The sequence below is a fragment of the Lathyrus oleraceus genome, chromosome 2 (assembly GCF_024323335.1).
Source record: "Lathyrus oleraceus cultivar Zhongwan6 chromosome 2, CAAS_Psat_ZW6_1.0, whole genome shotgun sequence".
Taxonomy (NCBI): Eukaryota; Viridiplantae; Streptophyta; class Magnoliopsida; order Fabales; family Fabaceae; genus Lathyrus; species Lathyrus oleraceus.
Genome location: NC_066580.1, coordinates 332,213,298 through 332,357,476, shown reverse-complemented (window position 1 = coordinate 332,357,476; position 144,179 = coordinate 332,213,298). Strand labels below are relative to the sequence as shown.

Sequence of the window (144,179 nt, the reverse complement as noted above, 5' to 3'; positions counted from 1 at the left end):
AAGTATCAAAGCACCGCCTGAAAAGGCTCTCTTAACAACATATGAACCTTCATAGTTTGGAATCCACTTGCCCCTGGAATCGGGCGCGAAAGACAAGACTTTCTTGAGCACAAGGTCACCTTCTCGGAACACACGAGGCTTGACCTTCTTATCAAAGGCTTTCTTCATCCTTTGCTGATATAACTGACCATGGCACATGGCAGTCAATCTCTTCTCTTCTATCATATTCAGTTGGTCATAACGACTCTGAACCCATTCAGCATCAGTTAACTTGTTTTCCATCAAGACTCTCATTGATGGGATCTCCACCTCTACTGGGAGCACAACCTCCATGCCGTATACAAGGGAGAAAGGGGTTTCCCCTGTTGAAGTGCGGACAGATGTACGATACCCATGCAAAGCAAATGACAACATCTCATGCCAATCTTTGTACGTAACAACCATCTTCTGGACAATCTTCTTGGTATTCTTATTAGCAGCTTCAACAGCCCCATTCATCTTGGGTCTGTAAGGAGAAGAATTATGATGTGCTATCTTGAACTCACTACACATCTCTTTCATCATCTTGTTGTTCAAGTTAGATCCATTGTCAGTAATGATCTTATCCGGCACACCATAACGGCATATGAGTTGATTCTTGATAAACTTCACAACCACCTGCCTGGTCACATTTGCATATGACGCCGCTTCAACCCACTTGGTGAAGTAATCAATTGCTACGAGAATAAATCTGTGACCGTTTGACGCCTCTGGCTCTATCATGCCAATCATGTCAATTCCCCACATGGAGAAAGGCCATGGTGATGAAATAACATTCAGAAGTGTCGGGGGAATGTGAATCTTATCCGCATAAATCTGACACTTATGGAATTTCTTCACATATTTGCAGCAGTCAGACTCCATTGTCAGCCAATAGTAGCCTGCTCTCGACGTCTTTCTAGCCATGGCATGTCCATTAGAATGAGTACCAAAGGAACCCTCATGGACCTCAGTCATTAACAGGTCTGCTTCGTGTCTATCCACGCATCTGAGCAAAACCATGTTAAAATTCCTCTTGTAAAGCACAACGCCATTGAGGTAGAAACTGCCTGATAATCTCCTCAAAGTCTTTCTATCTTTAAAAGATGCCCCAGGCGGGTAAATCTGGCTCTGAAGAAAGCACTTGATATCATAATACCATGTCTTGTCATCTTGCACCTCCTCTACTGAAAATACATGAGTCGGTATGTCCAAGCGCATCACAACGATATTGGGAACCTCATTCCAGAGTCTAACCACAATCATAGAAGCAAGTATAGCAAGCGCATCTGCCATCCCATTCTCATCTCGAGGAATATGATGGAAGTCAACTTCAGTAAAGAACGTTGAAATCCTCCTCGCATAATCTCTATATGGGATGAGGCCAGGATGATTCGTCTCCCATTCACCCTTAATCTAATTAACAACAAGGGCCGAATCACCATAAACATCAAGATGCTTGATCCTAAGATAAATACACTCTTCCAATCCCATAATACATGCCTCATACTCAGCCATATTATTCGTGCATTTGAAAGTTAGCCTTGCTGTAAAAGGAAAATGTGTGTCCTGAGGAGTAATAATCACTGCCCCAATACCATTTCCATATTGATTTACAACGCCATCAAACACCATGCTCCATTGGGAACCAGGCTCTGGCCCTTCATCGAGCGTAGGTTCATTGCAATCCTTCATTTTCAAATACAGAATCTCCTCATCTGGGAAGTCATACTGTACTGACTAATAATCCTCAATTGGTTGATGTGCCAAGTGGTCAGCCAAGATACTACCTTTAATAGCCTTCTGAGCTCGATACTCAATATCATACTCAGATAACAACATCTGCCAACGGGCAATCCTCCAAGTTAAAGCATGCTTCTCAAAGATATACTTGATTGGATCCATTTTGGATATCAACCAAGTCGTATGATTCAACATATACTAGCGTAAGCGCTTAGCAGCCCAAGCCAAAGCACAACATGTTTTCTCAAGCATTGAGTATCGAGACTCACAATTGGTGAACTTCTTACTCAGGTAGTAGATAGCGTGTTCTTTCTTTCTTGATTCATCTTGCTGACCAAGGACATAACCCATTGAGTCTTCAAGAACTGTCAGATACATAATCAATGGTCTCCCTTCCACAGGTGGAGACAGAATCGGGGGCTCAGACAAATACTCTTTAATACTGTCAAAGGCCTTTTGGCAATCCTCGGTCCAATCATGAGACTGATCTTTCCGGAGGAGCTTGAATATCGGTGCACATGTGGTAGTCATGTGAGATATAAATATGGAAATATAATTCAAGCGACCAAGAAAACCTCGGACTTGCTTCTCAGTTTTGGGCGCAGGCATCTCTTGTATTGCTTTGACCTTTGCAGGATCAACCTCAATACCTCTCTCGCTGACAATAAAGCCCAATAACTTGCCGGAACAGACTCCAAATGTACACTTGCTAGGATTCAGACGAAGCTTATACTTCCTCAAACGCTGAAAAAGCTTCAACAAGTGCTCAACATGTTCAACTTCCGTTCTTGACTTTGCAATCATATCATCAACATATACCTTAATCTCCTTGTGCATTATATCATGAAACAAGGTAGTCATAACTCGTTGATACGTGGTTCCGGCGTTCTTCAAACCGAAGGGCATCACTCGATAACAAAATGTTCCCCAAGGTGTGATGAATGTTGTCTTCTCCATATCCTCGGGTGCCATTTTAATCTGGTTATATCTGAAAAATCTGTCCATAAACGAGAAGACATTGAATTTAGTTGTATTATCTACCAACATATCAATATGTGGTAGAGGGAAATCATCTTTCGGACTAGCTTTATTCAAGTCTATGTAGTTCACACACATTCAGACTTTTCCATCTTTTTTAGGCACGGGCACAATATTGGCCATCCATTGAGGATATGTAGAAGTCACCAGAAACCCTGCATCAATTTGCTTATGAACTTCCTCTTTATTCTTCACTGCCATATCAGGATGAGTTCTTCTGAGCTTCTACTTCACAGGCACGCACTCAGGCTTCAAAGGCAGGAAATGTTGCACGATATCAGTATCCAGACCAGGCATGTCTTCATATGACCAGGCAAAGACGTCAACATATTCTCGTAGAAACTCAATCAACCCCTTCTTAATATATTCTTCCAGGAGTGCCCCAATCTTCACTTCTCGCACACAATCTTCAGACCCGAAGTTAACTGTTTCCAGATTCTCAAGATGCAGCTGAATGATCTTCTCTTCATGCTCAAGTAGACGGGTATTCTCATCAGGAATCTCTTCAACATCATCTTGTTCCGCCTCAAATACAGGGAACTCAAAGTTGGGAGATGGTGTTGGATCATTATGTTCAATGGGTTTGATCAACCTGCATAATGATTTTGGATGTAAAGAGTTTTTAGAATTCAGACAAGGCAAATCATTATGCAGATGAAAAGATTGATTTTATTCTTATTTTTTAAGGTTTTATGTGATCACCAATTTCATGCAAAAGAGAAAAGGAAAATAATTGGAAAAACAAACATTTAACATGAATTTATTGAATGAAAATATCATTGTATTTATGAGCCGACAATGTCATCACTCCTCCTTTTGGCATGGGAGGAGGGTATTTAAACACAATGAACATTACTTTGACTTATGGATAACTGTTGGAACATCAACAGTGACCCAATTATTGCAGACCCCTCAAGGGATGACGAAGTTGCCAGAATCTTCCTCTGCATCCTCTTCCAAAATAGCAGCAGCTTCCTCATCTTGAAGAAGTTCCTTTCTTAGTAGGCTCAGCAATAGATAAAGCTTGGAACAGAGTTCCAACTTCATCCTCAACATCTATGTAAGAAAAGGAAGATAAATGACTAACCAGGAGAGCCCTTTCTCCCCCTACCACCACCAACTTCTTGTTTTTGACAAACTTTAATTTATGGTGTAGGGTGGATGTCACGGCGCCTGCCTCGTGAATCCATGGTCTGCCCAACAGACAACTATACGATGGGTGAATATCCATGACCTGGAAGGTGATATGGAAATCACTTGGTCCAATTTTTACTGGGAGTTCAACCTCTCCAATCACAGTTTTACGGGACCCATCGAAAGCTTTAACTACCACTCCACTTTGCCTCATCGGAGGCCCCTGATACGACAATTTAGCAAGAGTGGATTTTGGCAACACATTCAACGATGATCCAATGTCCACCAGTACATTGGACATGACATCATCTTTACAGCTCATAGATATGTGTAGTGCCAAGTTGTGGTCTCTTCCCACCTCAGGGAGATCAGCATCACAAAAACTCAAGTTGTTACAAGCGGTGATGTTTGCAACAATACTGTCAAATTGTTATATTGTGACGTCATGATCTACATACGCCACATCCAACACCTTCTACAGAGCTTCTCGGTGTGGTTTTGAATTCATTAACAAGGATAATACAAAGATCTTTGATGGCGTCTGTAGAAGCTGATCTACAACGTTGTATTCACTCCTTTTGATGAGCCTCAGCATCTCATCATAGTCTTCCTTTGCATTGCCATACTGGCCAACCAGGATAGGAGTTTTTACAATATAGGTAGGTTTAGCGGCAACAAGTTCCGGATTCGGAGCATTCACAGCAGTCCCAACCGGGCGTTCAACGTAATCAGCAACATCAGCCCTTCGAACATCAGCTTGGGGTTTCGGCGAAGCTGAGAAAACACGACCGCTACGGGTCAGGCTGCTGACGTCGACAATATTAACAACAGAGGTAGAGGGCAGGGGAACCTCCTTCCCATCCTCTAATGCCACAACATTGTAGCGATAGGGGACCGCCTTCTCAGAAGAGTATGGCACAGGGCCAACTGGTTTAATGATCAAAGAAGGAGGAGCCTTTTGCTTACTACCATCGTACTTGATGACAACGAGCTCAGGGATCCGAAATACCAGAGATATTACATTGACTTCATTAGTGTCCTCATAAAAATTTCGATTCTGAAGTATCTCAATGACTCCCTCATCCAGCATTTCTTGAATGTCTTTGCGGACTTGGCGACATCCTCTCTGATTGACAGTGCAAACTCGGCATTTGTCGTGGTCGTGCTTGTAATGACTGTACTCACACAACAGTCTGTGCATCTCGACTAGAGATTGTCGAATATGGCTGACATATTTGACTTTATATTTACCAGGGCAGCCTTGGACCATGTTGACAGAGGATTTCCCATGCTCGGACAATGGGTTCTTCTTCACATTAGGACCTACGTCCTCGAAACACAGAATACCACATCTCACAAGGTCTTGAACCTTGGTCTTCAGTGGGTAGCAGTTTTCCACATCATGTCCGGGAGCACCGGAATGATAAACGCAGTGTAACTCAGGCTTATACCACCACTGAGGGTTGGTAGGTATAGCCGGTGGGTCTCGTGGAGTAATCAATTTCCTCTTTATCAAAGAGGGATACAATTCGGCATAGGTCATAGGAATAGGATCGAAGGTGACCCTCTTCCTCTCATAGCTTGTACTGGCTTGATTATTGTTTCGAGGCTGGTAGGCATGCTGTTGAGGACGGTGCTGTTGTTGTTGATATTGTGGATGTTGTTGTTGCTGATTATTATTGTGATGCTGATATTGCTGGTTATCTCTGAAAACAGGTGCTATGTGAGCCACCTGATGCTGGTTACCGGCAGGACGCACGGTCTTCCTCCTCACTGAGGGTCTTCTTGGTTTAGCATGGGAGGTCACAACATGTGCCTCGCCATCTTTCTTCTTTCCAAACATCCCATACCGTTTGGCAGAAGAGCCTTCTTCTCTGGTCAGGCGCCCTTCCCTGACTCCTTCTTCCAAACGCATCCCCATGTTTACCATCTCGGTAAAGTCAGAAGGAGCGTTGGAAATCATCTGCTCGTAATAGAAAGAACTCAAGGTCTTCAAAAAGATCTTGGTCATTTCCTTCTCCTCCAGCGGGGGTACAATCTGTGCTGCTAACTCTCACCACCTCTGGGCGTACTCTTTAAAAGTTTCCTTGTCCTTCAAGGACATGACCCTCAATTGATCCCTATCGGGATCCATATCCATGTTATACTTGTATTGCTTGACGAAGGCCTCGCCAAGATCGTTGAACGACCGGATGTTCACGCTATCCGAGCCCATATACCATCTTAGGGAAGCACCGGACAAACTGTCCTGGAAGTAGTGGATGAGAAGTTGATCATTGTCGGTCTAAGTCGACATCTTCCTAGCATACATAACCAGGTGGATGAGAGGGCAAGTATTTCCCTTGTACTTTTCAAAGTCAGGTACCTTGAACTTTACAGGGATTTTGACATTAGGGACCAAGCAGAGTTTAGAAGCAGATTTGCCGAAAAGGTCTTTTCCTCGGAGAGTCTTCAATTCCTTGCGGAGCTCAAGAAACTGATCATTCATAGCATCCATCTTTTCATAAACATCTGGGCCCTCAGACGGCTCAGAATGGTAGATGGTGTCGTCTACTCTGGGCATAATATGCACGACGGGAGGAGGAACGGCTAGGACCGGGCTAGATGCCGGCAGAGAAGCAAAGGTGGGTGCAGGACCCTCAGGCATGAAGTTGGGAGGCATCCCCCATGGAAACCCGGCTGGCATAGCTGTTGGTGCAAAGTAGGCGCTGGCCACAGGCACGGTTGAAGAGGCAATCTCGGAAATGACTGTCCTCTGGGGAGGAGTTGAAGGCGTCAGAGACGACTGGCTCTGGGCAGCCATGAATGACTCCATTAGGGCAGTCAATCTGGCTACTTCCTCCTTGAGTTCACGGTTTTCTTGCTCCAAATGATCCATTAGTCTTGATGCGTTGGCTCAGGTGTAGTACCAGTGAGTTAGCTTGTCTTCAAAATAAATGAAGAACACAGAGTTAGACCATAGAACAAGAAGCCTGGAGCAAAACCTGCTTATGCACGTGATGCATGCAATGCATATGATTTAATTTTTTATATTAGAGGAACTTTAGAGTCCTATTTGCAAATATTGGAAATATTAAACATTTATCACATATGGAAATATCACATCAATAATATTTGAAAATATTTTTACACCAAAGAAGTACAATCTTGGAAACCAAATACAATACAAGAGAGAAGGAAAATGAACATCCTATGGAACCCTAGAAACAATAATCTAAAGCTCTGGAGACGGGAAGATAAGCTGCACGAAGCCTCTTCACCTCCCTCTCATAGGCTGCCTCCATATCCGCCTTCTATTTGGCGAGTCGATCATATTTCCTTTTCCAAAACATGGAAGACTGAGGAAGTAGAGAAGTTAATGCATCCTCAGGCTCATCAATAACCTGGTGCTCAAGGAACTCTATCAAAGCATCCTTCTCTCTGATTTACTGAAGCAACTCCTCTCGTTCACGGATCCAGGCACGTGAAGGGTCTTCATCTCTCAACTCCTCTACTCCTTGGTCAGGAAGGGTTGAAGGCCCAACCATAACCAAAGGTGTAGGTCTTGGATACTCATAAGGCATGAGGTACTCGGAAGCCCTTCTCCTAACCCAAGAGGTATAGGGTTCCAAAGCGATACAGTTCTTCGGACCCAGCTCCTTCCTTCCCTTCTTATGGATCTTGCGCCAAGCGCGGACCATCCTGCCCTTCAAGCCTTGGGGAGCTTTATCCTACTAAAAGAACACACCCTCTAACAGAATGTTAATAGGTTTATCCCTTAGGGGGAACCCAAGCTGACGACGTGCCAAAATAGGGTTGTAGTTAATCCCACCACATGTACCAAGAAGAGGCACATTGGAGAATTCACCACAAGAGTCGATAATCTACACACCATCATATACACGGTTGTACCAAAAGATATCATCATTAGTGAGAGACATAAGCCTCGTGGACCACCGTAGACATCCTTTGTTCTCCTTGAAGGCGACCGTCTATGGCAAGTGCAAAATAAACCACTTGTACAACAGAGGCAAACATCAGACAACGGTACCACCACCATTTGCATTCCTCATATGCAAATACAAGTAAGTGCCACCCAACAGAGTCGGAACGTGATTAAGAGTAGAGAAAATCCTAATAGCGTTCACATCCACAAACTTGTCGATGTTGGGGAATAACACTAGCCCATAGATAAGAAGTACAAATATGGCCTCAAAGGCGTCCTCACTCATGGCCTTCCCATACATAATAGCTTGAGCAATGAGGAACTCAGAAGGGAGACCTTGAATTCCACCTTTGGTAGTCAAGTGAGCACCAACCAGAGATTCATCTATATGAAACATATCAGCTATCTCTTGAGAAGTAGGAACACTCTCTAAGCCACTAAACGACAACTGGTCTAGAATAGGTATACCCACAAGGTAGGCATACTCTTCAAGCGTGGGCAAAAGCTGAAAGTCCGGAAATGTGAAACAACGGTACAAGGGATCATAAAACTGCACCAATACACTCATCAATCCTTCGTCCACTTGAGTAGTCAGAATAGATAGAAGCTTCCCATAACGAGCCTTGAAACCCAAGGGATCTAATACATAGGATGTCAAATTCCTTAGCTCTTTCAAGTCGGGTTGTCTGAAACTGTACTTCTTTGTATTCCTTCTTTGTCTTTCCATGTCTGAAAATTTGCAAATAGACCTCTTAAGTTCCTTGAAAATTTTCTTATTGTTGATGATATGGATGCAAATGGGTGCATGAATGCATGGATGCAACAATCACACTCAAGGATCAAGCAAAACACACCAAACAAAGGTCATGGGATGGATCATGTCATCCTTAATATCAATCATCCATTTTGGTGGATTATGGTTTACCCCTTATCAACACCCAAGTTCCATTGATATTAAGGACACACGAATGGATCAACCATGAAACAAGGGTTTGTTGCAAGTCACGAGCATGGAGTCTCGGTTAAGAACCACCCAAAGGGAGTGTACTAGGGTTTAAACCTGCCAAACATGTTCTACAAGAGGTTCCCATAGTCATCGTCCCATCTTTCGGATATTATCGGATAAACGACTACTCGTATTCCAAAAATATTCTCAAGAGAGACTCTTATGAGTGTAGTATCGCGTAACAATCGTATCAAATCTTACACTTGAACGACTTTTGCACTACATCCTAAGAATAGGCCAAGATTGGCTTGGTAAACTAAGGTCCTTGCCTTCTAAGGTCTATATTGGAAAGAGTAATGTCTAACCACAACTACTTGTGTGACATTATTGATCCCAACATGACCTCCACCAAGTGAATGGGCTTGCAAGTCAACTTGCTAAGGAATAACTCCACACAAGTCAACAAGACTATACCATTCTCATATCCTAAGTCCACTCGAGTTCGATTATAGAACTCATCTCACAAAGATCACCAAGCATACAAGGAATTAATATTCAAGCAATTCAATCATTACATACAATACAGTAATCCCAAATTGCACAAAAATATGTCACCAAATAATATACACAACAATACAACAAATATGAAAAGTAGGCAAAACCCACTAGGCAAATATCCCCAGCAGAGTCGCCATTTTTCTGTAGCGGGGTATTCGTTACCATTAGAGATATTGACTAAATCCAAGGTAAACCATACAAGTCGAGTCGCCACCTCACTTCTATTTATCCAAAGGAATGGTTAGAAAGCGAACAAAAACCTAAAAGTTTTATCGAATCAAAAACTAGTAAAAATGTCAGAGATCGGGGTAAGGGGGTTGGTTATGCAATGGGAAGGTTTTAAGCACCCAAAACATCCTAGGTACTCCTAGGGAGCCCTTTTCACATTTGTTGTAAGGTTGGTATTTTGTGAATATTTATTTGTGCAAACATGATTGAAGAGATGAGAAGAGAATATATAAGTTAATTACAATTTGTGTTTGGATGGATAAACCCATTGCCTACGTACCATCTTAAAAAAGATTAGGATCAAAACCTCGTAGTTCGGGGTAAAAATCTCAAAATGAGTTGGTGAATTGATTGGTCCAAAAGCCTTAAGGTCTTTTGTTATCCAATGGAGAAAACTCAACCTAAAACCACAAATCCACCATGTGAGGATAGCTTTAACTTGCTAGTGAGGGGTTAACCCTATAATAAGCATGGAAGACTCATTGTCCATCACTAAGGATATAGGTGAGTATTAAATCTACCTCAAGGATAACTCAAACCTAATAGCTAAAGGTTATGAAAAAGTTTTGATTAAGAAAGTGGCCATTGAAACCACAAAAGTATTTGAATGGGTTATATTTACCAATGAAAAGTATTTACAAAGTATGGTCAAAGTTGATTTAAAGATTCAATTCAAAATAAGTGTTATGAAAAGAAAGTTTGGAAATCAAAAGCATAAGGCTTAGGTTTCTAATGTTGAAAACAAATGTTAAATGTTTGCACAAAAGTTTTGGCTTGGGTTAGAGTGGATGGAAGAAGAAGAATGGCTAAATCCTAAACATACAAGAGATGAAGGATAAGAAACAAGACCTTAAATGGAGTTCCTCTCTTGAGATCATATTGATGATCCTAGTAGCTCCCATCCTTTGGAATATGCAAGCAAGATAATAGTAAGCTCAAGCAATCAACATAATCAAACAAGCTCTTAGAAGATCCTCAATGTCTCTTGTATCTTTCACTTTGGATGAACATGGAAATGGTTCTTCAATTTGGCTCAAATAGGATTCCCTAACACAAAAGCACACAACATCAAAACGTTCTATGAAGTAAATCAAGAATGGACAAGAGTGAGTTTAGAGATTTGGTCCTTTTAATCCATCTTCCACATTTGAGGTCCTTTTACTCCAATTTTGCAAAGGGAATGTCCTAGAAACTAAGTCCATTTGTCCATTTTTTTGCATTTGGTCCACAACAATCAAAACAAAACACAAGCACAATAATATATATACAATTATGTGCTCAAGTGAGTGTAGCGGGGTATTCGTTACCATTAGAGATATTGACTAAATCCAAGGTAAACCATACAAGTCGAGTCGCCACCGCACTTCTATTTATCCAAAGGAATGGTTAGAAAGCGAACAAAAACCTAAAAGTTTTATCGAATCAAAAACTAGTAAAAATGTCAGAGATCGGGGTAAGGGGGTTGGTTATGCAATGGGAAGGTTTTAAGCACCCAAAACATCTTAGGTACTCCCAGGGAGCCCTTTTCACATTTGTTGTAAGGTTGGTATTTTGTGAAGATTTATTTGTGCAAACATGATTGAAGAGATGAGAAGAGAATATACAAGTTAATTACAATTTGTGTTTGGATGGATAAACCCATTGCCTACGTACCATCTTAAAAAAGATTAGGATCAAAACCTCGTAGTTCAGGGTAAAAATATCAAAATGAGTTGGTGAATTGATTGGTCCAAAAGCCTTAAGGTCTTTTGTTATCCAAGGGATAAAACTCAACCTAAAACCACAAATCCACCATGTAAGGATAGCTTCAACCTGCTAGTGAGGGGTTACCCTTTAATAAGCATGGAAGACTCATTGTCCATCACTAAGGATATAGGTGAGTATTACATCTACCTCAAGGATAACTCAAACCTAATAGCTAAAGGTTATGAAAAAGTTTTGATTAAGAAAGTGGCATTGAAACCACAAAAGTATTTGAATGGGTTATATTTACCAATGAAAAGTATTTACAAAGTATGGTCAAAGTTGATTTAAAGATTCAATTCAAAATAAGTGTTATGAAAAGAAAGTTTGGAAATAAAAAGCATAGGGCTTAGGTTTCTAATGTTGAAAACAAATGTTAAATGTTTGCACAAAAGTTTTGGCTTGGGTTAGAGTGGAGGAAAGAAGAAGAATGACTAAATCCTAAACATACAAGAGATGAAGGATAAGAAACAAGACCACAAATGAGTTCCTCTCTTGAGATCATATTGGTGATCCAAGTAGCTCCCATCCTTTGAAATATGCAAGCAAGATAATAGTAATGCTCCTCAATGGCTTTTAGATCTCTCTCTCTTAGAAGCTCATGACAATGGTTCCTCACTTAGGCTCAATGTTGGAATCCCTAGCACAAGAACACACACATTAAAAAAGTTCTATCAAACAAATCAAGAATGAACAATCAAGAGTTTAGAAAATTGGTCCTTCCAAAGTTCTCTTTAGCATTTATAGCATTCTAAAGGCTCAATGCCTAGTTGCTCTTTTACTTTTATAGCACTCTAAAGGTCCAACGCCTAGTTGCTCTTTGACTCCAAATTTGCATAGGGGAAGTCCTAAAGTCTAAGTCCATTTGTCCATTTCTTTGTATTTGGTCCACAACAATCAAAACAAAACACAAACACAATGATATATACACAATCTATGTGCTCAAGTGAGCAAAAGGCAAATTGCATTAACATAAACATGTGCTCAAATGAGGAAAGGAAAAAGCAAATGAATAATATGTGCAAGAATAGTAAATTGCATAAATGTAAAGAGCAAGAATTAAATGTTAATGGTTAAAGGTTATTGTTAATAGTTAGTGTGCCATAAGGCAAATTTAGCGCTATGTTAAGCAATCGTAATTGGACTTATGTAGAAGTCACAACTATCTGAGGCCGGTCAATAATAATGTAGGCAATAACACAAGTTAGAGGTCTTGATTAATGAATCAAACTCCAACAACTTGCCATGCCAAAAAGAAGATGAGGAATGATCTTATATTGATTTAGGTCCTTTGCATGATTTAGAAAGCAATCTATCCTTAATGCAAAGCCATTTACTTGATCCATGATCAAGATGAATTAGATTTGAATCAAGGAAGATTAAACCTCCGTAATCAATGCTAACCACCAATCTTTAAGTCATTGATCAAAAAAAGAAAAAGAAGAAGAAGAAGAAGAATATTAAAGTGTATTAAATGAAATGGAATGTACTAATCAACAAATGTTGACCAAAGATAGGGAAGATCAAGGTCAAACAATAGAAAACAGAAGCAAAATGAATATTAGAAGTCAAGAAATAAACAAAATATTTTTGGCATTTTTAATATTTAAAATAAAACTTGAAGTAAAATAATAAAGAAAGGTCAAACTTCAAACTCACTTCAAATTAACTTTGAAAAGTCCAAGTGAATTATCCCAAGTTTAACAAGGTCAAACAAAGTTTGACAAAAAATTTCAGCATTTTTAAAAGTCAGAAACTATTTTTAATCAATTAAAAATGCATAAAAATAACCTAATTGAATTAAAATCTCAAAAAAATCTCAAATCAATTAATAAATTGATGAGAATATTTTTCATAGATCTATCATCATTCAAAGAGGTTGAGAAAATATTTTTGTATTTTTTGAATATTAAAAACTATTTAAAATGAATTAAAAATAACCAGAAAAGAGAAAATTACTAAAAAATAGCAAATGATGAAATAAAAAATATTAAAAATCATTTTTAGAAAGTATAAAATAAAAGAGAAATAATGCAATTGGTCCCATAAATTTTGGACCAATAATGAAAGAGATATGGATTTTAGAAATAAAATGGAATTAAAAGAAATAAAAGGAAATACAAATCAGAAATTAAAAATTAGAAAAAAGGAGAGGCGTTGGATGATGGCTCATTAATTGAGCTGGCATATCACGTAGCTCTCAAGCGCACATCCACCATGGTCCAAAGTCAATGCAACCACACAATGAATTAAAATAAGTCATAACATCCAATGGATCTAATTAGATCTGGAAGTATGATCCAACGGCCACGACTTAATCTGGCAAACGGACGGTGGCCAGCGCCACCGTCTTCTCCGGCTAGCTCCGGTGAGGGTTCAAAATTGCAGAGGAAAAAATGTGCATGAAAAGCCACGATCCAGGTACCATTCAAAAGGTGGAGTGATGTACATCACTCCTATGCCACTCAATTCCACTCGAGATCCCTATTGAGAGAGAAATCAGAGATGGAACTTTGGTGGTGTTCAACTGAACTTGCTTGATTTCAAAAATTAAGAACACAATAATGATGCCTCTATGCAGAGGACTTCAGATCACACAAAATCAAAGCAAATGGAATCATATATGAGCTGTCTTGAAGCAAAATGCAGTTGAGCAAAAACCTTTGAATTGTGAAGAATTGAGTCACGACCTTTGATTCCTTTTGCAAATAGAAAGCTCTATGGATCAAATGAAAAAGGTTTAGGAACTATGGATATTAAAAATCAATCGATGCAATTGAATTTCAGATCTGAAATTTTTGAAAGTAAGAGAAAAGTTCCTTTGGTGAGGGTCGGGTTTTGAGTTCAGCAGAGGTTTAGGCGCCTTTAGGTTGAAGAATTGTGAAGCTATGTCATGGTATTTATAGATGGAGATGGCTGAATGCATGAGCTAACTCGTGTGCATGGGAGAGGAGGGCCTCCATGCATGGACTTGTACAGGCGCATGGAGGGCCCAACTCTGAATGCAATTGCAAGATACACATCACCAAATAAGAATTGGACGTGCAGATTGGATGTTAATGGATCATGCATGGCAATTGGAATGATTTTCATAAAATGCACTATTTCGTTGAAGCTTTCGAAAATGCCATGTCCAAAATCCAAATGCAACCTTATGAGTAATGGTTGGAAAGCTTATTGCATAAGTAACAAATGTCATGTTGATCAAAACTTCATTTGGGCCTTGGAAATTAATGAAATTTGAGCTTGAAGTGTAGGGTGCAAAACATGCCTATGTGAAATTTCCAAATTTGGCCAATGTTCAAGCCCCCTTGTTTCAATGATGAAAGCTCCAAAATTGTAAAACCTACAACATGAAAGTTGTAGATATTTTCAAGACAATCAATTTGGACTTAAATTTTTCATCATTTGGATTTTTGATGAAGAAGTTATGGGCACTTGAAGTTGGACTTTTTCACATTTCAATGCATTTGGCCCAAAGTGACCTATAATGAGCGAATGCAAGATGATTGATTAAAAACATGCATGATTACTTCATTAATATTACCATTAAAAACAACAATGTACAAAAACAAGTAACATTTAACAACAAGGCTTAGGTTTCTAATGTTGAAAACAAATGTTAAATGTTTGCACAAAAGTTTTGGCTTGGGTAAGAGTGGAAGGAAGAAGAAGAATGGCTAAATCCTAAACATAAAAGAGATGAAGGATAAGCAACAAGATCACAAATGGAGTTCCTCTCTTGAGATCATATTGATGATCCTAGTAGCTCCCATCCTTTGGAATATGCAAGCAAGATAATAGTAAGCTCAAGCAATCAACATAATCAAACAAGCTCTTAGAAGATCCTCAATGTCTCTTGTATCTTTCACTTTGGATGAATATGGCAATGGTTCTTCAATTTGGCTCGAATAGGATTCCCTAACACAAAAGCACACAACATCAAAAAGTTCTATGAAGTAAATCAAGAATGGACAAGAGTGAGTTTAGAGATTTGGTCCTTCTAATCCATCTTCCACATTTGAGGTCCTTTTACTCCAATTTTGCATAGGGAATGTCTTAGAAACTAAGTCCATTTGCCCATTTTTTTGCATTTGGTCCAAAACAATCAAAACAAAACACAAGCACAATAATATATACACAATTATGTGCTCAAGTGAGCAAAAGGAAAATTGCATTAACATAAACATGTGCTCAAATGAGCAAAGGAAAAAGCAAATGAGTAATATGTACAAGAATAATAAATTGCATAAATGTAAAGAGCAAGAAGTAAATGTTAATGGTTAATGGTTAGTGTTAGATTTAGAGTGCCATAAGGCAATTTTAGCGTTATGTTAAGCAATCGTAATTGGACTTATGTAGAAGTCACAACTATCTGAGGTCGGTCAATAATAATGTAGGCAACAACACAAGTTAGAGGTCTTGATTAGTGAATCAAACTCCAACAACTTGACATGCCAAAAAGAAGATGAGAAATGATCTTGTATTGATTTAGGTTCTTTGCATGATTTAGGAAGTAACCTTTCCTTAATGCAAAGCCATTCACTTGATCCATGATCAAGATGAATTAGATTTGAATCAAGGAAGATTAAACCTCCATGTATCAATGCTAACCGCAAATCTTTAACTCATTGATCAAAAAGAAAAAGAGAAAAAGAAGAAGAAGAAGATGAAGAATTAAAGTGCATTAATGGAAATGGTATGTGATAATCAACAAGCATTGACCAAAGATAGAGAAGATCAAGGTCAAACAATAGGAAACATAAGCAAAATGAAGATTAGAAGTCAAGAAACAAATAAAATATTTTTGGCATTTTTTTAATATTAAAATAAAACTTGAATTAAAATAAAAAAGAAAGGTCAAACTTCAAACTCACTTCAAATCAACTTTGAAAAGTCCAAGTGAATTATCACAAGTTCAACAAGGTCAAACAAAGTTTGACAAAAAATTTCAGCATTTTTAGAAGTCAGAAACTATTTTAAATCAATTAAAAATGCATAAAAATAACCTAATTAAACAAAAATCTCAAATAAATCTCAAATCAATTAATAAATTGATGAGAATATTTTTTTATAGATCTATCATCATTCAAAGAAGTTGGAAAAATATTGTTGTATTTTTTGAATATCAAAAACTATTTTAAATGAATTAAAAATAACCAGAAAAGAGAAAATTACTAAAAAATATCAAACGATAAAATAAAAAATATTAAAAATCATTTTTAGAAAGTAGAAATTAAAAGGAGAAAAATGAAATCTGTCCCATAATTTTTGGACCAATAATGAGAGAGATATGAATTTTTAAAATGAAATGGAATTAAAATAATAAAATGAAATAAAATCAGAAATTAGAAAAAGGAGAAAAAACGTGGACCGTCTGATGATCTCTCATTAATTGACGTGGATCATCACGTGGCCAAGAAGCGCACGCTCACCATACACGCGAGTCAAACGCAACACACCGAGCCATTAAATGAGTCATGACATTGGACGTATGGGATTGAATCTGGAAACATGAATGGATGGATCTGATTGAATTTGGAGACCAGATGGTGACCAGCGCCACCGTCTTCTCCGGCCAACTTCCGGCCATGTTCAAAAGTTGCAGAGAAAACAAGGTAACCAAAAGGCACGATCCAGACATCAATCGAAAGCTGGGGTGATGTACATCACCCCTGTACCACTCAAATCCATTCTAGATCTCTATGTTGAGAGAAATCAGAAGTGGAAAATCTGTGGTGTTCATATGAACTTCATGATTTCAAAAAATTGAAAGCATAGCAATGTTGCCTCTATGCAGAGGGCTTCAGATCACACAACAACAAAGAGAATAGAGCACTATACAAGTAGATTCGAAGAAAATAACAGTTGGTATGAACCTTTGATTTGCAAGGCTTTGAGTCACAATCCTTGGATGCTAATGCTTACAGTTGACACTATAGATCAAGGAGAAAAGATTTAGGAACTTTGAGATCTGAAAATTGATCAATGAAATCAAAATTCAGATCTGAAAAAAATTGAAGAAAAGAGAGTTAGTTCCTTTAGTGATGGCTGGGATTTCCGTTTAGCAGCAATTGGGGCGCCTTAAGGTTGAAGAAATGAAGAGCATATGCATGGTATTTATAGGAGAAAGCATCTGATATGCATGAACAAAATGCTTGCATGAAAGGAAAGGGCCTCCATGCATGGGCCTGTACAGGTGCATGGAGGGCCCAATTCCAACTGGAATTGAAAGCTAATGCATGATGCAAGCAAAATGGACGTACAAATTTAGTAGTAGTAGCTCATGCAAGGCAATTTAAATGATTTTCAAAAAATGAACTATAATATTCAAGCCTTCGAAAATGCCATGTTAAAAATAGGAACACCACCTCATGAGTAATGGTTGGAAAGCTTATTGCATAAGGATCATTTGTTATGTTTATCAAAACTCCATTTGGGCCTTGGAAATTGATGAAAATTGGACATGAAGTGTAGGGTGCAAAACATGCATATGTGAGATTTTCAAAATTGGCCAAAGTTCAAGCCCTTCTATCTCAATGATGCAAGCTCCAAATGACAAAAGCTTAAACATGAAAGGTGTATATATTTTCAAGGAACTTAATTTGGACCTAAATTTGGCATCATTTGGATTTTTTATGAAGAAGTTATGGGCACTTGAAGTTGGACTTTTTCACATTTCAATGCATTTGGTCCAAAGTGACCTATAATGTTTTGCATTATCACATGTATTTCTTTTGAGATGTTTAAATATTTCTCAACATAACATTTGAAGTAGATATATTAAGCTTTCCAATTAATTTGATCTAACCTCAAAATCATGAAAAATGAAGGAGTTATGTCCTTGGGAAGTTGACCCAAAATTAGGGTTTCAATCAAAATGACATATAATGTCTTGGAATGGATGGTGACCATCCAAGATTCAAATCAATTTTTGATGAACATGAAACTTGTTCATATGGTTCTTAAGAATATGTTTTCTCTTGGGGTCATCTACATTTGACAAACACATAAAAAAGTAGGTCTCAATGCATTTCAAAATAGTAAGATGAATTGACTGATCATCTTCTCAAGTCCAAACCTCATATCTTGATGAATTGATGATTGAGGACACTAAAATAAGTTCAAATATGCATGAAATTATGGATTAAGGAACTTCCCTTGATTGTATTTGACCATGGGTTGAGGTTGCTTCATGACCAAGGCACAATTGACGAATAGATGAATTAGGGTTTCCTTGGGAAACAAGCCTCAAACCCTTGATTTGCTTTGATCAAAATGATGAATTGAGATACTTGGGAGGAATATTTGATGGATGAGAGCTTTGGGAACCATTGCCATGATTGCTTTCATCTTCTCTTGGCCATATCAATGCACATAGGATCTCCTAGAAGCTTTAGACCCTGTGACTGCTCAAGCTACAAACAAGAGATGTTAGTGACATATTTTTGTGCTTTTGGTTAGTAAATAAAATGAGAAAAGCAATGATATACAATTCAAGCATGCTTGGTGACCTTAAACCAACTCACAAGAGATCCTACCCAAAGGTAAGGAGCCAAGATGCTTATGATCCTCGAGGCAATGCAAATGTCATGTTATGATGCCATGAGGGATCTTAGGGTCAAAATTGGGGTCTTACAGCTGGTTCAAATGCTGATTATGATATCCTTGACCACGAGATATTTGATTTGTATGAGGAGCACTCCATAATTTCTTGGATGGTGCTATGAGAATTGTCGGTTGTCCATAAGGATAACGTGGTGTTGGAAATGGTGATTGCTGAAAAGATGAAGAATCATAAGGTGTGGGTGGTGCACCGTGAGAATACCTAACATATGCCATGACTGCATTGATTTCATCATCCTCCTCCTTTTGGGAATTGTTGAGGGATTATGTCTCGCTAGCTTGGCTACTGGAGGCGCCTTGGATTCTTCCACTTTTGAGGGAACTCTCGATGCGTTCTTCAATTGTCACTAGGTGGGAGAAGTCTGATAATGCATTGCCTACCATTCTTTCGAAGTATGATCTCTTCAAGATATCCATAAATAAGCCAACCAATTCTTTATCTAGGAGTGATGGTTGAACTTGGGCTGCCAATTCTCTTCATCGCCGTGCATAGCATTTGAAAGATTTGTTGCTCTTTTGAGATAAGCTTTGCAACTGCCTTCGGTTTGGAGCCACGTCCAAGTTTTAGTTATACTGCTTCAAAAAGGCATTGGCTAAATCCTCCCGTGACTGAATATGGCTTCTTTTCAATTTCATATACCAGCTCAATGATGCTCTAATCAAACTATCTTGAAAACAGTGAATCATCAGCTTGTCATCGTGAGTATGTGATGCCATTTTTCACAAGAACATCACCAAATAGTGCCTTGGACAGCTATCCCCTTTGTACTTCTCGAAGTTGGGTGATTTGAATTTCGAAGGGATCACTAGGTCTAACACTAAGCACATATCAAGCATAAGATTGTCATTCACATCTAGTGCCCGAACTCTCTCCTCAAGGGCACAAAGCCTTTCAACATCAGGATTGGTCATTGGTATCAACTGGGATTGAGTAGGAACGTTCTCTTGTGGAGGATCATAGTCAGGCAAAGGGTCATACATTGGGTTGGTAATTATAGTAAAGCATGATGAGGAACCAACATTCTCAGTGACACCATGTTGAAGATTGTTCTTTGATTGGGCTAGCCTAGCTTCCAACATTTGGTCTACCTTGTCTTTCATGTTATTCATATCCTTTCTCAGCTCAACTTAATTATGTTCCAAATGCTCCTTTGTCTTTTAGTAGCTCTCAAGGGTTTAGTACGAGTGTTGGGAAATCATCCTGCTGGTAATGGACAAGAGGATGGGATGTTTTTTTTTTGTATTTGGAAAATGGTATGCATGCATGTTGATGGAATGCGAATGAATGAAATGTGATGCAATGTTCAGGATCACAGGAATAAGTAAGTTCATAGGTTGGTCAGAACAACCGGTGAATAACTGGTATCTCTGATTAATGGAACCCCATAGGTAGAGTCATGGATCCTTATTGAGAACGTCACTGCCATGACGAAGGCTTGTCAGACAGTAATACCTTCAAGATAATATCGTCTAGGTGAGGTCTTCGTGTCGTCCTAACAAGAAAGGATCCTTAGGGATTCTACTACATAACTCTTGAGTCCAAGGTTTTAACAAGGTTCTCAGAGTCATAGATCAAGGTTGTAAATATTACTGTAAGATAGTTATACGTTCAAGGGATCTCATCTGATTGGGGCTTTCGTATTAACCCCACAAGTCCGAAGTCTCGTAGGTTAATACTACACCACCACCAGAGATGGAACTTGTTAAAAGGTCTATAGAGTCACTGATCCAACTTGAAAACACCATCGTCGTGACGAAGGCTCATTGGAAAATAATATCTCAAGAGAATCTACTATAGGCGGGGTCTTTGTATCGTCCCAACATGGAAGGCTCCTTGTGGGCCTCTACTACACAACCACTAACTTAATCCTATGGTTTTTCTCAGACTCGGGTAGAGAGCCTATCTCACAAAGTGCCAATAATCAGAGATCCCCAATAGCAAAATAAGAACCAACAACTAATTAGAAATAGCAATAATACAATGAGATAAAGAAAAGAAGATAGAAGATATAAAGTGAACAAAGCTAACATTCATCACAAATTAGACTAAGTGAGGCTTGACTCTCTCTTGTTTGAAGCATTTCCCCAGTAGAGTCGCCATCTGTCGCGTCTCAAAAAATACGATTCCTCGCGATGGTCGCGGAAAAAATTTGTTCGAACAGAGTCGCCACCGAACTTTATTTATTCCAATGAAGGAATAGGAAAATATCGATAAAACCTTTGTAAATAGAATAATGGTCTTTGCAACCACATTCAGGTTCGGGAGTCGATTACGCAAGGGGAAGGTATTAGCACCCCTCACGTCCGTTGTACTCAACGGGAACCTTTTAGTGTAATTTACGATTTGAATGTTAGCTGATGTTATTTGTTTTCTTAGAGTGAATAAAGTATTAAAAATAGAGATGGATAGAAACCCCAGAAAGGAGAAAAGGGAGGTTTTTATTAGTGTGCTTGTGAAGATCTAGCAATCTCCTGCCTACGTATCCTTATAGTGCAATAGCGAAATCAGAACATTCGTAGTTCGAGGAACTACGGTTGGTTGGTGTCTTTTAATGAACAACTATTTATATCGTGTTCTAAAGGCTAAGCATTGGCTTGTTTTACTCTCGGCGGAGGCTTGAGCACTAGTTTGTTATGCACGTTAGAAGGCATTAAGCAATGTTCTTTCTGAAAAGATTTTTGGTCACACGGGGGTGACAAGTTAGATTAGTATGTTGGATGTTTGGTTTGATTAATTTTGATCGCACGGGGCGAGAAAAGATAAATTTGATGTGTTGAGATATTTTGTTGGATGACGATTACTCGGATAGTCGAGTAAGGCAACTCGTATCCTAATAGTCGAGGAGAGGAATCGAAGGCTCTATACCATCTCCCTTTTCATCCTTAATTGTAAAAGGATTTGATAATAGTTAAGGTGTTTTGAATGGATGACGAATACTCGAATGGTCGAGTAAGGCAACTCATATCCAAGTATTCAGGAAAGGGAATAGGAGGCTCTAGACCACTTTCTTTTTCATCTAAGGGATTATGAAAATAGGTTTGTGTATGGTTGATGTAGTTTAGATAAACGACAAGTATGTGAATGACTGAGTAACACAAACTCATATCCAAGTATTTGAGGAGAGGAATTGAAGGCTCAAGACCATCTCCCTTTTTGTTTAGTTTATTATGAAAGTGATTTGATTTAATTGAGTTAGAAGTTTGTAGAGAAATGACAATTGTCTGAATAACAGAGTAAGGGAACTCGTATTCAAACAACCGAGGAGAGGAGTTGAAGGCTTAAAACCATCTCCCTTTCCATTTCTAAATGAAATGGTATTGAATTGTGATAAGGTATTTTAATTTGATAAAAATACTCGATGTTGGATCGAAGTTTGAAATTGCGTTTGCGGATAACTTAGGTTATATTTAATGTATCAATTATCTACTCGATTAATTAAAATCGAATAGGTCTCATAGTAAGAAAGCCCAAGAGTAAGATATGTTAGGTTGATGGCGATGCTTAAAAGCAATCGACTTACAAAGGTATTTGAAAATGGGTTCGACATTGAATCGAGAATTGTGTAATTTTACTCGTTTAAAGTGGTTTGGAATTGATGATGAAATTGAATGAAATCAAGTTTGAGAATGATTGAAATGATAGTGAAAAATGATGCTGAAATTGTGATAATGAAAGAAATCGGTCAACTTTTAATTAGCAAAATTAATTGATTAAAGTTCGATTATATTGATTAATTAAGTTAATTAAAATTAATTATCAAAATTGTTTGATTAAAAATTAGTATAATCAAATAATTAAGTTAACTAAAAGTAGTTAATAAGATTATCTAATTAATCAAACCTTAATTAGTTAATTAATTGAAAAAAGGAAATAAGTGACAATATTAAATTTAGAATAATCGAATTGAATCGACCACCATGTGCTCGTAAATCAGTTTATACATAACGACAACGGAGTTGGAGTGTTGTACGTAAGGATTGAAACACGGTGAAAATACACAATCAATATATAGAAATTTGGGCGGCATATCGGTATAAAATTACCGAATCCACGGGTTTAATCCGATTAAAGATGTAATGAATTTGAACAATAATAAACCAATATTATTTACAAATATTATACCATTACGAGTTATCCTATCAACCCAAAATAATCAATAAATTATAGACTACTCAAAAACAAATTGAAATAGAACCACAATAGTAAAATCTCATAACAAAAAACAAAAACAAATATATCTCACATCTATTATCCCAAGTAGCAACTATATGCTTTTTAAATCGACATACGACAACATTAAATCCAATAGTATCACATTAATGCAAGTTTCTGTCCCTAATAGTAAGAATCTATCATTATCTCAGAAGTGTTTTGAACAAAAATAGATAAACCAAAACAATACTCGACCATATGAATTCAAGCTACATATTACCAAATTTGTGCAATGTTGACCAGAGTTAGCTTGTTGGTAGTGATGATGATCGTCCACAATGGCTTGCTTTACCGTGTCAGAAACGAGACAACAAGCTTTTCCCGTGTCACCTCAATTGTTGGCTGAACTTAGTGATTCCAACTACAACTCAACTTCTTCTTTCACCATTCAAAAGATAACATCATGGTTTTACACAAATCTTCAGAAAAGAAACCCCTTATGGTTGATCTTGGGGCGGTGTGACTTAAATCCTCCATGATGAATCACTGACACAAGTTAAAATCGAACATAGCGTAGCGCTTTAACATCTATCGTACCGGAGTATCCACGACATTCCAAAGTCACAACCTTGAAGAATCGAACTCGCAGCTTATCGATACGAAGTCGAAACCGAAAGCGTTGATTTCTTATCGAAAATAACATTTACTTGAAAAAAAGAATTAACATGGAGGTAAACGATCTATTATTTGATGGTTTAAAGATGGTGATAGAAATGTTGAATCAGTGGGTGTCGAAGAAAGAAGGTGAGGTTGGTTTGTAAGTTGTAGTGGGTATTTTGAGCTTAGTGGTTTCACAGTGGATTTGAGGTGTGTTGTGTCGTGGTTATTGATTGAGTTGAAGCAAGAAACAATGATGAATGTTGGTGATTTTAGGAAGGGGTTCGTGAATCATGGCGGTGAATGGAGGTTATTGTGGTGGTTCGGACGGTGATGATGGAAGTGTGAGGCGGATTCGACGAAATCAATTCCGCCGTGACGAGATGTTGAGGCGATTATGGTTGATGTTTGTTTTTGGATATATTGTAATGGATGAAGTTGACTATGTCACGGAGGATGGATACATGCATCACATCGGGGATGGGAAGAGTGACACTGAAATCGGTGGCTGCATTGTCTTCGAGAGAATGGACGGTGACAAGAGGACGAGTTGCGAAGCCCAATTTTGAAGGGAAATGAGGAAATTTGGATGAAGATAAGGTTAGTGATGGCTTTTGAGGTGACTGTGATGGAGAAACGGAGGCAACGGTGGTGAGAGGTATAGTGTTGGGGAAAGAAAGAGCGTGGGTTAAACGTTGGAGAAAACTGAAATGGGTTGAATGAGAGTCAAACGAAGCAGACACCGAGTATTCCCATGGGAGAGATGAGTCATTATGTTGGGATTTCAAAAGAAAAATGAGAACATTTTTTTCCTCTTCGTTCCCCCCCAGGCGGTTGCTTTTAGGATTTCCTCATGCAGATTTTTGCATCCTCTCTCTTGGTATGACGCCTCTGGCCATGTGAATGGAGATCTTTTGCAATTTGATAATCCACTCTCTTGATGCCAGCTCATCTGACCATTACAAGGAATATTTTATTCCTTTTTTTCCAGCCTGTGAGTGTGTAACATGTGTGTGGTCCTTCTTTCTTTTGCCAATCGAAAAATGGTGAGTGAGATAACCATGATAGCTGGCAATGGGGTGACATGTTGGAAAGGATCCAATGCAAGAAATATTTTTTATTTTGAAATTTATAAGGGAATTAGTAATTAACTTGAAAACAAAATTAACTAATTAAAATAAGTTTTGTTAATCCTAATTAAATATACTAATTATTTTGACTAAAAAATAAAAAAAAATAAAAAAAACCAGACACAAAAATTTCTGAAATAATAAAATGAATGTACTAAAATGATCAACGCAAAATAAACCTCTCAGCATTTGATTTAATTTTGAAATAAATTTTGAACGGTTAAACAGGCATATGTGGATCAAAACGCGACTGAAAAAGTCGTCAAAAAATAAAGAAAGCACAACAGTTTAAACTACGTGAACTGTAGATTAATAATACTGATGCCTGCAAGCTTGATTTAGAAACTTTTCACCCGCCGATTTTACATTTATTTGAGGAATGATTCTACCGATATGTCTGTATCTTTGAGAATTTATTCTAGTCAACATTTTAGGCGTTATTTATGATGAAATGCATGTCATGCTATATTACTGATGCAAACTGAAAATAAAATCAAACTTATGAAAGTTTTAAAATGCCCGGACAGAATTGGGGTATGACAGGTACATCTGACCTCAACTTAAACTAGAATTGAGATAATAAAATTGAGAAAGTTAGGTCTTCGCAGCCATTGCTAGGGATTATCACTGAACTTAAACCTTCCCAGCCATCATTCGGGATTCTCATTACCTTTTGCATGAGAATTTCAAACCTTCCTAGCCGTTGCTAGGGATTGTCATTGAATCCAAATCTTCCTAGCCGTTGCTAGGGATTCTCATTACCTTTTGTATGAGAAATTTATATGTTTTATTCTTGACCTTTTGTTAAGGAGTTCGCACTGCCTTTTGTTAAGGAGTTCCAATAATAAATAAGAATGGATCGTTGATGGTTTGCATAAATTTCAGAGACCTAAATGCTATAACTCCAAAAGACGAATACCCGATGCCTATTGCTGAAATGTTGGTTAACTCAACAACATGTTTCGATTATCTTATTATGCTTGTTGGTTACTCTAGTTATAACCAAATATTTATTACAGATGAGGATGTGCCGAAGACGCCATTTTGATGTCCAAGAGCCTTAGGCACGTATGAATGGGTGGTGATGCCATTTGGCTTAAAAAATGTTGGGACAACCTACCAAAGGGTAATGAATTTGATTTTATATGATTATATCAAAATGTTTATGCAAGTATGCATTTATGATATAGTCATTAAGTCTGTGTCGGGAAACAGTCATCCTGACCACCTTCGTCAATCATTTGAAAGAATTAGAAAATACAGGCTGAAAATGAACCCTCTTAAGTGCTCTCTTTGAATGTAGGTTGGAGTTTCCTTGGTTTCATTATCCATAAAAATGGCATCAAGATAAACCAAAATAAGAATAAAGCCATCATGGAGACTCAACCTCATTCGACCAAGAAATATCTGGAACCTTTATTGGGAAGATTAAATTTTTGAGGAGGTTTATTTTGAACCTTAGTGGCAAGACTCGAGCATTCTCGCCATTACTTCACCCAAAAAACGAATATTTCAAGTGGAAACAAGAGCATCAAAAGGTTTTTGACTAAAAGAGTACCTAAGGAACCCAATGATATTGTCTCCTCCTGTTAGGAATAAGTGCATGAGATTGTATAATTTTTCCTCAGACTCAACCATAAGAAGCATGTTAGCATAAGAGCATAATAACAACGTCGAAAGGTCCATTTATTACCTCAGTCGAGTCTTGAATGATGCAGAAACTAAGTATAGTCTAATAGAAAAGATGCGCCTTTATTTGAATTTCTCGTGTATGAAGTTAAAGCATTATATAAAACCCATTGTTGTTTACGTCTCTTCGCATTTCGATATCATTAAGCATATGTTATTTAAGCCAATTCTGCATAGTCGAATTTGAAAATGGGTTCTTGCCCTAACTGAATATTCCCTACCATAAATGCATTTATGGGAAATGAAAGGGCAGGTGATCCCCGTTTTCATCGTAGATCATGCGATAGTCAAGATACCTCAAAATTATTTGGGACTAGCCATTAAAATGGAACTGGCATTGGAATCTTAGTAATTTCTCCTAATAAGATTTCGACAAAGTATAAATACAAAATTGATGGCTTTTGCTCGAATAATGAGGCAAAATATAAGGCTTTGATAACTGGTCTTGATTTTTTTTATAGATTTGGGGGCAAAAAGAGTCGAAATCAGAGGAGACTCTGAGTTGGTTATTAAGTGAATAACAAACGAGTACACATGTATTAAGTAAAATTTGATAATGTAATTTGTTATAGTAAATCGAATAATTAAGCGGTTTGAATAATTCAACATGTCCCTCGACTCAAAAATTAGGGGGATAATTATCTGGCTCAAATTGTTGGTGTAAGCCCTAGAGGCCAATAGTTTTGGTACTTGTATCGAATTATTTATTAATAATAAAAAGGTTTTTCTTTGTTATGTTTGTTTAATAAAGTCCCTAGAATAGCTAGTCCATTTAATGTATCAAGTGTGACTTAATCACGAGATCCCATTAAACATAAGGACACTATTCTTAGAGTATTCGTAGTCGAGCTTTGTTGTAAGTGGGATAACATTAAAGCATTAAGACTATTATGTATATAGACTGATGATCACATCTCATGGATCATGGATAAGGAGTTATCAAGTCTTAAACATAGGTATGAATATTAAGAGTAATATTTATACTGGATTGACCCTCTATGAGAATACTATATAGAATGTTATGCAAAGTGTCATAAGTTATTCTCATGGTGATAGTGGTGTATACCACCCTTCGACCTGAAACCACTATGGACCCTAGATGTAAAGTCGAGTGCCTTATTGCTGATCAAACATTGTCCGTAACTGGATGACCATAAAGATAATTGATGGGTACTCCACGAAGCATGCTGAGGGACATGAGTGACCTAGATGGAATTTGCCCATCCTGCGTAACAGGATAAATGTATAAGGGCCCAATATTAAACTGGACAAGGATGATACGGTATATGCCTTGTGTTCAATATAGACATAAGGGCAAAAGGGTAATTTGACACATAAGTATTATCACAAAAGGATTTGTCAGATCACATGACATTTTCGTGTCTTGGGTAGCAGTGATGTGTTGCTAGATACCACTCGCTATTTATTATGTTAAATATGTGATTTAATATAATTGCTAATTTCGCAAAAACCTACAGGGTCACACACAAAAGGACAGATAGATGAGAGATAGAGTAAATAAGGAACACCATAAGGTACGATGCACTTAAGTGAATTGTAGAACATCGTAAGGTGCAATGTACTTCAGTAGATTACGAAATATGGTAAGGTACCACGTGCTTAAATGATTTTGGCATATCATAAGATATGGGCCACGTACACTTAAGTGGGGTTTTTAGCTCGCACCTCACACAAGTGGTTCTTTAAATAGTACCCTTGTGCAGAAGCATTTGTTGAGTTGAAAATTTCGTCTCTCTCTCTCTCTCTTTCCCTCTCTCCCTCTCTCACTCAAATCCTTCATTCGTAGAAACTAGCACTGAGATTGAAGAAATCCGTTCGTGTAGACCGAGTAGAGGCGTTGTCACCATTCAACGTTCGTGATCACTCCTTAGATCTGTATCAAATGTTTCAATCGCCACAAGAGGTAACGATTCTATCACTGATCATGCCCATTCGTAAGGATCACTAAAGGAGAAACTTTTTAATTTCTGTTGCGTTTTGGATCGCTATTCTCCTTCATAAATTGCCTCAGAATACAAAGTATAAAAGGGAAAGTTGGAAGAATTAATTGAGGTTCGAGGAAGAGTAAAATTGATGAGGTTATCTCCTTCAGGTTTATTGATGAAAAAATAAGGGTCTACAGATCCTAAAAACTTTGAGATCTTTGCCATTGGTGATTTGACATATACTAATTGGAAAAGACCAATAGTCGAATATCTAGAAAATCCAACAGGGTCGACCGATCGAAAGGTCAAATATAGGTCTCTAAGCTATTGTAAGACCCCAATTTTGACCCTAATATCCCTCATGAAATTTCATCATAAGCATTAGCATTGAGATCATACCTTGGCATCCTCCTTACCCCTCTTTCATTGGGTTTGTTTTGGGAGAGATCACCAAGCACTATGTGATTGTATCATACTTTTATATTATCATTATATTAACCCAAATACCAAAAATATGTCTTTGCATTTTCCTAACTCTTTTGTAGGTAGGGTATGATCACCATTGATCTATCAAGTTCATATCTAGGGTTTGAGACCCTCATGACAAAGAGCACAACCATGAATTGATCCAAGAATGGTTATGAGCATCATATATGAGTTCCATTGATTCCTACATGTTATATTGATCAAGCATTCTTCAAGAGTTTGAGGGTGATTTGCCTTGGAAACCCTAGTTTGACTGGGTATCTTGAGTAACTTCTCCAACAAGCTATCTTACCAATTGATCAAATTTATCAAGGGAGACTTCAAAATTCATCATCTTATGCATATATGATCTTCCATAAGCCAAGAAAGTCAAGATAATTGAAGGTTAGCAAGTTGGTTGATGGTGGTTGGCCAGATGAACTCACCTGATCAAAACTGGGTCTCCCTAGACCCTATCTCCTACAATTTTCACCATATGAAAATTATTGCAAGAGAAACTTTACTCTAAATGACATTACAAACAACTTTAATGTTGAGACCTAGAGCTAGTTTTGCTTGGAAAATCATTTTCTATGTTGAAACATTATAGGTCATTTTGTCTAAACCCTAATTTCAAAGTCAACTTCCCAAGGCCATAACTTGCTCAATTTTTATGAGATGAAAGAATTCTAAGTTTCACAATACAATTCAAGATGTCTCCTTCAACTTTTATGTTTGGATTGAGAGCTAATTCAACTTTTATGAGCATGTGATATGAGGTTACATTATAGGTCACTTTTGACCTTTACCATTGAACAACTGATTTTTCCAAACTTCAAAAATGCATAACTCTATGATCCCAAATCCAAATGACATGAAATATGTGACAATTTTGAAGGTCTTTGAAAGAGATACAAGTTTTATGAATACACGTTTCTCATTTGAAGCTCACATAAAAAGTTAAGCAAGGTGGAATATTAAGATATATGGTTTGACACTTATAATTTTTTTTGATATGTTGAAATTTCCAAACTTCCACCTCAAAATTCATCATGATACAAGCTTCAAATGGAAACGTGTTGAACATGAAAGTTGTTCCTCTTGATCTAACCTTTCCATAAAGTTCAATTTCATCCATTTTGGACAAGGTTTAAATGGGCTGCACATGGCTTGAACATTGCATCATCATTTGGCAAGAATCAAACTTCAAGCTTCCATGTACAATTGCCTAGCACTCCAATTTGAATTCAGACTTGTTCACACTCATTTGTGGATCAAATGGAAAGATCTCATGGGCCTGTGCACGCCTATGCACACATGCATCACTCATTGCCAATTTTGGAAACTCATTTGGAAGGTGCAAATATCACATGATCCAGCTATAAATAGAGCTCCATATGCTCTGAATTAGAGACCCCTTCGCGCCAGCTTTGATCGTAAACACCAAACTCTTCCATTTGGGAGGATAATCCTGATATTTTCCTTTGGAAACTGAGTTGGAATCTCACTGTTTTGAGATTCAAAACTCCAGGGATCCAAGACCTTTTGTGCATTCTAATATACTTCTGCAAGCATACTGAGCAAGATCAAGCACGAGCCAAAGCAAGAACAGTTGAATCCAGACCTGCATTGAAGGTATTTTCCAGAAAATTTCATCTCTTCGATTCTCTCTCAATTCCACTCAATTCTCTTGGATCCTTGGTTGTCTGAAGTCCCACCAATGTAGGCAAGAAGATTGAGTTGCTTAGAGGTCAAATCGAAGCAACTCAGAGGTTAAATAGAAGCAACTCAGTTGGCACACCTCAAAATTCAACTCCTCATATCTTTCTATATATGTGGAGTTAGTTAAAATTGAGGTCAAATTCGTGCTCTACGCCATTTTTTCTTTCAGATTATGTTCTCCTTTTTCATTTATGATGTGGTGATGGATGGACCAGTCCGACCAAGGTCGCTTGAGAAGACGACCGACGCTTTGATCCGACAATGATGTGGCATGGTTCAGAGCCATTAGATGAATTCAAAATGTTTTAATCATGAGCGTACATATTGATTACCAAGCGTGTGGATGTTTGACTCAGGTGCATCATGGAACACGCGTGCTCAACCACTTGATCTGCCACCTCAATTAATGAGGTAGATCAAGTGGTCCACGTTTTTTAGATTTTCTGATTTTTATTTTTATTCCTTTGACTTTCATTAATTCCTATTAATTTTAATATTGATCCAAAAAATATGAGTTTCACCAAAAAATTTCAAATAATTTCCTCTTTCATATTCTGAATTAAAATTATTTTTTTGATCATTATTAATATTTTTCATGATTTAATTGATTTTTCATTTGTTTTTAATTGTTTAAAAATACTTTTAAGTCTTTAAAAATTCTGAAATTTTTTCTCCAAGGTCATTTGACCTTGTTTGACCTATAATAAATCTCATGGCCATTTATTTGGTGTTTTGATGAGGTTTTAGGAATTTGACAAACCATATTTAATTTAAATGCCTTATTTTAGTATTTTTAATTTGAATAAATGCCAAATAATTTTGTTGACCAATTGTGATGACTTGTTTATGTTTGACTCTTGTTGTTGGGCCTTTGTCAAGGTTGATTTGACTTTGTCAAGTTAATATCATTGAATTTAGAGGATTGATGGAATGTACATTCCATCTCCCAAAATGAATGGATGACATTAATTTGGTGAAAGTCTTCCTTTGATAAATTTGAGTTTTGATCCATTCCCCTCCCGCTTCATCTCATTCCCCTTCTTTATGCATTCATCTCATTTGGCCTATGATATCTCAAAGTCCTAAAGCTAGTTGATTAAAAAATTAACATGAGTATGGATGAGATTAGGCCACCTCTTTTGCATATTCTTTTTGTGTATGGTATGTTTCATTAGCATAGTCCATTATACTATGTCTCTAACATGTATTAACACCAAAGTTCTATTTCCCGACCTCAGATAGTTGTGACTTCTACATAAGTCCAATTATGATTTCTTAACATAGCGCTAAATTTGTGACACAAAAGACATATCATTCTAGTTAGTGAGATTGTAAGTCTCCCCTCTTTCATGGTATTGGGTACCAAACACAACTCGGCAACACTCTTCCCAAACAGATATATACCTCTCAACGTCTTCAATTCCTTGCGCAACTCAAGAAATTGGTCTTTCATTTCGTCCATCTTATCATAAACATCCAGACCCTCAGACGGCTCGGAATGATAGATGGTATCCTCTACGCGAGGCAAAGTGTGCACAACTGGAGGTGGCACGGACATGATCAGGCTAGATGCCAGCATGGAAGCAAATGTAGGCGCAAAGCCTTCTGGCACAAAGTTGGGCGACATTCCCCACGGGAATCCGGAAGTCAGGTTTCGCACAAAGTGGGCGATGGCAGCAGGCACAGTAGAGGTAATCACTTCTGAAGTAACAGTCCTCGCGGGAGGAGTTGCAGGCGTTGGAAAAGCTTGGCTCTGAGCAACAAGAACTGACTCCATCATGGCAGTCAGGTGGGCGATCTCGTCCTTCAGCTCTATATTCTCTTGCTCTAGATGCTCCATAATTCTGAGATGATTAGCGTGGGTGTTGTACCGATAAGTCAACTTGGCTAAAGCAAATAAGAAACACCAATGAGACACCTGGCAATGGATGCATGAAATGCAATGCTTGATTGTTTTTATTTTCAAGGAACTTACTATATCATTTGCATATATATAATATTAAAATGGCAATTGCAATAATTTGATATGACCAAGAATCTCTTTTTATTTATATAAATTGGGAGGATTACACTGAGTACAATTTCAGAAACCAAAATAAAAAGATACAAGAGAAAAGGAGACTAGTCATCCTTAGGATCCCTAACAACAATGTCAGAAGATCTGGATGAAGGCGCGTACTTCCTTCGAATGCGATGGATCTCGGTCTCAAACGAATCCTTCATCTGAGTCTTCTCGAGGACAAGCTGGTCAATAATCTTCTTCCAAGCAACAGAAGGCTAAGGCATGCTAGAAGATGAAACCTCTGGCTCTCTCTGTTTCTTTGTCACTCGGTCTTCAAGTAGCTCAATCAGTGCATCTTTGTCCTTATACTCCAACTGCAACTCTTCATGCTCCTTACTTAAAGCATTGAAACGCTCTTCCCACATATCCTTCTCTTGCTTCATCTTGATGAGCACATCTTCCAACTCCTCTACATCTTGGTTAGGGAGAGTTAATGGCTCAACCACAACCATAGACATAGGTCTTTCACAAGGATAAGGAATCTTCAACTCCATAGCTCTCTTCTTCACCCAAAGAGTGTAAGCTTCCAAAGCTACACAATTGCGCAAACCAAGCTCAGATCTTCCTTTCCTATGCACATTATGCCAAGCATGCACAATCTTCTGCTTCAAATGTTGGGGATCTTTACCCTCTTGATAGAAAAGACCTTCTAACAACATGTTATTAGGTTTGTCTCTAAAGGCGAACCCAAATTGACGACGAACCAAATCAGGGTTGTAGTTAATTCCTCCTTATGTACCAATGAGAGGCACATTATAGAATTCACCACAACTATCAATAATCTCCAAACTGCTTAAGGACGTATCATACCAAACTATGTCATCATTAGTGAGAGACATAAATCTCTGAGACCACCTTAGACATTGTTTGTTCTCCACAAAAACAGGTGTCTGAGACAAGTGCAAAATAAACCACTTGTACAGGAGAGGAATGCAACAGACAATCGTTCCACCACCCTTAGAATTCCTTAGATGCAAAGAGAAATACATATCACCCAACAAAGTAGGTGTAGCGGGGTATTCGTTACCATTAGAGATATTGACTAAATCCAAGGTAAATCATACAAGTTGAGTCGCCACCGCACTTCTATTTACCCAAAGGAATGGTTAGAAAGCGAACAAAAACCTAAAAGTTTTATCGAATCAAAAACTAGTAAAAATGTCAGAGATCTGGGTAAGGGGGTTGGTTATGCAATGGGAAGGTGTTAGGCACCCAAAGCATCCTAGGTACTCCTAGGGAGCCCTTTTCACATTTGTTGCAAAGGTTATTTTTTTTTTTTGTGAAAACTTATTTGTGCAAACATGATTGAAGGGATGAGGAAAGCGTGTATGTTTATCTAATGTACTACTTACTAAAAGAAGGCTCAAAAGAAAATGACTCGCACGGACATCGCATCCACTGCATACGTATCTCATCTGAATCTGAGAATCAGAGTCTTCGTAGCTCGGCTACCTATGGGTTAAAGAGGAGTGTGCTCGCTAAGATGTCGTGTCTTATGCCTACGTATCTCATCTAGGATGAAAATCAGAGCAAAACGTAGTTCGACCAACTACGGGGTTTGGGGTTGAACGATGTTACTACGCAATCTACCGGATGCTCGACCTTTGGAGACTTACTCGCCTGTAGTAGAAGGAGTAAACGTGTTCTTAGGAGAAGAAAAATCAATGAGTTGTTCGCGTTATAGGAACGCTCAAGCAAAAGGGAAGTCCTAGATGAAGGGACCTGCATAAAGTAAACACACAAAACATTGCCTCCTATCGAGGTCTTCCAGCTAAAAAAGCGGTAAAATGCGAGAAAAATGTAAAAGTACCACACGGATGAAGATCTGAGGTAACAACAATTAAAGGAACGAGAAATCCAGAGATCCTTCCAAGCTAACACCATCAAAGAAAGTGGGTCAGTACAGGTAATCGGAATAAAACTCCAGGTGGTATCCCACAAATAAAGTGGAACACCAAGCAAGCTATCCCTGCAAGAGTATGTGAGCCCTCACAAAAACTCAACAAACAGGTTAGAGTAATATGACGGAATTAGGAGAAAACAATGCCATAACAAACACAAAACAGGTTAGAGCAAACAGGATAGGGTAATCAAGAGTTGCCCCCAAATCAAAATGTAACCACATGAATCATACCATTAAAATTCACAAAAAGCTCACAAAAAGCAACCAAGGGTAGGAGGCCTAAACCTCTTGTCAAACACATGCATCAAAAGGGTATCAAATTCACCCATAATACCTCATAAATTCAGAGCATTCAAATTAAAAGCATAAAGTAATGGGAATAAGGCAAACCTGACTGGAGAGATCGAATAAAGTTGAATTGCCCGGTTGGGTTTGCGAAGCACTCTTAGGGTTTATATGAGAGGGAATCGGTTCTTTGCCGATGAGTTCCCTTCAGTCTCTGGAGGTTGCTCTGAACTCTGTTATCTCTTCTCTCACTTTCTTTTCCCTGCTAGGGTAATAGGAATGGAATGGAATTTTGTTTCACTGAAAGTCTGAATTTATAACCTGGTTTTTGTGGACCTGTGGGCTCAAATGAGAGGGCCAAGTCCAAAATTTTTCTGTTATATTTTATTTATTTATTTTTTTTCTTTTCGTTTTTTTTAAACACGTGGGCTTCGCCTAGAGAGCATGACAGTTCAAGAAATTCTTCTGAGTGTAGGTGATTCTGGTGGCTTTTCTTGGGACTCACTAGGTGACCCATTCTGCTCGCGTAGCGAGCATGACAGCTCATGAACAAACTTTTGCTCCTTCAAGATTAACGTTTTGACTGCCGAATAGACCCCATTTGAACCTATTGGAAGTATCTCAAGCCATTCCCTTGTGTTGACTGATCATCTAAATAGAACCCACAAAGTGTCTTGGATGATACTCAAGCTTCAAACAAAAGATGTTAGTGACACATTTTTGTGCTTTTGGTTAGTAAACAAAAGTAAGAGAAACAATGATGTATAATTCAAGCATGCTTGGTGATCTCAAACCAATCACAAGGAGTCCCACCCAAAGGCAAAGGGAACCAAGATGCTAAAGATCCTTGAGGCAATGCAAATGCAATGTTATGATGCCATGAGGGATCTTAGGGTCAAAATTGGGGTCTTACAGATGCCCCTATTTAAGGTCATTCTAGCCAGAGAAGTGAAGGTTAAAATCTTCGTCTCGACGGGGTAGAATGGGCTTAAATAATAACAAAGAGATGAATTTTGGTCCCTAAGAGACCTCATGATGCAAATGTAGGTATGAAAAATGGTAGCACTCTGTGGAGATATGTGTCCACAAAAGCAAAGAAATCAGAAGCCATTGATAATCCATATGAGGAATTCACTCCATGGGACCAAGACCCTGGGGACTCTCCTGGGGATAGAAAAGGGATAAAAATGCGCGAGCAGGTCACGACTCAAGGCGCGGGGAACAGAATTCCAACGGGAAAAGATCCAATGGAAAGACTCGAGCTGACTCGAATACAGCAAAAAACTGTCCACAGCGGATACTTCGGATAAAATCTGGATGAAAACAATCCACTAAGGGACTTCGCTGGGGATGTCCACAAGGACACTCCTAGGGAAGCAGCGGGACGAGGTATTACCGGTTATTGGGTAATAAGCTCAAGGAGACATATGATCTGAACGCCAGGTATGAGGGTGAGAGATACAACATGCTCAGGAAGAGATGAATATCCAAGACCGGTATAAGGGTGAGAGATATCAAAACTTCAAAACGTTTGAGGAAAACCTAAAAGGTATACTTCAACTCAGGGATTCTGACTCCACAGGGGACAAAAAATCATAATAGGGAGCAGAGAGGAAGGAACACCAGGGATACCGGTTACTGGGCATATAATAGGTGACCAACCAAGGCGTGAATTGGGGAATATTCCCAAAACAATCATCATCCAAAAGAGGGCTAAAAGCAAACTCGATAACAGGATGAATATTCGACTCCACAAAGGGGATACGAATCTTACTCAACTGGGGAAGAACAAAAGGCTTCAGACCCGAGAGTGCATGAGATATACTATCCATTACCGTCAGAACGTAGATAATATACTCGCATGGACGATTATCCACAACCGGTTACTGGGTTAATAAAGGATAAATCGACCGAAAAGAAAAGGCATCGGGATACCGAAACTAGGTATATAATGATGACCAATTCAGGGGAGAAACAATCGTTACCAACAACAACAAGGTAGACGAGAGATGACCCGCTGGGGATAAATTGCGTAATCAGGGCAATTATCCAAGCAGATGAGGGGATATCATCACCGAATATTGGATGAAGATAACTGTCACCAATTAAAGATGAGCAAAAATAGTTACTCTGCAAAAAGGGAAGAAATATGGTTTACAACTACTGGTATGAGGGTAGAGAAACACAGACTCCGTCGGGGATAATAATTACTAATTATTGAGCAATTATTCATTTACCACGGGGAAACAGGAAAAGAGTCTCAAGAGACCGATCTAGGATCAAACTAGATAGGCACACCAAATCAAGACTTGTCCCCGTGAGGATATAACTCAATGGGGAAAACCATCCCAGTATATGTGTTGGGAAGGAACAGAAACAATCGACATCCACGAGGATATAACCCGGTGGGGAATATGGAAGAAAGGATAGACGCTTTCTGCCTATGGGGCTGACTCTATATGGAGAGATCAGACACACACGTCTGCTTGGGGAAGTATATCACCAAATAGCAGGAGACAGCAAACAACGATATATGGCAAAGAATGCAACATGAATATCTGAATGTTATAATTATGCATGAATATGCGTGGTTTATGTATGATGTATGCTGACAGACAGACATATCTAACACAACCAGGTCCAGGAATCAACCACCCGGTACTACATCTCAAGAGAGAAAGCCAAGTTCACCGGGGAGTATCCAATCTGCTGGGGATCAGAGATACCAGGAAGCAAAGAACTCTGCAAGGGATGAATCATCAATCATTCCAGTTGGGGACGAGAGTTATCACATACAAGGTCCACCACACCAACAACTCTACTGGGGAATCTATCCGAGGAGATAAAGGATTTATCAGGATCAACCACCAAATATCGCTCTTGCCCAAAGAGATCCAAGCTGATGAGGAAGAAAGATTGCTACTCTACTGAAGGGAAGAGAGGTGACTCTCAACAAGCAATCCACTTGGTAGGATAAACCACAAGGGGTTCCGGAGGGAGGAGATACAGTCATGCCAGGAATATGGACAAAAATCTTACCCTGTTGAGGATTGTACCACCCTTGGGAGAGCACTGAGGATCTCCTAAGTATCCTTTCGTCATTGTGAATGTTCACTTTGTTTAAAAACAAATTATAAAAAATTTGATTGTTTGAAACAATGATATTTTCTTACTCAAAACATGCAAAACATTTGTTGAATAGAAACAGATAAGAGTGCCAATAATTGGATAAAAGGCTCAAATTTATTTGATAAAATGGTAGTCTGCGAATGGCAAGACTCCATAGATCTTTACAAATTTGAAATTGGTGATATATATTGGAAGAGGGCTACATTGAACATAATGACCATTTCTCCACCAATTCTGAATCCGATGTATTTGAAGCTTTGGCTAATAATGAGCAAGGATTTATGACGGACGACAGTTGTAGAACAAAGTCTTGTCAGGATGCAGTTACTTGCCAAATCCCTAATTTTTGCCTAAATTTCCCCAGGATGAGGTACTCAATTTAGCGGGATACCTATATTCATTTTTCATGTCTCTAACTTTTGCCTGGACCGCCCGTTCAGGTTTTCAATCCACCGAGACGCTCATTTTTGCATAAGCCGCCCTTTCGGGTTTTCAACTTGGCGAGCTATTCAGTTTTTATTTTTTATTTTTTAGGCGAAGTATTTCTTGACTGCATCTGAATTCACAGGACGAGTGAAATCCTCCCCATCCATAGTTGTAAGTATCAAAGCACCTCCTGAAAAGGCTCTCTTAACAACATACGGACCCTCATAGTTTGGAGTCCACTTTGAAGGTGAGAAAAACAAGAAAGGGGGGGTTTGAATTGTTTGAAAAATAAGCGCTTTTTGCAAAATGAAATCACACAATGATTTTATACTGGTTCGCTTATAACACAAAGCTACTCCAGTCCACCCGGCCAAGGTGATTTCGCCTTCAACAAGGACTTAATCCACTAATCTTGAAAGATTACAAACAACCCCTAAGAGAGAAGAAAATCTCTTAGTCCTCTCAAGTCTACAGACTGCAAAGAGTCACTTGAGGAAATCAAATAAAAATTAGATACAAGATATGTAATCTAGAGTGCTTCTAAGAAAGCAAATATTACAAACTTAAGAACAAATTTTTCACTTGATAAGCAAAAGCTTAGTGAAAATCTTTGAAGAACAAAGATGTTTTTTTTTTGAGCGTGATATAATTTCAGTATAGTTTTGGCTAGTGATTTCTTCTGTTTACTGAATGAGATTTCTTCTCTATTTATAGGAGTTGAAGTAGAGTTGAAGTAGCGTTGAATCTGTTGGATATTGAGATGTAGTTACGCCATTCCATTAATAGCTTCTGCAGTAGACTTTTTCTCTTAGAAGTGACTACTTACCACAATTAGTATCTTCTCTCTTGGAAGTGGAGATTAACGTCTCTTTCTAATTGAGGAAATCCATTTGCAGAACTTTAACTTGGCTTAAACGTTACTTCATCATGATTAACAATTCTGATTAGAGTCTTCGTGTATCTGGAGAATCTTGCTTCTGATGTTATTTCTTGAAAGTTCAGATGGCGCTGATAACTTCAGAGTTTACAGAGGACATTTGTTCGGAGTTAGAGCTTCTAGACTTTACTTCATATTCAGATGCTTCTGATACTTTGTAGTTTTGTCCAGAATCAGAGCTTCTTGAAACGAGATTCCACTTTAGATGCTTCTGATACTTGATAATTTGTATCTGATCTTGTTGTGCATCTGATGACATCATCAGATTTATTTCTTCTTTCTTTAGAACCCTGCACACTTAGAAACTTTTCGTTAGGGTGCCATTTTTGGTTTCATCCTTTGTTATCATCAAAATCATGGAATCTGTTGTAGAACAATTTTTGTTCTTACACACTTGCCCCTGGAATCAGGCGCGAAAGACAAGACTTTCTTGAGCACAAGGACCCTTCTCGGAACGAGGCTTGACCTTCTTATCAAAAGCTTTCTTCATTCTCTGCTGATATAACTGACCGTGGCACATGGCAGTCAATCTCTTCTCTTCAAACAAGTTTAGTAGGTCATAACGACTCTGAACCCATTCAGCATCAGTCAACTTGACCTCCATCAAGACTCTCATTGATGGGATCTCCACCTCTACTGGGAGTACCGCCTCCATGCCATAAACAAGAGAGAAAGGGGTCGCCCCTATTGAAGTGCAGACAGATGTACGATAGCCATGCAAAGCGAATGGTAGCATCTCATGCCAATCTCTGTACGTAACAACCATCTTCTGGATAATTTTCTTGATATTCTTGTTAGCAGCTTCAACAGCCCCATTCATCTTGGGTCTGTACGGAGAAGAGTTATGACGCGCGATCTTGAACTCACTACACAGTTCTTTCATCATCTTCTTATTCAAGTTAGATCCATTATCAGTAATGATCTTATCTGGCACACCATATCGGCATATGAGTTGATTCTTGATAAACTTCACGACCACCTGCCTGGTCACATTTGCATACGGCGCCGCTTCAACCCACTTGGTGAAGTAATCAATTGCTACGAGAATAAATCTTTGTCCATTGGACGCTTTCGGCTCTATCATGCCAATCATGTCAATTCCCCACATGGAGAAAGGCCATGGTGATGAGATCACATTCAAAAGTGTCGGGGGAATATGAATCTTATCAGCATAAATCTGACACTTATGGCATTTCTTCACAAATTTGCAGCAGTCAGACTCCATTGTCAGCCAATAGTAGCCTGCTCTCAACATCTTTCTAGACATGGCATGTCCATTGGAATGAGTACCAAATGAACCCTCATGGACCTTAGTCATCAACAGGTCTGCTTCGTGTCTATCCACGCATCTGAGCAGAACCATGTCAAAATTTCTTTTGTAAAGCACTTCGCCATTGAGGTAGAAACTGCCTGATAATCTCCTCAAAGTCTTCCTATCTTTTGCAGATGCCCCAGGCGGGTAAATCTGGATGTGAAGGAAACACTTGATATCATAATACCACGGCTTATCATCTTTTACTTCTTCTACTGTAAATACATGAGCTGGTCTGTCCAAGCGCATCACGGTGATATTGGGGACTTCATTCCACAATTTAACCACAATCATTGAAGCAAGCGTAGCAAGAGCATCTGCCATTCGATTCTCATCTCGAGAAATATGATGGAAGTCAACCTTAGTAAAGAACGTTGAAATCCTCCTCTCATAATCTCTGTATGGAATGAGGCCAGGCTAATTCGTTTCCCATTCACCCTTAATCTGATTAACAACGAGGGCCGAATCACCATATACATCAAGATGCTTGATCCTTAGATCAATACATTCCTCCAATCCCATAATACAGGCCTCATAGTCAGCCATATTATTCGTGCATTTGAAAGTTAGCCTTGCTATAAAAGGAATATGCGCGCCCTGAGGAGTAATAATCACGACCCCAATACCATTTCCATACTGATTTACAGCGCCATCAAACACCATACTCCATCTGGAACCAGGCTCTGGCCCTTCATCAAGTGTAGGCTCATCGCAATCTTTCACTTTCAAATACAGAATTTCCTCATCCGGGAAGTCATACTGAACTGACTGATAATCTTCAATAGGATGATGTGCTAAATGGTCAGCCAAGATACTACCTTTAATAGCCTTCTGAGCTCGATACTCAATATCATACTCAAATAACAACATCTGCCAACGGGCAATTCTCCTTGTTAAAGTAGGCTTCTCGAAGATGTACTTGATTGGATCCATTCTGGATATTAACCAAGTCGTATGATTTATCATATACTGACGTAAGCGCTTAGCGGCCAAAGCAAAAGCACAACATGTCTTCTCAAGCATTGAGTATCGAGACTCACAATTGGTGAACTTCTTACTCAGGTAGTAAATAACATACTCCTTCTTCCCTGATTCGTCTTACTGACCAAGGACACAACCCATCGAGTCTTCAAGAACAGTCAGATACATGATCAAAGGTCTTCCCTCTACAGGCGGAGACAGAATCGGAGGCTCAGACAGATATTCTTTAATACTGTCGAAAGCTTTCTGGCAATCCTCGGTCCAATCATGGGACTGATCTTTCCGGAGGAGCTTGAATATAGGCGCACATGTGGCAGTCATGTGGGATATGAATCTGGAGATATAATTCAAGCGGCCAAGAAAACCTCGGACTTGCTTCTCAGTTTTGGACGCAGGCATCTCTTGTTTTGCTTTGACCTTTGCAGGATCAACCTCAATACCTTTCTCACTGACAATAAAGCCCAATAACTTGCCAGAACGGACTCCAAATGTACACTTGTTGGGATTCATACGAAGCTTATACTTCCTCAAATGCTGAAAAAGCTTCAACAGGTGTTCTACATGCTCAACTTCCATTCTTGACTTAGCGATCATATCATCAACATATACCTCAATCTCCTTGTGCATCATATCATGAAACAAGGTGGTCATAGCTCGTTGATACGTGGCTCCGACGTTCTTCAAACCGAAGGGCATCACTCGATAACAGAATGTTCCCCAAGGTGTGATGAATGTTGTCTTCTCCATATCCTTGGGTGCCATTTTAATATGATTATATCCGGAAAATCCATCCATAAACGAGAAGACTTTGAATTTAGCTGTATTATCTACCAACATATCAATATGTGGTAGAGGGAAATCATCTTTCGGTCTAGCTTTATTCAAGTCTCTATAGTCCACACACATCCGGACTTTTCGATCTTTCTTAGGCACGGGCACAATATTGGCCACCCATTGAGGATATATAGAAGTCACCAGAAACCCTGCATCAATTTGCTTCTGAACCTCCTCTTTGATCTTCACTGCCATATCAGGATGAGTTCTTCTGAGCTTCTGCTTTACAGGCATGCACTCAGGCTTCAAAGGTAGGAAATGTTGCACAATATCAGTATCTAGACCGGGCATGTCTTCATATGACCAGGAAAAGACGTCAACATATTCTCGTAGCAACTTAATCAACCCCTTCTTAACAGATTCTTCCAGAAGTGCCCCAATCTTTACCTCTCGCACACAATCTTCAGACCCCAAGTTGACTGTTTCCAGATTCAAAAGATGCGGCTGAATGATCTTCTCTTCATGCTCAAGTAGCCGGGTGATCTCATCAGGAATCTCTTCAACATCATCTTCCTCTGCCTCAAATACAGGGAATTCAAAATTGGGAGATGGTGTTGGGTCATTATGTTCAATGGGTTTAAAAATCAACCTGCATAGTGATTTTTGGATATGAAAAGCTTTAGAAATCAAACAAGGCAAATCATTACGCGGATGAGAAGATTGATTTTATTTAATTTTTTAGGGTTTTATGTGATCACCAATTTCATGCAAAAAGCGAAAAGGGAAAATAATTGGAAAAATAAACATTTAACATGAATTTATTGAATGAAAATATCATTGTACTTATGCGCCAACAATGTCATCACTCCTCCTTTTGGCATGGGAGAAGGGTTTTTAATCAAAGTGATCATTACATTGACTTATGGACAACTGTTGGAATATCCACAGCGACCCAATTGTTGCAGACCCCTCCAGGGATGATGAAATTGCCAGAATCCTCTACATCTTCTTCTAAGACAGCAGCAGGCTCCTCATCCTGACCGGTGTGGATAAAACCTCCACTCTTGAATAACCCTTGCTTATTGAAAGTACCAGAAGAAAAGCATATGCCAGCCCGGGACTCGTTGTCTTCTAACTCAATCATTTTTCCTAAACTAGTGGTTGCACCACGCTCAATGGCCAACTTTGCATCTTTGTAGGAAGCAAATGAATGAGCTCTTTTCTCAATAGGCTCAGCAATAGATAAAGCTTGGAAAGGAGTTCCAACTTCAACCTCAGCATCTATATAAGAGAAGGAAGACAAATGGCTAACCAGGATATCCCTTTCTCCCCCTACCACCACTAGCTTCTTGTTTTTCACGAATTTCAATTTCTGGTGTAGGGTGGATGTCACAGCGCCTGCCTCGTGAATCCATGGTCTGCCTAAGAGACAGCTGTATGATGGGTGAATGTCCATAACCTGGAAGGTAATTTGGAAATCACTTGGTTCGATCTTGATTAGGAGATCAACTTCCCCAATCACAGTTTTGGGAGACCCATCGAAAGCCTTCACAACTACTCCATTTTGCCTCATGGGAGGCCTTTGATATGATAGCTTTGAGAGAGTGGACTTTGGCAATACGTTCAATGATGACCCAGTGTCCACCAGTACATTGGACATGGCGTCGTCTTTGCAATTCATGGTTCTCTTGCTCTAGATTATCCATCAGTCTTTAAATGTTGGCTCTAGTGTAGTACCGGTGAGTCAGCTTGTCTTCAAAATAAATGAAGGACACAGAGTTAGACCACAGGGCAAGGGACCGGAAACAAAACCTTCTTATGCATATGATGCATGCAATGCTTGTGCATATGATTTGTTTTTTATTTCAAAGGAACTTTAGAGTTTTATTTGCAAATTCTGGAAATATTAAGCATTTTATCACATATGGAAATATCTCATCAAATAATATCAGGTAAAAGAAGTGCAACATCGTCAATCATATACAAGAGAAAAGGAAAATAATCATCTTATGGATCCCTAGAAACAATCATCTAAATCTCGGGACACAGGAAGATAAGATGCGCGAAGCCTCTTCACCTCCCTCTCGTAGGCTGCCTCCATATCGGCCTTCTCTTTGGCGAGTCGATCATACTTCCTCTTCCAAAAATTGGAAGACTGAGGAAGTTGGGAAGTCCATGCATCATTAGGATCATCAATAACCTGATGCTCAAGAAACTCAATCAAAGCATCCTTCTCCTTAATCTGCTGAAGCAACTCTTCACGTTCACGGATCCAGGCACGTGAACGGTCTTCGTCGCTCAACTCCTCTACTCCTTGATTAGGGAGGGTTGAAGGCCCAGCGATAATCATAGGTGTAGGTCTCGGATACTCGTAAGGCATGAGATACTAAGATGCCCTCTTCCTAACCTAAACAGTGTAAGGCTCCAAAGCGATGCAATTCTTAGGACCCAACTCTTTCCTTCCTTTCTTATGAATCTTACGCCAAGCGCGGACCATCCTAGCTTTCAAGCCTTGGGGATCTTTATCATCCTGAAATAATACACCCTCTAACAGAATGTTATTGGGTTTATCCTTTAAGGGGAACCCAAGCTGCCGACGTGCCAAAACAGGATTGTAGTTAATTCCACCACACATACCAAGAAGAGGTACATTGGAGAATTCGCCACAAGAGTCAATAATCCGCACACCATCATACACACGGTTATACCAAGAGATATCATCATTAGTGAGAGACATAAGTCTCGTGGACCACCGTAGACATTCCTTGTTCTCCTTGAAAGCGACCGTCTGAGGTAAGTGAGAAATAAACCACTTATACAATAGAGGCAAACAACACACAATGGCGCCACCACCCTTTGCATTCCTCATATGCAAAGAAAAATAAGTGTCACCCAACAGAGTCGGAACGAGATTAAGAGTAGAGAAGATCCTGATAGCGTTCATATCCACAAACTTGTCGATGTTGGGGAACAATACCAATCCATAGATGAGAAGTACAAATATGGCTTCAAAGGCATCCTCACTCATGGCCTTCCCATATATAGTAGCTTGAGCAATGAGGAACTCAGAAGGGAGACCTTGAATTCCACCTTTGGTAGTCATATAAGCATCAACTAGAGATTCATCTATGTGTAACATGTCAGCTATCTCTTGAGAAGTAGGAACCCTTTCCAAGCCACTGAAAGACAACTGATCTAGAATAGGTATACCCACAAGATAAGCATACTCCTCAAGTGTAGACAAAAGCTGAAAATCCGGAAACGTGAAGCAACGGTACAAAGGATCATAAAACTGCACCAATACACTCATCAACCCTTCATCCACCTGAGCAGTCAGAAGAGGAAGAAGCTTCCCGAAACGAGCCTTGAAACCCAAGGGATCTAATACATAAGATGTCAAATTCCTTAACTTTTTCAAGTCTGGTTGTCTGAAACTGTACTTCTTTGTATTCCTTCTTTGTCTTTCCATGTCTGAAAATTTTGCAAATAAACCCCTTAAGTTCCTTGAAAATTTTCTTATTTATTTTGATGATATGAATGCAAATGGGTGCATGAATGCATGAATGCAACAATCACACTCAAGGATCAAGCAAAGCACACCAAACAAAGGTCATGGGATGGATCATGTTATCCTTAATATCAATCATCCATTTTGGTGGATTATGGTTTACACCTTATCAACACCCAAGTTCCATTGATATTAAGGACACACGAACGGATCAACCATGAATCAAGGGTTTGTTACAAGTCACGAGCATGGAGTTTAGGTTAAGAACCACCCAAAGGTAGTGTACTAAGGTTTAAACCTGCCAAACATGTTCTACAAAAGGTTCCCATAGTCATCATCCCATCTTTTGGATATTATCGGAGAAACGACTACTCGTATTCCAAAAATATTCTCAAGAGAGACTCTTATGACTGTAGTATCGCGTAACAATCATATCAAATCTTACACTTGAGCGACTTTCGCACTACATCCTAAGAATAGGCCAAGATGGGTTTGGTAAACCAAGGTCCTTGGCTTCTAAGGTCTATATTGGAAAAAGTAATGTCTAACCACAACTACTTGTGTGACATTATTGATCCCAACATGACCTCCACCAAGTGAATGGGCTTGCAAGTCAACTTGCTAAGGAATAACTCCACACAAGTCGACAAGACTATACCATTCTCCTATCCTAAGTGCACTCGAGTTCGGGTATAGAACTCATCTCACAAAGATCACCAAGCACACAAGGAATTAATATCAAGCAAATCAATCATTACATACAATACAGTAATCCCAAATTGCACAAAAATATGTCACAATAAAAAATACAATACAATACAACAAATATGAAAAGTAGGCAAAACCCACTAGGACACATCTCCCCAGCAGAGTCGCCACTTTTCTGTAGCGGGGTATTCGTTACCATTAGAGATATTGACTAAATCCAAGGTAAATCATACAAGTCGAGTCGCCACCGGACTTCTATTTATCCAAAGGAATGATTAGAAAGCGAACAAAAACCTAAAAGTTTTATAGAATCAAAAACTAGTAAAAATGTCAGAGATCTGGGTAAGGGGGTTGGTTATGCAATGGGAAGGTATTAGGCACCCAAAGCATCCTAGGTACTCCTAGGGAGCCCTTTTCACATTTGTTGCAAAGGTTGTTGTTTTTTTTGTGAAAATTTATTTGTGCAAACATGATTGAAGGGATGAGGAAAGCGTGTATGTTTATCTAATGTACTACTTACTAAAAGAAGGGTCAAAAGAAAATGACTCGCATGGACGTCGCATCCATTACATACGTATCTCATCTGAATCTGAGAATCAGAGTCTTCGTAGCTCGGCTACCTATGGGTTAAAGAGGAGTGTGCTCGCTAAGATGTCGCGTCTTATGCCTACGTATCTCATCTGGGATGAAAATCAGAGCAAAACGTAGTTCGACCAACTACGGGGTTTGGGGTTGAACGACGTTACTACGCAATCTATCGGATGCTCGACCTTTGAAGACTTACTCGCCTGTAGTAGAAGGAGTAAACGTGTTCTTAGGAGAAGAAAAATCAATGAGTTGTTCGCGTTATAGGAACGCTCAGGCAAAAGGGAAGTCCTAGACGAAGGGACCTGCATAAAGTAAACACACAAAACATTGCCTCCTATCGAGGTCTTCCAGCTAAAAAAGCGGTAAAATGCGAGAAAAATGTAAAAGTACCACACGGATGAAGATCCGAGGTAACAACAATTCAAGGAACGAGAAATCCAGAGATCCTTCCAAGCTAACACCATCGAAGAAAGTGGGTCAGTACAGATAATCGGAATAAAACTCCAGGTGGTATCCCACAAATAAAGTGGAACACCAAGCAAGCTATCCCTGCAAGAGTATGTGAGCCCTCACAAAAACTCAACAAACAGGTTAGAGTAATATGACGGAATTAGGAGAAAATAATGCCCTAACAAACACAAAACAGGTTAGAGCAAACAGGATAGGGTAATCAAGAGTTGCCCCCAAATCAAAATGTAACCATATGAATCATACCATTAAAATTCACAAAAAGCTCACAAAAAGCAACCAAAGGTAGGAAGCCTAAACCTCTTGTCAAACACATGCATCAAAAGGGTATCAAATTCACCCATAATACCTCAGACATTCAGAGCATTCAAATTAAAAGCATAAAGTAATGGGAATAAGGTAAACCTGACTGGAGAGATCGAATGAAGTTGAATTGCCCGGTTGGGTTTGCAAAGCACTCTTAGGGTTTATATGAGAGGGAATTGGTTCTTTGCCGATGAGTTCCCTTCAGTCTCTGGACGTTGCTCTGAACTTTGTTAGCTCTTCTCTCACTTTCTTTTTCCCTGCCAGGGTAATAGGAATAGAATGGAATTTTGTTTCACTGAAACTCTGAATTTATAACCTGGTTTTTGTGGACCTGTGGGCTTAAATGAGAGAGGGCCAAGTCCAAAATTTTTCTGTTATATTTTATTTATTTATTTATTTTTCGTTTCGTTTCGTTTTATTTTTCTTTTTTTTTCGTTTTTCGTTTTTTTTGTTTTTTTTTGTTTTTTTTTAAACACGTGGGCTTCGCCTAGCGAGCATGACAGTTCAAGAAATTCCTCTGAGCGTAGGTGATTTTGGTGGCTTTTCTTGGGACTCGCTAGGCGACCCATTCTGCTCGCCTAGCGAGCATGACAGCTCATGAACAAACTTTTGCTCCTTCAAGATTAACGTTTTGACTGCCGAATAGACCCTATTTGAACCTGTTGGAAGTATCTCAAGCCATTCCCTTGTGTTGACTAATCATCTAAATAGAACCCACAAAGTGTCTTGGATGATACTCAAGCTTCAAACAAAAGATGTTAGTGACACATTTTTGTGCTTTTGGTTAGTAAACAAAAGTAAGAGAAACAATGATGTATAATTCAAGCATGCTTGGTGATCTCAAACCAATCACAAGGAGTCCCACCCAAAGGCAAAGGGAACCAAGATGCTAAAGATCCTTGAGGCAATGCAAATGCAATGTTATGATGCCATGAGGGATCTTAGGGTCAAAATTGGGGTCTTACAGTAGGCACAGGATTCCCAATCAAGAAAAGTCTAATGGCGTTAACATCAACAAAACCATCAATGTTAGGGAACAAAGCTAATACATAGATGAGCAACACAAAGATAGCTTCAAAAGCATCCACACTAACAACTTGAGCAAAAGTAGTAGCTTCCCTGATGAGGAAAACAGATGGCAACCAAAATAACCCTCCTTTCTTCACCCTATGAGCCTCTATCTCAGACTTCTTCAATTGAAGAGCTTCAGTAATAATACTGGATCGAGGAATCTCCTCCAATCCACTAAAAGGCACTCTACTAGAAACAGGTATCCCCAAAAGATAAGAATACTCCTCCAAGGTAGGCACAAGCTGAAAATCTAGGAAAGTGAAAAATGGTAGAGAGGATCATAGAACTGCACCAACACACTCAAGGGTCCTTCAACCACATCAGCAGACAAGATGGACAAAAGCTTCCCATGACGTTGTTTGAAGTCCAAGGGATCTAATACAAAAGATGCTAGCTTCCTTAACTCTTTCAAGTCTGGACATCTAAAACTGTACTTCTTAGTATTCCTTCGTCCATAATCCATGGTCATAAAATATTTGCAAATGATACCTTAGTTCCTTGAAATTTCCGTGTGATGAATGTTATGATGCGCATGAATGCATGAATGCAACAATCACAAATAAGGGATCACACACAAGGCAAACAAAGGTAAAGGGATGAATCAAGTCATTCTCAAGATCAATCATCCATTTTGGTGGATTATGGTTTTCACCTTATCAACACCCAAGTTCCATTGATATTGACAAGACTTGATTGGATCAACCAAGAATGAAGGGTTTGTTGCAAGTCACGAGCATGGAGTCTGGGTAAGAACCATCCCAAAGGGGTGAACTAAGGATAAAAACCTGTAGATCATGTTCTAAAAAGTTCATAGAGTCTTAATTCCATCTATCAGATATTATAGGTTAAGATGACTGACTCATCGACCCATAATATTCTCAAGAGAAACTCATCTGAGTGTAGTATCGCATAACAACTGTTATCAAGTCTACACTTGAACAGTTTCCGCACTACGCCCTAAATAGGCCAAGATGGGTTAATTGTTCTAAGGTCCTCAGCTTCTCGGACCCAATTAGAAATAGTAATGCATAACCATAAATACTTGTGTGACATTTCCAAATTCAAAGAGTCTCCACTGAGCAGATGGATCTCAAGCCAACTTGTTAAGGACTACTCCACACAAGTCGAACATGACTATACCATCCTCCTATCTTAATTGCACTCAAGTTCGGGTTAGAACTTATCTCACCACTCAGAGATTACCAAGCACTACAAACAGATTATATCACACATACACACAAACATCACATATATACAAATATATTTGCACAAAAAGGTAGGCTAAACCCACTGGAGACTACTCCCCAGCAGAGTCGCCACTTAATTTCTGTAGCGGGAAATTCATGATCAACAAGCTATTGATAAGCTAGAGATCAAATAATAAGAGTCGCCACTGCGCTTTTATTGTTTCCAAGGGAAAAGGGAAAAAGTACGAACAAAACCCAAAAAGTAAGAAGTTTTCAAATAAAAACTAATAAAAGTCAGAGATCACAGGTAAGGGGGTTGGTTACACAGAGGGAAGGTATTAGAACCAAAAGTGTTCTAGGTATTCCTAGGGAGCCCTTTTTGTGTGCATATGTATTTTGTATAAAGTGATGTTTACAAACAAATAGAATGGGGGGATAAGAAAAGAATTCATTAATTATATTTTTTGTGTTTGACAAGACCTTCGGACTTGTGCCTACATACCAACATAAAATTGAGGGATCAAAACCTCGTAGTTTGTGATTCAAATTTCAAAGTGAGTGTGTTGATTTTAACAAAATTTAAGTTTGAAAGGCACAAAGGCCTAAAATGATTTGAATGAGTTAGTTCTTTTTGGCTTTTTGAAAGTTTAAGTCAAGTATAATTAAGTTTATTTACATGTTTGATTTAATAAAATAAGTTTGAAAATGCAATGGCATAAGGCCAAAGTTTCTATCTTTGCAAAAGTGGTCAAAGTTTAGAATAGAAATAGTTCACACAAAGAAGATTTTGAAAAAAATAGAGGGAGAGATTTTGAAATTAAAGAAATGGGGAGAATATGAAGAGACTATCCTATGTACAAAAATTAAAAGTTTAGAGTTGAAAAGTTCTGACCAAATGGGTAGCAATCCAATAGACAAGTATGTCGATAGAAACCCAAAATTCCCTTGTACTTTTTAGGATCAAACACCACACAAATGCACAATTATATTATCTTGAAGAGCAAGCCATCAAACAAAGATGACCTTATCCAAGCTTATCCATTTCATGATCTTCTTCAAAATAACCCATACGACAGATGAATTCCACAAGTCACAGGTTCAAAATAACAGCTACACCATGATCATGTTGCAGATGAATCTTAGAGACATCTTCAAAGATGTATCAGATGAATTTCAAATTTGCAAGCACTTGGTTCTTCAATAAGTTGGCATTGGCCAAGTCCATTAGTTTAGGGTTTTTGTTATTATTATGTACATTAATGGTCAAAGACCACACAAACAAGTAAAATATACACAAACAAAAATATACCACACAATATGGTCCAAATGGACAAAATGAAAATTATATAAACATAAACAATTAGAATGATATGAACAATGACAAATGAAATAAAGTGCTAAAAAGTAAATTGCATTAATGTAAAAGCATGAAAATAAAAGTTAGTAGTTAGTAGGTTAGGAGTTAATTTTGTTTTGTTTTTCATTTCAAGACATTCTTTGGAGAACACTCAACCCACCTATCACAAGCATGGATCCTTGAACCAAAACATCTTCCAAAGGAAGGAAAGAAGGTCAAGTTTCCACACAATACCATGAAAGAGGGGAGACTTACAATCTCACTAACTAGAATGCTTATGCCTTTTATGTCACAAATTTAGCGCTATGTTAAGCAATCGTAATTGGACTTATGTAGATGTCACAACTATTTGAGTTCAGGCAATAGAATTTTGGGGTTAATACATGTTAGAGACATAGTATAATGGACTATGCTCATAAAACATACCACACCCAAAAAGAATATGCCAAAAGTGTGGCCTAATCTTATCCATACTCATGTCAATTTTTCAATCAACTAGCATTAGGATTTTGAGATATCATAGGCCAAATTGTATGAATGAATTAAGAAGAGGAATGAGATGAAGTGGGAAGGGGATGAATGAAATCACAAATTGGTCAAAAGAGGACTTTTACCAAATTAATATCATTCATTCATTTTGGGAGATGGAATATACATTCCATCAATCCCCTAAATCCAATGATATTAACTTGACAAAGTCAAATCAACCTTGACCAAGGCCCAACAACAATAAGCAAACTCAAACAAGTCAATAGAAATGGTAACAAAAATAATTGGCATATATTTGATTAAAAATAATAAAATAATGCATTTAAATCAAATATGTTTTGTCCAATTCCTAAAATGTCATCAAAACATCAAAGAAATGGCCATGAGATTTATCATAGGCCAAACAAGGTCAAAGGACCTTGGAGAAAATTTTTCAGAATTTTTGGACATTTAAAAATATTTTTAAACAATTAAAAACAAATTCAAAATCAATTAATTCATGAAAAATATTAATAATGATCCAAAAAATAATTTTAATTCATAATATGGAAGAGAAAAATATTTGAAATTTTTTGGTGAAAGTCCGATTTTTTTTTGGATCAATATTGAATTTAATATGAATTATTGAAAATAATGCAATTAAAATAAAAATTCAGAAAATCTAAATTACGTGGACCATCAGATCTCCCTCATTAATTGAGGTGGCAAATCTGATGGTCCCTAGCGTGCTATCCACCATCGACCTTAGTCAGCGCGTGACAAATGTGGTAATCAAAAGGGACGCACGAGATTAGAACAAAACACATGGATCCTGTGGTTCAGATGTTAGCCAACTTATCGCCGGAGCCAGAGCTCCGGTCATCTTCTCCGATGGACCTCACCGAACTGGTCCACCATAAACCATCACCATAATGAAAAACAAGGACATGATCTTGAAGAAAAAATGGCACTGAGCTCAAATCTGACCTCCATTCATTCCAATTCCAGGTATATTGAGAGATATATGGAATTGAAATTTGAGGTACATGAATTGAGTTGCTTCGATTTGACCTCAAAGCAACTCAAACTTCTTGCCTACATTGGTAGGACTTTAGACAATCAAAGAATCAATGGAATTGAGTAAGAATTTAAGAGAATCGAAGAGTTCAAAATTTCTGGAAAATACCTTCAATGTAGGTCTGGATTCGATGGATCTTGACCTTGCTTGTGCTTGATCTCACTCAACTTGCTTGCAGGAGAAGGATTGAATGGTTAAAAAGCTATGCATTCATGGAGAATTGAATTCCAAAACAGTGGAGATTCAAGCTCAAATTCAAAAGAATTTTTTCAGGCTTATCCTTTAAGAAGTGAGGGTTTGAAATGGGGGATCAAAGTTGGCGTGATTGTATATGTATTTTTGAGCAATTGAAGCTCTATTTATAATTGGAATAGTTGATAATTGCACACTCATATTCACTTTCCAATTTTGGCAAATGGTGATGCAATGGTGCATGGGTGCGCATAGGCCCATGAAATGATTGCTTGAGGTCCATAATTGAATATCAGATGCTCTGAAGTAAGCTTGGATTGCAAGGCAAATGCACATTGATGTTTGAAGCTTGATACTTGCCAAGTGATATCACCCTGTTTAAGCCATGCTCAGCCTATGCATTTCTTGTCCAAAATGAATGAATTTGAGCTCTTTCAAAAGGTGAGATCAAGAGGAACAACTTTCATGTTCAACACTTTTTCATTTGGAGCTTTTAACTTGGAGAAATTTGAGGTGGAAGTTTGGAAAGTTTTGACATATCAAATTTTTTCTAAGTGTCAAGCCATATGTCTCAATATTCCACCTTGGTTAACTTTTTCTATGAGCTTCAAATGAGAAAAGTGTCTTCATTAAAGTTGTATATATATCAAAGACCTTAAAAATGGTCACTAATTTCATGTCATTTGGATTCGAAATGATAGAGTTATGCATTTTTGAAGTTTGGAAAAATCACTTGATCAATGGTATAGGTCAAAAGTGACCTATAATGTAGCCTCATATCACAAGCTCAAAAAAGTTGAATTAGCTCCAACTCCAAACGTCAAAGTTGAATTAGACACATTGAATTTTATTGTGCTACTTGGAAATCTTTCATCTCATAAAAATTGAGCAAGTTATGGCCTTGGGAAGTTGACTTTCAAATTAGGGTTTAGACAAAATGACCTATAATGTTTCAACATAAGAAATGACTTTACAAGCCAAAATAGCTCTAGGTATCAACATGAAAGTTGTTTGGAATGTCATTTAGAGTAAGTTTCATCTTGGAATCATTTTCATATGATGAAAATTGTAGGAGATAGGGTCTAGGGAGACCCAGTTTTGATCAGATGAATTCATCTGGCCAACCACCATTAATCAACTTGCTAAATTCCAATTCTCTTGACTTTATTGCCTCATGGTAGATCATATATACATAAGATGATGAATTTTGAAGTTCCCCTTGAGAAATTTGATCAATTGGTGAGATAGCATGTTGGAGAAGTTACTCAAGATACCCAATCAAACTAGGGCTTCCAAGGAAAATCACCCTTAAACTCTTGAAGAAAACTTGATCAATATAATGTGTAGAGATCTTTGGGACTCATATTTGAAGTTCATAACCATTCTTGAATCAATTCTTGGTTGTGTTCTTTGTTCATGAGGGTCTCAAACACTAGATGTGATCTTGATGAATCAATGAGATCATGCCCTACCTACAAAAGAGTTAGGAAAATGCAAAGACATAATTTTGGTATTTTAGTTAGTGAAATGATAAAATACAAGTATGATATAACCACAAAGTTCTTGGTGATCTCTCCCAAAATAAACCCAATGAAAGAGGGATAAGGAGGATGCCAAGGTATGATCCCAATGCTAATGCTTATGATGAAATTGCATGAGGGATCTTAGGGTCAAAATTGGGGTCTTACAAATGCCCTTATTTAAGGACATTCTAACTGAGGAGGTGAAGGTTAAAATCTTCGACTCGACTCAGTAGAATGGGCTTAAATAACAACATAGAGAAACAAATTTTGGTCCCTAAGAGACCTCATGATGGATATGATATGAATGTAAAAGTATATTCTTTGTGAGGAAATATTGCCACAAAGGAAAAAGAAATCAGAGTGACCGAAAGTCCACAGGAGTATAATGCATTCTGTAAGGAAAACTCACGGGGGAGACAGAGACTCTGAGGGGAAATAAAAAGGAGTTATGCATAGGCCAGACTACGACTCAAAACTACTAGGGGACTAGAGGGATTCCATACAAAATGGAAAGACTCAGCTGGGGGAAAAACAACATCTGCAGGGGATACGAGTAAGTCAGGATAAAACTGAAATACTCGACTCATGAAGGGGAAAACGATTTCACTAAGGAAATGCGCACTCAACTCAATTGGGGAGAAATAAACTTCAACACAAGAGGAGTAGAAATTTATTATCTATTACCTGTTACTGGGTAAGAAGATGATAAAGATCTGACAGAGAGAACATCCGTCATCAGTTAAGATGAACATATCAAGGATGACTCGCTGAGGACCGCCACGAAGGAGTATTCATTACCGGTTACTGGGTAAGAATAACCTTGCTGGGGAAAATTGCAGAAAATAGGATTTACAACTACCCGTTACTGGGCAGAAGACCAAGGGTGAGAGTATTAGTCATTGGTTAGGATGAACATGTCAAGGATAAACTCAACAAGGAAGTAAATCCGTCATCGGTTAGGATGAACATAGCAAGGATAGACTTGCCTGGGAAATGTCAAGGAGGATATCCGTCATCAGTTAGGATGAACATATCAAGGATATACCAACTGAACAAAAAGGGAGGAATTACATCTATCGAAAACTGGATAGAAAACCATCGAAGATAAAATCTGTCACCGGTTAGGATGAACATATCAAGGATAGACTCCGCGAGGAGACAAAGTAGGATTTACCACTACCGGTTACTGGGCAGAAGACCAATCAAAGAGAAAATCCGTCACCAGTTAAGATGAACATATCAAGGATAGACTCTGAAAAGGGGAGCAAAAATAGGGATTACATCTATAAATTATTGGATAGAATACCAAAGAAGAGAAAATCCGTCACTGGTGAAAGTGAACATATCAAGGATTGACTCTACACAGAGGAAAAAGTAGGATTTACAACTACCAGTTACTGGGTAGAAGACCAAAAGTGAGAATATTCGTCACTGGTCAAAGTGAACATATCAAGGATAGACTTCTGCGGGGGAAAGAAAGATATCCGTCACCGATTAAGATGAACATATCAAGGATATACTTTCTAGGGATTCCACTGAGGAGAAACATGGTACTTTTTCCGGGTATTGGGCAAGAAGTAACAAACTGCAAACTAAGAAGAATATTACCAATTACTGGGTAATAGACTCTTAGGGGACCAAAATATCTATCTAGGTAAGAGCTAGAAAGAAAACGGTCAATCAAGACCCAACCCAATGAGGACATAACTCAAGGGCAGTAATTCCGTCCAGAAAAATTGCTGGAGAGGAAACCAAAATAACAACCATCCACGAGCAAACAAACTTAGTGGGGAAACAGAGAAAGGTTAAAGTCTTTCTGCTTAAGGGGCTGACACTCTACAATTGAAAGAGGACAGACATCCGATTTGGTATGGGAATAAAGTACCTCCATAATAGAGAATGATAATCTCAAACAAATCAAACATGCAGGATATGCAAATTATGAAATTATATGAATGTATATGTATATGTATTTATGATGATTATGCTGACAAAACAATCACAAAAGATACAGAGGTGTCGGAAAGAAATTGAACCACCGATACAATCCTCGGTCAATCCACAAAATATATAGAGACAACAGCCGGAGAACAGGGAGATCCACATCCCAAGGGCTCAAACCTAGCCGAGGATAGAGGAGATCTGTTGCAGATGGAACATCCAATCTGTGGGGAATTTTAGGTCAACGCCATAAAAATGGGAGACAACCCTAAAGAGAAATGAACAAAAGCTGCTCAAAAACCAAGAGGAAACTCTGACTGGGAGCAAAGATACATGACGACTGGTGGGGTCACCTAAGCGATCTATTGGGGAAATATCAAACATCTATGATGATGATCCACCTGCTGAGGAAATACGAACTCCGCTAGGGAAGGCCAAAATTCTATTGGGGACAAGGATATGTCGCAGGGTATCTGAATCAACCAACTCAGCTGGGGACAAAGAAAGAAGCTCCGCTGGGGATCAAACGCAATACCGAGGAATTGAATCAACAAAAACGTCTAGGGATACCACAAGGGTTAACTGCTTGAGGAACCTTTGATGCTTCGTACTTAAGGACTTGCTATCCATTGAAATGTTGTTGATATTCTTTTTACTTGCTTTGGAAAAATTCTTGCTTTTATATATTAAAGAAAACATGATTTTGATTTAAAGATTTAATTTCAAAATGATCATAATAAAATTTAAAACTATTGGCTGAAGTAAATAAGAGTAGAAACAATTCGATAAAAGCTCAATTTTATTTGATGGAATGGTAGTTTGTAAATGACAAGACTCCATAGATTTTACAAGTTTGAAAATGGTAATTTACATAGAAAAGGGTCACATTGAATACAAATGATCCTTAATTCTTCTACCAACTCTCGATATCCACTGTGCTCTTGACCGCTGCTGGGGTGATGAACAGGTGTCAACCCTTGTGCTCAAACAAGTCTTCAAAATACTGAAGATCAGCAGAATGCAGTTATTTCCCATAATCCCTAATTTTTGCATAAGTTTCCCCATGGTGGGGTACTCAACTTATCGGGAAATTCTTTCTGTTTTATGTCTCTAATTTTTGCGTGGACCGCCCTTTCGGGTTTTCAATCCACCGAGACGCTCATTTTTGCCTAAGCCGCCCTTTCGGGTTTTCAACTTAGCGAGTTGTGCTTTTCTTTTTTAGGCGAAGTATTTCTTGACTGCATCTGCGTTCACAGGATAAGTGAACTCTTCACCATCCATAGTTGTAAGAAACAATGCACTGCCTGAAAAGGATCTCTTAACAACATATGGGTTTTCATAATTTGGAGTCCATTTTCCTCTAGAATCTAGCTTGAACAATAAAATCTTCTTGAGCACAAGATCACCTTCTCTGAACACTCGAGGTTTGACCTTCTTATCAAAAGCTTTCTTCATTCTCTGCTGATATAACTGACCATGACACATGGCAGTTAATCTCTTCTCTTCTATCAAATTCAGCTGGTCAAACCTAGTCTGACACCATTCAACTTTAGTCAACTTGGCTTCCATGAGCACACCCAATGAAGGAATCTCAACCTCTATGGGGAGTACTGCTTCCATACCATACACGAGAGAGAAATGGGTTGCCCCTGTTGAAGTGCGGACGGATGTACGATACCCATTCAAAGCAAATGAGAGTATCTCATGCCAATCCTTATACGTGACAACCATCTTCTGGATAATCTTCTTGATGTTCTTATTCGCAGCTTCAACAACCCCATTCATCTTGGGTCTGTAGGGAGAAGAATTGTGATATGCAATCTTGAAGTCTTTGCAAAGAGCTTCCACCATATTGTTATTCAAGTTCAATCCGTTATCAGTAATGATCTTACTTGGCACACCCTAACGGCATATGATCTGATTCTTGATAAACCTTACAACAACTTGTTTGGTTACATTTGCATATGATGTCGCTTCAAACCATTTTGTGAAGTAATCAATTGCCACTAAAATGAAACGATGTCCATTCGAAGCTTTGGGCTCAATCATCCCAATCATATCAATTCCTCGCATGGAGAAGGGCCATGGGGAAGAGATAACATTCAATAGTGTCGGAGGAACATGAATCTTATCAGCATAAATTTGACACTTGTGGCATTTCTTCACAAATTTGCAACAGTCAGATTCCATTGTCAGCCAATAGTAACCTGCTCGAAAAATCTCCTTTGTCATTGCATGTCCATTGGAATGAGTACCAAAGGAACCTTCGTTGACTTCAGTCATCAACAAGTCTGCTTAGTGTCTATCCACACATATGAGCAAAACCATGTCGAAGTTTCTCTTGTATAGTATTTCACCATTCAAGTAGAAATTATCGGCTAATCTTCTCAAATTTTTCTTATCTTTCAAAGATGCCCCAGGTGGGTAATTCTGAATTTGGAGGAAACATTTGATGTCATAATACCACAACTTCTCGTCTTTGATCTCTTCAACAGCAAACACATGAGCTGGCCTATCAAGACGCATCACAAACAAGTTGGGAACTTCATTCCGATACTTTACCATAATCATTGATCCAACGTTACAAGAGCATCTGCCATTCGATTCTCATCTCGAGGAATATGATGAAACTCAACCTTTGTAAAGAAAGTTGAAATCCTCCTCGCATAATCTCTATATGGTATCAAACCGGGCTGATTTGTCTCTCGTTCTCCTTTGATTTGATTTACAACCAAAGCCAAATCACCGAAGACATCCAAATACTTGATTCTGAGATTCATGGCCTCTTCAAGCCCCATAATGCAAGCTTTATATTCTGCCATGTTGTTTGTACACTTTAAAGTCAATCTAGCTGTAAACGGTAGATGCGTGCCTTGAGGAGTAATAATCCCTTCCCCATTGCCATTTCCATATTGATTAACAGCTCCATCAAATACCATGCCCCAACATGAACTAGGCTCTGGCCCTTCTTCAAGCAATGGTTCATCACAATCTTTCATTTTCAGGTACAAAATCTCTTCATCTGGAAAATCATACTGCACTGACTAATAATCTTCAATTAGTTGGTGAGCCAAATAGTCAACCAAGATACTACCTTTAATTGCTTCTCAAATATATACTTGATTGGATCCATTTTGGATATCAACCAAGTGGTATGATTCAACATATACTGGCGCAGACGCTTAGCAGCCCAAGCCAATACGCAATAAGTCTTTTCAAGCATAGAATACCGAGTCTCACAGTCACTGAACTTCTTACTGATGTAGTAAATTGAAAATTCTTTCTTCCCAGTCTCATCTTGCTGACCAAGAACACAACCCATACTATCTTCGAGTACAGTCAAATACATGATCAACGGTCTTCCTTCAACAGGGGAGACAAAATAGGAGGTTGAAGCAAATATTCTTTGATACTATCAAATGCTTTTTAGCAGTCTTCGGTCCAATCACAAGACCGATCTTTCCGAAGAAGCTTGAATATAGGCGCACATGTGGGAGTCTTGTGGGAAATGAATATGGAAATATAATTCAAGCGGCCGAGAAAACCTCTGACTTACTTCTCAGTTTTGGGCGCAGGCATCTCTTGTATTACTTTGACCTTGGCAGGATCAACTTCAATACCCTTCTCGCTGACAATAAAGCCCAACAACTTACCAGAACGAACACCAAAAGTACACTTATTGGGATTCAAGCGGAGTTTATACTTCCTCAAACGCTGGAATAGCTTCAACAAATGCTCAACATGTTCCTCTTCATCAATTGATTTAGCAATCATGTCATCGACATAAACTTCAATCTCTTTATGCATCATATCATGAAAAAGAGTAGTCATTGCTCTCTGGTAAGTTGCATTAGCATTCTTTAGACCGAAAGACATCACTCTTTAACAGAATGTTCCCCAGGATGAAATGAATGTGATCTTTTCCATATCCTCGGGTGCTATCTTGATCTGATTATATCCAGAAAATCCATCCATAAACGAAAAGACTTTGAATTTAGCAGTATTGTCCACCAACATATCAATGTGTGGCATATGGAAATCATCTTTCGGACTAGCTTTATTCAAATCTCTATAATCAACACACATGTGGACTTTTACATCTTTATTTGGCACAGGCACAATATTGGCTACCCATTGCGGATACTCAACAGTTATAAGGAAACCAACATCTATCTGCTTCTGCACTTCCTCTTTGATCTTCACAGCCATATCAGGATGCATTCTTCTCAACTTCTGCTTGACTGGCGGGCATTCTGGCTTCAACGGCAATCTATGCTCCACAATCTCAGAATCAAACCCAGGCATGTCTTGATAGGACCAAGCAAACACATCTGAATACTCTCGAAGAAGATCAATCAACCCCTTCTTAGCATCTGGACACAATCGAGATCCAATCTTGACTTCCTTCACATTATCCTCGGAACCCAAGTTGACTAACTCAATCTGCTCTTCAAACGGCTGAGTAATCTTTTCATCTTGCTCAAGAAGACGAGACAATTCTTCACTTACTTCTACATCACTTTCCTCCTAGGCCTCAAACACAGGGAATTCAAAATTTGGAAAAGGAGAAGGATCATTGTATTCAATGGGGTTAGGAATCAACCTGCATAATGATTTGATATTTTTATTTTAGAGAAGTGAATTTGTGACCAAACATTATGCAGATGGACAATTATATTGTTTATTTATGTTTTTTGTGATTACCATTTTCAGAATAAAGCAAAAAGTAAAAATAAACATCAAAGATGTGGATGAATATAATTAGTTTTATTGATGATCAATTTAAAATGCCTAACAATGTTCACTTCTCCCTTAGGAATAGGAGAAGGATTTTAAAATATATAAAAGCAATTACTTAGATCGATGCAAAATAACAGGAATATCAACAGCAGTCCAATTGTTGCATTTCTTTCCATGCGTTACAAAGTTGGTGCAGTCTTCCTCTTCACTATCCTCTAGCACGGCAGCTAAGTGTTGTTCATTGCCATGAATGAACCCTCCGCTACGGAAGCTAAGTTGCATATCTTCAGATCTTGCAATTGACGAGGCTTTCTGGAACCCCAAACCAGCTCTTCCTTTGTTGTCAGAGAGCTCTACCATGCGCCCCCATTGATCAACATCTCCTTCTTTTACAATCTTCTGAGCATCTTTCAGCGAGGACATAGGTGCCCCAACTCTCTTCTCAGCAGTAATAAATAAAGCTTGGGACGGAGTTCCAACCTCATCCTCAGCTTCTACATATGAGAAAGATGACAAATGGCTAACCAACAACGCCTTCTCTCCTCCAACAATCACAAGCTTGCCATTCTTGACAAATTTCAATTTCTGATGTAGAATGGAGGTAACAGCTCATGCCTCATGAATCCACGACCTTCCCAATAAACAACTGTAGGCCGAGTGGATATCCATTACTTGAAAAGTAATTTGAAAATCACTCGGACCTATCTTAACCGGAAGGTCCACTTCACCAATTACTGTCTTACGCGAACCATCAAAAGCTTTGACGATCACACGGCTATACCTCATGGGCGCTCCTTGGTAAGATAACTTTGACAAAGTTGACTTCGAAAGCACATTGAGTGACGAACCGGTATCAACAAGCACATTTGACAAAGCATCTTCCTTACAGTTCATTGAAATTTGCAAAGCCAGGTTATGATTTCTTCCCTCCTCAGGGAGTTCTTCGTCGCAGAAGCTCAAATTATTGCATGAAGTGATGTTAGCCACGATGTGATCAAATTGATCCACAGTAACATCTTGTTCTACATATGCCTGTTCAAAAACTCTCTACAGTGCTTCTTTGTGCGCTTCGAAATTCAAAAGCAAAGACAACACAAAAATCTTTAAGGGAGTCTGGAGCAGCTGCTCAACCACATTAAATTCACTTCTTTTAATCAATCGGAGTACCTCATCATCATCATTAGCTTCCGAGTTGCTGGATTCACCAGACTTATCTTTTGAACAACCAACTGGTTCTACATTAGGTATCTCCAGCTTCTTACCAACAATCATTTCCTCTTTACTTTCTGGGACGACTGGCCCAAAAACTCGACCACTGCGGGTCACCTTTGTAACATCGGCAATGCTCACCACTGGACTGGTCGTAGGTAACGGGGCCTCTTGACCATTTCCTATCATTGTAGCATTGTACTGGTACGTCACAACCTTATCAGATGAATACGGGACTGGGCCCGCTAACCGTATTACCAACGACGATACTGATCTTTAACTGACATTCTTACTATTGTTGCTATCATACTGAATTATCAACCGCTCTTGTTGCTTGAAAATGGGCACTATGACATTAACATCGTCATCTACATGACGAGATTGAACAATCTGGATCATGCCTTCATCCATCAGGCGCTGATTGCCCCTTTTCACCACATCACACCCTCTTGGGTTCACACTACAAATAACACAACCATCATGGTCATGTTCACAGTCACTCACCAAACAGATATCCTTGTGCATCTGCACCAAAGATCTTCGGATAAATCGGACATCAAAAACCTTGAATTCACCTGGACAGCCGTCCACCATATTCACTGAAGAGTTCCCATGAGCGGGTAAAGGGTTCGCTTTCACATTTGGCGCATGATCCTCAAAGGATACCATACCACTCTTCATAAGCTTTTGAACCTCATACTTCAATGGATAACAGTTTTCAATGTCATGCCCGGGTGCTCCTTGATGAAAAGCACAACGAAGCTCAGGTTTATACCACCAAGGAATTGGTTTTGGGATTTGCGGTGGGTTCCTCGGTTGAATCAAGTTCTTGAGAACTAACGAGGGATATAGCTCTGCATACGACATAGGAATTGGGTCAAAAGAGACCTTCTTCCTCTCGAAATTCTATTGATGATGATTGTTGTTGGTATTATTGTTGTTGTAGGTGTTCGTTCTTTGTTGCGGTTGTTGTTGTTGACGTTGATTTTGTTGTTGTTGAATGGGTGTTGTTTGTTGATTAGAAAATAGTGGAATAACGTTAGATACTTGATGACGATGATGTTGACGGGGTGGTGGATTTCTTCTGATCTGAGGCCTCCTCTGCCTCCCATTGGAAATTGCATTTGTCTCACTGTCCTTCTTCTTGCTGAAACTACTACCATACCTCTTACTCGTTGGCGCCTCATCTTTTGACAAACGTCCTTCACGGACCCCTTCTTCAAGTCTCATTCCCATGTTTACCATTTCAGTAAAATCATTGGGGGCACTGGCGATCATTCGTTCATAATAAAATGAACTCAGGGTTTTCAAGAAGATCTTTGTCATCTCTTTCTTCTCTAGAGGAGGAGTGATCTGGGCAGCCAACTCCCTCTATCTCTGCGCATACTTTTTGAATGTCTATTTGTCTTTCTGAGACATAGACCTCAACTGGTCTCTATCAAGCGCCATGTCCACATTGTACTTGTATTGCTTCACAAAAGCCTCTCCCAAGTCGTTGAAAGTGCGGATGCTTGCACTATCCAACCCCATATACCAACGGAGTGCAGCACCAGTCAAGCTATACTGGAAGTAGTGAATACACAGCTGGTCATTATCTGTTTGAGTTGACATCTTGCGAGTATATATCACAAGATGACTGAGCGGACAAGAATTCCCCTTATATTTTTCAAAGTCAGGCACTTTGAATTTCATCGGGATCTTAACATTGGGTACCAAACATAACTCGACAACACTCTTCCCAAACAGATCTTTACCTCTCGTCGTCTTCAATTCCTTACGCAACTTAAGAATTTGGTCTTTCATTCCGTCCATCTTCTCATAAACATCCGGACCCTTAAACGGCCCGGAATGATAGATGGTATCCTCTACCCGAGGCAAAGTTTGCACAACTGGAGGTGGCACGGACATGACCGGGCTAGATGCCGGCACGGAAGCAAATGTAGGCGCAAAGCCTTCAGGCATGACGTTCGACGGCATACCCCAGGGGAATCCGACAGGCAGGTTTGGCGCAAAGTGGGCGGTGGCAGCAGCCACGATAGAGGTAATCACTTCTAAAGTAATAGTCCTCGCGGGAGGAGTTACAGGCGTTGGAGAAGCTTGGCTCTGAGCAGCAAGAACTGACTCCATCATGGCAGTCAGGCGGGCGATCTCGTTCTTCATCTCTCTGTTATCTTTCTCTAGGTGCTCCATAATTCTCAAATGATTGGCTCGGGTATTATACCGGTGAATCAGCTTGGCTAAAGCACAAAAGAAACAACAATCAGACACCTGGCAAAAACCTTCTTATGCAAATGATGCATGAAATGCAATGCTTGATTGTTTTTATTTTCAAGGAACTTACTATATCATTTGCATATATATAATATTAAAATGGCAATTCCAACAATTTGATATGACAAAGAATCTCTTTTTATTTATATAAATTGGGAGGATTACACTGAGTACAATTTCAGAAACCAAAATAAAAAGATACAAGAGAAAAGTAGACTAGTCATCCTAAGGATCCCTAACAACAATGTCAGAAGATCTGGATGAAGGCGCGTACTTCCTTCGAATTCGGCGGATCTCGGTCTCAAAAGAATCCTTCATCTGAGTCTTCTCGAGGACAAGCTGGTCATCAATCTTCTTCCAAGCAACAGAAGGATAAGGCATGCTAGAAGATGAAACCTCTGGCTCTCTCTGTCTCTTTGTCACTCGATCTTCAAGTAGCTCAATCAGTGCATCTTTGTCCTTAGACTCCAACTGCAACTCTTCATGCTTCTTACTTAAAGCATGGAAACGCTCTTCCCACATATCCTTCTTTTGCTTCATCTTGATGAGTGCATCTTGCAACTCCTCTACATCTTGGTTAGGGAGAGTTAGTGGCTCAACCACAACCATAGACATAGGTATTTCACAAGGATAAGGCATCTTCAACTCCATAGCTCTCTTCTTCACCCAAAGAGTGTAAGCTTCCAAAGCTACAAAACTACACGGACCAAGCTCAGATCTTCCTTTCCTATGCACATTTTGCCAAGCATGCATAATATTCTGCTTCAAATGTTGGGGATCTTTACCCTCTTGATAGAAAAGACCTTCTAACAACATGTTATTAGGTTTGTCTCTCAAGGGGAACCCAAGTTGACGATGAGCCAAAGCAAGGTTGTAGTTAATTCCTCCTTATGTACCAATGAGAGGCACATTAGAGAATTCACCACAACTATCAATAATCTCTAAACTACTTAAGGACGGATCATACCGAACTATATCATCATTAGTGAGAGACATAAGTCTCTGAGACCACCTTAGACATTGTTTGTTCTCCACAAAAGCATGCGTCTGAGGCAAGTGCGAAATAAACCACTTGTATAGAAGAGGAATGCAACAGAGAATCGTTCCACCACCCTTAGCATTCCTTAGATGCAAAGAGAAATACATATCACCCAACAAAGTAGGCACAAGATTCCCAATCAAGAAAAGTCTAATGGCGCTAACATTAACAAAACCATCAATGTTAGGGACCAAAGCTAATCCGTAGATGAGCAACACATAGATAGCATCAAAAGCATCCACACTACAAGCTTGAGCAAAAGTAGTAGCTTCCTTGATGAGGAAAACAGATGGCAACCCAAATAACCCTCCTTTCTTCAGCCAATGAGGCTCTATCTAAGACTTCTTCAAGTGAAGAGCTTCAGAAATAATACTGGATCGAGGAATCTCCTCCAATCCACTAAAAGGCACTCTACTAGAAACAGGTATCCCCAAAACATGAGAATACTTCTCCAAGGTAGGCACAAGCTAAAAATCTGGGAAAGTGAAACAATGGTAGAGAGGATCATAGAACTGCACCAACACACTCAAGAGTCCTTCAACCACATCAGCAGACAAGATGGACAGAAGCTTCCCATGACGTTGTTTGAAGTCCAAGGGATCTAATAAAAAAGATGCTAGCTTCCTTAACTGTTTCAAGTCTGGACATCTGAAACTGTACTTCTTAGTGTTCCTTCGTCCACAATCCATGGTCTGAAAATATTTGCAAATGATACCTTAGTTCCTTGAAATTTACGTGTGATGAATGTTATGATGCGCATGAATGCATGAATGCAACAATCACAAATAAGGGATCACACACAAGGCAAACAAAGGTCAAGGGATGAATCAAGTCATTGTCAAGATCAATCATCCATTTTGGTGGATTATGGTTTTCACCTTATCAACACCCAAGTTCCATTGATATTGACAAGACTTAATTGGATCAACCAAGAATCAAGGGTTTGTTGCAAGTCACGAGCATGGAGTCTGGGTAAGAACCATCCCAAAGGGGTGAACTAAGGATAAAAACCTGTAGATCATGTTCTAAAAAGTTCCAAGAGTCTTAATTCCATCTATCGAATATTACAGGTTAAGATGATTGACTCATCGACCCATAATATTTTCAAGAGAAACTCGCCTGAGTGTAGTATCGCGTAACAACTGTTATCAAGTCTACACTTGAACAGTTTCCGCACTACGCCCTAAATAGGCCAAGATGGGTTAAATGTTCTAAGGTCCTCAGCTTCTCGGACCCAATTAGAAATAGTAATGCCTAACCATAAATACTTGTGTGACATTTCCAAATCCAAAGAGTCTCCACTGAGCAGATGGATCTCAAGCCAACTTGTCAAGGACTACTCCACACAAGTCGAACATGACTATACCATCTGTAGCACCTCAAATTTGCAGCCCCCATTTGTACATTCATTTCATTTTTAGGTCATTAACATTGCATTCACATTGCATAGTCCATTGCATGTCATCAGGCAAGACTGGTATCAGGAGAAGTCAACTGTGTAAGAGAGAAAGGGTTTTTCCATGAGATAAAGGCCCTATGGTTGTTCCAATGAGCTTACATGACCCAAGGTTCACTGTGATGCAACTTGACCAAAGGCTAGAGGCTCAAAGTCCACAGTGCATGGCCAGGTCATCTAAGGCCTATAAAAGTCAACTGCCAAGTCAACTCAGGGCTAGGAGGTGGAGAAATGGTTTGAGACACTTCATTCATGTCCCAAAGAAGGTTATTCAACATGTCAAACATCTACCTTGAAGATTTTGAAGCTAGATCAAGAGTTTCCCAAAATGGAAAGTGACCTGTAATTTCAAGTTTCCAAAAATGGCAAGTTTTTGGACCAACTTCAACTCAACTTTATAACACTAAAGAAGCTTCAAATGAAATTTTGTCCAACATGAAAGTTGAAGATCTTTCTCTCCCATTTCCAAAAAGTCCAAGATCATGAATTTATAATGAATGGTTAAGGAGTTATGATCAAATCATGGAAAAGTGTGCTTGAAACTTCAAATGGCCATATCTTTTGAACCAAAACTCCAAAATTGGTGGTTCTTTTTGCAAAATGTTTCTCATGACATGAATTTTCCAAATGCCTCATCACATGGCATGAAATTTGGACATATGATCACTTGCTTATTCATGAAGTTTTTGAAGGAAAATTGCCAAAATCAAAATTGGTTGATCACATGCATGTAACTCCAATCCTAATGTGTGCATGGGCTGATTTTGAGTGGATTTGAGCCAGCTTAGTGTACTGTTCACGTGTGCATTTCATGCATGGAGTGAAAATTCAAATTTGTGCATGCACCTTATACTCCTTTAATCTCAGTTAGCTTTGGTTTAAGTTTGATTTCAGATTAATTAGCAAGGCATATATAAGCTTAATCACAACTGAATTTGAAAAAACACACATTTTCAGATCTAGATTTGGAATTTTGATCAAAATTTTCTCTCACAAAGAACTTCAAAATTCCTCACACAAACACTCATTTCCTTGCATAATTGTGGACCCTGGTGAAGTTTTGAGTGAGATTGAACGTGCCATTCACTACGCCAAAAATGACTTTTAACAGCGCATCTTAGACAACGCTTTTAAAAGAAAGCGCTGTCTAAGGTTAAAATTAAAATAAAACACGGAAAATGTTCCAAAAAAATAATGAAAGCGCTGTCTAAGGGGGGGTCTTAGACAACGCTTTCTAAAAGCGCTGTCTAAGACCCCCCCTTAGACAGCGCTTTTAGAAAGCGCTTTTAAATATAGACCTTAGTCAGCGCTTTTGATAAAGCGCTGTCTAAAGTCTTTAAATTAAAAAAAAAATTAAAACCAAAAGCGCTGTCTAAGGGGGGGTTTAGAAAGCGCTTTTGGAAAGCGCTGTCTAAGGCATACCTTAGAAAGCGCTTTCCACAAAAGCGCTGTCTAAGGTTTAATTAAAATAAAATTTCAGACTCCATTTCAATTTTCGTTCTCTGTTCTTTTGTTTTCCCTCCTGCGAACGTTGAAACCCTAACAGCGAAAACCATAACAGAAAAATGTTGATATATATATATATATATATATATATATATATATATATATATATATATATATATATATATATATATATATATATATATATATATATATATATATATATATATATATATATATATATATATAAGTTAATTTTTATTTGAACGAAGCGAAGCTCAACGAAGCACTGTGTCTCGCCAATTCACTTGAAGACCAACGCGATGGTTATTTCCATACCGATTTCTTCGATAAGCCTTTACCCCCTCATGTACTTGTTCAGAATCCTTCGCTTAAAGGTCATAAGCCTCGTGCAGGTTCGGTTTCTAACTTGGAGTTTCTCTCTTTTTTGAAACGCTATTTTCTGGTTTTTGATTTTGTTTTATGGTTTTTAGATACTTATTTTGGACCTGGAACGGTTGATACTATCAAATGCCATCTAAATGCTGCTGAAACGAAGGTGAAAAATTGTGCTTTTGTTGTTTTTTCATGTGATTGGTTATTTAGGGTATTGATTTGCATTTTGATTTTGATTTTGATTTTGATTTGTGTGTAACAGGGTGAAGTGGATGCTGTTTTTGTTAATGCAACACTGTCTGGTATTCAGCTTCGAAATATGGAGGTAAATTTTGTTTGTGTAATTTGTAATTGAATGTGTGAGGCGCTGTCGCGTTAGTCATTGAATAACCTCCAAGGGTTGGCATGTTGCTGAAGACGTGGGTCCTGAGAGTGTGCTCTTTTCAAGGTCTCAGATTTGAATCCTGTTCGATACTAATCTTTGCGTTGGGTCTGTTGTGGCAACTCATTTGATGTTTAGAGCTAGTAGATATGGTAGTAAATATGGTTATCAATGTTATTATATTAGTTTGAGTTTCTGTAATTTATTTAGGTGCTGTAGCTATGGTGGTGCTTGAGTCAACTTGCAGTCTGTAATATATTGTAACTGTTAGCACACCTTCTGCTCTTTATTTCTTTTAATGCAATTTGGTTTTAAAAAAAATGGGCCTCTCGCTAGTGGACGGTGGGATTGTCCTCGTTGGATTAGTCAGTTTCACGGCCGGATACCAAGTTTCAAAAGAAAAAACATTAGTCATTGAACCTATCAAAACTATAAAAACATACCCAAATGCATTTTGATGGTCAATTTGGTATTCAACCGTGTCTTCTGTTTGTTTGCTAGTTTGGTCCTCCATCGTGTTTTCTGTTAGTATGTTGTTTGGTCCATAAAATTACTACTAACAAGACACACTTGGGGTTGTTTCTGTTACTGCTAGAGGGCTTGGAGTAAACCTGTGGTGGACCGTGTTGGTCTTATAATTGAGATTTTCAATGCTCATGCATACACTAAGGAAGCTAGGCTCCAGGTTAGTAATGTGGTTTCATTGGGCTGTTCAATGGTTTATGCCTGAGGGTATTGTCTCTTGAACCAAATTGGATTTAATTGAGTTGAAGCTCTTGTTGCTTTTTAACTTAGAGTTATACTTTGTCATCTTTGTAGGCTGAACTTGCAGCTCTGTCGTACAAGAAGTCGAGACTCGTTCGTGTTCTTGGCCCTGGTGGTCGCTACACATTTGGTGCTTCTGGAGAAGCTGAAGTTGTTAGTGCTCGAGGGTTGTCTTTTATTATTACTTCATTCCCCTGTTTTTATGATTTTGATGCCATTTTTGAAGTGGAAATAACATTATATTGAAAACTTTTATTGGTGAGCGGGTTAAATTGCAATATAGGAAATTTGAACTCTTATGGGAATCTATTACTTTTTTGCTTGGGAAAATTGTTTGGTTGCCAAGTATTACTTGTCATAACGCTTTAGTTTTCTATTTACATTGTTGTTTGTTATGAAGTACAACTGTGATTGAAAACAGATTATAATTTATATCCCTTTTCTTCACGTTCCCTTTCTCTTATGCATATATTTCTGGAAGAATGTGTAATTCTGTGAATCTATGCATGTCTTGCCTAATCTATAGTATCAATAATTAGTAAATTGTTGATTAGAAGAATAACATCTTACCTTGATACTTGTCAATATCAGGAGAGGAGGTGGGGGCCAAGGTTTTATGAGCGGTGCTGGAGAAACTGAACTCCAACTTCAGCGGCGAAGGTAATATATAACTGTAATACTAAATTTGCAAGATACATACATTTATCCTCAAGTAATCTATTCCTGCTTTTTCTTGGCATAGCTTATGGTTTCCTCATAAATTCATATTATTTTTAAAGCTGTTTTTGACATTCTCATTGCATCAAGTCATTGCAAACATTCACTGTAATTGTGTTTGTGGCCACAATAGTATTTGGATTGGATGGCAGAGATGTTAAGAGAAAGTGTATGTTATAGGCTATGAAACCTATATTCGCTCTAAATTAAGATTTGATCACACCAAACTCTGGTCCTAATTGATTCTTGTTAGATTTAATGAACAACATTGTTAGGAGTTTTGTGGTGTTTCAAACTTCCATGCATGCAGGTTTATTTGAGATTAACCTGTTCTTTGCACTTATATGTAGTTTCGCCGGATATTTCTCCTGTCCATGATGTATGAACCACTAGTTAATATGCAATTACTATTACTAATTGCATAATATTACAACATTTTTTTGTGATCACCTCTTATTACATAATTTGGTCACTGAATTGTGAAACTCTCTTAGAGTCTTAGAAAGGAGAAATTATTTACTAACGCAAATTGATGAGGTTCGTCGTACCCGTGTTGTGCAACGTGCTGGTCGGAAGAGGCATGGGGGTTCGTCTGGTCATCGCTTAGCCACCGTTGCTGTCGTTGGGTATACAAATGCTGTAAGTCGTCTACCTGTATAAGTACATATATGTTTGCTATATATTGTAATTAAACAGCATCACTGATATATGCCTTTCTTTGCTTTTATTAGGGAAAATCTACATTAGTTAGTAATCTAACGGACAGTGATCTGTATAGTGATTGTCGGTAAAACCACCTTTACTTGTATTTGTTTGCATCCTCAAAAGTTATAATTTGACTTTATAAATTTCAACTTTTTGTGGTGTTACATGTATTGCAGACTATTTGCTACCGTGGATCCTAGGTTAAGAAGTGCAGCTCTTCCTTCAGGGTAATGTGACCAGTAAATCCAAATATTCTATTATTTTTCATACACTGGTTGGTAACATTGGTTATACATGCGTTACGTCACTGTTCTAATTTTATTTATAGGAGGAAAGTGCTTTTTAGCGACACTGTAGGATTTATATCTGATTTGCCTGTTCAGGTAATGACAAAGTTGGTATATTGGCGTATCGGATACGTTATTGAAGTTTATATTAACATTGGTTATGTATAGGTTTTTGAAGTTTAAAATGAATTGAACTTTATAATTGTTAGGATATTCAAAGATACTACCTTAGTTATGTATTTTCGTCTGGATTAATTGTTTACTTTAATAAGTAGGAAAACCATGGATAAAACATGGATCTGTGCCGATCGAATGACCAAAGAGTACGAGAGTGGGGTTAGCCAAAAATTGGTAGAAAAAAGGCCAAAATGGCATATATAAAATGTGATAATTGTCTGTCAAAATCTGGTTGAAAACAGGTAGAAATTCTGGTTTATAAACCTGGAAAAAATGTGGTTTAAAACAAAAGCGTCAAAAATTTTTGTATACCTTAGACAGCGCTTTTGTAAAAAGCGCTGTCTAAGGGGGGGATTAGAAAGCGCTTTAGGCAAAAGCGCTGTCTAAGGGGGGGGCTTAGACAGCGCTTTTTGAAAAGTGCTGTCTAAGGTATACCTAAAAAAATTAAAATAGGAGGGTCTTAGAAAGCGCTTTTGGCCAAAGCGCTGTCTAAGGGGGTGGGGCTTAGACAGCGCTTTTCAAAAGCGCTGTCTAAGGTATACCTAAAAATTTTAAAATAAGAGGGTCTTATAAAGCGCTTTTGGCCAAAGCGCTGTCTAAGGGGGGGGCTTAGACAGCGCTTTTAAGATTTAAAAAAGCGCTGTCTAAACCTTTAGAAGCGGAGGTTTAGACAGCGCTTTAAAGCGCTGTCTAAGGCTAAAAAAAGCGCTGTCTAAGGTCTTGTTTGTTGTAGTGATTGGTGGATTTCTGCTCAAAATCGTGCATGCTTGAAGCTTGAAGGTGTTCATGGAGATTTCGAATTGAGCTGGATTTACATGTTTCTAAGCCTCCATTTCTTCATCAATCATCATAACAAGGACTCTGGAGCAGCTTTGGATTATTGAGAGCTTTGGATCGTGCAAAACCAGAATCTGTTCTTCAAGAGGTAGGATTTTTGACCTTCACAATTCTCCAATTCATGTGTATATTCTTGTAGATCTCTCTTCACTCATGATTCTGGTAGAAAAATCACATGAAATGATGCACTATTCGCTGAGTTATGCATGATTGAAGTTTGATGCACAAAAATGTTTTCTGTCGATTCTCTTTGATCTTGATGATTTGTGCTTAGCTATTAGTTGATTTATGATCTCCATGAGGAGAGCTTTAAAATGATGTACGATTCGTGGTTTTCTGGAAAATTTTCTAGAAGAGTGGTTGAAGCTCATGAACATTCATCGTCTTCCTCATGAAGAAGATGAAGCTTCATAGGTAGCGACGAATTTGCTTCATTAGCGACGGATTCTGTGTTTTACACGCTGGCTTAGGGTTTAGCTTTCGTTGGTCCACGTCCTGGCCTCGCTAGCTAATTGATTGGTTCACAGCGCTTTGACTTGTCCATGCAAGCGCTGACTGGCCACGTGTATTAATGAAACGCCGCGTTTCATTGGCCTGGCGCGCGTTACTTTCAAATGCTAACATAGTTCGATTCCCAGCGAAGACAAATATTCAAATTGTTCATGATTTTTTTGTCTTTCCCTCCATTTGCCATGCTTTGCTTATTTTTGAATTTCATTTTGTATGCTAACTTGTAAAATCCATATGAATTTGAAAAATTCTTCAAATCACTCCTAATTTTTTGCACGATGATCCTCTGTTTGTCTATTATTTTTTGATGATAATTTCAAAAGTTGTGCATGGCTGGTTTTTGATTTGTGTTAGAAGATGTGAACATATGTGCTTTCATGAACTTGCCGATTGATTTTGCTTTGGTCCTTTTTAGGACTTGTTCTTGAGTGATTAAGTATGATCCCTGTTGAATATCAAGTTCTGTTTTGGGTTTTTGATTCACTTTTGACCCTAGGCTTTGACCTAGTGGTTTGTTACTTAAATTTGAGTTGTGAATTTCAAGTTCAAGTATGCATCTCCATGATTGATGTTGCTCCTTCATTTGAGCTTGATCATTTGTTATTGTTGGCTAAAATTTGCTTGTTTTGTAGGTTTTGAGGACAATTCACTTGTGTTTATGGCTTATGTGTTGCATATTGGGTTGTCTGTTTGATATTGAATGTTGACTGTTTGTCTGGATTTTGTACTGATTGGTTTAGATGTTTCCACAGGTACCTAAGTTGCTTTAAGTTCATTTGAACTTTGCTTTGCTTGCTTGTGGTTTGCATACCACTGAGGTATAATTCCCTGATCTTCATGTAGTCTGAAAGACCTGTCATGTTACTTTGGCAGGCACCTGTCTGAAGCCCTCCTTAAGAGGCAATGTTTGTGGTTTTTTAATTTTGTGCCAAGCAGGTAAAGTCCTCTTAAGAGGCAATTGGCAGATAAAAGGGATATGTCATTCATCCCCTGCTATTCAGTTGTGTCATTCACTTTGCTCACACCAGGTGTTGATGCAATTTGAATAAGAACCCAAGATCTTGTTGTGTCAGTCATGTGGAGAAGAGTTCCTTCATTCTGAACTCCCACACTTTCTATTTGATTCAAGCTCTCCCAGGCCAGGGATAAGAGCTATGAGGCATAACCCTCATCTCCATTTCATCTGCTTCACCCTAACTCCCAATGTTAGGGTTAAGAGCTAAAAACACCCCATTCCAGTTGGCTTGTTTCTACAGCCTAGCCTTGTATGAGCCACTTGTTTGCATATAGTGTGTGTGCTTGCTCTCTTGTGCTTGTGTTTGTTTGTGTGCTGTTTAGGCTAGCTTGCTTCCTGTGCAAGTTAGGATAGAGACCTCAGCATAGGGATCATATGCATGACAACTTCTAGGCTCGAGTCGTAGTCTCCCTAGTAGCTTGTTATCTCCCTTGTCTCTGGTTAGGTTAGAAGTTCTTTCCCTGTTTAGGGGAACTACGTCGCCCTGATCCTCATACCAGATGAGGTACGTTGGCAGGAGATTGAGCTGATCTCTTCGGGCAACCTTTTGCTTTTTCAACCCCTTTGTGTTTGTGTTGTGTTGGAGTCTGACATAAGTCCAGCGATTGGCAGTTGGTTTCCTGTGTGTTTGCTGTTTGTTTGGAGTCTGACGTAAGTCCAGCGATTTGCAGTTGGTTTCCTGTGTCTGGTTTGTGTTGTGTTGGAGTCTGACATAAGTCCAACGATTGGCAGTCGGTTTCCTGTGTGTGTTTGTTGGTTCGGAGTCTGATGTAAGTCCAACGATTGGCATTCGGTTTCCATGTTCACCTGTTTGTGTGGAGTCTGACGTGAGTCCAGCGATTGGCAGTCGGTTTCCTGTGTGGGTTCTGTTTGGCGTGCGTTAGCCGAGCTACGAGTTCTCTGATTCTTTCTCTGGTTAGAGAAGATACGTATGCATAGGATGCAAAATCCTAGCGAGCACGTTTCCCCTGTCCCCGAACTACGTCGACTCTGATGTCTGTGTCTGACAGGCTACGTAGGCCCAGGATGCGATATCCTGCCGAGTCCCGTTTCTTCCGTCTCATCTGTGTTTCCAGCGTGTGTGCAGTTTGTGAGCAGTCTTTAGCAACCTTTCTTCTATTCTTTCTGAGCGTGGATCCCGTCGAGTACGACGGATGCGTAGGGGTGCTAATACCTTCCCTTCGCATAACCGACTCCCGATCCTTGCATCTCTGGTCGCGAGACCATGTCTTTTCCAGGTTTACTTCGAGCGTTTCCTTTCCCTCCTTTGGGATAAATAACGCACGGTGGCGGCTCTGTTGTTTCTTTTTCCCGCTGGTTTTTTCGCGTAATGCGACAGCTGGCGACTCTGCTGGGAAGTGGAGAAGTTGACCTCTTGCTGGTCCATCTTCCCTAAGCGAGTCAATCCTAGCGCTCTTTAGGATAGTGTTGGTTGCTTTTACCGCTTTATTTATTGCATTTATTATTATGATGTGATTGTATATATGTGCATATATGTTTGCATGCATCATATTATTGTGCTGGCTGTGTCTCTGTTTCTCTGTGGGGGGGTCACAAGAGGTAAAAGGTCCAATACCCAGGCTATGAGTGAACTTTAGGACACCTAGGAGTAGAGTGGTTCATGGGAAGCGTGTGGTATTGCGCCACTTAGCGGAACATGATATCACGAGCAGTTCAGATTCTGATGAGAAATTATCGTTGCATACACCTGGTGTGCATATGATGATATTCCTCAAAGGATTGTTTATCCTGCATTTCTCTTATCCTTACCCTGGCCTAGATGACACCCGTGAGTGGGGCGGGATTGAATCATTTGCAGGTACAGATGGTGACTATGGTTCAGATGGACTTATGGGTACTTACTTCTGACACGCCGAAATTCTATCCATGATATCTATCAGCGGGTTCCGTTTATTTCGGATCCCCGGGTTGAATTTGAGGATACTTGTTCAGAAGATCTGGTTGCCATCTGTTCAGTGGATTTCCTCGATGGTAGTGATATATTCCCCGGTTCCGTTTATTTCGGAACTTCCCAAGTTGGATTTATGGTTACTCAGGCCCTCAGATGATTGTAATCAGTTCAGAGACCGGTCGAGAGACATCCGAATTTATGGTTACGCATGCATTTGCATCATTCCCATTTCACATTCATCTGCATTTAACCCATGTCTATCCGTACTCAGGGTCCATTTTTTGATTGAGATTCTGGTCGAGAGACATCCGGATGTCAAAATGTTATTGATGAAATATTATCCGTCTCGATGAAACCAGAATCAAAGGACAGAATTTTCCTCATACGGATAGACATTGCATGTGTGAGTCATATTAACCTGTTTTCTGTTTTGTAGGTGTCAGTATCTAACCGGTGCGCATAGCTCTTCCATTCAGACATCTCAGACTGATGGATCCACCCAACACCGGCATTCTCGATTTGAAAGAGGTGATGGGGGGAGTTGTTCAAGGTCGTGCAAGGGCTCGCCTTGGGGCAGAAAGCAATTGCTGAGAGGTTGGAGAATATTGAGAAATGGTTGATAAAGGAGAAAGTTCAGGGAAAGGCTCCGTCATCCGTAGTAAAGAAGCCCTCTGGCAATGGTCAGCTCAAGAAGGAGGTTGAATCAGGTGGGGTGCAGGCAAAAAAAGAACACGGTAAGGATCGATACCACCCTTATGTTTCCACTGTAACCACTCCTGTTGTTAATCCATCTGCACCACAGCAACAACCGCCACCTCAACAGAAAGCACCGAAAGCTAAGGGCCAAGTGAAGAAGGGGACGACGGATCGTCAGTTTGATAAGCCACCCGTGACTTATACCCTTCTGTTCAAGAGGTTGAGGGATCTTGGATTAGTTCGACCAAGGATATTGGTTCCTGTAGAACTACATCGGAGGCCTGCAAACTATGATGAGGACGCCAGGTGCGAGTTCCATTCTGGGGCACCCGGACATAATATTGAGGGTTGTAGAGCTTTTAAGCATGCCGTCCAGGACATGGTGGATTCCAAGGCCATCAGTTTGGCACAGATACTGAATGATAATGTTAACCCCGTGCCAGTGCATGGTCCTGTAGAGGTGAAAGTGATGTCAAAGGACAAGAGAGGAATAGAGGTGACTGATGGAGATCAGTTAAAAACTCCAATGTCTGTGGTCCTGAAACATATGATGAAGAGTGGAGCTTTCCCTAATGTTGATAATTGTTGTGCGGATGTCGCCACAAATGAGTGTGCAATAGTGAGGGAAACGATTCAGAGGATGATGGTAGTAGAAATGGACGGTGAAAAATTTGAAACACCAAGTCAGGGAGTTGAAACCGTCAAGGTGGAGAACGCTATTCTTACTGAGAAAAAGAAGAAGCTGTCCATTTCTTCTTACAAATAAGTCATGGAAGTGGTGAAGAACGGAGAAGCCCTAGGCTGGGGAAAGATCATAGACATTGTGGTGAAAGCAGATATGTTCGGGGTTGGCTATCAGCCGGGTCAAGAGTCGTCTGGGCAAAACAGAGGACGTCGTCAACCATTCCCATTCGTCAGTGCCGGAATGCTGGATCCAGGTCACGCTTGTACAGTGGGTGAAGAGATTGACCGTGACCGCGAGCTTGAGTCATGGATAAGATCGTGCGTACCAGGAAACTGGAAGGCCTCAAAGATCATCACTGTCACTCATCATGAAGAGTAGTATTTCTGTTTTTCAATTCTGTTTGCATGAAAGCCATACATTTTGCCCGAAACGTAATGGTCCATTGTAAGGGCCACCTCATGTGTTTCATTTTGCAACATTTTGCATCATTAATAAATGGATGTTTTTGTAGTAAAAGCGGTGCTCCCTGTCTTTCATGTCTTTTTGCAGTTTAAAAAAAAATAAAAATGGCAATGTTTTTTCATTTTTCTTTCCTTTTGATTTGTCTTGTTCCGACCTCAAAAGTGACTATCCTCCTGATCTCATTGATAACAATTCGGTTACACCTCTGTATGACTTCGACAATCCGATCTATCATGCCGAAGAAGAAGGCGAAGAAGATTGTGGTCTGCTGGAATTAGCCAGGTTGTTGAAACAAGAGGAGAAGGTGATTCAACCGCACGAGGAGCGATTCGAGATTGTTATTTCAGGCACCGCCGAGGTAAGAAAGGAAGTGAAAGAGGGGCCGCTCCAGAGGCGAGTCGAGAACAAAATGGTAGCCCTGTTGAAAGAGCATGTTGACACCTTCGCCTGGTCGTATCAGGATATGCCAAGGTCGGATACTGATATAGCGGTACACAGGCTACCATTAAGAGAAGATTGTCCTCCAGTGAAGCAGAAGCCGGTGCCGAAAAAGGATGAAAAGGTGAGAACGTGTGTGGACTACTGAGATGTGAACAAAGCTAGTCCGAATGATGAATTCCCGGTATTTCACATTGATGTATTGGTTGATAATACTGCTCAGTTCTCGGTGTTTACCTTCATGGATGGCTGTTTGGCCAAAATCAAATTGAATTGTTGCCAGATGATATGGAGTAAACAATGTTCATCACCCCAGAGGGCACCTTCTTGTTATAAGGTGATGCCATTCAGTCTCAAGAAGGCCGGTGCCATGTGTCAAAGGTCTATGGTGAATTTGTTCCATGATACGATTCATCATGAAAGCGAATGCTATGTGGATGACATAACAGCAAGGTCCCAAACAGGAGAAGGGCATCCGGTAGACCGGGGCAAGTTGTTTGACCGGTTGAGACAACTCAGACTGAGGTTGAGCCCGAATCAGTGCACTTGTGGAGTGCTGTCCGGTAAAATGCTGAGGCTTATTGTGAGCGGATAAGAGGAATCAAGGTTGATCCTGCTAAAAAAAAAGAGAAAAGAAAAAAAAAGAAAGAAAAGCAAAAGGAAAAAGCAATACAAGAAATGCCTGAACCGGAAAAAAAAGAGATCAAACGGTCAGGTGGATAATGGTTGCCAAGGGGCATTGAAAAATAAAAAGAATAAGTTGCAGGAACCTCTGATTCTGATGCCTCATATGGAGAGACGGTCGTTAATTCTGTACTTAACAGCCCTCGAGGGGTCTATGAGGTGTGTATTGGGTTAGCATGATGAGTCTGGTCGAAAAGAGCATGCAATTTACCTTAGCAAAAAGTTTATCGACTGTGAAACAATACATTCACTGCTCGAGGAAACTTGCTGTACTTTGGCATAGGCTGCTCGCCGACTGAGACAGTGTGCTGGTTCATACCACTTTGTGGATGTCCAAGATGGATCCGATCAAGTATGCGTTTGAGAAGTCAGCATTGACCGGACAGGTTGCGCGAGGGAAAACAATTATGACTGATTTGTGATATACAGTGCACCTCTCAAGAAGCAGTAAAGGGGAGTGTACTGTCCGATTACATCGCCCAGCAATCCGTTGAGGATTATCAAATGATGAAGTTTGAGTTCCCTGATGAGGACATCTCGAGGTGCTCAGATCGAAAGATTGTGAGGAACCGATCCCGGAGGAGGGGCCTGACCCTGAATCCGAACGGATTCTGATGTCTGACGGGGTGGTTAATGGGAATGAGTTAGTGCTGCTATGGTTACGCCAAAGGGATCCCACATTCCTTTTGTTGCCCGACTGACAGTTGGAGGCACCAATAATGGTGGCTGAGTATGAAGCTTGTCCTGGGTATCGAACCTCGGTGCGTGCATCTACTGGGGCAACGCCGTCCTCGCGGGCGTATTGGTGCTACTCGGTATGGCGCGTTGAGCCTGATTGAGGAAAAAAGGTTGGCAGTTACGTGTCACGGGGCAGTTATACCCAGTGAATAAAGCGTGTTGTTGACCGAAAAGTGTGACCTCGTGCGGACCATGTGGGAGAGTTGGTATTGAAAAGGATCCTTCCTCCTTAAGGCGATCGTGGGGCAAGTGGATATACGGTTATGAATGTCCATCCGTGGTCAAGAAGGTTTTCTCTGGCAGAGCTTTGTTGTCGGTGACCACGGATGGCAAGGATTTTCCATCCCTTGTGAATGCGGACGCAGTTAAAAGATACTTCGTAAAAAAAGAGACCCGCTGGACGAAAAGAATAAAAGAGTCCAGGCAAAAATGGGCATCCCGGCGAACCGAAAAAAAAGAATGAAAAGATTCGGGCAAAAATTAGGGATAAAAGAGAAAAAATTGTACACCCGGCAAGTCAAAAACCCCACAAGGGAGACTTGGGCAAAAAAGGGTATCCCGGTGGACTGAAAACCCAAAAGGGCGGTCCAGGCAAAAGAGGGAATGAAACAAACAACTGCGTCTGGCATGGTCGTTTGTGCTTGGGATATGACTTGGATAATCCCTGACAGAGATCGATCAGAAGCGTCTTGTTTAGAAGACAGAAAGTGCGGAAGGTCTTGAGGACATATGGGGTGTAACCGAGTTGGAACCCGATGAGATCACGGTTTCACATTGCCATTAGGATAGATTTTTCCTTTTGTGCGCAATTACCTCTTTTCAGGGATTGCTTCCTATGTGTTGCTCGGTGCTGAGTCACTTTCTTTTTTTCAGTCAATAGATGCATGTTCAGTCAAATGATTTTTTGTTTTTGTTTTTCATTACCGCTTTGATTGCAAAAACATCCGTTTAGTTTGATAAAGAATATTTGCATTTTGAAACATTGAGATCCCTTCTGATGCATGCTTATAAGATTGAAATCTGGAAATCTTATTCGGAAGTTTGAGTGACCTAGGTGTTAAAATTTTGACACGCCTGGGGCACGTTTTTATCTAGCGATCTCTTTGCAGGTGCTGTTGGTTTGTTTTCACTCACTTGCAGGTTGTGATATGAAGCCTTTTGACAAGAGATCCCCGCAGAGTCCGATCAGAGGCAAGGGATAGAAGAACGATGAAAAGACGGTGAAAGAATTTCGACGACGATCCTAGAGGGTAATCAAGAAGACTCTTCAAAGTCTGAAGATTAAGAGTTAGCCCGGATCTGAGGAGATCATTCATCTCAAAGCAAAGAAAAGACGAGAATACTAGGTGATGAATTAGAAGAGACCGGATGAGTCTGGGAGTTCTCAATAGTGGAAAGTTGACACTGCGGTTGGATGATGAATGCTAGTATTCGACGAATCGACGGGTGTTCAGTGTCGAATAGGCCGTAAATCCCCAGTGGATTTGGGAGTGTTATCTCCTCAGCATATTCAAGATCAGGGATTCCTCAGCAGGGTTGTGGATGTTTCCCCAGCAGGCTTGAAAATGGCTATTCCCCCAAGCAAGTCTGAAAGCTATTAGAACTGTCCTTCCCCAGCAGTCGGGTAGCAGGCCTGAAGGGTATTCTATCCCCAGCTAGCATGAAGGCTACCCTTATCCCTAGCTAGTCTGAAGACTGTTAGTCCCCAATGAGTCTGAAGGTTGTTATATCCCCAGCGAAGGTATCAGTGAGTAGTTGGTTCCTCAACAGTCGGGTATGAAGTACTGTAATCCTTAGCATGGTTGTGAATTCCTTTCCCCAGCAGGGTTGTGAATATTCTCCCCAGCAATTTTGAAGTGGGTAGTTTTCCCAGCGGAGTTTGTGTTGATGGTTTTCCCCGAGCGGATCAGGTTCGGTGAAGATTATCCCCAGTAGAGTTTCTTCCCCGTGGGTTGGTCGTGGTCCCCAGTGGAGGTGGGCATTGGTTGTTTCCCCTAGCGGAGTCACCAAGTAGATTGGATCAGTGGAAGTTATCCCCGGTGGGATTTATCCTTCCTCCAGCAGCAATGGCTAGTCCCCAACATGTTTGAGAAGTTAGTGTGTTCCCCAGACAGAGTCTCCCTAGTTGAGTTGGTTCCTCTGTCGTCCCCAGAGTATCAGATCAGCAAAGCACCCCCAGCAGTGCGTCTCCCCACAGAGTTGGAGAATCTAATCAGAATTGTGTGCTCAGCAGAGCGACCTTTTTGCTCCCCAACAGGAGTTTTCATCATTTTGCATCTTGCATGTAGTAAACATTGCATCCTCAAATCGCGTAGCATTTCCATTCAACATGGAGCATTACGCCATAGAAAAATTCAAACATATGCATTCATATGTCAAACCTAATTGGGCCATATCCCCAGTAGAGGCGGATCATTGTTCAACATCTGTACGACACGTTTGCTATAGTTGCTTTTGACAGACAACATTCAGGATTGGTAATACCCAGAGAGGTTTATTTCCTCACCCGCAGGTGAGAGGAAAGCTTGACTCCCCTGTGTAGTCCCTGGCAAGTGTTTGCCCTTGTCCTGACATATGTAGATGTCATCCTTGTGATACCAGTAGGTGTCGTGTTGATCCCTGTGTGGGTCTTGTTTTGGTGTCCGTAGACATCATCTTTTGATGTTCGTAACATCCTCTTTCCTTTTCCAGTCATTTGTTGATGTCTGGTCACCTCTCCGTTGGTGTCAATAAACGTCGAGTTTTTCCCATTCGTCCGTTGACGTCTGGTTGTATCCCTTCCCAGTCATTCGTTGATGTCCGGTCACCTATCCGTTGGTGTCAGTAAACGTCGAGTTCCTCCCGTTCGTCGTTGACGTCTGGTTGAGTCTTCCCATTCATCCGTTGATGTCTGGTCACCTCTCCGTTGGTGTCGATAAACGTCGAGCTTCTCCCGTTCGTCCGTTGACGTCTGGTTGAGTTCTCCCATTCATCCGTTGATGTCTGGTCACCTCTCCGTTGGTGTCGGTAAACGTTGAGTTTTTCCCATTCGTCCGTTGATGTCTGGTTGTATCCTTTTCCAGTCATCCGTTGATGTCTGGTCACCTCTCCGTTGGTGTCGGTAAACGTCGAGTTCCTCCCATTCGTCCGTTGACGTCTGGATGAGTCTTCCCAGTTTCTCTGTTGATGTCTGGTCACCTCTCCGTTGGTGTCGATAAACGTCGAGCTTCTCCCGTTCGTCCGTTGACGTCTGGTTGAGTCTTCCCTTTCATCCGTTGATGTTTGGTCACCTCTCCGTTGGTGTCGATAAACGTCGAGCTTCTCCCGTTCGTCCGTTGACGTCTGGTCGAGTTCTCCCATTCATCTGTTGATGTCTGGTCACCTCTCCGTTGGTGTCGGTAAACGTCGAGTTTTTCCCATTCGTCCGTTGACGTCTGGTTGTATCCTTTTCCAGTCATCCGTTGATGTTTGGTCACCTCTCAGTTGGTGTCAGTAAACGTCGAGTTCCTCCCATTCGTCCGTTGACGTCTGGTTGAGTCTTCCCAGTTTCTCCGTTGATGTCTGGGGTCACCTCTCCGTTGGTGTCGGTAAACGTCGAGTTTTTCCCATTCGTCCGTTGACGTCTGGTTGTATCCTTTTCCAGTCATCCGTTGATGTCTGGTCACCTCTCCGTTGGTGTCGGTAAATGTCGAGTTTCTCCCATTCGTCCGTTGATGTTTGGTTGAGTCTTCCCATTCATCCGTTGATGTCTGGTCACCTCTTCGTTGGTGTCGGTAAACGTCGAGTTCCTCCCATTCGTCCGTTGACGTGTGGTTGAGTCTTCCCAGTTCATCCGTTGATGTCTGGTCACCTCTCCGTGTGTGTCGGTAAACATCGAGTTCCTCCCATTCGTCCGTTGACGTCTGGTTGAGTCTTCCCATTCATCCGTTGATGTTTGGTCACCTCTCCGTTTGTGTCGGTAAACGTCGAGTTTTTCCCATTCGGCCGTTGACGTCTGGTTGTATCCCTTCCCAGTCATCTGTTGATGTCTGGTCACCTCTCTGTTGGTGTCGGTAAACGTCGAGTTTTTCCCATTCGTCCATTGACGTCTGGTTATCTCTCTTTCTCCCATTCATCCGTTGATGTCTGGTTAAGCCTTTCCTAGTCGTCCATTGGCGTCTAGTCGTGATTTCTCTTCCCATTCATCATCTTTCGATGTCTGGACGTGGTTCCTTTTTTTGATAAAAATCAAAATCCCTAGTGGAGTCGTTGGTGAACGTCTTGTCTGGTCCAGTGATAAATATCAGGTCCCAGTGGAAGTTGCCATTGGTGAACAGTCTTTTCTTGGATCCCCGCAGAGTGCAAATTTCTACGGTTCTTTGGTATTCAATCCCTGTGTACCTTGAAGGTCTGACAACCGTTGCTCTCATCCGTTCAGGTTCCAGGTTGATTGAATAGAGGCAGCTGTAGCACCTCAAATTTGCACCCCCCATTTGTACATTCATTTCATTTTTAGGTCATTAACATTGCATTCACATTGCATAGTCCATTGCATGTCATCAGGCAAGACTGGTATCAGGAGAAGTCAACTGTGTAAGAGAGAAAGGGTTTTTCCATGAGATAAAGGCCCTATGGTTGTTCCAATGAGCTTACATGACCCAAGGTTCACTGTGATGCAACTTGACCAAAGGCTAGAGGCTCAAAGTCCACAGTGCATGGCCAGGTCATCTGAGGCCTATAAAAGTCAACTGCCAAGTCAACTGAGGGCTAGGAGGTGGAGAAATGGTTTGAGACACTTCATTCATGTCCCAAAGAAGGTTATTCAACATGTCAAACATCTACCTTGAAGATTTTGAAGCCAGATCAAGAGTTTCCCAAAATGGAAAGTGACCTGTAATTTCAAGTTTCCAAAAATGGCAAGTTTTTGGACCAACTTCAACTCAACTTTCTAACACCAAAGAAGCTTCAAATGAAATTTTGTCCAACATGAAAGTTGAATATCTTTCTCTCCCATTTCCAAAAAGTCAAAGATCATGAATTTATGATGAATGGTTAAGGAGTTATGATCAAATCATGGCAAAGTGTGCTTGAAACTTCAAATGGCCATATCTTTTGAACCAAAACTCCAAAATTGGTGGTTCTTTTTGCAAAATGTTTCTCATGACATGAATTTTCCAAATACCTCATCACATGGCATGAAATTTGGACATATGATCACTTGCTTATTCATGATGTTTTTGAAGGAAAATTGCCAAAATCAAAATTGGTTGATCACATGCATGTAACTCCAATCCTAATGTGTGCATGGGCTGATTTTGAGTGGATTTGAGCCAGCTTGGTGTACTGTTCACGTGTGTATTTCATGCATGGAGTGAAAATGCAAATTTGTGCATGCACCTTATACTCCTTTAATCTCAATTAGCTTTGGTTTAAGTTTGATTTCAGATTAATTAGCAAGGCATATATAAGCTTAATCACAACTGAATTTGAAAAAACACACATTTTCAGATCTAGATTTGGAATTTTGATCAAAATTTTCTCTCACAAAGAACTTCAAAATTCCTCACACAAACACTCATTTCCTTGCATAATTGTGGATCCTGGTGAAGTTTTGAGTGAGATTGAACGTGCCATTGGTGGATTTCTGCTCAAAATATCGTGCATGCTTGAAGCTTGAAGGTGTTCATGGAGATTTCGAATTGAGCTGGATTTACATGTTTCTAAGCCTCCAATTCTTCATCAATCATCATAACAAGGACTCTGGAGCAGCTTTGGATTATTGAGAGCTTTGGATCGTGCAAAACCAGAATCTGTTCTTCAAGAGGTAGGATTTTTGACCTTCACAATTCTCCAATTCATGTGTATATTCTTGTAGATCTCTCTTCACTCATGATTCTGGTAGAAAAATCACATGAAATGATGCACTATTCACTGAGTTATGCATGATTGAAGTTTGATGCACAAAAATGTTTTCTGTCGATTCTCTTTGATCTTGATGATTTGTGCTTAGGTATTAGTTGATTTGTGATCTCCATGAGGAGAGCTTTAAAATGATGTACGATTCGTGGTTTTTTGGAAAATTTTCTGGAAGAGTGGTTGAAGCTCATGAACATTCATCGTCTTCCTCATGAAGAAGATGAAGCTTCATAGGTAGCGACTGATTTGCTTCATTAGCGACGGATTCTGTGTTTTACATGCTGGCTTAGGGTTTAGCTTTCGTTGGTCCACGTCCTGGCCTCGCTAGCTAATTGATTGGTTCACAGCGCTTTGACTTGTCCATGCAAGCGTTGACTGGCCACCTGTATTAATGAAACGCCGCGTTTCATTGGCCTGGCGCGCTTTACTTTCAAATGCTAACATAGTTCGATTCCCAGCGAAGACAAATATTCAAATTGTTCATGATTTTTTTGTCTTTCCCTCCATTTGCCATGCTTTGCTTACTTTTGAATTTCATTTTGTATGCTAACTTGTAAAATCCATATCAATTTGAAAAATGCTTCAAATCACTCCCAATTTTTTGCACGATGATCCTCTATTTGTCTATTATTTTTTGATGATAATTTCAAAAGTTGTGCATGGCTGGTTTTTGATTTGTGTTAGAAGATGTGAACATATGTGCTTTCATGACCTTGCTCCACTCATCTCATTGTGAAATGCTTGATTTTAATCCAAATTGCTTAAAATTTTACATGCTGATTCTAGACATGTTAATGGATGTTTTCGTCTTAGTTTGGTATTTTTCTCATATGCCAATTCTGTTTTATGCATGTGTTGGCATGGTGTGACAATTTGTGTCACACATTTGGTTGTCTTGCTTGTGCAACTTAATTTCCATGCCAAATGATCTTTGATGCTTCTGATTTTTTGTATGATGGATGTGTTGGATGTGTGGATTGCTCATGAAAGTTTCCAGAATTATTTGAATCATTTCTGTTTTGATTGGGAATTTTCATTCATGATATGTGTGCCTTGAACTGGTCATTGACTTCTCTTGCCTATTACATGAACTTGCCTATTGATTTTGCTTTGGTCCTTTTTAGGACTTGTTCTTGAGTGATTAAGTATGATCCCTGTTGAATATCAAGTTCTGTTTAGGGTTTTTGATTCACTTTTGACCCTAGGCTTTGATCTAGTGGTTTGTTACTTACATTTGAGTTGGGAATTTCAGGTTCAAGTATGCATCTCCATGATTGATGTTGCTCCTTCATTTGAGCTTGATCATTTGTTATTGTTGGCTAAAATTTGCTTGTTTTGTAGGTTTTGAGGATAATTCACTTGTGTTTATGGCTTATGTGTTGCATATTGGGTTGTCTGTTTGATATTGAATGTTGACTGTTTGTCTGGATTTTGTACTGATTGGTTTAGATGTTTCCACAGGTACCTAAGTTGCTTTAAGTTCATTTGAACTTTGCTTTGCTTGCTTGTGGTTTGCATACCACTGAGGTATAATTCCCTGATCTTCATGTAGTCTGAAAGACTTGTCATGTTGCTTTGGCAGGCACCTGTCTGAAGCCCTCCTTAAAAGGCAATGTTTGTGGTTGTTTAATTTTGTGCCAAGCAGGTAAAGTCCTCTTAAGAGGAAATTGGCAGATAAAAGGGATGTGCCATTCATCCCCTGCTATTCAGTTGTGTCATTCACTTTGCTCACACCAGGTGTTGATGCAATTTGAATAAGAACCCAAGATCTTGTTGTGTCAGTCATGTGGAGAAGAGTTCCTTCATTCTGAACTCCCACACTTTCTATTTGATTCAAGCTCTCCCAGGCCATGGATAAGAGCTATGAGGCATAACCCTCATCTCCATTTCATCTGCTTCACCATAACTCTCAATGTTAGGGTTAAGAGCTAAAAACACCCCATTCCAGTTGGCTTGTTTCTACAGCCTAGCCTTGTATGAGCCACTTGTTTGCATATAGTGTGTGTGCTTGCTCTCTTGTGCTTGTGTTTGTTTGTGTGTTGTTTAGGCTAGCTTGCTTCCTGTGCAAGTTAGGATAGAGACCTCAGCATAGGGATCGTATGCATGACAACTTCTAGGCTCGAGTCGTAGTCTCCCTAGTAGCTTGTTATCTCCCTTGTCTCTGGTTAGGTTAGAAGTTCTTTCCCTGTTTAGGGGAACTACGTCGCCCTGATCCTCATACCAGATGAGGTACGTAGGCAGGAGATTGAGCTGATCTCTCCGGGCAACCTTTTGCTTTTTCAACCCCTTTGTGTTTGTGTTGTGTTGGAGTCTGACATAAGTCCAGCGATTGGCAGTTGGTTTCCTGTGTGTTTGCTGTTTGTTTGGAGTCTGACGTATGTCCAGCGATTGGCAGTTGGTTTCCTGTGTCTGGTTTGTGTTGTGTTGGAGTCTGACATAAGTCCAGCGATTGGCAGTCGGTTTCCTGTGTGTGTTTGTTGGTTCGGAGTCTGATGTAAGTCCAACGATTGGCATTCGGTTTCCATGTTCGCCTGTTTGTGTGGAGTCTGACGTGAGTCCAGCGATTGGCAGTCGGTTTCCTATGTGGGTTCTGTTTGGCGTGCGTTAGCCGAGCTACGAGTGCTCTGATTCTTTCTCTGGTTAGAGAAGAGACGTATGCATAGGATGCGACATCCTAGCGAGCACGTTTCCCCTATCCCCGAACTACGTTGACTCTGATGTCTGTGTCTGACAGGCTACGTAGGCCCAGGATGCGATATCATGCCGAGTCCCGTTTCTTCCGTCTCATCTGTGTTTCCAGCGTGTGTGCAGTTTGTGAGCAGTCTTTAGCAACCTTTCTTCTATTCTTTCTGAGCGTGGATCCCGTCGAGTACGACGGATGCGTAGGGGTGCTAATACCTTCCCTTCGCATAACTGACTCCCGATCCTCGCATCTCTGGTCACGAGACCATGTCTTTTCTAGGTTTACTTCGAGTGTTTCCTTTCCCTCCTTTGGGATAAATAATGCACGGTGGCGGCTCTGTTGTTTCTTTTTCCCGCCGGTTTTTTCGCGTAATGCGACACCATCCTCCTATCTTAATTGCACTCAAGTTCGGGTTAGAACTTATCTCACCACTCAAAGATTACCAAGCACTACAACCAAATTATATCATACATACACACAAACATCACATATATACAAATACATTCACACAAAAAGTAGGCTAAATCCACTAGAGACTACTCCCCAGCAGAGTCACCACTTAATTTATGTAGCGGTAAATTCATGATCAACAAGCTATTGATAAGCTAGAGATCAAATAACAAGAGTTGCCACCGCATTTTTATTGTTTCCAAGGGAAAAGGGAAAAAGTACGAACAAAACCCAAAAAGTAAGAAGTTTTCAAATAAAAACTAATAAAAGTACGAGATCACAGGTAAGGGGGTTGGTTACACAGAGGGAAGGTATTAACATCCAAAGTGTCCTAGGTACTCCTAGGGAGCCATTTTTGTGTGCATATGTATTTTGTACAAAGTGATGTTTATAAGCAAATAAAATGGGGGGATGAGAAAAGAATTCATTAATTATATATTTTGAGCCATTTTTGTGTGCATATGTATTTTGTACAAAGTGATGTTTACAAGCAAATAAAATGGGGGGATGAGAAAAGAATTCATTAATTATATATTTTGTGTTTGACAAGACCTTCGAACTTGTGCCTACGTACCAACATAAAAATGAGGGATCAAAACCTCGTAGTTTGTGATACAAATTTCAAAGTGAGTGTGTTGATTTTAACAAAATTTAAGTTTGAAAGGCACAATGGCCTAAAATAATTTGAATGGGTTAGTTCTTTTTGGCTTTTTGAAAGTTTAAGTCAAGTATAGTTAAGTTTATTTACATGTTTGATTTAAGAAAATAAGTTTGAAAATGCAATGGCATAAGGCCAAAGTTTCTATCTTTGCAAAAGTGGTCAAAGTTTAGAACAAAAATAGTTCACACAAAGAAGATTTTGAAAAAAATGGAGGGAGAGATTTTGAAATTAAAGAAATGGCGAGAAGATGAAGAGACTATCCTATGTACAAAAATTAAAAGTTTAGAGTTGAAAATATCTGACCAAATGGGTAGCAATCCAATAGACAAGTATATAGATAGAAACCCAGAATTCCCTTGGACTTTTTAGGATCAAACAACACACAAATGCAAAATTATATTATCTTGAAGAGCAAGGCATCAAATAAAGATGGCCTTATAAAAGCTTATCTATTTCATGATCTTCTTCAAAATAGCCCATACGACAAATGAATTCCACAAGTCACAAGTTCAAAATAACAACTACACCATGATCATGTTGCAGATGAATCTTAGAGAGATCTTCAAAGATGTATAAGATGAATTTCAAACTTGCAAGCACTTGGTTCTTCAATAAGTTGGCATTGGCCAAGTCCATTAGCTTAGGGAGGTTGGCTAGATTCTAAGTCCATTTGTCCAAGATCAAGCCAACAGTCCACTCAAAAGTTTTTAGGGTTTTTTTTATTATTATGTACTTTAATGGTCAAAGACCACACAAACAAGTAAAATATACACAAACAAAAATATACCACACAATATGGTCCAAATGGACAAAATGAAAATTATATAAACATAAACAATTAGAATGATATGAACAATGACAAATGAAATAAAGTGCTAAAAAGTAAATTGCATTAATGTAAAAGCATGAAAATAAAAGTTAGTAGTTAGTAGGTTAGGAGTTAATTTTGTTTTGTTTTTCATTTCAAGACATTCTTTGGATAACACTTAACCCACCTATCACAAGCATGGATCCTTGAACCAAAACATCTTCCAAAGGAAGGAAAGAAGGTCAAGTTTCCACACAATACCATGAAAGAGGGGAGACTTACAATCTCACTAACTAGAATGCTTATGCCTTTTATGTCACAAATTTAGCGCTATGTTAAGCAATCGTAATTGGATTTATATAGAAGTCACAACTATTTGAGGTCAGACAATAGAATTTTGGTGTTAATTCACGTTAGAGACATAATATAATGGACTATGCTCATAAAACATACCACACACAAAAAGAATATGCCAAAAGTTTGGCCTAATCTTATCCATACTCATGTCAATTTTTCAATCAACTAGCATTAGGACTTTGAGATATCATAGGCCAAATGGTATGAATGAATTAAGAAGAGGAATGAGATGAACTGGGAAGGGGATGAATTAAATCACAAATTGGTCAAAGGAGGACTTTTACCAAATTAATATCATTCATTCATTTTGGGAGATGGGATGTACATTCCATCAATCCCCTAAAGCCATTGATATTAAAGCAAACTCAAACAAGTCAATACAAATGGTCAACAAAAATAATTGGCATTTATTTGATTAAAAATAATAAAATAATGCATTTAAATCAAATATGTTTTGTCCAATTCCTAAAATCACATTAAAACACCAAAGAAATAGCCATGAGATTTATCATAGGTCAAATAAGGCAAAGGACCTTGTGTAACACCCCAAAATTTGCCCTCCTCATTCATGCATTCATTTTTCATTTCATTTAACATTTCATATTGCATTTCATCATGTCAATCAGAATCGGACCCTAGAAGCTTGAACATCATCTAAGACTTTGTGGGTTCTATCCGGGTGAACAGTCGACACAAGGGAAAGACTCGAGTTACTTCCAACTCGTTCAAATGGGGTCTATTCATCATTCAAAATGCTAATCTTGAAGGAGCAAAAATTTGTTCCTGAGCTGTCATGCTCGCTAGGCGAGCAGAGTGGTTCGCTTAGCGAAGAGAACTGCCATGCTCGCTAGGCGAGCAAATCCTTCGCTGGGCGAAGCGCACGCGTTTTCAGAATATAACAGAAAGTCATGGGCTTGAGTTGCCCTCATTTGAGCCCACCAGCCCACGAAATCAGGTTATAAATTCGGAATTTCAGTGAACAAAAAGGGGGATGATCAGAAAGAGAAAGAGAACAGAGACCTACGAACTAATCTGCAGCAACCTCCAGGCAGTTCTGAAAAGTTCACTCAGACTCACACACTTTTTCACCTCCATCTCACGCAAACCCTAACAGTGCTTTGCGAACCCAGCCGTGCCATTCGATTTTAACCGATCTCTCCAATCAGGTTTGCCCCTATTCCCATTACTCTATGCTTTCAATCTGAATTATCTGAATGTATGAGGTATCGTTCGGTTTTGCCCACGGGTTTAGATGTGCATGAATGTATAAAACAATACCTTGAATGTTTAATCGATTCGTTTCTGATGGATACCATAGGGTTTGGGTTGCCGAGATCGGACTGTTATCAATGAAGAACCCAAAACTCGCAGGCATTCGCTAGCCGCTTCGCTAGGCGAGCCTGCAACGAAACTTCGCTAAGCTTTCGCTAGGCGAAGCAGTAGCGAGCGTGACAGTACTTGATTTTTTCTGTTTGCTTTAACCTGTTTTGTGTTCACCATGGCATTGTTTTCTCCTGATTCCATCCTGTTACTCCAACCTGTTTGTTGAGTTTTTGTGAGGGCTCACATGACTCTTGCAGAGATGGCTTGCTTGGTATTCCACTTTATTTGTGGGTTACCACCTGGAGGTCTATTCCGATTACCTGTACTGACTCGCTTTCTTTGATGGTGCTCAGCTTGGAAGGGTCTTTGGGTTTCTTATTTCTTAGTTGTTGTTACTTCGGATCTTTATCCGGGCGGTAGACCTCTTGAACCCTTTATTTTCCCGTATTTTACCGCTTTCTTAGCTGGAAGACCTCAATAGGAGGCAATGTTTTTGTGTGTTTACTTTTGTGCCTAAAGACCTCCAAAAAGAGGCACCAGTGCTAAAGACCTCAACGGAGAGGCAATTGATGGATAAAAGGGATTAGTAATCAATCCCCCGTTATTCAGTGCGTCATTCTTTAAGATCACACTATGTGTCGATGTTTCAGAACAAAAGCCCCATATCTTTTGTCCAGTCAATCAGTGGAGAGGGTTCCATCTTTCTGAATCCCCACGCTTTGTAATGAGCTCACCCTGTCCAGGGTTAAGAGCTATGAGGTCTTATCCTCATTACCCTTTTGATCCGCTCACCCTGACGGTCAATGTCAGTGGTTAAGAGCCCATTTGATTACCCTTCCATGGCTTGTTTGTCGAGGTTGATATGACCCCTCTTGACTAAAGCCCTACCCATATATGTTTGAGACCCTTGTTGGCGTGTTTACTTTAAGATACATGTTTTGTGTGGTGTGATCGTCTCCCCATAGGATTGTTAGGCTTCAGATAGTCTCTCATTTGCATGCCAATTAAGGTAGCGCGGTTCCTTCGTGCAGGACTGCCTTTTTTGCATGAGCATCCCTAAAACACCAACAACTCATTGATTTTTCTTCTCCTAAGAACACGTTTACTCCTTCTACAACAGGCGAGTAAGTCTCCAAAGGTCGAGCATCCGGTAGATTGCGCAGTAACGTCGTTCACCCAAAAACCCAACCCTTAACCCGTAGTTAGCCGAACTACGTTTTGCTCTGATTCTCATTCCAGATGAGATACGTAGGCATAAGACGCGATGTCTTACCGAGAACACCTCCCCCCTAACCCATAGGTAGCCGAGCTACGAAGACTCTGATTCTCACATTCAGATGAGATACGTATGCAGTGGATGCGACATCCGTGCGAGTCATTTTCTTTTAACCCATCTTTTAGTAAATAGTACATTAGATAAACCCACACCCTTTAGACAAGAATAACAAAAATGGATCTCGTAGAGTACTACGGATGCGTAGGGGTCCTAATACCTTCCCTTCGCATAACCGGCCCCCGAACCCAAGATTTGGTTGCGAGACCTTTCCTTTCCTTTTTCCAGGTTTACTTCGAGCGTTTCCTTTCCCTCCTTTGGGATAAATAACGCACGGTGGCGACTCTTCTGTCATCCCTTTTCTCGCCGGTTGTTTTTTTCGCATTCCTTTTTTCAGGTTGCGACAGCTGGCGACTCTACTGGGGACCTATTTTCCCTAGTGGGCCTTTCCAAGCTTTTGTTTGTTTGTTTTCTATTGTGTGTTATTTATTTACTGCTTTGCATACTTATCTGCTTGTATTGCATCCTATGTGCGCTTTACTGTTTCATGCATACTGTGTTGGCTGTATCTATTTCACTGTTGGGTGGGAGTCACAGGGGGTAAAAGTCCCAATACACAGGCTATGAGTGAACTTTAAGACACCTAGGAATAGAGTGGTTCATGGGAAGCGGGTGGTATGACGCCACTTAGCGGAACATGGTATCACGAGCAGTTCAAATTCTGATGGGGTATTATCGTTGCATACACCTGGTGTGCATATGATGATATTCTTGAAAGGATTGTTTATCCTGCGTTTCTCTTGACCTTACCCTGGCCTAGATTACACCCGTGAGTGGGGCGGGAATGAATCATTTACAGGTACTAATGGTGACTTGTTCTGTTGGTGACTATTGTTCGGTTCTTGTTGGTGACTGTTGGTTCTGAAGTATGGGTTCTGAGTTGATGATTGTGTTCTATGGTTCCCGGTTCCGAATTCATGCCGAAGTGCTGATCCGGTGTTATATTCCTCAGTGGGTTTCTCTCCAGGCAGTGCAACCTGACAAATGTTCAAGCGGATCCAGCAATCCTGATTGACATGCATTGCATTGCATAACATCATCTGCATATTTGCATCCAACATCTCATGCTTATTCATTTGCAGGGTATTCCCTTTTTAAGGGGGGTGCCTTGAAATTGAATAAGCAGTGCATTGCATACCATACATACTAAACCTTGTTTGTTTTGCAGGTGTTACCGCAATGTCTAATGTTTGTTCCCTGTTTCAGGCATTATTGGTCCCAAGCGAGTCCACAGGTACCCAACAAAGGAAACTCGTCCGCAACTAGCGATGGACCAGGTATAGAAAGAGCTGGCTGATATGCGTGAAAGGATGGATCAGTTCATGACATTGATGACTGGTATGGCAGAAGGCCAGGAAAAGCTGAGGGAATTGGTTGAGCAACCGAGGCCCGATCCAGAGGTAGAGATATCAAATGCTGAGGATAACCCTGGGAACGCTGATAACCCTGTGAACATTGGTAACGCGGGTAACACAAATACTGATGGAAACCCGGGTAATGTTGGCAACACGGGGAATGTTGGGAATGGTATTGGCGGAAGGTACAATGTGAATCAAGGAATTCGGATTAACGGGCGCCCCGTTACTGAAGATTATCAGTATGATCAATTCTCTTTGCACGACGAAGCTCACGAGACCACTCGCCGTATGGATGAGCTTGCTGAGAAGCTCAAATCTTTGGAGTCTCAAAATTCCTTAGGTTTTGATGTCACAAATCTTGGTCTGGTTCAGGGAGTAAGGATTCCTCACAAGTTCAAACCCCCTACTTTTGAGAAATACAACGGGGCTTCTTGCCCGCACACTCATCTCCAATCTTATTTGGGAAGGTTGGGAGCTCACACGGAAGATGAAAAGTTGTGGATGTACTATTTTGAAGACAGTCTAACTGGAGCTTCTCGTGAATGATATTCTCATTTGTATCGTACTACCATCAAGAGCTGGAAAGACTTGGCAGAGGCTTTTGTCAAGCAATATCAATACAACTTTAGGGAATATGCTCAGCGTTGGAGACAAATTGTTGCGTCCGTCCAACCCCCTATGTCTGAAAGGGAGATGGCAGACATGTTCATGAACACTCTTCAAGGCAATTATATCGAGAGATTGGCTACTTGCCTGTCAATCAGCTTTGCAGAGATAGTAATTGCTGGAGAAAGAATCGAGAGTCGGTTGAAGATGGGCCGAATTCAAGACAATAGTGCTTCCAACTCATCAGGTCCCAAGAAGCCGTTTGCTGGTAACGGTCAGCGAAGAAGAGAAGGCGAGACAAGCGTTGTGTATGCCGGCAGAGGCAGGGGCAGAGGACACCCTAATTATTATTAAGATCAAGTGGCCGCAGTCACTATTCCAACACCTGCTCCTCAACAGCAACAACAACCGCAGTATCATCCGCAACAGCAACCCAGGTACAACAATCAACAACAAGGAGCTAATCCGGGTCAGCAGAGACACTATCAACAACGTCCGAGGCAAACGGACCGGGTCATTGAGCCAATCCCAATGCCTTATTCTATATTGCTTCCCAGGCTGATTGACCTGAATCTAGTTACGTTAAGAACTCTGGCCCCACCAATCGATCCCAATAATTTGCCTAGAGGTTATGATGTCAACGCCAGATGTGCTTTTCACTCCAACGCACCTGGCCATACTACAGATAATTGCAATGCTCTCCAGCTAAAGGTACAAGATTTGAGAGATACCCAGGCTATCAATTTTTCTCCGGTGCCTAATGTTATAAAAAACCCGATGCCAACCCACGACGGGCAGAGGATTAATGATGTTGATAGTGGGGAAACTTTGAATTTGGTTTCTGATGTGACTAAAGTGAAGACTTCGCTATCGGTGGTTAAAGACCGACTTTTGAAAGGACAGATTTTCCCGGGTTGTGGGGAAGAGTGCAGAATTTGTCAAGCTGCCGAGAACGGATGTGACAGTTTGAGAAGGGGTATTCAGCAACTGATAGATGAAGGTTGTCTTCAGTTCGATCAGACCCGTCCAATGAGGAATGATGTGTCGACAGTGACGATTTATTTCACTCCTGAAGAAATATATGTTCCCGAGAGACCCGCTCCGACAACAATATATTTCCCAGAAAGTCCAGCACCGGTTACAATTTACTCTGACAGCCCTCAACCAGCTTTGGTTGGTCTGGTCACCATCACGGTGCCAGGACCTGTTCCGTATGAGAAAGACAGTGCTATCCCTTGGCACTATGGGGATGATATCTACTGCCAGGGGCAGAAAGTTAACAGAGAAGACATTGACATCGGTAACTCCGCTGTAGACAATGTTGGAGGGGTTGGTGGCTTCACTCGCAGTGGACGCCTATTTGCACCATCAACATTGCACACGAATACTAAAGCTGAGGCAGCTGCCAAGGCTAAAGGAAAACAGGTAGCCACCGAAGAGGTTACTATTGAGGAAGCTCTTCCTAAGACCGCATTCGAGAAGGAAGTGGATGAGTTTATGAGGATTATCAAGAAAAGTGACTACAAGGTAGTCGACCAGCTAAATCAGACACCCTTAAAGATCTCCATTCTCTCATTATTGATGTGCTCTGAGGCGCACAGAGCAGCCTTATTGAAAGTACTGAATATGGCCTATGTTCCACCAGAGATAACTGTTAACCAGCTGGAGTCAGTAATTTCAAATGTAAACGCTAGCCATGGGCTAGGTTTCACCGATTATGACCTGACATCTAAGGGTAGGAATCACAACAAAGCCTTGCATATCACAATGGAATGCAAAGGGTGGTGCTTTCCCATGTTTTGGTTGATACAGGCTCTTCTCTGAATGTTCTCCCAAAGAAAGCCTTAATGAAGTTTGATTGCGATGGCATCATCCTGAGGCCAAGTAATTTAGTGGTGAGGGCTTTCGATGGCTCTAAGAGATCTGTCTTTGGTGAAGTCGAGTTACCAGTTAAGATTGGACCGCAGGTGTTCAAGAGCACCTTTTATGTGATAGATATCCAGCCTGCCTATAGTTGTCTGCTAGGTCGGCCCTGGATTCATGTTGTCGGTGCTATTACTTCTACTCTCCACCAGAAGCTCAAATATGAACTAGAAGGTCAGATCGTCACTGTCTGTGGTGAAGAGGATATTTTTTTAGCCACCTGTCTACATTTAAGTATGTGGAGATGGATGGCGAGATGCATGAGATGCTGTGTCAGGGCTTCGAAGCCATAAACATCAGTGAGGTCGCGCCCGAAGATGTCTTGTCACCTGAGTCTGAGAAGGTCGGGACTTATATCTCTTCATACAAGCAAGCTGTTGAAGTGGTTAAAGCTGGTAATGCCCAAGGCTGGGGAAAATTTGTGGAGCCAATCATCAAAGAAGACATGTTTGGATTGGGGTATACTCCGGGGTCTCAGAAGAACGAAGCCGCTACTTTCTCCAGTGGGGGTTTGGTTTCTCCCCACATCGTCAATGTTGCAGATGAAGACAAGGCTGACAGCGACTGTGACTTAGATAGCTGGATTCGCCCGCGTGTCCCGGGAGAAAAGCTCAACAATTGGTCGTCTGAAAAAGTCGTCCGGGTTACTCTACTGAAAGAGTAATTTTTATTGTTTTCCTTTTATTACATGCGTAATAAAGTCTTACACTTTTCCCAAGGTGTAATGACTCATATGTAGGGCCATCCATTTAGTCACATTTCGCAATTATTTTCATCATCAATAAAGGACAGCTTTTGCAAACAGTTTTGTGTTCTCTTTCTTTCAGTTTTTACTTTTACATAAAAATGGCAATGTTTCTTTTTCATTTTTCTTTCCAAAAATCTCGTTCTAAGGTAAAGCATGATCCTCCATCATGCAGAGATGATCACCCGGATCTCACTGCTAACGACACTGCTATGGCCAAGTATGACTTCGACAATCCTATCTATCAAGCCGAAGAAGGGGTTGAGGAAGATTGTGAATTTCCTGAAGAGTTAGCCAGTTTGTTGAAACATGAGGACCGAGCTATTACACCTTATCAGGAGGTGATTGAGACCGTCAACATTGGTACCGAAGACAACACGAAAGAGATCAAGATCGGGGCCAGTCTACAGGCCGAGGTGAAAGAACAGTTGATCAGTTTGCTTCGTGAGTACGTCGACATCTTCGCTTGGTCCTATCAGGATATGCCAGGCTTGGATACATACATCGTTGTGCACAGGTTACTATTGAAAGAAGATATGCCGCCGGTGAAGTAGAAGTTACGCCGAACTCGTCCTGACCTGGCAATGAAAATCAAAGAAGAAGTTCAGAAACAGTGGGACGCAGGGTTTCTCTGTAACACCCCTTTTTCTATCCCAAAATACTTAACATATAATCAGAGTAAATAAGCACGCATATAAACAAAAGGGCGTCACATCGACATTTTCAAAACTAAAAGCTTTCAAAACCAACAACACACCTGGTCATTCAAAACAACACATTTCACTTATCATGGATATTCAAGAAATATGCGTTCACAGCGGAAAATATGAATATTCATGCATATTATAAAATGATTCATGTCCCATACCATGATCATCTCTCAACAATCATCTCAAGATAAAATAAAGTAAGTAACAACGTAATGCATATCCAAATACGATATGAGTTCAATACTACCAATCTACCCAATGTTACATGACCAGAGCATTGACTCATTACCAAATCTCAAACTAAAATACGGTAACTCTCCAGCTAATCTTGAGCGAGCTACCGTCCACTCACTCCAGCAATACTACTATGTAGGATCTGCACGATACCCATGTAAAGGTAACATTCAAACAAAAAGGGTGAGAATTCAAATCATTATGAAATGGCATAATAAGGCACAATGATTAAATCAACAATTAAAAGAATTCATCACACTTTGTATAATCATGTCAATAATATTAACCAACATTTATTTCACATATTTCAAACATACCTCAATACTCAAGGAGTTAATATTAAAATTCAATACAATATTCTCAAATATACACATAACCATAATTATCACATAATCACATATTTCACCACGTTAGGTATCCAAACATCACCAAATTCAACTACTATAACTCGTACACACATCACAATCACAACAATACAACATTCAATTGTGACTCAATGCAAGACATCTGACTCTATGCATGCGGTACCTCAATGTGGACCCAAAGTTTCACCGCTTTCCGATTCAATATCTAGAATTCAAGCCACACTCCGATCCGGACAAGATCAAAGCCACTACGCCTATTTCTAATTAAGGATCAACGTCTATATGGACCCAACGTTCCACCGTTTTCCGATTCAATATCTAGAATCCAAGCCACACTCCGATCCGGACAAGATCAAAGCCACTACGCCTATTTCCAATTAAGGATCAACGTCTATATGGACCCAACGTTCCACCACTTCCACAATGAAGTCGACCATGCTATGAATGAATGCACACATACCAACACATATGCAATTAAGATCATCTCTACCATCTTAACACTCCATATATCACCATAACTCAACTCTATGAATTATCCACCAATGGTACGTATACACATTCATAACAACATATCATCCACAATTACATATACACATTCATAACAATATATCATTCCTAATCATGCATCACACCATTCATCATGCAATAACCAATTCATGTTACAATATGAATAATATCAACAAATAACAACAACTCATCAACATCTTAACATCATCGACATAAGAACATAATTATCACGCAATCATATTACAACAATGCAACGATTCATCAACCAAACGTATAACCCAATATATTTATCAATACAGTAGACATGTGAATATTATTAAAACATATTAACAATCAATACCATGTTTTAGGTATGAGCATTATCTTTCTAACGCTTCAAACGCCACCAAAATCGGACTTACGAGTTAAAAGTTATGATCAAAACCGTGCACGAAGGCATTACTAAAAGTTGTTGTTTATTAAATTTTCCAACATAATTTTCATCTTCTTCAACCCCAGAACGTCCATGAAATAATCTCCAAAATTATTTTATTCCTGAAACAAAGTTATATCCTTCTGTTTCAGCTATCTAACGCTTCGAATGGCACTCCATTTGGACTTACGGATCAAAAGTTATGACCAAAATGATTTCGATAATAAAACATAAAAACAGGCCGCGAGTGTGACGGACAGCATGCCGAATTTTCCGCGGTTTTCATCGTTGGAAGACTTCCGGACCTCCGATTTCAATTCCGTAAAAAGCCAAACATTCAGAAAATTATAACTCACACCATACCCCAATTATATAACGTTAATTTGCAGTTTTAACACAATCAATCACCACAATCAAGCATAATCATCAAAACCTAACAATCCTAAAATCATGCAAATTAGGGATTTTAACCTAAACATACCTCTACTCATTGACCCAATCATACTAACCCATAATAATAAGGATTCCCCCCTTACCTCTTCAATTTGATGGAAACCCTAGCCTTTCTCTTTACTTTTCCTCTCCTCTTTCTCTATTGCCTTCAATGATCAAATGAATTCTAATTCTCACTCACCTCACCTCTTACTATTTATATTAGTATTCTAGTTGGGCTTAAATCATGACATCCATCTAATTTAATCACTAGGCCCAATAATACATAATATTTAAATATCTCTATTTAAATTCAAATAAATTAACCACTCAACATACACACTAAGTTAATTTAATATAATTATTTAATTATATCTCACATCAACTAAATAATTAATTAATACACCAATTCCATTAGTATAATCAATTATTATACTACCTAACACTTAATTAATTAATTACAACTCCACGTCATTAAAAATAAAATATAATAACAATAGTGTAATAAATAAATACTAAAATTGGGTTGTTACAACTCTCCCCCACTTAAAAGATTTTCGTCCTCGAAAATTTGCCTCAAGCGAACAACTCTGAATATGATTCCTTCATCTTATCCTCGAGTTCCCACGTAATATTGTCATTGGCGACTCCGCCCCATATCACTTTTACCAACGCAATCTCCTTACCACGAAGCTTCTTCACTTCTCGATCCTCAATTCACATAGGTGATGTATCAACCGTCAAATTATCCCTCACTTGAACATCATCTAATGGAACAACATGCGATGGATCCGCAATATACCGAAATCGCCTCACAATTACTCGATGTTCTCGGCAAACCTGAAACAAAATCCATAGAGATACTATCCCACTTCCACTCGGGAATAGATAACGGTTCCATCAAACCAGACGGCTTTTGATGTTCAATCTTTGACTTTTGACAAGTCAAACATGAATACACAAATTCCGCTACATCCTTCTTCATACCTTGCCACCAAACATCTTTTTCAAGTCTTGATACATTTTAGTAGCACCAGGATGAATACTCAAACCACTTCTATGCCCTTCCTTAAGAATCCTCTTTCTCAAATCCGCAACATCCGGAACACAAACTCGATCACAACACTTCAGGATACCATTCTCATTAATCCGAAACTCACCACCTTTACCTTGGTTAATCAATGTCATAACATCGACTAACTTCAAATCTGACTTCTGACCTTTTCTAATCTCGTCAAGAATGCCACACGTAAGCTTCAACATCCCAAGCTTAACACACGAAGACGTCGCTTCACCAACCAAACTCAAATCTCTAAATTGCTCTAACAATTCAAACTCTCGAATCATCAACATAGACATGTGCAATGACTTCCTACTCAATGCATCGGCTACAACATTCGCCTTTCCAGGATGATAATTCAAACCAAAATCATAATCTTTCAAGAATTCCAACCATCTCCTTTGCCTCATATTCAATTCCTTCTGATCGAATAAGTACTTCAAACTCTTGTGATCACTAAACACATCAAATCTCGATCCAAACAAATAATGTCTCCAAAGCTTCAACACAAACACAACGGCGGCCAACTCTAAATCATGCGTCGGATAATTCCTCTCATGAACTTTAAGTTGCCTTGAAGCATAAGCTATCACTTGCCTTTTTGCATCAAAACACCTCCTAAACCCAACAAAGAAGCATCACAGTACACCACGAAAGTTTATAACGGATCCGATAAAATTAAAATAGGAGCCGTAGTCAATCTTCTCTTAAGCTCTTGAAAATTCGCTTCACACTGCGAAGTCCAAATGAAATTTTGACCTTTCCTAGTCAACTGCGTCAACGGTAACGACAACTTAGAAAACCCTTCAATGAACTTCCTATAATAACCAGCCAAACAAACAGTATCGATCGTGTCAGATACACAAATCAAATACCATGGAAAACCCTACGACTATTGACCAACTGGTCGACCATGCTCTGATACCACTAATGTAACACCCCTTTTTCTACTCCAAAATACTTAATATATAATCAGAGTAAATAAGCACGCATATAAACAAAGGGGCGTCACATCGACGTTTTGAAAACTAAAAGCTTTCAAAACCAACAACACACCTGGTCATTCAAAATAACACATTTCACTTATCATGGATATTCAAGAAATATGCGTTCACAGTGGAAAATATGAATATTCATGCATATTATAAAATGATTCATGTCCCATACCATGATCATCTCTCAACAATCATCTCAAGATAAAATAAAGTAAGTAATAATGTAATGCATATCCAAATACGATATTAGTTCAATACTACAAATCTACCCAGTGTTACATGACCAGAGCATTGACTCATTACCAAATCTCAAACTAAAATACGGGAACTCTCCAGCTAATCTTGAGCGAGCTACCGTCCACTCACTCCAGCAATACTACTATGTAGGATCTGCACGATACCCATGTAAAGGTAACATTCAAACAGAAAGGGTGAGAATTCAAATCATTATGAAATAGCATAATAAGGCACAATTATTAAATCAACAATTAAAAGAATTCATCACACTTTGTATAATCATGTCAATAATATTAACCAGCATTTATTTCACATATTACAAACATACCTCAATACTCAAGGAGTTAATATTAAAATTCAATACAATATTCTCAAATATACACATAACCACAATTATCACATAATCACATATTTCACGAAGTTAGGTATCCAAACATCGCCAAATTCAACTACTATAACCCGTACACACATCACAATCACAACAATACAACATTCAACTGTGACTCAATGCAAGACATGTGACTCTATGCATGCGGTACCTCAATGTGGACCCAAAGTTTCACCGCTTCCCGATTCAATATCTAGAATTCAAGCCACACTCCGATCCGGACAAGATCAAAGCCACTACGCCTATTTCTAATTAAGGATCAACGTCTATATGGACCCAACGTTCCACCGTTTTCCGATTCAATATCTAGAATCCAAGCCACACTCCGATCCGGACAAGATCAAAGCCACTACGCCTATTTCCAATTAAGGATCAACGTCTATATGGACCCAACGTTCCACCACTTCCACAATGAAGTCGACCATGCTATGAATGAATTCACACATACCAACACATATGCAATTAAGATCATCTCTACCATCTTAACACTCCATATATCACCATAACTCAACTCTATGAATTATCCACCAATGGTACGTATACACATTCATAACAACATCTCATCCACAATTACATATACACATTCATAACAATATATCATTCCTAATCATGCATCACACCATTCATCATGCAATAACCAATTCATGTTACCACATGAATAATATCAACAAATAACAACAACTCATCAACATCTTAACATCATCGACATAACAACATAAATATCACGCAATCATATTACAACAATGCAACGATTCATCAACCAAACGTATAACCCAATATATTTATCAATATAGTAGGCATGTGAATATTATTAAAACATATTAACAATCAATACCATGTTTTAGGTATGATCATTATCTTTCTAACGCTTCAAACGCCACGAAAATTGGACTTACGAGTTAAAATTTATGATCAAAACCGTGCACGAAGGCATTACTAAAAGTTGTTGTTTATTAAATTTTCCAACATAATTTTCATCTTCTTCAACCCCCAGAACGTCCATGAAATAATCTCCAAAATTATTTTATTCCTGAAACAAAGTTATAGCCCTCTGTTTCAGCTATCCAACGCTTCAAACGACACTCGATTTGGACTTACGGATCAAAGAATATGACCAAAACGATTCGACAATAAAACATAAAAACAGGCCGCGAGTGTGACGGACAGCATGCCGAATTTTCCGCGGTTTTCATCGTTGGAAGACTTCCGGACCTCCGATTTCAATTCCGTAAAAAGCTAAACGTTCAGAAAATTATAACTCACACCATACTCCAATTATATAATGTTAATTTGCAGTTTTAACACAATCAATCACCACAATCAAGCATAATCATCAAAACCTAACAATCCTAAAATCATGCAAATTAGGGATTTTAACCTAAACATACATCTACTCATTGACCCAATCATACTAACTCATAATAATAAGGATTCCCCCCTTACCTCTTCAATTCGATGGAAATCCTAGCTCTTCTCTTTACTTTTCCTCTCCTCTCTCTCTATTGCCTTCAATGATCAAATGAATTCTAATTCTCACTCTCCTCACCTCTTTCTATTTATATTAGTATTCTAGTTGGGCTTAAATCATGACATCCATCTAATTTAATCACTAGGCCCAATAATACCTAATATGTAAATATCTCTATTTAAATTCAAATAAATTAACCACTCAATATACACACTAAGTTAATTTAATATAATTATTTAATTATATCTCACATCAACTAAATAATTAATTAATACACCAATTCCATTAGTATAATCAATTATTATACTACCTAACACTTAATTAATTAATTACCACTCCACGTCATTAAAAATAAAATATAATAACAATAGTGTAATAAATAAATACTAAAATTGGGTTGCTACATTCTCGCTGTGGCCAGTTACCCACCATGGGTTGCCAATATCGTATCAGTACCTAAGAAGGATGGCAAAGTACGGATGTGCGTCGATTACAGAGATCTGAATAGGGCTAGTCCGAAAGACGACTTCCCATTACCTCACATCGATGTTTTGGTTGATAACACGGCTCAGTTCTCCATATATTCTTTCATGGATGGTTTCTCCGGTTATAATCAGATCAGGATGGCACCGGAAGACATGGAGAAAACGACATTCATCACACCGTGGGGTACCTTCTGTTACAAGGTCATGCCTTTTGGGTTGAAGAACGAAGGGGCAACATACCAACGGGCTATGGTAACACTTTTTCATGATATGATTCACAAAGAGATCGAATGCTATGTGGATGATATGATTGCCAAGTCCCGAACAGAAGAAGAACATCTGGACAATCTGCAGAAGTTGTTTGAACGTCTGAGGAAGTTCAAGTTAAGGTTGAATCCGAACAAGTGCACTTTTGGAGTGCAAACTGGTAAGCTGTTAGGTTTCATTGTAAGCGAAAGAGGAATAGAGGTAGATCCTGCGAAAGTAAAAGCTATTCAAGAAATGCCTGCACCTAAAACAGAAAGAGAGGTTCGTGGCTTCCTAGGCAGATTGAACTACATTTCAAGCTTCATATCTAATCTTACAGCCACATGCGAGCCATTGTTCAGAATGCTGAGAAAAGAGCAAGAGGTCAGGTGGAACGATGATTGTCAGAAAGCCTTTGAAAGAATAAAAGAGTATTTGCAGGAGCCTCCGATTCTGATGCCTCCAATAGAGGGAAGACCGTTGATCATGTACTTGACGGTGTTAGAAAGGTCAATGGGTTGTGTGCTCGGTCAGCATGACGAGTCAGGTCGAAAAGAGCATGCAATATACTACCTTAGCAAAAAGTTTACCGATTGTGAACAAAGATACTCACTACTCGAGAAAACTTGCTGCGCTTTGGCATGGGCTGCTCCCCGACTAAGACAGTATATGTTGACTCAGACGACTCTATTGATATCAAAGATGGATCCAGTCAAGTATATTTTTAAAAAGCCAACGCTTACCGGAAGGATTGCTAGGTGGCAAATGATACTGACAGAGTATGACATCCAATACACTTCACAAAAAGCCATCAAAGGAAGTGTCTTGTCAGACTATCTTGCAGAACAACCGAGTGATGACTACCAACCTATGAGGTTCGACTTTCTTGATGAGGACATCATGTTTCTCAAATCGAAAGATTGCGAGGAACCACTCCCGGAGGAGGGGCCTGACCCTGAATCCAAATGGATTATGATGTTTGATGGGGCGGTCAACGTCAACGGTCGCGGAGTTGGTGCAGTGTTGATCACGCTGGAGGGGGTTCATATGCCATTTTGTGCCAGAATAACTTTTCCCTGCACCGACAATGATGCCGAATACGAAGCTTGTATCCTAGGACTTGAGGAAGCCATCAACCTACAGATTAAAACCCTGGATGTATACGGGGATTCAGCTTTGATCATCAATCAAACCAACGGGAAATGGTATGCACATCAGCCTCATTTGGTTCCTTACAGAGACTACACGAGAAGATTGTTGACTTTCTTTACAACGGTGAAGCTGCATTACATTCCTCGTGAAGAAAACCAATTTGCTGATGCTTTGGCTACCTTGTCTTCGATGATTAAGGTGCTACGTTGGAACTACATACCCAGAATTGATGTATCTCGGCTTGATATACCCGCCTATGTGTTTGTTGCCGATGCAATATCTGATGATAAGCCATGGTATCATGACATCAAGCGTTTCCTGAAGAGTCAAGAGTACCCAGCCACGGCGTCTTCGAATGATAAGAAGACGTTAAGGAGGTTAGCCGGTAGTTTCTTTCTGAACTCAGACGATACTCTGTACAAGCGAAATTTCGACATGGTCTTGCTCAGATGTGTGGACAAGCAGGAAGCGGACATGTTAATGCAAGAAGTACATGAGGGATCTTTCGGTACCCATACCGGAGGACATGCAATTGCTAAGAAGTTGTTAAGATCGGGGTATTATTGGTTAACAATGGAGGCAGACAGTTGCGCATACGCCCGAAAGTGTCACAAGTGCCAGATTTACGCAGATAAAGTGCATATCCCTCCAAGCCCATTGAATGTCATGTCGTCACCTTGGCCTTTTGCAATGTGGGGCATTGATATGATAGGCAAGATCGATCCGACTGCTTCCAACGGCCACAGATTCATTTTGGTCGCTATTGATTACTTCACCAAGTGGGTGGAAGTAGCATCCTATGCGAACGTTACGAAGCAGGTGGTAGCCAGACTTCTAAAAAGAGATATCATCTTCAGATATGGAGTTCCCAAGCGGATCATTACTGATAATGGTTCGAATCTCAATAACAAAATGATGGTAGAGCTTTGCCGGGACTTCAAAATCGAGCATCACAATTCTTCCCCTTATAGGCCAAAACTGAATGGCGTTGTTGAGGCAGCTAACAAGAATATTAAGAAGATTGTGCAAAAGATGGTGGTAACATACAAGGACTGGCATGAGATGTTACCTTTTGCATTACATGGGTATCGAACTTCAATTAGAACATCCACCGGGGCAACACGTTATCAGCTTGTATATGGCATGGATGCAGTTCTTCCGGTTGAAGTCGAAATTCTTTCTTTGCGGGTCCTGATGGATGTTAAGCTGGACGAAGCAGAATGGGTCCGTTCCCGATACAATCAGCTGAGCATAGTTGAGGAAAAGAGACTAGCAGCTATATTCCATGGCCAACTATATCAGAGACGAATGAAGAGAGCATTTGATCAGAAAGTGCGCCCTCGGGAGTATCAAGTTGGTGAATTGGTACTCAAAAGAATTCTTCCTCCCAACACAGATCACAGGGGAAAATGGACACCGAACTATGAGGGTCCGTACGTGGTTAAAAGGGTTTTCTCTGGCGGAGCTTTGATGCTAAAAACCATGGATGGCGAAGACTTCCCATCCCCTGTCAACTCAGATGCGGTTAAAAAAATACTTCGCATAATTGACCCGCTGGACCAAAGAAAAAGAGTCCAGGCAAAAAAGGGGCATCCCGACGAACCAAAAAAAAAAGAAAAGAACAAAGAGGTTCGGGCAAAAATTAGGGATATAAAAAAAAATGTACACCCGGTGAGTCGAAAACCCGAAAGGGCGGCTCAGGCAAAAAAGGGTATCCCGGTGGATTGAAAACCCAAAAGGGCAGTCCATGCAAAAGAGGGAATAAGCGAATGACTGCAATCTGAGTTCATCCGTGTTTTATCACTGTTTCGTTCAATCCGGCAATCCTCAAAGGTTAAAGATCGACTAATCATCCACTTCAGAAAGCAAGATGAGCAGAGTATCTTGAGGTCATGCGAGCCATAGCAGAGTCGAAACTCAGTGGGACCCGTATCCACATTGCCATTAGGATAGTTTCTTTTGTTCAGTTTATAGCGATCGCCTCTTTTCAGGGATCAGCTTCCTGATGTACTCGACTATTCCTCGCACAAATTTTTCAACCAATAGAAGTCGAATAATTCAGTTAAAAAGCCTCTTTATTTTTCAGTTATTAGTTTGTTTGCAAAAGATGTATGAATTCTTGATTAAACATATTGCATCTAAACATAATGGTGGCTTTTGCAGATGATTTGCACAGGAAAACATTTAAAATTGCTTTGAATGTGCTTAACCCCGGACGGTGAATTAAAACCGAGTAATTCCCCGAAACATACGTGTGTTTTTGATTGCATGTCACAGGAACTGGATGCCAAGTCATGATTCCTCATCCCCAAGCAGTTGACAAAGTCTCTCCTCAGCAGAGCATATCCCCAGTAGAGTTGCACCTTGTATCCCCGGCAATAGCAGAGTAGTTGCATACCCAACAGACAAGAGGGTGGTGTTCCCAGTGTTCATCTTATTCCCCAGCAGACCATTTTTTTTAACAGATTTGTTTTGATCCCCAGCTTGAGGATGATTAGCAAGTTCATATCCCCAGCAAAGGTCGATTCCTACGATATTTCCCCAGGAAGTGCTTTCCCCACCGACTCTCCTCACAGAGCCTCGCCAAGCAAAGTTCTCATGGTTGATACTCCCCCAGCAAGGTCAACTTCCCAGAGAGAAGCCGATTTATTTTTCGGTGGCTCATTAGTCCCGGCAGACGGATCATTCCCCACAGAGCATTCAAGGATTGATACAACGATCCGTTCCCTACCGGAATTTGCTTCCCCAAGCAGATTTCTTTTTGCACCACGCATAACATTAGCATTTGCATATGCATGCATATCAAGCATACACATAAGGTGATAAACAGGTTCTTCAAAGCAGACTGAAGAATTACTTTACAACCAAAGCCATGAGATTCAGCCAGAGGATCGAGTGTGTGTGATCCAACATGAGGGTCATTTCGAAGATTCAGCCTGAGAATCGTTTTCCAGAGAGCCAGCCTAAGGTTCAATTTGAAGATTCAGCCAGAGAGTCGCCTACAAGCATTATTTCCCCAGCAAGCCAGCTAGAGGAATAGATTGACAGCTCAACAACACAAAATCAACCTACAAGAGGATCCGGCCCGCGGATCGCAATTTAAAGTCTAATTGAAGAGTCGTTACAACATGTTCTAGCCTGAAGAATATGTACGATGCCAAAAAAGTGGAATATTCTCGAAGCTGCATATCTAACATGAAGATTGTAGATTTCGAAAGAGGGTCAACTAGCACATGCCTCAGATGCGAGATCCTGATGATGGGAATTTATCATCAAAACAATCTGTAGGTGCTTGATTGGCTGCATTATATGGTAAAACACTAGCTGGATTCTAATGTCTTGACTGATGTCATGACATGGTGTGTATGTGTGACTGCATTGTAGGTTAGAATATCTAACTGTACTCTGATGTCTTGACTGATGTCATGACACACTTGAGTAGTTACTGCAGGATTAGCTAATACAGGATTTATTGAATGTCAAACTGGATGCTGTGACATTCATACCTGTCAGCAGATACTAAGGAATAGAACAGCTGGTGTTCTGTTAGAACTTAGTATTTATTTCCAGTCTGGTTATCAAGGAAAGACCAGACCTGGCATAAGGCCTACTGACTGAATGTCAAACTGGATGTTATGACATTCATCATTGACAGCATATACTGAACAATAGACAGAGTGGTGTTCTGCTATACTTCAGCATGTTACTTAGTCTGTTCTTCAAGAGGATAACAGAACTGACTTAAGGCCAAATGTGTAAATGTCAAATTGGATACTTTGACATCTATTAATGTAAGTTGTTACTGTAGTATGGTCATTTTGGTCATATACAGGTCAGCAAAATTGTACAGTCTGTTTTCTGGAAAACAGACTCAGCATATGATCCTTGATGTCAAGCTGAATGTCGTGACATTCATTCCTGACAGCATATGCTATATTGTAGGTTGTTCAATTTTCTGTTTCAGCTTTTTCTCAGGCTATTCGTCAGGGATTCAACAGCTTAGAGAAAATCCAGGAAATCAACAACCAAGCTACATTTAATGAACCTAACAAATAGCCTATTTGTTAGTAACCTAGATGTTGAATTTATGGGAACTCGCGTGACCTTAAATTCAGGAGAATACAAGTGCAAAAGCCCAAGTACTGCAATATAAAAGGAAGTCGTTCCTTCATTCAGAATTGGGGATTTTGAGGTGTGAAGATTTAGTGTGTCCATCATACTTCACTGCTGTATTTTTGTGAGTCTTGTATTAGACATATCTTGTAAGCCAAGCCATTATCACGTTGATGGTTGCTTTGGCATAGGGTGTTCATTGAGTTGTAAGTGTTGTGTCACTCAAAGCTTTTAAGCGTGAGTGCTGTGTATCTTGATTAAAGCTGTTAAGCACAATCAAGAGTTGTTTGAAGTGTGACTTCAAAAGTGTCTTTAATATTGATTAAAGGTAGTAATCACTGAGGTGATTGAGGGGGAGTGAGTAGGAACTCTGATCTTAGAGTAAGATTGAAATTGCATTGGGTAGGGATTAAGTGAGGAGTTGTAAACGGGTGAGTTTAGCTTTGAATTAATACTACTGATAGTGGATTTCCTCCCTGGCTTGGTAGCCCCCAGATGTAGGTCATGTTGGACTGAACTGGGTAAACAATTACTTGTGTGATTTACTGCACTTACTATTAAGTTCTGCATAATTCTTGTCTGTGCAGAATTGGATGTCATAACAACCCGTGTGACATCCAAAGTCTGATATCTAGAATTTCACAATCCAGATCTAGCCAGAAGATCAAAGAGGATCTAGCCAGAAGATCGAAATAGATTCAGCCAGAGAATCGCAACGAAATAGATCTAGCTAGAAGATCGAAGTGGATCTAGCCAGAAGATCAAAGTCAGGTCTAGCCCGAAGACCGAGAATAGATTCAGCCAGAGAATCAAAACGAAGTAGATCTAGCCAGAAGATCAAAGTGGATCTAGCCAGAAGATCAAAGTCAAGTCTAGCCCGAAGACCGAGAATAAATTCAGCCAGAGAATCAAAACGAAGTAGATCTAGCCAGAAAATCAAAGAAGATCTAGCCAGAAGATTGAAGTGGATCTAGCCAGAAGATCGAAGTCAAGTCTAGCCCGAAGACTGGAAATAGATTCAGCCAGAGAATCGAAACGAAGAAGATCTAGCCAGAAGATCGAAGTAGATTCAGCCAGAGAATCGCAACAAGATAGATCTAGCCAAAAGATCAAAGTCAGGTCTAGCCCGAGGACCGAGAATAGATTCAGCCAGAGAATCGAAACAAGAAGATCTAGCCAGAAGATCAAAATCGTATCCAGCCCGAGGATCAAAATTAATATCCCACCAGAGGACTAAATTGAGTATAGATTCAGCCAGAGGATCGAAACTCTAGATTAAGTCAGAAGACTAATTCAGATCCAGCCAGAGGATCGGAAGAAAATAAACAGCACAGTGTATTTCAGCATTGTTGCGGTGTTCTCAGAGTGCAAATTTTCGGTCTGTCTTTGGTATTCAATCACAGCTCACCCTGTTTGTGTGATAAGTTGTTCGCTTTCATCCTGCTCGGGTTAACTGATGATTGAATAGGGGCAGCTGTAACACCCCAAAATTTGCCCACCTCATTCATGCATTCACTTTTCATTTCATTTAACATTTCATATTGCATTTCATCATGTCAATCAGAATCGGACCCTAGAAGCTTGAACATCATCCAAGACTTTGTGGGTTCTATCCGGGTGATCAGTCAACACAAGGGAAAGACTCGAGTTACTTCCAACAGGTTCAAATGGGGTCTATTCATCATTCAAAACGCTAATCTTGAAGGAGAAAAAATTTGTTCCTGAGTTGTCATGCTCGCTAGGCGAGCAGAGTGGTTCGCTTAGCGAAGAGAACTGTCATGCTCGCTAGGAGAGCAAATCCTTCGCTAGGCGAAGCGCATGCGTTTTCAGAATATAACAGAAATTCATGGGCTTGAGTTGCCCTTATTTCAGCCCACCATCCCATGAAATCAGGTTATAAATTCAGAATTTCAGTGAATAAAAAGGGGGATGATCAGAAAGAGAAAGAGAACAGAGACTTACGAACTAATCTGCAGCAACCTCCAGGCAGCTCTGAAAAGTTCACTCTGACTCACACACTTTTTCACCTCCATCTCACACAAAACCTAACAGTGCTTTGCGAACCCAGCCGTGCCATTCGATTTTAACCGATCTCTCCAATCAAGTTTGCCCTTATTCCCATTACTCTATGCTTTCAATATGAATAATCTGAATGTATGAGGTATCGTTCGGTTTTGCCCACAGGTTTAGATGTGCATGAATGTATAAAACAATACCTTGAATGTTTAATCGATTCGTTTCTGATGGATACCATGAGGTTTGGGTTGCCGAGATCGGACTGTTATCAATGAAGAACACAAAACCCGCAAGCATTCGCTAGTCGTTCGCTAGGCGAGCCTGCAACGAAACTTCGCTAAGCTTTCGCTAGGCGAAGCAGTAGCGAGCATGACAGTACTTGATTTTTTCTGTTTGCTTTAACCTGTTTTGTGTTCACCATGGCATTGTTTTCTCCTGATTCCATCCTGTTACTCTAACCCGTTTGTTGAGTTTTTGTGAGGGCTCACATGACTCTTGCAGAGATTGCTTGCTTGGTATACCACTTTATTTGTGGGATACCAAGCCATTATCTTGTATTAGACATATCTTGTAAGCCAAGCCATTATCACGTTGATGGTTGCTTTGGCATAGGGTGTTCATTGAGTTGTAAGTGTTGTGTCACTCAAAGCTTTTAAGCGTGAGTGCTGTGTATCTTGATTAAAGCTGTTAAGCACAATCAAGAGTTGTTTGAAGTGTGACTTCAAAAGTGTCTTTAATATTGATTAAAGGTAGTAATCACTGAGGTGATTGAGGGGGAGTGAGTAGGAACTCTGATCTTAGAGTAAGATTGAAATTGCATTGGGTAGGGATTAAGTGAGGAGTTGTAAACGGGTGAGTTTAGCTTTGAATTAATACTACTGATAGTGGATTTCCTCCCTGGCTTGGTAGCCCCCAGATGTAGGTCATGTTGGACTGAACTGGGTAAATAATTACTTGTGTGATTTACTGCACTTACTATTAAGTTCTGCATAATTCTTGTCTGTGCAGAATTGGATGTCATAACAACCCGTGTGACATCCAAAGTCTGATATCTAGAACTTCAATTGGCATCAGAGCAGGCACCCTGCCTGTTAAGTTCTGGGTGAGATCTAGGGAAGTTAATTTCTAGTACCATGGACAAGGATATAGGACACTCAAATAGACCACCCATGTTGGATGGCTCTAACTATGATGACTGGAAGCCTCGTATGATAGCCTTCTTAAGGTCTCTAGATAGCAAAGTCTGGAGAGCTGTCAACAAAGGATGGGAACATCCAACAAAGACAGGTGAAGATGGAGTCAGTGTGCAGATTCCTGAAGAAGAGTGGGACAAGGAGCAAGAGGCATTAGCTCTTGGAAATTCCAAGGCCTTGAATGCATTGTTCAATGGAATTAGTAAGAACATCTTCAGGCTGGTGCACCACTGTGAGCTAGCTAAGGAAGTATGGGATACCCTCAAGGTAACTCATGAAGGTACTTCCAAGGTGAAGATGTCCAAACTTCAAATGCTGACCACCAAGTTTGAAAACCTGAGGATGAAAGAGGATGAGACTATTCATGACTTTCACATGAATATTCTTGAAATTGCAAACACCTCTGGTGGACTAGGTGAGAAAATGGCTGAAGAGAAACTTGTAAGAAAGATTCTCAGGTCCTTGCCTAAGAGATTTTCTATGAAGGTCACAGCCATAGAGGAGGCGCAGGACATCTGCAATATGAAGGTGGATGAGCTCATTGGTTCTCTCCAAACCTTTGAAATGGGCTTGTGTGAGAATGCTGAAAAGAAGAACAAAAGCGTAGCTTTTGTATCTAATGCTGAAGAGGAGTCAGAAGCAGGATATACTGGAGGTGATGAAAGTATATCAGAAGCCTTAGCCATGCTTGGGAGACAGTTCAACAAGTTTGTGAAGAAGATTGATCAAAGAGGGAAACCTAATGTCAAGAACATCCCGTCTGACATCAGGAAAAGATCAACTTCTGAAGAAAAGTTCAACCAAGGCAAGGGAATCCAGTGTCATGGTTGTGAAGGGTATGGACACGTCAGAGCTGAATGCCCTACTTATCTCAAGATGCAAAAGAAGGGGCTAACTATCACATGGTCTGAAGGAGACTCTGAAAGTGAATCTGAAGGAGAATCTGCCAAACATGTCACTGCACTAACTAGTGTTTGTGCCTCTGATGATGACTCAAGTGCAGATGAACTGACCTTTGTTGAACTTGCTGTAGCTTATAAGAAGCTGTGTGCCACCAGTGCAGAAGTCCGTGTACAAGGAGAAAAGTAGAAGAAACTCATCAAGGAACTGGAAGATGAGAGACAGAAGCATCTGACAGCCATAGAGGGTCTAAATGGTGAGATAACCTTGCTAACCTCCAAGCTGAATTAGATGACTAAATCCATCAGAATGATGAACAAGGGAACTGACACCTTGGAAGAGATTCTAAAGGTAGGACAGAAGTCTGGAACCACATCTGGCCTAGGATTTGGGAAAAGATCCTCAACTGAACGCAAACGCCCAAAGGCTAAAGTTCAGAAGTTCAAGCGGAAGTCAAAGCCAATGTCTCAACATCGGGGAACTAGGATGAATAATCTTCAGAAGAGGAAATACCAGGAATGGAGGTGTCACCACTGTGGTAGGCTTGGACATATAAAAGCCTTCTGCTACTGGCTTCATGGTTTCCCTAACCAAGCCTCGCATGTCAGGCCTAAGCATAAGACATATAAGCACTATGTCCCCATCAAGAAGCAACAATGGTATGCTAGGTTAGCTCACACAGCTCTAAGGGCTTCCACCAGAGAAGACTGGTACTTTGACAGTGGATGCTCAAGACATATGACTGGTATGGAAAATCTATTGATGGATATTCAACCTCACACTACCAGCTATGTGACCTTTGGTGATGGTGCCAAAGGAAAAATAAAAGGTGTGGGTAAGCTGGACTGCTCTGGAGTTCAAAAACTGAATAATGTGCTGTTAGTAAGAGGACTAACTGCAAATCTCATCAGCATAAGCCAGCTGTGTGATCAAGGATTCTATGTTCAGTTTACTAAGGAGCTATGTATTGTGACAAATGGTGACAATCAGGAAGTTATGAGAGGATCCAGGTCCAAAGATAACTGTTATCTGTGGGAACCTAAAGTCTCTAACTTCTCCACAATATGCTCCTCTGCCAAGGAAGAACAAGAGGTGAAGCTGTGGCATAGACGTCTCGGACATCTCCAATTACGGGGAATGAAGAAGATTATATCCAAGGAAGCAGTCAGAGGAATTCCAAAGCTGCTTATTGATGAAGGAAGAGTCTGTGGAGAATGCCAGGTGGGCAAGCAAACCAAGATGTCACATCCGAAGCTGGGACATCCTACAACTTCCAGAGTTCTGGAACTGTTGCACATGGACTTAATGGGACCTATGTAGGTTGAAAGCCTTGGTGGGAAGAGATATGCTTACGTAGTGGTTGATGACCATTCCAGATACACGTGGATAAGCTTTATCAGAGAGAAGTCAGATACATTTGATGTCTTCAAAGACCTGTGCATCAAACTTCAAAGGGAAAAGGACAGTTGTGTTGTCCGGATTAGGAGTGATCATGGTACTGAGTTCAAGAATTCCAAGTTTGATGAGTTCTCCTCCCCTATAACTCCCCAGCAGAATGGGATAGTTGAAAGGAAAAATAGAACTATTCAAGAATCTGCCAGAGCTATGATTCATGCAAAGAAGCTCCCCATGCACTTTTGGGCTGAAGCGATGAATACCGCGTGCTATGTTCACAACAGAGTCACCTTGAGAAAAGGAACCTCCTCCACTCTGTATGAAATATGGAAAGGCAGAAAACCCACTGTGAAGTACTTTCATATCTTTGGAAGTAAATGCTACATTCTCACAGATCGTGAACAGAGAAGGAAGCTGGATCCCAAAAGTGATGAGGGTATATTTCTAGGATACTCCACTAACAGCAGAGCCTACAGAGTGTTCAACTACAGGACCAATGTCCTGATGGAATCCATAAATGTTATTGTGGATGATAAAGAGGAAGGAATCGATGTCATAGAGGATGTTGAAACATTCCTTGACAGTTCAACAGACATTCCAGTCAAGGCTGAAGAAGTACATGAACCTCCTCATGAATGTGAAGTAGATGCAACCACCAAAATGCCATCTATCAGAATTCAGAAAGACCACCCTAAGGATCTTATCATAGGGGATCCTAATAGTGGTGTGACTACCAGGTCAAGGGGAATAAACTCAAATTTCTACTTTGTATCCAAGGTTGAACCAAAGAATGTGAAAGAAGCCCTGACTGACGAATACTGGATCAATGCCATGCAAGAGGAACTTGAGCAGTTTAAAAGGAATGAAGTATGGGAGCTAGTTCCAAGACCTGAAGGGACCAACATCATTGGTACCAAGTGGATCTACAAAAACAAGTCTGATGAGAAAGGAGTAATTACTAGGAATAAAGCAAGACTAGTAGCTCAAGGATACACTCAAGTTGAAGGGGTTGATTTTGATGAAACATTTGCTCCTGTGGCTAGACTTGAGTCCATCAAATTGTTGTTAGGTGTAGCATGCATTCTGAAGTTTAAACTGTTCCAAATGGATGTGAAGAGTGCATTCTTGAATGGCTACTTGAATGAAGAAGTCTATGTGGAACAACCTAAAGGGTTCTGTGATCCTAACCAACCTAAGCATGTATACAAGTTGAGGAAAGCCTTGTATGGGTTGAAACAAGCACCTAGAGCATGGTATGAAAGGTTGACCGAATTTCTGACCTCAAATGGATACAGAAAAGGTGGAATAGATAAAACCTTGTTTTTGAAGGATGAAGACGGCAAAATCATGATTGCTCAAATCTATGTGGATGATATAGTCTTTGGTGGTATGTCAGAACAAATGGTAACACATTTTGTTCAACAAATGCAATCTGAGTTTGAAATGAGTCTGGTTGGGGAACTAACCTACTTTCTTGGAATGCAAGTCAACCAAATGGAGGACTCTATGTTTCTCTCCCAAAGCAAGTATGCCAAAAACATAGTCAAGAAGTTTGGTATGGATAATGCTAGGCACAAAAGGACTCCTGCTCCTACTCATCTGAAGTTAACCAAAGATGATGGAGGGCCTAATGTTGATCAATGCTTGTATAGAAGCATGATAGGCAGTCTACTATACCTAACTGCAAGTAGACCTGACATTTCTTATGCAGTTGGAGTGTGCGCTAGATACCAAGCAGAGCCTAAGGTGAGCCACTTGAATCAAGTCAAAAGGATTCTCAAGTACATCAATGGGACTTGTGACTATGGGATGCTGTACTCACATGGGTCTGAGCCTGTCCTATCTGGGTATTGTGATGCTGACTGGGCTGGGAGTGCTGATGACAGAAAAAGCACATCAGGAGGATGTTTCTTCTTGGGAGACAATCTCATATCTTGGTTCAGCAAGAAGCAGAATTGTGTATCTCTGTCCACTGCAGAGGCTGAATACATAGCTGCTGGAAGCAGTTGTTCCCAACTGGTTTGGATGAAACAGATGCTCACTGAGTACAATGTCACTCAAAATGTCATGACATTGTTCTGTGATAATCTCAGTGCCATCAATATTTCCAAAAATCCCATCCAACACAGCAGGACCAAACATATTGACATTAGACATCACTTCATCAGAGATCTGGTGGAAGACAAGGTGATTACTTTGGAACATGTAGCCACTGAACTTCAACTGGATGACATATTTACAAAGGCTCTGGATGCTACTCAGTTTGAAAACTTAAGGGGCAAACTGGGAATATGTCTCTCTGAGACCTTATAGCAACCACTGATGTTTGGGATGTATTGTTTAATATCTCTTCCTATTAAACAATTGGAACTATGCTCTGATTGGTCAACAGATCATAGCTATGCCACTTGCAACAAGTGTGGCAACAAGAGGGTAAGGAGACACCCTAACGTGAGAAGGCCTATGTACCTGCAGGAATTCAAGGACGCTGCTCATGCAGGAGTGGTTCTGGATGTCAGAAACAAAGTCATGGCATCTGATATGGTTGTACCTACTGTAAAGCAAAAGTGGGTGATTACTTGATCAAAGCTGTGAAGCAAGATCAAGTGGATGCTAACTTGGTTGAAACTGTGAAGTAAAACCAAGTCTGTAACTCTGTCATTGTTCTCTATTTATGTTGTTGGCTTTGGCAACATTTTTGACAAAAGGGGGAGTAATAACCCCTGACAAACAGAGTGGTCTCTACAACAGACTCTCATGACAGATTCGAAGATTCCCTCCCCTGCAGCTGATGTGTGTTGAAGTTTTTATTTAACTTCTGTTCCTCTGTATGTGTGCTGCAATTAGAAGTTTTTATTTAACTTCTGTATGTGTGCTGTTATGTGAAGTATTTACTTAACTTCCATATGTGTGAGTGTGTTGCCACTCTGAGTGTATTAGCTAGGTCTATTTCCTGCTAGATGTGTGATTCCGCTGCTATGAACTCTGTTATGGGGATCAAAGTGTTTTAGCCAAAAATTTGCCAAAGGGGGAGTTTGTAGGTGCTTGATTGGCTGCATTATATGGTAAAACACTAGCTGGATTCTAATGTCTTGACTGATGTCATGACATGGTGTGTATGTGTGACTGCATTGTAGGTTAGAATATCTAACTGTACTCTGATGTCTTGACTGATGTCATGACACACTTGAGTAGTTACTGCAGGATTAGCTAATACAGGATTTATTGAATGTCAAACTGGATGCTGTGACATTCATACCTGTCAGCAGATACTAAGGAATAGAACAGCTGGTGTTCTGTTAGAACTTAGTATTTATTTCCAGTCTGGTTATCAAGGAAAGACCAGACCTGGCATAAGGCCTACTGACTGAATGTCAAACTGGATGTTATGACATTCATCATTGACAGCATATACTGAACAATAGACAGAGTGGTGTTCTGCTATACTTCAGCATGTTACTTAGTCTGTTCTTCAAGAGGATAACAGAACTGACTTAAGGCCAAATGTGTAAATGTCAAATTGGATACTTTGACATCTATTAATGTAAGTTGTTACTGTAGTATGGTCATTTTGGTCATATACAGGTCAGCAAAATTGTACAGTCTGTTTTCTGGAAAACAGACTCAGCATATGATCCTTGATGTCAAGCTGAATGTCGTGACATTCATTCCTGACAGCATATGCTATATTGTAGGTTGTTCAATTTTCTGTTTCAGCTTTTTCTCAGGCTATTCGTCAGGGATTCAACAGCTTAGAGAAAATCCAGGAAATCAACAACCAAGCTACATTTAATGAACCTAACAAATAGCCTATTTGTTAGTAACCTAGATGTTGAATTTATGGGAACTCGCGTGACCTTAAATTCAGGAGAATACAAGTGCAAAAGCCCAAGTACTGCAATATAAAAGGAAGTCGTTCCTTCATTCAGAATTGGGGATTTTGAGGTGTGAAGATTTAGTGTGTCCATCATACTTCACTGCTGTATTTTTGTGAGTCTTGTATTAGACATATCTTGTAAGCCAAGCCATTATCACGTTGATGGTTGCTTTGGCATAGGGTGTTCATTGAGTTGTAAGTGTTGTGTCACTCAAAGCTTTTAAGCGTGAGTGCTGTGTATCTTGATTAAAGCTGTTAAGCACAATCAAGAGTTGTTTGAAGTGTGACTTCAAAAGTGTCTTTAATATTGATTAAAGGTAGTAATCACTGAGGTGATTGAGGGGGAGTGAGTAGGAACTCTGATCTTAGAGTAAGATTGAAATTGCATTGGGTAGGGATTAAGTGAGGAGTTGTAAACGGGTGAGTTTAGCTTTGAATTAATACTACTGATAGTGGATTTCCTCCCTGGCTTGGTAGCCCCCAGATGTAGGTCATGTTGGACTGAACTGGGTAAACAATTACTTGTGTGATTTACTGCACTTACTATTAAGTTCTGCATAATTCTTGTCTGTGCAGAATTGGATGTCATAACAACCCGTGTGACATCCAAAGTCTGATATCTAGAATTTCACAATCCAGATCTAGCCAGAAGATCAAAGAGGATCTAGCCAGAAGATCGAAATAGATTCAGCCAGAGAATCGCAACGAAATAGATCTAGCCAGAAGATCGAAGTGGATCTAGCCAGAAGATCAAAGTCAGGTCTAGCCCGAAGACCGAGAATAGATTCAGCCAGAGAATCAAAACGAAGTAGATCTAGCCAGAAGATCAAAGTGGATCTAGCCAGAAGATCAAAGTCAAGTCTAGCCCGAAGACCGAGAATAAATTCAGCCAGAGAATCAAAACGAAGTAGATCTAGCCAGAAAATCAAAGAAGATCTAGCCAGAAGATTGAAGTGGATCTAGCCAGAAGATCGAAGTCAAGTCTAGCCCGAAGACTAGAAATAGATTCAGCCAGAGAATCGAAACGAAGAAGATCTAGCCAGAAGATCGAAGTAGATTCAGCCAGAGAATCGCAACAAGATAGATCTAGCCAAAAGATCAAAGTCAGGTCTAGCCCGAGGACCGAGAATAGATTCAGCCAGAGAATCGAAACAAGAAGATCTAGCCAGAAGATCAAAATCGTATCCAGCCCGAGGATCAAAATTAATATCCCACCAGAGGACTAAATTGAGTATAGATTCAGCCAGAGGATCGAAACTCTAGATTAAGTCAGAAGACTAATTCAGATCCAGCCAGAGGATCGGAAGAAAATAAACAGCACAGTGTATTTCAGCATTGTTGCGGTGTTCTCAGAGCGCAAATTTTCGGTCTGTCTTTGGTATTCAATCACAGCTCACCCTGTTTGTGTGATAAGTTGTTCGCTTTCATCCTGCTCGGGTTAACTGATGATTGAATAGGGGCAGCTGTAACACCCCAAAATTTGCCCACCTCATTCATGCATTCACTTTTCATTTCATTTAACATTTCATATTGCATTTCATCATGTCAATCAGAATCGGACCCTAGAAGCTTGAACATCATCCAAGACTTTGTGGGTTCTATCCGGGTGATCAGTCAACACAAGGGAAAGACTCGAGTTACTTCCAACAGGTTCAAATGGGGTCTATTCATCATTCAAAACGCTAATCTTGAAGGAGAAAAAGTCTGTTCCTGAGTTGTCATGCTCGCTAGGCGAGCAGAGTGGTTCGCTTAGCGAAGAGAACTGTCATGCTCGCTAGGAGAGCAAATCCTTCGCTAGGCGAAGCGCATGCGTTTTCAGAATATAACAGAAATTCATGGGCTTGAGTTGCCCTTATTTCAGCCCACCATCCCATGAAATCAGGTTATAAATTCAGAATTTCAGTGAATAAAAAGGGGGATGATCAGAAAGAGAAAGAGAACAGAGACTTACGAACTAATCTGCAGCAACCTCCAGGCAGCTCTGAAAAGTTCACTCTGACTCACACACTTTTTCACCTCCATCTCACACAAAACCTAACAGTGCTTTGCGAACCCAGCCGTGCCATTCGATTTTAACCGATCTCTCCAATCAAGTTTGCCCTTATTCCCATTACTCTATGCTTTCAATATGAATAATCTGAATGTATGAGGTATCGTTCGGTTTTGCCCACAGGTTTAGATGTGCATGAATGTATAAAACAATACCTTGAATGTTTAATCGATTCGTTTCTGATGGATACCATGAGGTTTGGGTTGCCGAGATCGGACTGTTATCAATGAAGAACACAAAACCCGCAAGCATTCGCTAGTCGTTCGCTAGGCGAGCCTGCAACGAAACTTCGCTAAGCTTTCGCTAGGCGAAGCAGTAGCGAGCATGACAGTACTTGATTTTTTCTGTTTGCTTTAACCTGTTTTGTGTTCACCATGGCATTGTTTTCTCCTGATTCCATCCTGTTACTCTAACCCGTTTGTTGAGTTTTTGTGAGGGCTCACATGACTCTTGCAGAGATTGCTTGCTTGGTATACCACTTTATTTGTGGGATACCAAGCCATTATCTTGTATTAGACATATCTTGTAAGCCAAGCCATTATCACGTTGATGGTTGCTTTGGCATAGGGTGTTCATTGAGTTGTAAGTGTTGTGTCACTCAAAGCTTTTAAGCGTGAGTGCTGTGTATCTTGATTAAAGCTGTTAAGCACAATCAAGAGTTGTTTGAAGTGTGACTTCAAAAGTGTCTTTAATATTGATTAAAGGTAGTAATCACTGAGGTGATTGAGGGGGAGTGAGTAGGAACTCTGATCTTAGAGTAAGATTGAAATTGCATTGGGTAGGGATTAAGTGAGGAGTTGTAAACGGGTGAGTTTAGCTTTGAATTAATACTACTGATAGTGGATTTCCTCCCTGGCTTGGTAGCCCCCAGATGTAGGTCATGTTGGACTGAACTGGGTAAATAATTACTTGTGTGATTTACTGCACTTACTATTAAGTTCTGCATAATTCTTGTCTGTGCAGAATTGGATGTCATAACAACCCGTGTGACATCCAAAGTCTGATATCTAGAACTTCAATTGGCATCAGAGCAGGCACCCTGCCTGTTAAGTTCTGGGTGAGATCTAGGGAAGTTAATTTCTAGTACCATGGACAAGGATATAGGACACTCAAATAGACCACCCATGTTGGATGGCTCTAACTATGATGACTGGAAGCCTCGTATGATAGCCTTCTTAAGGTCTCTAGATAGCAAAGTCTGGAGAGCTGTCAACAAAGGATGGGAACATCCAACAAAGACAGGTGAAGATGGAGTCAGTGTGCAGATTCCTGAAGAAGAGTGGGACAAGGAGCAAGAGGCATTAGCTCTTGGAAATTCCAAGGCCTTGAATGCATTGTTCAATGGAATTAGTAAGAACATCTTCAGGCTGGTGCACCACTGTGAGCTAGCTAAGGAAGTATGGGATACCCTCAAGGTAACTCATGAAGGTACTTCCAAGGTGAAGATGTCCAAACTTCAAATGCTGACCACCAAGTTTGAAAACCTGAGGATGAAAGAGGATGAGACTATTCATGACTTTCACATGAATATTCTTGAAATTGCAAACACCTCTGGTGGACTAGGTGAGAAAATGGCTGAAGAGAAACTTGTAAGAAAGATTCTCAGGTCCTTGCCTAAGAGATTTTCTATGAAGGTCACAGCCATAGAGGAGGCGCAGGACATCTGCAATATGAAGGTGGATGAGCTCATTGGTTCTCTCCAAACCTTTGAAATGGGCTTGTGTGAGAATGCTGAAAAGAAGAACAAAAGCGTAGCTTTTGTATCTAATGCTGAAGAGGAGTCAGAAGCAGGATATACTGGAGGTGATGAAAGTATATCAGAAGCCTTAGCCATGCTTGGGAGACAGTTCAACAAGTTTGTGAAGAAGATTGATCAAAGAGGGAAACCTAATGTCAAGAACATCCCGTCTGACATCAGGAAAAGATCAACTTCTGAGGAAAAGTTCAACCAAGGCAAGGGAATCCAGTGTCATGGTTGTGAAGGGTATGGACACGTCAGAGCTGAATGCCCTACTTATCTCAAGATGCAAAAGAAGGGGCTAACTATCACATGGTCTGAAGGAGACTCTGAAAGTGAATCTGAAGGAGAATCTGCCAAACATGTCACTGCACTAACTAGTGTTTGTGCCTCTGATGATGACTCAAGTGCAGATGAACTGACCTTTGTTGAACTTGCTGTAGCTTATAAGAAGCTGTGTGCCACCAGTGCAGAAGTCCGTGTACAAGGAGAAAAGTAGAAGAAACTCATCAAGGAACTGGAAGATGAGAGACAGAAGCATCTGACAGCCATAGAGGGTCTAAATGGTGAGATAACCTTGCTAACCTCCAAGCTGAATTAGATGACTAAATCCATCAGAATGATGAACAAGGGAACTGACACCTTGGAAGAGATTCTAAAGGTAGGACAGAAGTCTGGAACCACATCTGGCCTAGGATTTGGGAAAAGATCCTCAACTGAACGCAAACGCCCAAAGGCTAAAGTTCAGAAGTTCAAGCGGAAGTCAAAGCCAATGTCTCAACATCGGGGAACTAGGATGAATAATCTTCAGAAGAGGAAATACCAGGAATGGAGGTGTCACCACTGTGGTAGGCTTGGACATATAAAAGCCTTCTGCTACTGGCTTCAAGGTTTCCCTAACCAAGCCTCGCATGTCAGGCCTAAGCATAAGACATATAAGCACTATGTCCCCATCAAGAAGCAACAATGGTATGCTAGGTTAGCTCACACAGCTCTAAGGGCTTCCACCAGAGAAGACTGGTACTTTGACAGTGGATGCTCAAGACATATGACTGGTATGGAAAATCTATTGATGGATATTCAACCTCACACTACCAGCTATGTGACCTTTGGTGATGGTGCCAAAGGAAAAATAAAAGGTGTGGGTAAGCTGGACTGCTCTGGAGTTCAAAAACTGAATAATGTGCTGTTAGTAAGAGGACTAACTGCAAATCTCATCAGCATAAGCCAGCTGTGTGATCAAGGATTCTATGTTCAGTTTACTAAGGAGCTATGTATTGTGACAAATGGTGACAATCAGGAAGTTATGAGAGGATCCAGGTCCAAAGATAACTGTTATCTGTGGGAACCTAAAGTCTCTAACTTCTCCACAATATGCTCCTCTGCCAAGGAAGAACAAGAGGTGAAGCTGTGGCATAGACGTCTCGGACATCTCCAATTACGGGGAATGAAGAAGATTATATCCAAGGAAGCAGTCAGAGGAATTCCAAAGCTGCTTATTGATGAAGGAAGAGTCTGTGGAGAATGCCAGGTGGGCAAGCAAACCAAGATGTCACATCCGAAGCTGGGACATCCTACAACTTCCAGAGTTCTGGAACTGTTGCACATGGACTTAATGGGACCTATGCAGGTTGAAAGCCTTGGTGGGAAGAGATATGCTTACGTAGTGGTTGATGACCATTCCAGATACACGTGGATAAGCTTTATCAGAGAGAAGTCAGATACATTTGATGTCTTCAAAGACCTGTGCATCAAACTTCAAAGGGAAAAGGACAGTTGTGTTGTCCGGATTAGGAGTGATCATGGTACTGAGTTCAAGAATTCCAAGTTTGATGAGTTCTCCTCCCCTATAACTCCCCAGCAGAATGGGATAGTTGAAAGGAAAAATAGAACTATTCAAGAATCTGCCAGAGCTATGATTCATGCAAAGAAGTTCCCCATGCACTTTTGGGCTGAAGCGATGAATACCGCGTGCTATGTTCACAACAGAGTCACCTTGAGAAAAGGAACCTCCTCCACTCTGTATGAAATATGGAAAGGCAGAAAACCCACTGTGAAGTACTTTCATATCTTTGGAAGTAAATGCTACATTCTCACAGATCGTGAACAGAGAAGGAAGCTGGATCCCAAAAGTGATGAGGGTATATTTCTAGGATACTCCACTAACAGCAGAGCCTACAGAGTGTTCAACTACAGGACCAATGTCCTGATGGAATCCATAAATGTTATTGTGGATGATAAAGAGGAAGGAATCGATGTCATAGAGGATGTTGAAACATTCCTTGACAGTTCAACAGACATTCCAGTCAAGGCTGAAGAAGTACATGAACCTCCTCATGAATGTGAAGTAGATGCAACCACCAAAATGCCATCTATCAGAATTCAGAAAGACCACCCTAAGGATCTTATCATAGGGGATCCTAATAGTGGTGTGACTACCAGGTCAAGGGGAATAAACTCAAATTTCTACTTTGTATCCAAGGTTGAACCAAAGAATGTGAAAGAAGCCCTGACTGACGAATACTGGATCAATGCCATGCAAGAGGAACTTGAGCAGTTTAAAAGGAATGAAGTATGGGAGCTAGTTCCAAGACCTGAAGGGACCAACATCATTGGTACCAAGTGGATCTACAAAAACAAGTCTGATGAGAAAGGAGTAATTACTAGGAATAAAGCAAGACTAGTAGCTCAAGGATACACTCAAGTTGAAGGGGTTGATTTTGATGAAACATTTGCTCCTGTGGCTAGACTTGAGTCCATCAAATTGTTGTTAGGTGTAGCATGCATTCTGAAGTTTAAACTGTTCCAAATGGATGTGAAGAGTGCATTCTTGAATGGCTACTTGAATGAAGAAGTCTATGTGGAACAACCTAAAGGGTTCTGTGATCCTAACCAACCTAAGCATGTATACAAGTTGAGGAAAGCCTTGTATGGGTTGAAACAAGCACCTAGAGCATGGTATGAAAGGTTGACCGAATTTCTGACCTCAAATGGATACAGAAAAGGTGGAATAGATAAAACCTTGTTTTTGAAGGATGAAGACGGCAAAATCATGATTGCTCAAATCTATGTGGATGATATAGTCTTTGGTGGTATGTCAGAACAAATGGTAACACATTTTGTTCAACAAATGCAATCTGAGTTTGAAATGAGTCTGGTTGGGGAACTAACCTAATTTCTTGGAATGCAAGTCAACCAAATGGAGGACTCTATGTTTCTCTCCCAAAGCAAGTATGCCAAAAACATAGTCAAGAAGTTTGGTATGGATAATGCTAGGCACAAAAGGACTCCTGCTCCTACTCATCTGAAGTTAACCAAAGATGATGGAGGGCCTAATGTTGATCAATGCTTGTATAGAAGCATGATAGGCAGTCTACTATACCTAACTGCAAGTAGACCTGACATTTCTTATGCAGTTGGAGTGTGCGCTAGATACCAAGCAGAGCCTAAGGTGAGCCACTTGAATCAAGTCAAAAGGATTCTCAAGTACATCAATGGGACTTGTGACTATGGGATGCTGTACTCACATGGGTCTGAGCCTGTCCTATCTGGGTATTGTGATGCTGACTGGGCTGGGAGTGCTGATGACAGAAAAAGCACATCAGGAGGATGTTTCTTCTTGGGAGACAATCTCATATCTTGGTTCAGCAAGAAGCAGAATTGTGTATCTCTGTCCACTGCAGAGGCTGAATACATAGCTGCTGGAAGCAGTTGTTCCCAACTGGTTTGGATGAAACAGATGCTCACTGAGTACAATGTCACTCAAAATGTCATGACATTGTTCTGTGATAATCTCAGTGCCATCAATATTTCCAAAAATCCCATCCAACACAGCAGGACCAAACATATTGACATTAGACATCACTTCATCAGAGATCTGGTGGAAGACAAGGTGATTACTTTGGAACATGTAGCCACTGAACTTCAACTGGATGACATATTTACAAAGGCTCTGGATGCTACTCAGTTTGAAAACTTAAGGGGCAAACTGGGAATATGTCTCTCTGAGACCTTATAGCAACCACTGATGTTTGGGATGTATTGTTTAATATCTCTTCCTATTAAACAATTGGAACTATGCTCTGATTGGTCAATAGATCATAGCTATGCCACTTGCAACAAGTGTGGCAACAAGAGGGTAAGGAGACACCCTAACGTGAGAAGGCCTATGTACCTGCAGGAATTCAAGGACGCTGCTCATGCAGGAGTGGTTCTGGATGTCAGAAACAAAGTCATGGCATCTGATATGGTTGTACCTACTGTAAAGCAAAAGTGGGTGATTACTTGATCAAAGCTGTGAAGCAAGATCAAGTGGATGCTAACTTGGTTGAAACTGTGAAGTAAAACCAAGTCTGTAACTCTGTCATTGTTCTCTATTTATGTTGTTGGCTTTGGCAACATTTTTGACAAAAAGGGGGAGTAATAACCCCTGACAAACAGAGTGGTCTCTACAACAGACTCTCATGACAGATTCGAAGATTCCCTCCCCTGCAGCTGATGTGTGTTGAAGTTTTTATTTAACTTCTGTTCCTCTGTATGTGTGCTGCAATTAGAAGTTTTTATTTAACTTCTGTATGTGTGCTGTTATGTGAAGTATTTACTTAACTTCCATATGTGTGAGTGTGTTGCCACTCTGAGTGTATTAGCTAGGTCTATTTCCTGCTAGATGTGTGATTCCGCTGCTATGAACTCTGTTATGGGGATCAAAGTGTTTTAGCCAAAAATTTGCCAAAGGGGGAGTTTGTAGGTGCTTGATTGGCTGCATTATATGGTAAAACACTAGCTGGATTCTAATGTCTTGACTGATGTCATGACATGGTGTGTATGTGTGACTGCATTGTAGGTTAGAATATCTAACTGTACTCTGATGTCTTGACTGATGTCATGACACACTTGAGTAGTTACTGCAGGATTAGCTAATACAGGATTTATTGAATGTCAAACTGGATGCTGTGACATTCATACCTGTCAGCAGATACTAAGGAATAGAACAGCTGGTGTTCTGTTAGAACTTAGTATTTATTTCCAGTCTGGTTATCAAGGAAAGACCAGACCTGGCATAAGGCCTACTGACTGAATGTCAAACTGGATGTTATGACATTCATCATTGACAGCATATACTGAACAATAGACAGAGTGGTGTTCTGCTATACTTCAGCATGTTACTTAGTCTGTTCTTCAAGAGGATAACAGAACTGACTTAAGGCCAAATGTGTAAATGTCAAATTGGATACTTTGACATCTATTAATGTAAGTTGTTACTGTAGTATGGTCATTTTGGTCATATACAGGTCAGCAAAATTGTACAGTCTGTTTTCTGGAAAACAGACTCAGCATATGATCCTTGATGTCAAGCTGAATGTCGTGACATTCATTCCTGACAGCATATGCTATATTGTAGGTTGTTCAATTTTCTGTTTCAGCTTTTTCTCAGGCTATTCGTCAGGGATTCAACAGCTTAGAGAAAATCCAGGAAATCAACAACCAAGCTACATTTAATGAACCTAACAAATAGCCTATTTGTTAGTAACCTAGATGTTGAATTTATGGGAACTCGCGTGACCTTAAATTCAGGAGAATACAAGTGCAAAAGCCCAAGTACTGCAATATAAAAGGAAGTCGTTCCTTCATTCAGAATTGGGGATTTTGAGGTGTGAAGATTTAGTGTGTCCATCATACTTCACTGCTGTATTTTTGTGAGTCTTGTATTAGACATATCTTGTAAGCCAAGCCATTATCACGTTGATGGTTGCTTTGGCATAGGGTGTTCATTGAGTTGTAAGTGTTGTGTCACTCAAAGCTTTTAAGCGTGAGTGCTGTGTATCTTGATTAAAGCTGTTAAGCACAATCAAGAGTTGTTTGAAGTGTGACTTCAAAAGTGTCTTTAATATTGATTAAAGGTAGTAATCACTGAGGTGATTGAGGGGGAGTGAGTAGGAACTCTGATCTTAGAGTAAGATTGAAATTGCATTGGGTAGGGATTAAGTGAGGAGTTGTAAACGGGTGAGTTTAGCTTTGAATTAATACTACTGATAGTGGATTTCCTCCCTGGCTTGGTAGCCCCCAGATGTAGGTCATGTTGGACTGAACTGGGTAAACAATTACTTGTGTGATTTACTGCACTTACTATTAAGTTCTGCATAATTCTTGTCTGTGCAGAATTGGATGTCATAACAACCCGTGTGACATCCAAAGTCTGATATCTAGAATTTCACAATCCAGATCTAGCCAGAAGATCAAAGAGGATCTAGCCAGAAGATCGAAATAGATTCAGCCAGAGAATCGCAACGAAATAGATCTAGCCAGAAGATCGAAGTGGATCTAGCCAGAAGATCAAAGTCAGGTCTAGCCCGAAGACCGAGAATAGATTCAGCCAGAGAATCAAAACGAAGTAGATCTAGCCAGAAGATCAAAGTGGATCTAGCCAGAAGATCAAAGTCAAGTCTAGCCCGAAGACCGAGAATAAATTCAGCCAGAGAATCAAAACGAAGTAGATCTAGCCAGAAAATCAAAGAAGATCTAGCCAGAAGATTGAAGTGGATCTAGCCAGAAGATCGAAGTCAAGTCTAGCCCGAAGACTAGAAATAGATTCAGCCAGAGAATCGAAACGAAGAAGATCTAGCCAGAAGATCGAAGTAGATTCAGCCAGAGAATCGCAACAAGATAGATCTAGCCAAAAGATCAAAGTCAGGTCTAGCCCGAGGACCGAGAATAGATTCAGCCAGAGAATCGAAACAAGAAGATCTAGCCAGAAGATCAAAATCGTATCCAGCCCGAGGATCAAAATTAATATCCCACCAGAGGACTAAATTGAGTATAGATTCAGCCAGAGGATCGAAACTCTAGATTAAGTCAGAAGACTAATTCAGATCCAGCCAGAGGATCGGAAGAAAATAAACAGCACAGTGTATTTCAGCATTGTTGCGGTGTTCTCAGAGCGCAAATTTTCGGTCTGTCTTTGGTATTCAATCACAGCTCACCCTGTTTGTGTGATAAGTTGTTCGCTTTCATCCTGCTCGGGTTAACTGATGATTGAATAGGGGCAGCTGTAACACCCCAAAATTTGCCCACCTCATTCATGCATTCACTTTTCATTTCATTTAACATTTCATATTGCATTTCATCATGTCAATCAGAATCGGACCCTAGAAGCTTGAACATCATCCAAGACTTTGTGGGTTCTATCCGGGTGATCAGTCAACACAAGGGAAAGACTCGAGTTACTTCCAACAGGTTCAAATGGGGTCTATTCATCATTCAAAACGCTAATCTTGAAGGAGAAAAAGTCTGTTCCTGAGTTGTCATGCTCGCTAGGCGAGCAGAGTGGTTCGCTTAGCGAAGAGAACTGTCATGCTCGCTAGGAGAGCAAATCCTTCGCTAGGCGAAGCGCATGCGTTTTCAGAATATAACAGAAATTCATGGGCTTGAGTTGCCCTTATTTCAGCCCACCATCCCATGAAATCAGGTTATAAATTCAGAATTTCAGTGAATAAAAAGGGGGATGATCAGAAAGAGAAAGAGAACAGAGACTTACGAACTAATCTGCAGCAACCTCCAGGCAGCTCTGAAAAGTTCACTCTGACTCACACACTTTTTCACCTCCATCTCACACAAAACCTAACAGTGCTTTGCGAACCCAGCCGTGCCATTCGATTTTAACCGATCTCTCCAATCAAGTTTGCCCTTATTCCCATTACTCTATGCTTTCAATCTGAATAATCTGAATGTATGAGGTATCGTTCGGTTTTGCCCACGGGTTTAGATGTGCATGAATGTATAAAACAATACCTTGAATGTTTAATCGATTCGTTTCTGATGGATACCATGAGGTTTGGGTTGCCGAGATCGGACTGTTATCAATGAAGAACACAAAACCCGCAAGCATTCGCTAGTCGTTCGCTAGGCGAGCCTGCAGCGAAACTTCGCTAAGCTTTCGCTAGGCGAAGCAGTAGCGAGCATGACAATACTTGATTTTTTCTGTTTGCTTTAACCTGTTTTGTGTTCACCATGGCATTGTTTTCTCCTGATTCCATCCTGTTACACTAACCCGTTTGTTGAGTTTTTGTGAGGGCTCACATGACTCTTGCAGAGATTGCTTGCTTGGTATACCACTTTATTTGTGGGATACCACCTGGAGGTCTATTCCGATTACCTGTACTGACTCGCTTTCTTTGATGGTGCTCAGCTTGGAAGGGTCTTTGGGTTTCTTATTTCTTAGTTGCTGTTACTTCGGATCTTTATCCGGGCGGTAGACCTCTTGATCCCTTTATTTTCCCGTAGTTTACCGCTTTCTTAGCTGGAAGACCTCAATAGAAGGCAATGTTTTTGTGTGTTTACTTTTGTGCCTAAAGACCTCCACGGAGAGGCAATTTACGGATAAAAGGGATTAGTAATCAATCCCCCGTTATTCAGTGCGTCGTTCTTTAAGATCACACTACGTGTCGATGTTTCAGAACAAAAGCCCCAGATCTTTTGTCCAGTCAGTCAATGGAGAGGGTTCCATCTTTATGAATCCCCACACTTTGTCATGAGCTCACCCCGTCCAGGGTTAAGAGCTATGAGGTCTTATCCTCATTACCCTTTTGATTCGCTCACCCTGACGGTCAATGTCAGTGGTTAAGAGCCCATTTGATTACCCTTCCATGGCTTGTTTGTCGAGGTTGATATGACCCCTCTTGACTAAAGCCCTACCCATATATGTTTGAGCCCCTTGTTAGCGTGTTTACTTTAAGATACATGTGTTGTGTGGTGTGATCGTCTCCCCATAGGATTGTTAGGCTTTAGATAGTCTCGCATTTGCATGTCAATTAAGGTAGCGTGGTTCCTTCGTCTTGGACTGCCTTTTTGCATGAGCATCCCTAAAACACCAACAACTCATTGATTTTTCTTCTCCTAAGAACATGTTTACTCCTTCTACTACAGGCGAGTAAGTCTCCAAAGGTCGAGCATCTGGTAGATTGCGCAGTAACGTCGTTCACCCAAAAACCCAACCCTTAACCCGTAGTTAGCCGAACTACGTTTTGCTCTGATTCTCATTCCAGATGAGAAACGTAGGCATAAGACGCGATGTCTTACCGAGCACACCTCCCCCTAACCCATAGGTAGCCGAGCTACGAAGACTCTGATTCTCACATTCAGATGAGATACGTATGTAGTGGATGCGACATCCGTGCGAGTCATTTTCTTTTAACCCATCTTTTAGTAAATAGTACATTAGATAAACCCACACCCTTTAGACAAGAATAACAAAAGTGGATCTCGTAGAGTACTACAGATGCATAGGGGTTCTAATACCTTCCCTTCGCATAACCGGCCCCCGAACCCAAGATTTGGTTGCGAGACCTTTGCTTTCCTTTTTCCAGGTTTACTTCGAGCGTTTCCTTTCCCTCCTTTGGGATAAATAACGCACGGTGGCGACTCTTCTGTCATCCCTTTTCTCGCTTCCTTTTTTCAGATTGTGACACCTTGGAGAAAAAATTTCAGAATTTTTGGACATTTAAAAATATTTTTAAACAATTAAAAACAAATGAAAAATCAATTAATTCATGAAAAATATTAATAATGATCCAAAAAATAATTCTAATTCAGAATATGAAAGAGAAAAATATTTGAAATTTTTTGGTAAAAGTCCCATATTTTTTGGATCAATATTGAATTTAATATGAATTATTGAAAATAATGCAATTAAAATAAAAATTCAGAAAATCTAAATTATGTGGACCATCAGATTTCCCTCATTAATTGAGGTGGTAGATCTGATGGTCCCTAGCGCGCTATCCACCATGGACCTTAGTAAGCACGTGGCAAATGTGGTAATCAAAAGGGACGCACGAGATTAGAACAAAACATATGGATCCTGTGGTTCAGATGCTAGCCAACTCATCGCCGGAGCCAGAGCTCCGGTCATCTTCTCCGGTGGACCTCACCGGACTGGTCCACCATGAACCAACACCATAATGAAAAACAAGGGCATGATCTTGAAGAAAAAATGGCACTGAGCTCAAATCTGACCTCCATTCACTCCAATTCCAAGTATATTGAGAGATATATGGAATTGAAATTTGAGGTACATGAACTGAGTTGCTTCGATTTGACCTCAAAGCAACTCAAACTTCTTGCCTACATAGGTGGGACTTCAGACAACCAAAGAGTCAATAGAATTGAGCAAGAATTTAAGAGAATCGAAGAGTTCAAAATTTCTGGAAAATACCTTCAATGTAGGCCTGGATTCGATGGATCTTGATCTTGCTTGTGCTTGGCCTTACTCCACTTGCTTGCAGGAGAAGGATTGAATGGTTAAAAAGCTATGGATTCCTGGAGAATTGAATTCCAAAACAATGGAGATTAAAGCTCAAATTCAAAAGAATTTTTTCAGGCTTATCCTTAGAGAAGTGAGGGTTTGAAATGGGGGATCAAAGCTGGAGCGATTGTGTATGTATTTCTGAGCAATTGAAGCTCTATTTATAGCTGGAATAGTTGATAATTGCACACTCACATTCACTTTCCAATTTTGGCAAATGGTGATGCATTGGTGCATGGGCGCGCATAGGCCCATGAAATGATTGATTAAGGTCCATAATTGAATATCAGATGCTCTGAAGTAAGCTTTGATTGCAAGGCAAATGCACATTGATGTTTGAAGCTTGATCCTTGCCAAGTGATGTCACCCTGTTTAAGCCATGCACCACCTATGCATTCTTGTCCAAAATGAATGAATTTGAGCTCTTTCGAAAGGTGAGATCAAGAGGAACAACTTTCATGTTCAACACTTTTTCATTTGGAGCTTGGAACTTGGAGAAATTTGAGGTGGGAGTTTGGAAATGTTTGACATATCAAATTTTTTCTAAGTGTCAAGCCATATGTCTCAATATTCCACCTTGCTTAACTTTTTCTATGAGCTTCAAATGAGCACAATGTCTTCATCAAAGTTGTAGTTATCTCAAAGACCTTCAAAATGGTCACCAATTTCATGTTATTTGGATTTGAAATGATAGAGTTATGCATTTTAGAAGTTTGGAAAAATCACTTGATCAATGGTATAGGTCAAAAGTGACCTATAATATAGCCTCATATCACATGCTCAAAAAAGTTGAATTAGCTCCCACCCCAAACATAAAAGTTGAAGTATACACATTGAATTTGATTGTGCTACTTGGAAATCTTTCATCTCATAAAAATTAAGCAAGTCATGGCCTTGGGAAGTTATGGCCTTGTAATGTCATTTAGAGTAAGTTGTCTCTTGGAATCATTTTCATATGATGAAAATTGTAGGAGATAGGGTCTAGGGAGACCTAGTTTTGATCCGATGAACTCATTTGGCCAACCATCATCAACCAACTTGATCATTTCCAATTCTCTTGACTTTCTTGGCTCATGGTAGATCATATATGCATAAGATGATGAATTTTTAAGTGCCCCTTGAGAAATTTGATCAATTGGTGAGATAGCTTGTTGGAGAAGTTACTCAAGATACCCAGTCAAACTAGGGCTTCCAAGGCAAATCACCCTCAAAATCTTGAAGAAAACTTGATCAATATAATGTGTAGAGATCATTGGGACTCATATATGATGTTCATAACCATTCTTGAATCAATGCTTGGTTGCGTTCTTTGTTCATGAGGGTCTCAAACCCAAGATGTGATCTTGATGAATCAATGAGATCATGCCCTACCTACAAAAGAGTTAGGCAAATGCAAAGACATATTTTTGGTATTTTAGTTAGTGAAATGGTAAAATACAAGTATGATATAACCACAAAGTGCTTGGTGATCTCTCCCAAAACAAACCCAATGAAAGAGGGATAAGGAGGATGCAAAGGTATGATCCCAATGCTAATGCTTATGATGAAATTGCATAAGGGATATTAGGGTCAAAATTGGGGTCTTACAGCATCCACTTTGAAATTTGTATCACGAACTACGAGGTTTTGATCCCTCATTTTTATGTTGGTACGTAGGCACAAGACCGAAGGTCTTGCCAAACACAAAAATATAATTAATGAATTCTTTTCTCATCCCCCCATTCTATTTGTTTGTAAACATCATTTTGTACCAAATACATATGCACACAAAAAGGGCTCTGATCGGTAAAATAGCAAGTGTACTATTTGCACCAATGTAGTAATAAAAAGGGAGTTATCCCGAGTATCGGTCTCGAGGACTGCATAAAGAGTATCAGTTTTTATAATAATTCAATTGAACAAAAGTTCATATGGGGTTGGATGATTGTTTTCACGATTGATAAGAAATAAAAATATAAAGCATATAAAACTCTTTTAGTCGATATGAGAAATACTGCTAAGGCCAGGTGTATGAATTGCTGTGTATTCCACTTTTTCAATATCATATAACATCGATGCTATTATAATTCAAAACAGTTTCTCCAGAGTAGTTTTCTCTAATTCCTTAGCCAAAACCAGTTAATAGGCAATTTCACTCCTAATTCCTTAGTCATTCAAATTGCTGTTAAGAAATATTTATTTTATCAAGTATTTACGGTAACCACAGTTTGATCCTCATTCCTAAGTGATAAAACGCGGGTTTTATTATACAACAAGTGATAAGGTGGTTTGTCCGACCTAAACCTTAACCAGAAATCAGAATTCATTTGTCCAATAAAATTAAGCATTAAGCACGTTGTATAATAATTTGAATTACGAAAACGTCAATGATTATAAGAACATGGATAAAATATTCATACAGAAGCAATTCAGGGACACCGCCTAGCATTGGAGGGTTTAGCCTCTCATAATATTCAAAGACAAAAGGTTACAAATTAAAGACATTACAAGTTGTTGTTGATGAAAGTTGATCTTCAATATCTTCCGATCTTGAAGATCTTTTCTCTTCTCCACACCTTGCAAGGTTGCTTCCTCTTTTCGTATCTTTTCTTTTCACGATCCAAAAGTACCTTTTCTCAGTGCCCAAATTCCAACTAAATAGTTTCCAAACAACTAAAAACAATGTCAAATGCCCAAAATGGCCTCCGGATGTCCACAGGAGTTAAAATAAGAAAAATCAGAATTTTGGGCGAAATGGCCAACACGGGCCGTGTCAGGTGACATTGCTGCCCGTGTTGGCTCCTCTGTAGGTTCAACAAGGCACGCCATGCTGACACGGGCCGCGTCAGCTGACACGGGCACCCGTGTCAGCCCACTGTTTACTGGGTTCATGATAGCTTGTTCTGCACATGCTGATACGGGCCGTGTCAGCTGACACGGGCACCCGTGTCAGCCCCCTTGTTTTGTCTATTTTTCGCTTTTCCTCAAGTCTCTAACGTCCCTTCTTCCGACATGCACTTTCGGACTTGTAATCTAACCTGGAAACCAATAGTCTACACTTAAACGGATAAAATGCGACAAAAGGCAAAAAAACTACTAATGTAACATAAAACAAAAGGGAATTCATAAAATGCAATAAACTAAAGAAATCACTAAAATAAAACGCAAAAGTTACCGATTCATGAAGATTCCATGCTGGATAGATGATGAAAACTGAGTGTAAATGGTGGCCGATCACAACCCCAAACTTATCTCATTGCTTGTCCTCAAGTGATGCAAGAGACAAAGCGGAGGTCAACCATGGATTCTATTATTTCCTCAACACAGTTGATGTTATTCGTAACTTGGTTTTCTTCTTCCCGATTAAGTTTCTGGTTCACCCATTCGACATTTTCCACTGCCTTATCATTTCAGAGAGTTCTTTTACCTGCAAGCTTCTTCACACTACTCACCAAATCTCTTGAGGTTAAGGTGTTTAGCACTCAATAAATCAAGGTATGCAATATCAACTCTTACTTTTTGAATAGATTCTACGTCAACTGCACAAACACAATTCACACACTTTAAGAGGTCTTCAGGGTTGTAACGGGGCTTAGGTACGGTGGGAGAGTAGACAACAAAATGGATTACAAAAGGTTTTACCACTCGGCATTCATGTTGTTGTTTTTCTTTGTGCAAGAATTTTATTTTTGGGGTGTCGTTCAATCTTGACTCTTTTTCCACTCAAATTCATATTAATGCATGAGTATATTTCTAAGGCAAGTGATTATTTTTTCATTTCTCTATATAGATACCTTTTTTTTCGTTTTCATTTCTTTTTTCTCTTTTTTTTTCCGGTAGAAGCGGATGTTTCTCACACTTTTTCTTTTTCTCATATTTCTTTTCCTTGCACTTGCCATTTTTCAACAACATTTTTATTCTACGGATGAATACCTGTCGCACCTCGAAAAAATGGGGATACGACTTCAAAGCGAAGCGCGATCGCACGCTCGCAATGATGGATTGAACAGAGTCGCCACCGAACTTTATTTATTCCTAAAAAGGAAAGGGGAAATATCGATAAAACCCAAAACAAAAGAAAGGATAAGATATGGTCATCGCAACCAATATCAGGGTTCGGGAGTCGATTACGCAAGGGGAAGGTATTAGCACCCCTCACGTCCGTTGTAGTCAACGGGAACCATTAGGTTAGTTGTGTGCGTTAGTGTTAGTTAAAATATTAGGCTTTTCAAATTATTAGGTGGGAAAGAAAGAATAGAAGAGAGAAGAAATGTTTTTGGATTTTTTGACAAAGGACTAAACCTAAGTTTTTTATTAGTGGGCCTGACAAGATTTAAAAATCCTGCTCCTACGTATCTCAAAAGAGAAATCAAGGCTTACGTAGTTCTGGGTAGAAAAATGTTTGTTTGTTGGTCGATTTTAGCGAAAGCTATACTGTATTAATCGACGAAAACATTTGTTTTACCCAAAACAGATGAGGAGTGGACGCATACCACACATCGAACGGATTTATAAATCTACATTCGGAAAAGCGTCGTTTATCTCTACTCAACAATCGTGGCCGAAACATTGTTTTGTATCACTTAAGACAAGATACCTTTCGTTTATGAAGAAGGTTTTTCATTAGTCACACGGCGGCGAAAAAAAGGTTTGATTAGTTGGATGTATTTTGAGTGATGGCGAGAACTTGGATGAGCGAGATATACATCTCGAATCCTAGCCTTAGGAGTGCACGGTATACACCATGTTCCATTTCCATCTTTATTGAAAGAGGTTAAGATAGGAATTAAGTATTTTGGAATTTGATTGAGAAAGGGTTTGAAGAAACCGCATTGACAATTTTAAATGATGGCGAGAGCTAAGATAGGCGAGGCATACGTCTCGAATCTTAATCTCAGGAGTGCACGGTATACACCATGTTCCATTTCCACCTTTATTGAAAAAGTGTTAAATAAGAATTAGGTATTTTGAGTTTTGTTGTGAAAACGACCTGACCCTAGATCAAGTATTGATGGACGTTCAAGAGAAATTTGAATGAGTGTTTGAGAGAAAACAAAATGGATAAATTGGGATGATGGCGAGAGCTAAGATAGGCGAGGCATACGTCTCGAATCTTAATCTCAGGAGTGTGCGGTATACACCACGTTCCACTTCCATCTTATTGAAAAGGTCTTAACTATAAATTAATATTTTTTGAGTTTTTATTAGAAAAAATGGTTTGACGTTGAATCAAGCGTTTGATGAAAGTTTGAAAGAAATGGAATAGAATAGGAGGGAGAAATGAATTGATTTGTTTATTGAGAAAATACTCGACGTTGGATCGAGTCATTATTTTTGTATTTTTTGGAAATGGTTGATTTCATTCTTGTGTTAGTATCTAACTAAACAGTCAAACAAATAAAGAAATAAAACAGTACAAAATTATTACACATCGGGGGAGTGGGGTACATTTTGTCAAATGGGGATTCAAAATCATGAAATAATTAAATCGGGCCCAAACAACAAATAATTCAAAGTGTGAGTGTAAGTGCAAGAGAACCGGCTCATTGTAAGAAAGCCCAAGAGTAAGCTATGTGAGGTTGGTGGCGATGCTTAAAAAGCAATCGACTTACAAGGGTATGGAAATGGGTATTAATAACCTAAATTTAAAATAAATTACAAGGTACTATATAGAAAAAGAAATTAATTAAAATAATAGACATAACAAATATAAACACAAAAAATTGGCTATCCCCAAGTATCAAACCCACTCCACTAAAGGCAATGAAAGTAGTCTCTCTCCACTAGGCCATTGATGATTATTTATTATTTACAATAACAACTTGGATAAATAAATCAGAACAGATTGAAATTGAAATTAAAAAATAAAAAGCTCAAAATAAAAAAGTCTGTTGGACTACCAAATAAATGATGGAGGAATCAAGAAATAAACCCAGCCGCCTGGCTGTTGGGTTTTCAAAAGAGAAATGGATGGGGAATACAAAAATAATACATTAACATACACCTTTTTTAATAAAACAGAGGAAGACTAAAAGGGTTAATTAAATTTTTTTATGGTTTAAAGCATGTTTTGTAAAAAATAAAATAAATGAAGAAAAGGTGGGAGAAACAGTAACGAAAAAAACCTCTCATCGTCCTCACTCGCGTTCTCCATCCTCTTTCACTCTCGAATCTTTCTTTCTCTCAAATCTAACCTCAATGCCTCATCTCTCATCGAAACCCTCTATCTCAATCGCTCACACTAGCCTAATCGCTCCTCTCTCCGTCTCACTTTCACTCATCCTCAACCTTTCGCTCTTAATCAAACGCTTCAGAGAGATTCAAGCAAAAACTCACCTTCGGTGGCGGTAATGACGAGCTTGCAACTGCCTCCCTTCGCTAGCTTTCAGGTTTTCGTGGTCTCCAAATTTTGGATCTTTTTCGTGTTTAGGGTTTTCAATCTCTTGTCCGCCTCCTAATTTTTTTCGTTTTTGCACTGATTCTCTTCTCCCTCTATTTATCTCCACAACTTTAGGGTTTCAGATTAGTATACAGAGATTCAAAAAAAGAAACTTCCTGGAAGTGCTTTTAGGTGCTCGGAATCGGATTGCCTTCTTTGATGCTTGGACCTGGAAAAGGTAATCTGAACCTATGCTTTCTCTTTGAATTTTGTCTCCATTGCATTTTGGGATTTTTTGTTAAAAAAATTTACTGCCTTGCTGATTGCTTTATGTTACTGCAGTAAAAAAAATTATTGTGAATTCATTGTGAATTTGTTGCAGGTTGGTTTGTTGATTTGTTCTACTTTCATTGGCTCTGATAGATACATCCAGAATTTCTCTGGTTATGAAGAGGTCACAAAATCACTTGTTGAACCATCCGTCCGAATGCTCTGAGCTGCAGCAGTAACTGGTTATATCAAAACGCATCAGCTATATTGCATAAGAGGAAAACCTTGATTCGGAAGCTGGTTGATGAGCGGAGTTTCTATTTGACATTGGTATTGCTGTCCTGTTTTATCCGAGAAACAAAATCTGTTGGAGGAATGAGGACACTGCATTTACTTCTCTTGACTTTGTAGCCGACCACCGAAGATCCTATGAATAAAACCTTTTATCAAAATCAACGGGTGATTCTCCGGTCACTCCGGGAGGTAGGCAACATTTATGCATCGACTCGAATAAGCTTACCATATACTCATGTGCGTTCTCTTGCTTACACTTTTGATATGTTCTGTAGGTTTACGACTATGTCTGCGGGTGACGATGACTAGCTGCATAAGTCTTGGTTCGAATGCAGCCCGTGTTGCTGGGAATTTCAGGTGACTTGAAGGTTGATGTTAGCATGAGCAGAAACTACAACTTACACTTGGAAAACGTGGCTCACAGTTTGTAGACTTGATGGTTAAGATGCGATCTTGTGAATTATGGGTTGAATTATGGGTCTTGTGATAAATGCAGGTCTTACATTGTTGAAGGCCTCTGATCTTTTATTTCCATCATGCTAATAGAAGTTGCAATTGAATATCCTGTTGCACTACAGCAAAGACACGTACTGAATTAATCCACAAACTGTATAGTGGTATCTGCCAATAATGTTTTGAACTGTATTTACATAAGTGTAGTTTCTCTTCCCATGAGGTATACAAAATGATAAGGCTGAAAAGGATCATCACCGTAGGACCGGTAATCCAACCCAATTACGCTAGCCCATGCCAATGACAGTACTCCAGATCCAATCACAGTTGTTATTATATGAGAGCCTGATGTCCAAATGGTTCCTGTTTTTCTAGGACAGCCATTATTCAAGGCATTCAGTAGAGCTTCCTCTTTGGTAAAATTATTTCCACAAATGCTGATTCAACATAGTGCAGTTCAAGGTGAGCATCATTTGCATCATCATTTGATTCAATGCGTGTAATTATTGAATGACTGTTATATGGTTTGGTTTACATTGGTATTGCAGGTGGACATGGCATGGTGATGAATTGGAAAGCTATGGATTATGCTCATGGAGGATTGCTAGGCAAGTGTATATTAGTAGATGAAATTAAACTTTATGGAGAGACGGAGAACGATAAAGCTCTGGATGAATCACTTTGCCAAGATAGCTTTTCAGAGATGAAGCTGTGATAACAAATATTTTCTCTCAATGCAAATCTTTCATTAAATTCCATGTTATTCGTGCTGGAAAGGAAGCAAGAGTTCCTACTATTCCAGGAAGTGATGGTCTTTTGTAGAGCATTGAAAAAGCTACCAGGTTGGCACGCAATATTGGTTTCCATGTGATGATCAAAGCAACCGTCGAGTTTCATAGCTTCAACTACCATTTCACCCCTACAGCCTCCACGACGAAACTCCGATTCGGTAAGTCTTCTTGCTCCAATTCACGATCTATTCGCGTTAATCCTTGATTCTGATCCTCCTCGGATTTGCATGCAAAATACAAATTGGTTTGGAATTTTCAATTTCAATTTCATTTCGATTTGGCAAAGTCACTTCAGAAATCCAGATTCGAGGTTGCTCCAAGTTCTTGGAATTGAAGGTGAAGCAGAAGACGGAATGCCATAGTGGATCACAATTCTCGGATCCAATTCAGTTGATTGCAAACTGCCATGCTGCTGAAACTTGTGGTTGAAATGGTAATGGATAGCTTTGTGCAACAACTTCTTGGCAAACATGGTTTTGATGATGATGATGTTTTTTTTATTATAAGTTATTCATATGCCATGTGCATGGATGATAATGATTGAATGAATGAATGATTTGGAATATGAATGATTGTGTGGGAATCTTTAAACATGAATGAATGGAAAATCTCAATGTGAAATGAAGAAAATATGAAATGCAAATTTAGAAATGTGCCAAATGTAAAAATATGAAATAGTAAAATATGCACATGAATGAAGAAGTATGTATGGAATTTCTTTGGATTATGAATGAATGTTTATTGAATTGTATCGAATGGAATTGGATATATTGAATGAAGGTTTGAAAGTTTGAATGAATTATATGGTTATGGTTGTAGTTTGAACTTGATTGAAGTGATTGTAAAGAATAAGAATGGTTGTAACTTGGTTTATGGAAATGGATATTTTGGTTATAAAAATGGATATGGATTTTTAGAAATAATCCAAGACTAATCTAAATGTCAATTTAAATCAAAAAATCAATAAAAACCAAATTAAAATCAAATTAATCTATAATTTGTTAAAATTACTTTGATATCAACTCTAACATTTATTTGAAAATTAAAATCAATTAGAGTTTGAATCATTAGTAAAAAAAACAATTAAGATTAAATTGAAATTTGGAATTAGACTTAATTCGAAATTAAAA

General features: G+C 39.7%; 1 protein-coding gene across 1 annotated transcript; it reads left to right on the top strand.

Annotated features, from left to right (window-relative positions):
• The first annotated feature begins 24,062 nt into the window (after nucleotides 1-24,062).
• LOC127123085 (GTP-binding protein At3g49725, chloroplastic) lies at nucleotides 24,063-142,326 on the top strand. Its single transcript, XM_051053345.1, has 14 exons — nucleotides 24,063-24,303; nucleotides 69,356-69,499; nucleotides 69,578-69,642; nucleotides 69,742-69,804; nucleotides 70,457-70,546; nucleotides 70,681-70,793; nucleotides 71,218-71,286; nucleotides 71,838-71,982; nucleotides 72,075-72,130; nucleotides 72,225-72,275; nucleotides 72,377-72,431; nucleotides 141,624-141,684; nucleotides 142,081-142,162; nucleotides 142,302-142,326. The coding sequence occupies exons 1-14, from the start codon at nucleotides 24,063-24,065 to the stop codon at nucleotides 142,324-142,326; spliced, it is 1,260 nt and encodes a 419-aa protein (XP_050909302.1).
• Nucleotides 142,327-144,179: the final 1,853 nt, after the last annotated feature.

What these genes read in the sequence shown, in the direction of transcription:
- LOC127123085 (XM_051053345.1), top strand. Translation starts at nt 24,063, where the DNA reads ATGGCGGTGAATGGAGGTTATTGTGGTGGTTCGGACGGTGATGATGGA. An exon ending in TATCTGATTTGCCTGTTCAG is followed by an intron (nt 72,432 to 141,623) that starts GTAATGACAAAG and finishes AATTTGTTGCAG; the next exon opens with GTTGGTTTGTTGATTTGTTC. An exon ending in CGTGTTGCTGGGAATTTCAG is followed by an intron (nt 142,163 to 142,301) that starts GTGACTTGAAGG and finishes TGATAAATGCAG; the next exon opens with GTCTTACATTGTTGAAGGCC.